Consider the following 144,179-nt stretch of genomic DNA (forward strand, 5'->3'; position numbering starts at 1 on the left):
TACCTATTAAGAATTTGTACTCCAATCTATTTGGCATCAATCACATGATAAACAGATTAATTGAGCAATTCTCGTCATCTCGTTACGGAAGCTTCAATTCCTTTTTAAAGATGACAAGCCTTCTTGTAAAAATTTTTGGCGTCGGTTATTAGAACTAGAAAAAAAAACATATAATAATTGAATGGGAGACCTTTCATAATTTAATGATAAATGAAAAAATAATGATAGAAAAAAAAAATAAATTAAATAACTCTCGACCCAGACGGAAGTCTGTAGCTCCATCATGGTTTTCAGCTTGGTTTCCCAGTTCATGTACGGCTACAGCTACACGGACCCGTCGGATCGTGATATATTAGTTCCTGCAGATTGTTGTATACAGTTATATGTTTCAAACTATCGTCACATAGCAGTCTAATATCGTTCTTAACTCAAATAGTCGCGCAGTAAAAAAAAAAATCCTTAAATAATTTGAGCTTATTCTTTAATCAAACCAACAGTTTGGTTATGCGTTTAATTCATCCCGGCATTTTATTGCATTTGATCTGGCACCCGCATTTTATTTTGCTGCGCGTTTGAGTCTTGCTCTTAAACTATTTAACACATTTTTCTTTTTTTATCGAGATTTTATTCAAAACAATGCTTTGGATGGTTTTCTCCCACCACGAAAATAGCCCAATACCGTAGCCACAACCTACCCAGATTTGCTTTCATACGCAAATTGTTAAGTAGCTAACCTAGGCTAAAGTGTTAAAGTGAGTTGCTAAAAAGTGGCTAAAGTAAGTTCAGTCAAAATCGGTCATAATTCAGATTCTGTGGCACATATTTTTATAAACATTCGGAAATCAGGATCGATAACCCACTATCAGCAGTTGAGAAAAACTTGTATGAAATTGAACTGTGTTACTTTTAGAAAGCAAAATATTAATACCAATAAAAAATTATTTAGACAAAAGTTGAGTGTAAGATGAATTTGCCTGATTGCTGGTCTGCGTTGGATTAATGCCCAGCAAGAGACATCCCTGTCGAGGTAATATAGGTTTGCATGTAATAGAAAGTAGCTTAAAATAGGAGAGCATTGCGGGTGGTGGTTTATTATCTTTTCTACATGAGATGATTCGTTAATAGAAAATTATATAACGAGTTCTCTGTTGATGACTACATTTTGACGAAAGGTTTTCAAATTGGATGTTGCCTAACCGGTTTGATTCATTTGATACGCTCGTTCTTCACGTTTCCTAGTGACCTAGCTAAATTACTGTTGGCTGAACTACTGCTAACTCTTTTGAGCTGATTCTCATTCAAGCTGAAATAGTCTATTTGTTTTCGAAAGATTGTGAAAAAAAGAATAGTGAATAAATGCTTCGTGTAATAGCTTGAATTGTATGAAATAGAAAATATGGTTCATCTGATAAGTCTATCGATAAGTAAAAGTTCTGAAATGCGTGTTTCGTTAAGTGGATTACCAGTTAATTGTAAAGACTAACCTTTGAGACTAACACACTTAGCAAAGAAATCCCCAAAGGAAAAGATTTTTACAATATACAGTATTCATACCACCTTCAAATTGAAATGAACATTCGGCTTTGGAGTTTTGTTCTAATTGTTCCCAGGCGTTCCCAGGACCTAGAAAAAATATCAGCAATTCTCTTTCTGTCAAATAATATAACTATATTTAAACAGAGTTGTGTACGATGTTTGATCGGACTTTTTAGAATAGCCTACCTAAAAATACTAAAATTCAAAAATACAGTATAAATAAAAGTAATTTAGCTTATAGGCCTAGGCTTCCCGTGTGAATTCTAAAGTGAAAAACAATTTGGTAATTTTTTTAGGCCCAATACGTCTAGACAGCTGGATTTTTTTTACCCTCTTTTAAACATAGTAAGTTACGCACTTGCCATATATACAGCAGCGCACACTTTATCAGTTAATAATTGGTGGGCTAGTAAGCACTTGGTATGAGGTATCCCAGTATGTCTTCGGATTGGTCAATCTTAGCTAATAAGCTACTGGTATTGTGTGATTGTGTGCCTTGGGTGTTTTTTTTTTTCGAATCTCGAGGCCAACAGTAGCCTTCACCAAAGTATAGTCGAGAATAAGCACAGAGAGTGCCAACGGTTAAGCGATAATAAATTGGACCCAGTCACGGAAATCACAGCAGCAGCTACAGACGTCCACACGTACAATTGTACATGCCACTATCTCATTCATAAGTGAAATATAAAGATTGGTCCTGAATAGGCCGGCAGTGCTCATGTCTGTCGGAGCCATTGAGAGTTCATCCGCTGCTAGTTATGATTGGCAGTTGAGAATGATGAGGAGTGCTACCTATGTAGGTGCATGTGCTGTTGCATGAGCGCATGCAACACACGAACTCGTAGTGGAAGATCCGCCAGTGGGAGTAAAATTATGATTTGAAAGGTGGTGCTGATGGAGGCCTTTCGACCGACAAGCTGGCTCCAAGCTTCTCTTTTGAGGAACGGAAAATTCTTGTTTTTTCTTGTCAATTACTAGCAGGCTATGGCAGACAGACCTCGAATCATGACGTGGTTTCTTCTGGAATGACATGATGAGGCTTTGATCAAGCCAGCAGCCAAATTTCACTATACTTTTGACATCATTAAAGTAGACAAAGTTAACCATATCCCTGAAAAAGGCGTGCTGATGCCATGCCCAGAAGCTTGCAGTACCCCTCATAAGTCACACACACAACACACAAAATAAAATAAAAGTATAAAAAACAAAACAAGACAATAGGCAATAACATCAAATAATTTTATGTCTAATGAAACAAGGTACTTATTGGAAGATGAAGTGTGTCTTTTGCAGTCAAGAAGTCGTAACTCGTAATAAGCAACATTATATCATCCGGCGATCACGATTTGTCTGCTTAAAAATTATTAGCTAAATTATTTTTATAAGGAACAAATTTTCAGAAAATCATTTAAGCCCCACTAAACTTCAAGATATATCTTGAAGTTTGGTTTATAAACCAAAATTTATTCGCAAAGGAACATATTCAGCACAACATTTTCATTTTGAAAATACTAACGGATTCTGTTAATTAAATAATTTATATTTAAATAGTTTAGGACCATTTATACCACTGATGACTGATGTTTAGGGTAAACCGGTACTACAGTTCGTAAATAATTTTTTTTTATTGCAGCTATTTTGTCACAGTTGGTAGAAGTTGATAACCCAACAGGATTTGATAGCAAGTGGGAACAGTGATATGCAGGATTTGAGCACACGCAGCTGGACTGCTGGATGGAAATTTTATAAACGTTTTTTATACTTTCTACTTGACATTATAAGACGACCGGTTTTTGTTCTTACGTTATTTTATCAAATATATATTTTAAAATATAAAACGATCATATCTGGTTGATATACTGTCGTGCTGCTAGCGTATGCGGTGCCGTTTTTCCCTTTTTACAACATATCTATCGTTTAATTTATTTCAGCTCCGTGTCATCATTAAACATATAAATTTGCATTGATATATTATTAAACCTACCAATTCATACTTTGATATCAAGAAATCAACCATACTATTTGTATTAATTGATTAAACATTAATAAATTGATTAAATACATTTCAAACATGAATCAAACATTAATAAAGCAATAAAATTCATATCAAACATGAATCAAATCAATTTAACAAAATAACCGAGGGAAAGAATCATTAACGTGAAAATGGGAAACATTTATTATTTATGTGGAAAAAGGAATAATATTAAATAATTCTACCGATTCCATAAAATTTATAATTTAACTTCGAATTCAAGTTGTTAAAAAAGACAGCCACCTAGCGGTTTATAAATGCTTCATTCGCCCACCCCCTTTATAGCCAGAAAGCGGAGAGCGAGCGGTGCGATAGCGCCATCATCTTGGAATAGGTCTAAGCAATTCATTTTATCGTATTATTTACGAAACCTGCAAGCGCTAAAATATATTTAAAGCTACTTAACACGCATCGCATCAAATTTTATTAACAGGCGTAACAATGGAAGCGATTGCGGTGACTGGTCGGAAGAGTAGCGCTTGCCCGTCCGTTATTTTAGCGCTTACCGCGCGTCCGTTTGCGATTTTAGTGCTAAGCGTCGCCCATTTGCTTTTTAGGCCGCTCACTGCGCGAAAAATAATTAAGTCAAATATTCGCGCTATAGATCTAGCGCTATGTAAGCGCGCATGTCGCTTATCATTTACTTTAAAATTCACACGATGTGCTAAATTTAGTGCAATTCATTTTATCATATAATTTATAAAACACGCATTGTAAATATTTAGCGCTAGGTCTCTCTACATGCTTGCTACATGTGAAGCTTCATGTCACCTTTTTGCGGCTAATACAGTATCATTCCGTGTATACACAGCTCAATAGAATTAAGCTTGTCCGCCTTTTTCCTTTCGTTCGATATTTATCCGCCCATATAGGCCTATATACACTGATTTTCCCGATATGTTAGCGCAATTAATTTCAGCCTAAAATTTGCAAGAAGTGTTCCCCTTTAGTTAAATTTAGTGCGATGCAAATGCGCTAAATATTTTCTCTCCAGCAACACGGCCAACTGGAACTTGTCCCGCAGCGTCAGCTCAGTGAGTGAGAGACACAGCGACACTTTCTCTATATGCATTTACTGCCAAAACATGGACCGTAACGTTCGGCACGGATTTCAACAGAACGGAAAGGATAAGGGCTTAGTCAAGAAGTAGGACACCGATTTGACGCTCGTCGAGTCGACGATAAATGAACAGAAGCAGCAAACGTACGGGAAATGTATATATATGTATAAACGACCGAAATTTGCCCCCTTTTTATGTTCACATAAACAACCATTCGATGGTTTTGAATGAGCTTGTGTTTTTTTTTCTCTCCGCTTTTAGACGGTTACTTTTTTTCGCAAGAGGAAGACGGATTGGTGCTTCAAAAATGGACATCTAGTTCGAGCCTACGATGTCACTGCCTTGATGTCAATGCTTGCCGAAAAATACGTTTTATTGCGACACCTTCAATGGGCAACTTGCCCCAAGGGGCAAGTTGCCCAATGAATTGGGGTAAGTTGGCATTGCATTTTTACACAGCATTTGCGACATTCTACACATACAAAATGTTTTTGCAAAAATCGAATCAGGAACCCATAAACCAACTTTTAAATACATACACTTAATTGAATCTTCTTTTTTAATGCAAAACACTTTAGGTGTCACTTTCCTATCTGTGAAAACCTGTTCGACAAAAGGTTTTCAATTATTAGGGGAGAGTGGGGCGACTGGCTCACTTTTTTTTCTCTTAGCTCCCATTCCCTTATTTTCCAACGTATTTAGATCCACCAAATCTTAAAATATAGAAAATTCTTCCTGCTTTAAATGGTGATTTTTTCAATCCGATCTAAATAAATTAAGACTAGGTTATTGCCGATTTAAAAAAAAAAAAAAAAAAGAGCAAACCCGCCCCAGATACGGGGTCACTTGCTCACACCGCCAGGGTGTTTCGGCCCCTGTATTTCTTACGGAAAAACCGTTGACTGACAGTAGAAACTTAAAATTAAAAAAATAAACCAATAATGCAACCCACCAACGGAATATCATTGAAAAAGCTTAAATAAGTATGATAGTTGACTAAAAACACGAAAAAAGTCGAACACAAATAATTTTACTGCTTTCATATGCAATTTTATGTAAGCCAAAAAGCCCCGACGCTGTGTGGCCGATGCGCCCCCAACAAAGGGGTCTTAGTATATTATTGAATATCTCTTATTTAAACTGTTGTAAATATAAAACAAACTAAACAGGCTTAAAGAAGAGATAACGTAGAGTATTTTCCATATTTTTTTATAATTTTAAAGTAATCGGGAAAGCCGATACTTGATTCGAAAGTCAAAGTAGGACGACCCAATTTTAAGACGAAAAATTTATTTTACCTTTCATTCCTCAACCGCTCGTCGTACTACCATGAAATTTTGTTTTAAGATGCGCATTAGTAACATCTACATCTCCTGATTTTTTGAATATTTTATTGCAATTCTAACCCATCAAGAAATCAATTGAGCCTACCGACCCGAACGCCAGATCGCCCCACTCTCCCCTATAGCTCAATTTAGTAGGCCACCAGACTGCTCTTTATTTCACTGTTACCTGGCATTAAATGATTTTTCTGTGTTGTTTAAATGAGACACTACAACTTCTGGATGAAATCTCTTGAGTCAACAATTCTGGGATGGCCTAGCTAAAGTTTTGTCGATATTGGTTGGGGGAAAAATTTGGAGATTCATTGTGGACGTAAATTGAAAGCTTTCTTACACAGGACAGGAAAACATAAATGTCTGCTGATCGATGGAAATAATGAACTAGTACAGCCATTCCTTCATCCGTGAAAACCTGCCCGATAAAATGTTTGTAGACTCATTAGCTCAATTTAATATTCTGAAGACTGCATTTAGTTTCTTTGTTACCTGGTATAACCTGGAGAAAACACATTTCAGTTTGCAGGCACTTCTTTCTAGACATCTGTTCCAATAATTGAAAAAAATGTCCTTCTTTCTGTCAATGTAGCTTTAGTCTTTACACTTTTACAAACTTCTTCTTGGTAGATAAAATGGGATTCCCACATGCTTACTTCTTTTAAAACCATTTCAATGGCTCTTTAAATTGTAACACTTAAAGTCTTTCCTCTTCAACATAGTTTTTGGTAATCTAAAAAGAAAAAGAAAGGAAATTTTGACAGAGCAACAGACTATAAAAACTGGCCAACTTGCCCCCGAAAAAAACGGCCTACCTACCCCATGGGTAGGTGTCATAGCATCTTTTCAAATTACTTACATTAATGAACACTAAATTGATAAAACTATTTGATTAACAGTTTGCTAAATGAATTACCTTTCTGAAAAAGCAAATCTCTTGCTTGCACACTCAATACCTAATTGATGAAAAGGATATCACTCCGGGAAAAAAAAAGTTACTGACGGGTGATGAAAAACGTTTTTGGGCTTTAAAACGTCACGGTTTAAGTGCAGACGAGAAAAATTTTGGTACACACCATCTATCGCTAAAACTGAACACTTTGGCTATTCTGAAAAATTATAAATTTCATGTGGCGCCAAATTAAAAAATTTCACTAATTTCGCTCATCTACTGAAATTCATTCTAACACGAACAGTAAAAGAATCAGATTAACAATAAGTGATCTAATTCATGATAACAAATCAGATTAATATGTAGGCTAATATCGCAGCAAATATTCATTGTGCAACGTAAACCGTAGTACCGCAGTGTCCGCTCTATAGGCGCGCCGCAATCTACATGCTTCTGCCTTGACGTCATGGATCGATATTGGAACTTACACCATCGATTGGCATGTTAACTATGTTATAAAGATTTTGCTCAAACTTTCTGAATATTACAACTTACAGCGTTGCTTGGTTACAAGATTCCTTCGGTAATGTCCTTCGGGAATGTTTTTAAACGTTAAGGAGACAGAAAATCAAGGTTAAATAGTAGATAAATACATACTATTATGTTTGGAAAATTTTGTTTCCCTTTATTCTCTTAAATTAATTGATTCTTATTAAATAATTGACTAATAATCTGTCAATATTATCATAATATTCGTAATATTCGAAGTCGCACCACTCATAATATTATGAGTGGTGCGACTTAGGTGTGGCGGAGGCTTCGCCCCGCCACCCCACGTCGCACTTCATGTTTAGATTAAGTTAAAGTAACACTTATTACTATAGTAACAATACAATTATATCATGCGGTCACATGTTGCATTACATGAGTCTTGGCTAATAGATAGCGAACTACCATCATACCCATTTTTTCCCTTCTATTAATGTAACAATGATGGTCTAATGGTGATCAACCGCATTGTTCGGGGTTCGAATCTCGATCAAGTTGGAAAAGAAAACTAAATTTTTGAAAAATTTCTCTTAATAAGCTTTCGGAGGTAAATGGAAGGGGAAGATCGGTGGTAACTCTTCACGAAGAAGGGAGAGATGACCCAGAGCTTCAAAATGAATATAATCTAACATTTTAAAAATGTTCCTCAACTTCTTGGTTGATGACTAACTGTTAAAAAAGGAGGCATAGACATTTTACTGACAACCAAATTTATTAAAATCAAGATAAAAAATAGTAAACAAAAAGAGTTGATTATAAAACTAAAAGGGTTAAAAAAATAAAAGTGGGAAAATACAAAGTAAAAAGAAGAATAAAGACGAAATCGAAATCGAACATAAAAACCAAATCAAATAATTAATACTCTCCACTCCCATAGCAGAAAACTTGTCTTGCTAGGGAAGATCCAAACTTTTTTTCTTTTTGTTTACACTGCTGAGCATGCACTGACAGTTGGAAGGTTACGCAAAAAAAGCGAATTCACTGCCTAGGATTCGGCAACCAGCTAGGTAACAAGTACGCAAATTAAATTTTTAAAACAGTAATGAAAACAAATGAAACCCCGTTAGGACATGTATCAAATTTTGACAGAATTATGTACAAAATTTGGTGACGATTGGTCATTCAGGGAAGAAACGTATAAAGGATAACTAAATGGACATTAAACCCTCTGAATTTCACTACCAGCTACTACTACCCTACCCCCTATACCCCACACCCTATATTGTTAAGGACCTTCGTATATAAATATACCTCAGGGATAATTTAAATGCCTTACTGGCCAGCTTGTTAGGGTCAAAACTTAGATTTCTATGATGTTGCCCTGTATAATTGATCGAAATGGTACTAGGGATATGGGTAACCCAGCGGAAAAAGTCGCATAAAATCTGATATGATTTCACAATGATCTCACTTACAAAAATCATATGATCCCATATGGAATTAATGTTCCAAATTTCAGGTTTTTGGCGGAAGCGTAGCGCGGAATTTTAATAAAACGTAAATAAAACGGCGGCGGATTGAGCAATTAAGATCGAACAAAAACAAAAAAAAGAGAAAAAAATGCATTTTTTTATTTATTGTCTGAGTTTGATTAGTCATTAGCAAGATTACCCATCTTCATTTAAACAAAAAAAACCTTAAATTGCTAATATCTCCGTTCTCGAACGGCGAAGCGGGTCGCGACTTGCGTCAATCCGATCCCTTGCTGCGCGCGCAAGTTTCCCGATAGGAGTGGTCCAACAATGAGAAAATAGTTTTCCTCAAGTCTATATTTTTTATTTTATTAAGTCTATTATTTTTTTCTATATTTATTTTCCGATTTTCCCTTTATCCTTTATGGTAAAATTTATTGCACTCCGGAGAACTCTAGTGTCAAAAGAGGCTGTTGGTTTATATTACAGATGAATCTGTTCAAGTACAACCATTTGAGGAAAATGGTTACTTGGTTAGAATAGATTTCAATCCTACAGTTCCTCATTGTTCATTTGCCAGCCTTATTGCCCTCTGCCTGAGAGGCAAGATTCAGAAAAATGTGGTGGAAAGGATCAAATTGGACATAGTAATTGCAGAGGGTAAACACAGCACAGAAGAAGAGAGTAAGTCCTAATACCATATTTAAATGTTCAAAAAAGCTTTCATAAAATATTCTTTTACTTTATTCCCATCCAGTCAATAAACAAATCAACGATAAGGAAAGAGTCGCCGCCGCCGATAGTTGATAGTTGCATAAGAGATGAAGAATAAGAATTTTTTTGAGAAGAAAAAAAAATAAAAGACAATAAATTTTCTCAGAGTATTTTGTATTCCATTCCATGAGATCAACTCACAAGTACGAAAGGCACTGCAGAGACAATTTCATCGCACATATACACCCTGGATTGATTTTAGTATAAGACTAGAACAATTACCAAAAAGCTCCCTGGTATATTTATAAATTTTGCAAGTGTTATCTCTGGTAAGAAGAAAAGCATAACCAAAAGCGACAAGCAAGTTTGTTTCGTGAAAGACTTGTAAACTTAAAAAAAGATTATGTGGACATCAACAAGACAATGAAGAGCTTGTGTTGAGTGGTTTACTCAGAGAAGCTTCGGAAGCAGCAGTTTGTCTTGTAAGTTCCTTCTCAACTTCACATAAACATTTCAGAACTTCTTTACGTTAATACAAAATTCTTTTTCCAGACACCAATACCCAAGCTCTTCTGGTTTGATTGTTGATTGATTGTGGTTTGTGCAGTGACAGTTTGCCACAACTTTCCATTGAGTATTGCTTAACTTAACCATTAACTTTGGTTAAAGGAAACTGTATAGCTCGCAATGGAGCTATGTATATGTAATGAAGGGGGAAAAGTTGATTTGAGAAGAACAGACACGCTTCAGTTTGCCCACAAGTAAATATATTTCCTTTTTATTGTTTTTTTTTACTAATACATAATTTTTTTTTTATTCATAGTCCCCTTCCTTCCTCATTCTGATCCAAGAGGACCGTCTCTTCATCATCATTCTCTTCGTTAACCTCGTCATTGTAATCCGCCTCATCCTCTGAAAACCAGATTTGGGATCCGTCGATCCCGTCAATCGAAGGATCCCACCCGCCTTCCTCTTCTTCATCTTCACCTTCTCCGTCCTTTCTCTCCTCAGCTTCATTTTCACCTTCTCTGTCCTTTCTCTCCTCAGCTTCATCTTCACTTTCTCCGTCCTTTCTCTCCTCAACTTCATCTTCACCTTCTCCTTCCTTTCTCTCCTCTTCTTCATTCTCTATAGATGTTATACCAATGAAAAAGTAGTAGACATGCCAAAAAATCGTGCGCAGTTTACGCCGATGCGCACCACAGCGGCAGATAGCATAACTAAACTTTTTATTACGCTTGACAAAAACCGTACCGCAAGAGACGAGACGAGAACCGACTGCTTGTCGAACAAAGGATCTTGCGGTACGGTTTTTGTCAAGCGTAATAAAAAGTTTAGTTATGCTATCTGCCGCTGTGGTGCGCATCGGCGTAAACTGCGCACGATTTTTTGGCATGTCTACTACTTTTTCATTGGTATAACATCTATAGTTAAAATGTTTAAAAATAAATGACTATATTGCTATATAAATAAAAATAAATTTAAAAATGTACCTTTGTAAGTGACTGTGCTGTCCCTCTCGTTGCATAATCTTTTATTCATCGTAGACTCCTCCTCGTCCCTCTTCCTTTTGCGTTGTTCCACTGTAAAATGTGTAAAATAAATGGGAATTAATATAATACAAAAATGTAGGAAAAAAACACAAATTAACTTACCTAAAATGGAGTCTACAACTCCTGCAAAAGGCTCCAATGGTGTAGAAGATGCAGCAGATAAATCATCGGAAAAAACAGGGAATTCGTCCAGTGAGAGACTCAATTTTTTAGACATGTTGCCTTTGAGTATATCCCGTAACTAATCTTGTTACAATTCCGCTTCCCATAAGTAAACTGTTTTAATGTAGAAAACTGCCGCTATGTGCGTGATTGTCTAAATTAAAAATGTGTAATTCCATACATTATTCTCCAGCGATTGTTAAATTTGGTATATAAGTTATTTCATTACAATAATAACATTAAAACCGAAATAATACAAGTTTATGAAGCACGTGTATAGTTTGGCCCACACGAGCGTAGGATTATAGACTTATGGATTATAGACTTATGGATTATGGATTATAGACGCACACTTTTGATTCAGGATGTTGGGGATTAAGTCTTATAGAGGCACGTGCTTGGGCGTACAGGAAGTTTAGGAAATGTTGGGATTACTGGGGATTAGGGATTATGGTGGCACGAGCCTATACCCAACCCATACACATTTCTTGGTATGGCATGAACCTATATAAGAGGTGCAGTAGGAAAAGGTTCTTTAATAGAGTTCACCCTTTCGTTCAAGAATGTCGCTTCTCGCTTCTCTCACCAAGTGCAGTGTATTTGAAAGTTATGACGAAATCTTATTGTTGATAAGACAGTTTAAAGAGGAGAACAATGTGTATTTACGTTTAGACAAACCATTACAGACAGTTAAGAGTTGGAATAAGAGTGTTAAAAGTGAAGACAAGAAAATTTATGAAAAATATGTTTATAAAGAATGTACTTACGTGTGTCCCCATTCCGTGTCCTGGAAACCAAAGCAAACCAAAAATATGCGTGTTGAACAAAATATCATGTACTGTGAATGTCCAGTGCGAATTCATTTCAGATTTAATTTGTTTAAGAAAAATTTTGAAATTGTGAAAATGGAACTTGATCATAAAAACCACCCGGTCTCAGAATTGCATATACAAACTTATGCAAGGAAAAGTAAGTAAATCAGAATTTTTAAATTAAATTTTTAAATTACAATATTTATTAAATTTTTTATAATTTTTTATAGGAACATGGGTCCTGAGGCGCTTGAATTCGCAAAGGACACCCTCACCGCTGGAGCTCAACCCACCATCCTCAGGAAAATCCTTCAGGACAAGTACGGAACAAATCTCTTAGGAAAGGACATTACGAACATTAAGCAATCATTACTAGGTAATTTCATTAAATTTGCTTATACTTAAGTTTTAAAAAATAATAATCTCATTTTGTAGGAAATTCCCGAGAGGAATGGCAGGAAACAGCGGAATATCTAAAAGAACTCCAATCAAATCCCAACCACGTAATTAAGGTGCTGCAGAATTCCGATGATGAAGTCAACGCGATTTTCATCCAGCTAGAGCCACAACGAAAAATGTATAAAAATTACGGAACTGTTATAGAAATGGACGGGACTCACGGATCGAACAAATCTGGCTTTGCGCTTTACCACTTGATGATTCACGATAACAATGGAGCTAGTCAACCCGTCGCGTTCTTTTTTATCAAGGAAGAGACAAAGGAAGCTATATCTGAATGTCTGCAGATTTTCACTGAGGTATTACCTTAAAAAGTAAACCATTATAACAAAATAATAATTAATATTTTTAAATTTCAGAACAACGACGTTAAGCCAACGAAAGTCACTGTTACAGATAAAGACTGCGCAGAGATTGCGGCTTTAGCCAAATTTTTTACTGCGGCTACCGGCATTCTTTGTCACTTTCACGTATTGAAGGCGATCGACACTCAACTACAGAAATGGAAATTTCTTAGCCTCGAGCAAAAGAATGAAATAAGGCAATGGTTCCGTGCGGCACTTTATGCAGTAACGGAAGAAGATTTCGCCGAAGCCAAGTCGAAACTGCTGACTAAATACGGTATTAAAATTAAAAGTTGTAATCTAAATGAAATGTAATAACTTAATTATGTACTTTATAGGTTAAGTGGTTGCGGCATACTTTGAAGAAAATTGGTTCAACATTTCGGATAAGTGGAGCTATCTCGGACGTCGACACCTACCTACTTTTGGAAACAACACAACAAATCGCATTGAACGGTATATCCTTTATAATCTCCATATTACCAAAGTGGGATTAAAATTTAAAAATATTTTCTAGCTATCACCGTACTCTCAAAGAGGTTCTTCAAAAAACAAGCGTCTGCCAGAAGTCATCAGAAGATTGGTAAACCTCGTATTACTTCGCCTGAGTGATAGACAACTTAAACAATCTATTCGAGAAGTACGGTTTAACACAAAGGAGAGGCACCCGCTGCTGGAGAAATTTGCTGAATCAATATCGACTTATGCCTGGAAACTAGTTGAACGAGAAACGGAGATTACGACTGCGAAAACTTATGACTTTATCCTGAATGAGGTAAGTCACTTAAGAAATTTGTATCTTTAAATTACCTAAGAACTTTTATTCATTGCAGGAATTGGCCACATACAGCATTGCTTCTAGTAAAACCACATACTTTTTGAAACAAGATTTAACTGGCTGTACTTGCAAGTTCTTCATGGATTTCGGTCTTCCTTGTCGTCACATAATTAGCTTCCATGTTACAAACAACATGGAAATTCCTGTCGGGGCCTTTGCTGTACATTGGGCTAATCAGTGTCTAGAGGTATTGAACTATTAAAAATTCTTTTGTAAGATTTTAAAATGAAATTCGACTACTTATATACTACTATTACCAAATTTTGTTAAACAGACTGATGATACCGTCCCAGCAAGTGTTTCTTCACCGACTGGAATGCATCACTCCAAGAAGCTTACCAAAAAGCCCATAACTGACAGGGACCAGTACAATATTGCGATGGCTTTTTTTAGGAAGATGGCAGACACACTGAGTTCATTAGCTGAATCAGATTTTGACGAAAAATTACAACTACTACAAAAGATCAATGAACTAATCAAAGAAGGCAAGTCAGTTGAGTTGATGCACGCTGCGGCTCCTTCTGAACATATTACTCATGTTGAACAGATTTTGGTGCTGGATCCTATTCCGGTTGTGGAAGAAGTCAATAACAATTCTACAAAAGAGAACACGGTAAATAATATATATATATATATTTTTTTTTTACTCCAAATTAATATGTGGTTTTACGTACAGTTATTAGCACCATCTTGGAATGCCCTACATCTTCCAGCAGCTCATCAAAAGAGAGGTCGTCCAAGGAACAACAATGGATACTTCACCCCGGAAATCGGGGGCAAAAAAGCCCAACCTTTAAAAAACGTAAATAAACAAATTCTGTTGTCTGCACCCACGCCACCCAGACTTACTATCGATACTTATAAATTGATAGTAAATAACTAAATACATCGCACTTTTAATTAGATAGAACGATAAAAAGGTTTAATAGAATTAAAAAGGAAACGAAATAATGTATTTAAACCGCTATTTGTGAGGATTCAATCGTTAATTTCATTGCAAATAATTTGCAATCCATGTGCGGAGGCTTGTCAAGCTTCGTTGTGCACTAGGGTCTTTACCATAGCCTACGTAAGTTACGGCCAGCGAACGTACGTTCGCCCCTGCAAAAGTTGGGGAAGTTTTCACCCACCCACCCAACCTAGCCAGAAGGCATCCTGTCCTTCTGGCACAGCATTGCCAGTTTTGAAAGGGGATAGCCAAGGAAAGATTCGAATTCATACGTTAGCAATTTTTTCAGTCTGCGTATTAGTAGCCTAGTTGGTATAGCGGTGGATTCCCATTAGAGTAGTATTAGGTTCAAACCTGTGCAGGTCTTTATCCATTTTTAATCATTTTTCCTTGTTTTTCCTATATTTTTAAAATGAAATGATGGAATGCCTAGATTCTGTAAAAAATGCGAGTTTTTTCTCATTTTTTAAACAAAATCTGAATTTGTTTTTTTTTCTAAGTCCTTTCCAAAGAAAAGTCCTTGGTTAAAATGAAAAAAAAAACTCGCATTTTTTACAGAATCTAGGCATTCCATCATTTCATTTTAAAAATATAGGAAAAACAAGGAAAAATGATTAAAAATGGATAAAGACATTCACAGGTTTGAACCTAATACTACTCTAATAGGAATCCACCGCTATACCCACTAGGCTACTAATTACTTACGCAGACTGTAAAAATTGCTAAAGTATAAATTCGAATCTTTCCTTGGCTATCCCCTTTCAAAACTGGCAATGCTGTGCCAGAAGGACAGGATGCCTTCTGGCTAGGTTGGGTGAGTGGGTGGAAACTTCCCCAACTTTTGCAGGGGCGAACGTACGTTCGCTGGCCGTAACTTACGTAGGCTATGGTCTTTACACAGGGTGGTACGGAGAATTTCAACAAAAGGGTGGTACGGAGAACTTCAAAAACTGGGGTGGTGCGGAGAAGGGTTTATTTCGAACCCGTAACAAGATTCCTTCGGTAATGTCCTTCGGGAATGTTTTTAAACGTTAAAGAGCCAGAAAATCAATGTTAAATAGTATAAAGTAAATAGTATACATACTATTATGTTTGGAAAATTCTGTTTCCCTTTATTCACTTAAATGATTTTATGATTATTAACTAATTGACTAATAATCTGTCAATATTATGAGTGGTGCGACTTAGGTGTGGCGGAGGCTTCGCCCAACCACCCCACGTCGCACTTCATGTTTAGATTAAGTTAAAGTAACACTTATTACTATAGTAACAATACAATTATATCATGCGGTCACATGTTGCATTACATGAGTCTTGGCTAATAGATAGCGAACTACCATCATACCCATTTTTTCCCTTCTATTAATGTAACAATGATGGTCTAATGGTCATCAACCCAGTCTATCATTCGCATGGTTCGCGGTTCGAATCCCGATCAAGTCGGAAAGGAAAACTAAATTTGTAATTTTTGAAAAATTCCTCTTAATAAGCTTACGGAGGTAAATGGAAGTGGAAGATCGGTGGTAACTCTTCACGACCGCAAGAAGATCTTGATGACCGAGAAAAGGACAGAGGAAGAAGGGTCTGATGACCCAGAGCTTCAAAATGAATATAATCTAACATTTTTAAAATGTTCCTCAACTTCTTGGTTGATGACTAACTGTTAAAAAAGGAGGCATAGAAATTTTACTTGGACAACCAAATTTATTAAAATCAAGATAAAAAATTGTAAACAAAAAGAGGTAATAATAAAACAAAAAGGGTTAAAAAAATAAGAGTGGGAAAATACAAAAATAAAAAGAAGAATAAAGACGAAATCGAAATCGAACATAAAAACAAAATCAAATAATTAATACTCTCCACTCCCATAGCAGAGAACTTGTCTTTCTATAGGGAAGATCCAAACTTTTTTTTTCTTTTTGTTTACACTGCTGAGCATGCACTGACAGTTGGAAGGTTACGCAAAAAAAGCGAATTCACTAACTAGGATTCGGCAACCAGCTAGGTAACAAATACGCAAATTAAATTTCTAAAACAGTAATAAAAACAAATGAAAAACCCGTTACGCAATGTATCAAATTTTGACAGAATTATGTAAAAAATTTGGTGACGATTGGTCATTCAGGGAAGAAACGTATAAAGGATTACAAAATGGACATTAAACCCTCTGAATTTCACTACTAGCTACTACTACCCTACCCCCTATACCCCTCACCCTATATTGTTAAGGACCTTCGTATATAAATATACCTCAGGGATAAACCCTTCTCCGTACACCCCACGAGACTATGTGAAAATAAATTTTTATCATCATTGGGATCGCCATTGGGAGTGACAAATCCAATCAAATCTAGCTATTTTGGGGTAAGGTAATCGAATGGAGGTTTCGATTGTATTTTAGAAATTTCAAGAATTTATCTTTATATTCTATCACACAAGGGACATTCCGCACCAAAACGACAAAACATTGCCGTGGTCACATATCTTAATTAATTTTTTATGATAATTCTTTAATAGGCCTTTAGGTTAAAATAATATTTTTTGCCGAGGGTTTTGAAAAAAAGGGATGGGTGGGCGTAGTATCGATTTATATTTTTCGTACCTTGCTGATACCATATTCATTTTAATTGTAATTTTTGGTATTTTAAAGTAAAACAAAAGAAGAAATACTGATCAGAAAGCGTTAACGGAATGATAAATTAATTTTAGAAAAAAATCGCGTCGGTTTTGGTTTGGACGACCCATGTGGCAGTACGATCGATCTTTCCGAACGCCAAAACCCCTAGCTACTTTGAACTATGCGCTAGGTAGGACTCTTAAATTTTGGCTTCGGTTCATTAGTGATTTTTGACTTGCGAGATTTCAATCAGTTTAACAACAGCAAAAAGAAAAAGTGAAGCTGTAACTGTTAAGTCAAAAACCAGACAGGAAGCCGAAGCACCATATAAAATCCAGACGTTTTCTTTGTACTGAAAACTGGGATTTGCTTTATGGTGATTTATCTCGTGACTCTGTTATCGTGACGACCCAGACGAGTAATCACGGGCTGAACGGAGCCCGGTCAACGCTCGTGTCTATTCACTGCAGCTGGCTGAGACTATAAGCTTCTCATCACTGTTAACTGCATCACTGTTTTTCACTTGCAGGACAGTTCAGAGGTCTCTTTTGGGTGCTCTCGACTGATCAGTGATCATTGAGTGTAGCTAGTCACAAGCTTTTCCTATCCTGTTTACGATGATTTGTACCCGCCATCGCTATATATATCGAATGCTATAGCCGCTAGGCTTATATTGCACTACGACTTCCTTCGTTGGTCGATAAGAACCTAGCCATCTAGTAGTCCTTTTGTTTGTTTCAGTCTGTTTTAGATTTTAGTTTTGTTTAACTGTAAAAGAAAATCCTTGAGCACTATTAATCGATTTTACCTACAGTAATTTCTTGCATAAAGACCTATAAGTGTGATTAAATTGAAATCACTTTCAACTTAACTTTGTTTTAAATCTTAAATTTCCATTAGGAATTAATGGAGATATCCGAGTCCGAAGATGCAATAACAATTTGTATGGAGAAATGTGCATATAAGCATTAAAAAAATTTGACAGCGCTTGTTGTTTAACAGTTGTACGCTTATGTAATCGACCAAAATGTCCTATGACGGCTGAATGTATGGCGCTGGCGAAGAAACTATTTACTCGATATCGTCGTTTTGAAGGTTATCCGATGCCAGCAAGAGCACGGTCCTTCCTATCGACAATGCTATCATTTCAATCAAGCCGTTTATATTTTAAAAATGTTGTTGTTTAACAGAATTCTCGTGCCAGTCAACCCGCGCGCCAGCCTTGAAATAGACAAAAATACGTCACGCGTGTTGATCGATAGCGGATGGAGGGGCGTTATAAAATCAAGGAAAAAATCTATACTCAACAAGTTACTGCACTTGTAGTAAAATACAGTTGTAGACTTCCGCGTAATAATTAGCCGCAGGATCGATCTCAGCAGACTTCGGATTTCTGTGTAATGATCGCATTGAGCAATTCAAGCGCTGTCAACTGTCCAACGTCAGATTAAATGGCTGAAGTCTGAGCATGATGTATAGAGTCATTTACTTTGCGAGAAGCTTGTATGGACCTTATTTTCTTTCTTCTTCTTCTTTTCGACGCATATGTGTAGTACTGGGTTATCGCAACTGCGATACGGGTTAATAATATTTCTTCACTTTTTTTAAATATAAGGCTGTTGTCGCCAGATAGCCTCTACACACATAAGTAAAATTCCAAGAATGCCAACGGATAAGGACTATATTCTTGTTAGGGTTATTGCACTTGATATACAATTCAAACATCACGTAATTTTTTATTTAATGTTGGACCATCCGCCATTTCATGTCATAAGTTCTATTATTAATTATTGTAAAGTTAATTTTCTTGTACACTATGGACAATGGAACCGATGATGGAGAAAAGAATTGAAATGATCTTTGAGACGACGAGAGTCCAGCACACTTTGTACGTCTTACGGAGTGGACCCGCGGCCGGCGGGGCACTTGGGCTGTTGCTGATGCTGCTTGTTGCTGCTGCTGGACATCAAATGAAACTTGCGACCTTTGACTTTATCACAGAGTCTCTCTTATTTCTCTCTCTCTCTCTTGGCTGGCCAAAGGGCTCATTGGCTAGGAGTCATCCTGATGTTGGCCGGGGAGGGTGATGGACAAGGAGGAGGGCGTTAACGTCTTCTCGATGGCCCCCCTCCAACCACATTGACCGAAGAAGGAAAAAAAAGGGGGGCGAAAAGGAAGAAGGAGGATTCAAGGATTTTTTTTCGATTTCGGCGCTGGGATATAAAACGGGGTGGTAGGTCAACTGGTCCCATCCATTATAGCCTGTACAAATGTGCGCGGTGCGTTAGACTCGTTCGTGTTGTTGATGCGAGTGAACCACCCGTCTTATAGTAGAGATCTCCGCTACTAATTGATTTAGTTCAAAGTTAATTCCCATCAGTTATGCGTTCGGCCATCTTTTTGGTCACGGCGCTGGTCGCAGCCTCAACAGCCAGTAAGTTACACGCCAAAGTTATAACCGCATCGAATCTTCTTACTCTCAATTATTTTTAAGCGTTTATTAGTTTATTTTTCAGCCAGTTGTGATTTCATTTTACATTTTTTGGAAGTGACTGGATCATTTTTTTAAATATTTTATTCCCACTCGGTTTTAAAAGAGGGTCCGGGAGTGTGTTATTGAAGCGGTTTCTTGATGAGATGAAAATGAATACTTACATAATCTCGATCCGTTCGGTGGGTGTCAATCGCGGGCGAGAAAGCCGTTTTTATTGTTCTTGGATTTAGAGGTGGGGGCGATTTTGATTGGTAACGAATTTGGATTGAAAAGTGTCGTCTGCTTCATAGTTTTGTTTCAAAGCTTTTTTAGATTGAAGCAAAACGTATAACGTAATGACATTCGAAATTTATCTGAAGGTAAAATTTAATTTGAAATGATTTAATGTATTACCAAAGTATTTTTTAAAGTTAAAAGTTTATCTGGAAAACAATTGTATTGATTTGTGAAAAAAACTTGGTATTGGTAAACACAAAATTTCCTATTTTCCCTTTGGCTTCTAGATATATAACAGTTTAAAAAAATTTCGATTAAAAAATCATTTCATAATCTTATAGTTCTAAACCAACTCAACTTTATTAGTCTGAAATCATTCCAGTCTTGCTCCTGCATAAAAATCACAAGTTTATGTGGAAAACAAGATCATGTCGATATTGGAACACATGGTACACACTACACATAAAACTTTCAGATTTGCTAACGAGTTTTCTTGAGCTGAGTGTTGATCATTGTAGTTTCAACAGTTTGACTGTGCAAATGTGTCATCATTTGTCACTTTAAATGTCCTGATTTCCTTGGAGGAACAACAATGGAATGACTTGACGTCAAACCACACATGTTTAATATCTGAGATTTTTGAATGATTTTCAACTCTGATGTATATTCTAACTTTAATCTCTAAAAGTCTAATGCAATTAGAACATTTCAGGGCCAAGAGTGACATGCCGCTACACCGGCATCTCCTAGTTGTGACGTAGTGTGTAGGATAGGCCGTCGATCCTAACAAGTCAAGGTCGTCAGTTTTTTTTTTTGTCAAATCTTTTCCGCCCAGCAGTTTTGTCCGGCTCTGTTATCCAGACAGGCTAGAGAGTAATGACTTGTCTGGTACATTTTTATTTCATTTCAATTTTAATTTTTTTTTTCTGGCCGCCCATGGGAACTCGATCCGATTGTTGATGCATGTCGCCAATCTGCGCATCAACTTTTTGAGATAATCTCATCCATTCCGGGATGTGCAGAGGACGTGCAATTCCAGATGGTTAACGAAGTTTGAACCCTTCAACTCTGAAAGCATCAGATTCATGGCTGGGGAGAAAACAAAAATTATTTGTCACATTTAAAATATTCAAATGAGCAATCCAGCTTTTCTAAAAACAGAATGAGCTCAAGTCAGCCATTTTTTTACTAGCGTATGTGTTTTTTTCCCCTCACTTAAATTGCCCAGTCATTGACAACTTTTTGGGATTTTTGAACTTTCGTTGTTGACCTCGCGGCCAGAGAAAAATATCCGAGACACATAATATCGGTCCGTTTCGACATGCAACCGAAAGATTGACATTGCACTCGGCTGTCGGTTACTAGCTCGAATTTTTTCCCTTGCGATAAATCTGTTTGTCCGTGGTCAAACGCACACACACATGTCGATAAAAGCTGGGAGTCAAAACTCAAACGACACGCACCAGTGCGTACCCAATAACATTAGAATTCACGAAAAAAACTGGAGCAGGTTTCCTGTTTGGATCGTGTGAATTTATATTTATCTATCACGTGAATGTACATGTAACTTTTATTTTTTTTCATTTTTTTGCCCGGCAGCTCCGTGGGGTTCGAGGGCGAACCAGCAATGCGCTTCCTATTGCAAGGGTAAGTAACAAAAAATCGTCTAGTCCAGCGAAAAAAATGTTGGACATCAAATCTAATCTCGAAATGTCTATTTCTGGAAATGGCAGAGGCCAGCAAGTTTCAATACAACGTGGGCACAGTTTACAGCTATGATTACACGGGCGAAACGGCGTCCAAAATTGGCGGCACTTCCGGCCAGGAGTCACGCCTCCACATCAGCGCCCAGGCCGAATTCCAAGTCGTCTCCCAGTGCGAATTTGTCTTGAGGGTGATTGGTTGAATTTATTTAAATCAATTAAATAAAATGAAATTAAATTTGATTATATTTTGGGATTTAGCTCAAACGGGTGAAGCTGGAACAATCGGATCCGGAAGATGGATCTGCCAAGTCGATCGCCCCTGGGTCGTCTCAATTCGCCGCCGGAGTGGAACAGCAATCGCTCGTTTTCTCCTTCCAGGACGGCCAGATCGAACACCTTTGCCCGTCGGTGGACGAGCCCGTCTGGTCGCTCAACGTCAAGCGAGGCATCCTGTCGGCCATGCAGAATTCCATGCGCAATTTGGCCGCTTCTCAGCTGGTCTTTGAGGTCTGTCCGTCCTTTTTTTAAAAAATCGCATAACTTTGATTCGATGATTTAAAATGAAACGAATCGTCCGATTGCAGACGGACGTCGTCGGCCATTGCGAGACCAACTACACCGTCGAGGACCTGGGCCGCAACGGCGTCACCATCTCCAGAAGCAAAGACCTGCTGGCCTGCACCGGACGAAACGGCCAACACTCGGCCCCCATTTTATCCACGCCCTACAGTTCCGCCTCATCCATTCAGTCGCTTCCTCTTCTCAGGTATAAATCAAAATCGGAATTACTTTTCTTCTGCTGGGCCAAAAAAATTCAAAAATCAAATGAATTTGTAGGAGTGAGAACGAGTGCCAGCAGACGATCCGCAACCAATTGCTCGAGAAATCCGTCTGCACAGAGACTCACCTCTTCCGGCCGTTCTCCAACGGCCAGAGCGGCGCCTCCACCCGTATTAGTCAGACGCTGACGTACAGCAGCGAACGTCGATCCGATCAAGTTCCTTCCGGTTAATTTATTTCTTTTTTTTTGGGGTTTAAACTCAAATAATTACGCCATTAAAATTAATTATTTTTTAATTGCATCAACATAAAAGATTACAAGAAGAAAAAGGCCAGTCTCCTGTTTGACGGCCCCAACGCCCAAAAGACTTCCGGTTCCAGCCTGTCCGCCATCACGGAGATCCTCAACCTTCTCGTTGGACAGTCTCAGGCCGGAATTTCACCGGAAACGCCCGCCCACTTTTCCCGATTGGTCGCCGCTCTCCGCAGCACCTCCTACTCTCAACTGAGCGAACTCTTTGGCAAAACTCAAAATGCCCAGGCCAAGTAAATAACTGCGAATTGAATTCAATTGTTTTAGAAATCAAATTATTTTTTAAAATTCGAATTTTATTATAGGAAGTACCTGATGGATGCCGCTCCGCTGGTGGGCACGGCCGCCAGCTACGGAATCATGAGGGACATCATCCAGGAAGGTCTGCTTGCCGATTTGGAAGTGGACATGTGGCTGGCTTCGCTGGCCTTCCAGCCCAAACCCACGCTAGAAATGATTTCCGCCGTCTCGGTCCGTCCGTCTCTTTATTTATTTAATATTTTCTATCTGCCGGGCCAAAAATATTTCCTAACTTTTTAATATTTTTATTCCAGCCTTTGTTGGCAGACAAGGCGACTGTCCGTCCCAAAGCTCTTTTGTCCATTTCGGCCTTGATCCACGCCTATTGCCGGACTCGTCCGTCTGGATGCCAAACGGAGGAGGCCGTCAGGGAGGCCGTCGTTCACATCGAGAACCACATCGGCATCGCTTGCCGTTCCCGGGACCCCGAAGAGCAAAACACGATCCTGCTGGCCCTGAAAGCCCTCGGCAATGCCGGCCAGGTCGTCTCATCCGCCGAAACTCTAAAGAAATGCTACCAGGTACAAATTTGAATAAATTTCAATCAAAAATTTATTCAAATTTTTATTCAAATTCCGCAGGAAGAAACAAATTCCATGGTGATCCGGCTGGCCGCCATCGACGCCATCCGCCGAGTGCCGTGCCACCTGGACGGCCGCAGCTCCGTTCTCTCCTTCTATCTGGACACTAAGCAAAATTCCGAGCTCCGCATCGGCGCCTACCTGGCCGCCATGCAGTGCCCGTCTGCCCAGCTGCTGGAGGAAGTCAAACAGGCGCTGACGGGAGAGAAGATCAACCAGGTCGGCTCCTTCGTCTGGACTCACCTGACCAACTTGCAGGAGACGACTAGCCCGTCTAAGCAGGCCGTTCGCCAGCTGCTGGCCAACGAGTTCCTCCGCAACAAGTTCAACACGGACGCCCGCAAGTTCTCGCGCAACCTGGAAGCCTCCAGCTACTGGCCGGACCTCAACGTCGGCGCAACGGTGGAGAGCAACGTCGTTTTCTCATCCCAGTCCTACCTGCCCCGCTCGGCCACTCTGAACCTGACGCTGGACCTTTTCGGCGAATCGCTCAATTTATTTGAACTTGGCGCCCGGCTTGAAGGATTCGAATCGCTGGTCGAGTCCTTTTTCGGGCCCAGCGGATTCTTCCCCGACGACTCCATCCAGAAAGTGCTGGAAACGCTGCGCGGCAAACGGGCCGCTCCGCTGGACCAGCAGTCGCTCAACCAACTGTCCACCGTCTTCGACGTTAAGGGACAAATGGCCGACCAGCCGCAGGGTGATCTGTACCTGCGTGTCTTTGGCAACGAATTGCACACCCACCGATTCAAGGGGCTGGACCAATTGACGGGCAAAGCTTTCCCCAGTCCGCTGGCCATGCTGCTGGCGGCTGCCGGCCAGAAGGACGTCGATTTCAGCAAATCCATGTCCGTCTTGGACGTCTCTTACGTCCTGCCGACTGTCGTCGGTTTGCCGTTGACTTTGACGGCCAACGCGACGGCCACTGTCGCTTTCAAAATGGGCGGGACCTTCCAGACGGCCAGCTTGTCCGACGTCAAGGTGACTGGGCACGTCAAGCCCAGCGGTACCATCGAAATCAACGGATTGATGGCCGTCGACGCTTGGACGTTCATGCGCAGCGGAGTTCACGTCCAGAATGTCATGCACACGTCGACCGGCCTGTCCGGCAAGGTCATCATCCAAGGCAACCGATTGGTTTCCGTCCAGATGGACGCCCCGCAGGAGGCCACCAACACCTTCAGCTTCGATTCCCGGCTCTTTTTGCTCCAAGAAGACGGACCAAAGGCCGTCCAGCCGGACCAGAGGCCCCGAATTAACATGAAATCCTGTTCGCCGACTTGGTTCAGCCGGACATTCGGTGCCGAACTCTGCGGTGAGCTGGACCTGTATCCCAGGACCCTGGACGGACCTCGAGGACCTTTGACCGGGCCGGCCCACGCCGCCCTTTTCCTCCGCAAGACGGACAAGCACAGCAGCTATCACTTGGAGTACAAACGTGAAGGCAGCCGGTCCGTCAGTCTCGTCATGGACACGCCCGATTCGTCCGTCAATCGTCGCCTTTCGGCCCAGCTGACGGCCGACCAGCTGGCCAATACTTTGAGGGCTTCTCTCGTCTGTCCGACCAAGAGTTTGGACGTGACGGGCAAGTACGAGTACAACCAGTTGGTGAAGGGACTGGACGTTCTACTGAGCCTGGACGGCGCCGAGTTGGTCTCACTCCGGACGGCCCTACGCACTGATCTCAAGGGCCCATCCGGCCGTTACGAACCGAACCTGGTCGTCAGCAAGCGCGGCCGGGAATTGCTCAACTTCCAGGGCTACTTCAGCTACGTGTCCGGCAACAAATACGGATTCGATTTCCAGCTGAAACACCTGACTGTCCGTCCCATCCGCCTGTCCGGTACAACTTGAAACTGGTCACGTCCGTTTTTTCGATTCAAAATTGAATTTTCTAAATTTAAATTTTTTGTGTCCAGGCGATTTCAGCAAAGATGGCGACAACAAACACGAATGGAGTGCCGGACTGAAATCCTACCTGCTGGACGCGACGCTGGCCACCACCATGCGCATTTCCGACAAATTGACGACGGCCAAGACGAGAATCGGTTACTCGTTGATGGAGGGGACCAGCCACAGTTTTGAGCTGTCCGGCAAATTCAACCGGGCCGTTAAAGGCTCGTTGAAGAAGACGGTCTTGGCCGGCATCGTCCAGAGTTCACAGTTCCCGCAGTACAACGGCGATCTGTCGTGGGACCTGCAACAATCTGAAAACTACCTGGAGAACAACGTCCGGCTCAACGCCGGTGCAGACCAGTGGGAAGTCCAGCAGCTTTACTCTGTCCAGCCGCGAGACGTCAACGTCCGTCTGGCCGTGACTTGCAAGCAACAGAAAGTCGATTTCTTGGTCTACACTCTGTTCCAGCACACGGACACGACGGCCAGCAGTCAATCGGGACTGCGGCTGTCGCCCGGCAGGCAGTGGAGCGGCAAGCTGGACCTGACCCGCCAACACTTCCAGCCCGGCCGTCGTTACGGCGGTCGCCTCGAATTGATTTCGCCGACGGCCAGCCGCCAATTGCGGGCCGATGTCAGCCAAGAGACGGACAAGCGGTGGGATTTGACTGTGGAATACTCTGCCGATCAGAAGATGGAAGCGTCCGTCTCGGCCGTCTACAAGGATCTCAGCGCCGGAATCAAATGCCAACACTCGGTCGAGGTAAAACTGCGCAGCTGGGCCGCTGATGAACTCGACCTGAACGGCCAATTTGTCGCCAGCCCCACCGACAGCCAGTTCAACCTGGACGGACGCTACGGTGACCGCAAACTGTCCGGCTCTGTCGAATACGAGCACCGAGAGGAGCTGGACCATCGAGTCAGCGCCAAAATCATCCGCGACGATGAAACGCCCGTCTTCCAGGCCGATTTCACCATGAACGCCGGATCTCATAAATCGCTGGCCATCGACATCCAGGCCGTCCGCCATATCACGGTCGACGCCAAGATGTCGCCCAGCTTGGCCAGTGTCCATGTCTACTGGAACAAGGACGTCGATCTGAGCCAATCCTTTGGATTTACCGGAAAACTGAGCGCCACCGGAGGCGATGCCCAGCTGAAATACAAATCCTGGCCGCCCGTCCATATCAACGTGGACAAGATTGACAAGGATCTCAAAATCCAGCTGGAATGGAACGAAAATCAAGTGGCCATTTTGCGGATGGAACTTCTTCCGACCCGGACGGCCGGCCTTCTGACCACTCCGTTCGACGGATTCCGTCGCATCACTTTCGACAGCTTGCACCAAGTGTCCAGCAACGCCGTTGACGCCCAGCTGACGGTCGACTGGCAGCGGGATCGATTCACCGTGTCGGTGACGGGCAGCAAGACGTCCGAGAATGTCCAGGGATCTTTCAAATTGATTTCGACTTTTGACCAGCTGGAGAACGTCGGAGCCGAATTCCAGGCCCTGGCCAGCCAGCCGATGCATCGCTACAGCTTGGCTGTCCAGCACGGCGATCGACGGGCCGAACTGTCTGCCGATTACCACCGGAAGGAATTCACTTTCAAGAGCGCGTCCGTCAGCCTGGCCACGCCCTTTTCCGGCTACGAGGCCCTGAAGGCCAGCGTCGTTCACAACCAGGTGGTGTCCGGCTTCCAGACGGACATTAAGGTAGAAGGACCTTTCGCCAGCCGGGCCGGCATCACCGTGTCCAACAAGAAGGTCAAGTCCGAGACGGCCGGTAACTTGGCCGTCACCACCAATTTTTCGGTGCTGGAAACTTTCACCACTTCGTTCCAGCTCTTCAACAAGCCGCTGGAAAAGAAGCTGACCGTCAGCGGAGATCTCAACGGCCAGCAGGTGACTGCCCGCGCCTTCACCAACTTTGCGGATCGAAAATTCCGCGGAGATTTGCACGTGTCCAGCCCGTTCGCCGACGACATCCGGGCCACTTTGAACCATCGCTACGAGGGCCAGCTCCTTGAGAGCCAAGGATATCTCAGCTGGGCCAAGGAAAAGGAAATTCGAGTCGATGTAGATGGGCAGTTCGCAGCCGGACAGGCCGTCCTTAACGCCACCGTATCCACCCCTAATTGGGCGGCTAGCGGTCGGCTGGACCACAAGAAAGTGGCCGACAAAATGGACACTTTTGCCGAGGCGGAATTCAGCGGCCAGCGGGTGACTTTCACCCTGAACGGGCAGAATCTTGAGCTGGACAACATCCGCCTGGAATCGAAATTGACAACTCCGTTCCAGGGATTGGAAGACGTCCGGCTGAATGTGCTGCACCGACGAGACGGCCAGAAAACGACGACTCTGATCAAGACGGCCCGGAAGCAGGCGGAAATCACCCTGGAACACGACGTCGAGTACACGGACTTCTTCAACTGGGTCAACCGGCTGGCCGTCCGGACGCCGTTCGACGGCCTGTCGTCTCTGACCATCGACTCGAAGCAACTGTGGACCAACGTGCTGGAACACGACGGCCAGCTGCAGATCAACGGCAAGCGGGTGACTGTCGCCCTGAAGGCGGACAAGAGTCAGCCGGGCAAATTGACGGCCAGCGGCTCTTTGGCCACCAGCTGGTCGGAGGACGTGACTTTCGAGCTGACGCATTCCGACGACGGGCAGAAATTCCACCCAACGCTGGTCATCCGCAACGGCAACGGACAACCCATCCGGTTGGAGACGGCCTACAAGCGCGGCCCCAACAATCCCAGTCTGATCGTTGAGGTCGTTTCGCCCCTGTCCGAGCCCCTTAAACTCTCGGCCGCTTACGTCAACAGCCTGCCCGTCCAGACGGCCAATCTGAGCCTCAACTGGAATGGAGATCAAAACATTGACTGGACACTTGACTGGGCCCTGGCCGCTTTGCAGTCGTCGGTCAAGACCCGACTGTCGACGCCGTTCAGCCGCAACAACCGGATCGAGGCGGACGTCGCCTACGACGTGACTGGGCATCGGAAAACGGCCACTGTTCTCTTGAGACGGGACGATCAAACCATCAGCCTGGAGGCTTTCGCCGTCGGCCAAGGATCGGCATACCAATCGGAATTGGTCCTGTCCAGCTCCTTTTATCAAACGGTCAAAGCCAGCGCCGTTGTGGACGTCGCCGGAGCCCGAGCCAGCCTCAAACTGGACCGCGGAAGCAGTCAGATCCACCTGCACGGTGCTTTGGCCATGACGGCTGCCCAGACGGCCGTTACGGCCACGCTTGAGACGCCGTTCAGCGCCCTGCGTCTGGTCAAAGTTGACGCCTCTCTCAAATCCAACCGGGAATTGCAGCTGGACGTCGATTTCGACGGCCAGAAAATCTCCCTGACTGGATCGCATAATTCCGGGCCGGCTAAAGGTTCCCTGAGGGCCAGCCTGAAGACTCCGTTCACTGGAATCCAGTCCGGCAGCGTTGATGCGTCTTACGATGCTTCCGGCGCGGTCAAAACGGCCTCGTTGACCCTGTCCAGGAATCGTAACGTCATCCAGGCCTCTGGCCAAATCACCCTGACCGGCCCTGTCAAGCTGGCCCTCAACGTCCGGGCTCCGTGCTGCGGAATTCAACACCTGGACGTGACCGGCTCGTACGACGAATCGACCGAGAGCAAATCGGGACATTTGAAGCTGGACCTGAACGGCGAAAAGTATCAGCTGGACGGGAAATTGATTCGCAGCGACGGGACGGCCGAAGTGGCCCTGAAATCCATGACCGGATACCAAGGCTACGAGCAGGTGGTCATCAACGCCAAATACGACGTCCGTCAGCCGGCCAAGACGGGCACGATCGTCTTCAGTAAGAACGACGAGCGATTCCACTTTTCCGGAACGGCCGACGCCCGCAGCGTCGTCCTGGACCTGACCACACCCATCGCACCTCTGAAATCCGCCCGGTTGGAGGGCCGTTTCGACGCCGAGACGGCCACGCTGACCCTCATCCGCAACGAGGAGGTCATCAAGGTGACGGCCGGTGGATCGTTCGGCGCAATGCTGGGCAAACTGGACTGCGGGCTGGAAACGCCTTATTCCGGCTGGGAAAACCTCCGGGCCGAATTGGTCTATGATTTCCAGTCGCCCAGGAAGTTGATGGTCCTGGACGCTGGATCCTTCCGCACCGAAATGGAATGGAACGGACGCCGTTTGGTGGTCCGTTCCAACACGCCCATCGTCGGCTACGAGCAGCTGGAACTGACCGGCGACTACGCCCTGGACAACCGCGAGCTGCTGGCCGCCATTTTCCTGAAGAAGAACACGAAAACCATCGAAATTCGCTTCAACGGCCTGCTGGACTTGGCCGGCCAACAGGCCTCGTTCGAGTTCCAGTCGCCCGTGCCTTTGGTGCGGATGGTGTCCAGCAAACTCAAGTGGGAAGCCGGCCAGGGTGAGAGCAAATCGTTCAACATCCAAGCGGCCAGAAATGAAATGACTTTTGAGCTGGAAATGAACGGCCGTTTCGTGGCGGACAATTCCGCGTTGACGGTGGCCGGGCGGAGCAACATCCAAGGATGGAATTCCGCCTCTCTGTCGGCCGCCTACGACGTCCGCACGTCCGTCTCGGCCAGTTTGAATCTGGAGAAGAACGGCGTCCATCAATCGTTTGCCGGACGGGCCAAATTCGACGACGAATCGGCCGTTTTAACGGTCCAGACGCCGTTTGAAGGTATGCGCACGCTGGGCATGTCCGGCAGACTGGTCGACGCTTCCAAAGTGAACGTCAGCAGCGACCGGACGGCCACTCTGCACCTGGAAAGAGACGGGCAGTCGCAAGACTACGCCCTGGCTCTCAGCTTCGACGCCCATTCGGCCGCTCTGAGCGTCGAGACGCCGTTCCGCCACTATGAGAAGATGTCGGCCCGAGTCCGCTTCGTGCTGGACAGGCCGCAAAGGACCCTGAACCTCGTCGTCAAGAAGAACAGCCACCAAATGGAATTCAACGGCCAGGCCGGCAGCGGAGAGGTCGAATTGAAGTTGTCCAGCACCTTGAAAGGCTTGGAAAACGTTTTGATGGCCGGCCGTTACGACCTGGCCTCGACGGCCAAGACGATGGCTCTCAAGCTCAGCCTCAACGAGAAAATGGTCCAGCTGAACGGGTCCGTCGAGGGACTGAAAGTCGCCATCGACTTGATGACGCCTCTGGCCGGATTCGAGTTCGTCAGTCTGACCGGTGACGTCCAGCTGGCGGCCAAAACGGCCCGTTTGATGCTGGAGCTCAACGGCCAGCGCTACGAGGCCAGCGGATTGCTGACGGACCGGAAATTGATGGCCCAGATCAAGACGCCCATCGAAGGTTTCCAGGTCACTGACATTAACGGCCGCTGGAACGAGAAACAAACGGAATTCGGACTGACCAGCTCTTGGCTGGGCAAGATGATCGTTTCGACCGAATACGAGCTGGACAGCAGTTCGCTCCAGTTCGGCCGTCTCGTTCTCAATCACAACGGCGTCCGTTATCGCAACGAATTGGTGGCCAAACTGGCCGATCCCTGGACCGGAGGAGAAGTCCTCCTGGATGTCCAGCTGCCCTTGGACGGCCTCCGCAATGTGACATCCACCCTGACCTACGACCTGGCTTCATCTGAAAAATCTCTGTCCGTCACGCTGGACACTTCGACCGTCCACTACGAGACGACGGCCAGCGCTAGTTTGGACAGCCAGTCCGGCAGGGCCGTCCTCCACGTCCAGACTCCGGTGGCCAGCTGGGAAGAGATGGACCTGAGCGCCGGCTACGACCTGGCCAAGAGGACCGTCTTCGTGCTGGGCGAGCGCAACGGCAAGTCCGTCGTCTTTGTCCAGGGATTGGCCACTTTGTCGGCCATGTCCAGCATCCTGTCCTCCTCCATCCGCGTTCCGGCTCTGTTGAACGACGACATCGAGATCGTGGCCGCCTACAACGTTGGGCCGGACTCGGCCGACGCAAAGATCAAGTACTGCGCCCATGAGGTCCTTTTCGACGGCCAGAAGAGCGCCAACTGGACAACGGCCATGGCCACCGTCTCCACCACCTTCGACCAGCTGCAGAGCGCCCAGATCAACTGGAACGTGGCCAAGAAGACGGCCTCTCTGCACCTGAACGGCCTGAAAGCCACGCTGGACGGGCGCATTCAGAGTGCCCAGGAAGTTGGCTTCAAAGCCACTCTGTCCGACCCCGTGATGGGCACCCACTCGGCCGAAATGGAATGGAACATCCTGGCCGGCAAATTCACCGGCCGGGCAGAGTACAAAAACGGACAGAACCGACGATTCGGAGCCAATTCGTCCGTCAATTTCTCGGCCGAAAAGGGAGACTATCAGATCACGGTCCATACCGGGCAGGCCCAGCTTGAAGATGTCCAGCTTATCGGTCGCTGGGCTTCTGACGAGAAAATCAAATCCGAATCGGCTCTCCATTGGGCCGGCGTCAAGAAATTTGAGGCCGTTTTCGACGGACAATTTTCCGTCCTCCGGTCCGCCGCCGGATTGACCCTGTCGTCGCCCACCATCCGCCCAGTCAAAACTGAAATTCAATACGATTTCACGTCGGCTGAGAAATCCGTCAAATTCAACCACAATTCCGTCTTCCAGTTGAGCGCCGTGCTGGCCACGGAATCGATGATCAGCTGGAACGGCAAAATCGACGTGACGGCCAGATCTGAAAAATATTCGGTGACGGGCAAGTGCAACATGGAGCCCAACGTCTACGTCAAGGAATTCATGATCCAGCTGGAGAACATTGACCTGCCCGTCTCGGAATTGCGGATGACAATCCAGGAGCGCGACCAGAGGATCGTCGTCAACGCTTCCGTCAACGGGCCGGCCCTGGAGGACGAGCTCATGTTCCACGGCCACTACGACACTAGCCTGGGCATGAACGCGTCCGGCAAGCTCAGCTGGGCAGCCGACAAGAGCATCCAGGCCAATTTCCTGATGAGCGCGGCCGAATTGACGGCCGAATTGTTGACTCCGTTCGCCGGGCTGGACAAGACCAGCCTGTCGGTCAAATATGATCTGGGCCAGCAGAAGCAAACCCTGGACTCGGTTTTCCTGTGGTCCGGCCGCCAAATCACCGGCTCGGCCAACTGGGAATCGATGGACGGCCTGGTCTTTTCTGTCCGTTTCACGACGCCCTTCCAGGGATTCGAGGAGGTCGGACTCCGCGGGACTTTCCTGGCCGGCTCCGACTACACCACGACGCTCTACTACACCCGGGCCGGCAAGGTGATTGACATTCAAGGCAAATTGACTTCCAACGCGGCCGGATCGACGGCCAGGATCACGTTCGCCGGCGAGAAGGAGCAGCTGTCGGCCGTCGTCGAGTACGACGTCCGTCAGCCCAAGAAGACGGCCTCGTTGACTCTGAGTCGAGGAGCCAATCAGCGCCTGAGCGTGACGGCCGTCGGCGAGTTCTCCGACAAGATCAACGCCATCTTGTCCGTCGAAACCTCGTCCAGCTTGCCCGTCAGGATCAGTTTGGAGATGGACCCCAGCGCCGTCGAGAAAAACGGCCGCCTGACGGTCGAGTGGGGCCAGCAGCAGAAGCTGGAACTGATGGGAAGCGGCTCGATGACCAAGACGGGCAGCAAGTTCCGTCTGGCCGCTCAGACTCCGTTCGAAGGATTCAAAAAGATCCTGGTCAACAGCCGGATGAACCAGAAAGTCGTCGAACTGTCCGTCGAGTACGGCCGCAACCGCAAAGTCCAGCTCAACGGCCAGTACCGATGGGATCCGAAATTGTCCGTCTACTCGTTGAACGGAACTCTAGCCACACCTTGGCTGGAACATGCCCTGACCGGGCAGAGTTACCTGGACCTGAGCAACGGCGTCCACTGCTCCGTCTCTTTCAGTCCAGCGGCCGAAAAGGCCTACAACATTAACGCCACCTACCGCAAGTCCGGCTCGTTTGAAGCCTCGGTCCAGTCGCCCGTCGACGTCCTCCGCACTGCTGGAATTTCAGGAGCCTTCGAGACGGACAGCCGGAAATCCTCCAAGAGATTCGCCGTCGGCATGGAATACAACGGCCGCCAGGCTTCGATGGAAGGCCGTCTCAGCGGCCTCAACGCCCGCAACGCTTTCGTCAAAGGCTCCTGGAACAACCAGGCCATCACGCTGGACACCTTCTACCAGAATGACCAGGCCGGCTTCAAGATGGCCGCCAACGTCACCACGCCTTTCCAGGGATACCAGAACTGGGCCGGCCGTTTCGAGCGGACCAAAAAGGACTTGCAGTGCCAAGCGACGCTTCATTTAATGACGCCGTTGCCGGCCCTTCCGTCGATCGACGTCACCGTTCAGACTCTCCTGGAAGCCGGAAAACGCCTGGAAATCGTCACTTCGGCCAGCGCCCTGGGCCAGACCGGCCGGGCTAAATTGCAAGTGTCCAAGAGCGTCAAGACGTACCTGGGCTCGCTGGAGCTGGACATGCCATTTATCGAAACTCTTCCGTCAGCCACCATCCGGGCCGAGTGCCAAATCGACGGCTGGAAAAACGTCGTGTCGACGGTGACGGCCGGAGTGCCGGCCGGCGAGTACACGGTCAAGGGTTCCATGCTGATGGGCAAGTACAGCTTGAACCTCAACGCCGGAATCAAGACGCCGTCGTTCGCCAAGTCGATCGAGATGGGCGCCGGATACAACGCCGACAACCTGGACCTGGTCCAGGGAGAGATTTTCGTCTGGGACAACAAATTCGAGGGCCGTTACGAGAAGCGCGGCCATCAGATCAGCGTCGAATTGAGTTCCAACCTGCCGGACCTCAAGCTGGCCCACAATCGGCTCAATTTCGAGGTCAATTACCGATCGCCCCGTCAACTCCAGTCGTCCGTCTCTTTCATCACAGTCCAGAGGAGTCACACCCTGTCCGTGTCTTACCAGCTGGCCGGCAGTAAATTCACCGGGCAGCTGGACCTGGACAGCCCCGTGTTCCAGTCGAAGAAGACCCTGTCGCTGAAGCTCAACTACGCCAGTCTGGCCGCCATGACGTTCGACGGCAAATTTGTCGACGGGCAGAGCACCTGCGAACTGACGGGCGTTTTCCGTCTGTCCGGCGGAACTGTGCACAGCCAGGCTAAATTGTCCTGCCCCATATTTGGCACGGTGTCCGTCGAAATTACTGGCAGTCCGGCTGAAGGTAAATTGACCATCACTGCTGGCCCGTCCGTCCATCGATTGGGCTACAAACTGAACGCCGCCAGCGACGGTTATGACTTCACCATCAACGCCGAGTCGCCCGTCTTCAAGCCGGTGCATTTGCGCGGAATTTGGATGCTGGGCGACGCCCAGCAAGGCCAAGCCTCTCTGACGGTCCGTCACGGCGAATCGGCCCATTCCATTCTGGCCGATTATTTGCGTTCGGCCGGCGACAAAACGGCCGGCTCCTTCAGTTTGGCATCTCCTTTCTTGCCCGGCGGGCAGGCCAGCCTCCAGTTGCAGTACCAGCCGTTCGATTTGAACGTCCAACTGGACATGATGGGCCAATCGCATCGTCTCACTGGACTCTTGCAACGCTGGCCGGGCCTCAACGGCCGCCTTCAACTCGACTCGCCTCTACTTCCCTGGAAAACGGTGGCCCTGAGCGCCCAGGCCGAGCGAAACGTCCGCGATTTCCTGCACGGACGGGCCAACATCACGGCCAGCTACGGAGAGCAAAGCCTTGGCCTGGCCGGCCGTTTCCGCTACTCGCAGTGGAGCGACTTTGAAGGAACGCTGGAACTCAACACGCCGTTCCAGGGACTGACCATGGCCCGCGCCGACGTCCAGCTGACGGCCATCAACGCCCAGCGAGTCAACGCTTCCGTCAGTTTCCAGTCATCCCACGTGGTTTTGCCCCGGGCGTCCTTCAACGTCCAATACCAACTGACCCCGACGGCCCTGGACGCCTCGGCCACTTTGAACACGCCGTTCAGTCGCTGGGAGACGGTCGGGCTGGCCCTGAGCGTTCCGCTGGTCCTCAACGACGCCAGAGCCCTGGCCTCCCTATCGCTGCCCGGCTCGAGCTATTCCGTTTCAGGAATGGCTTCCGTCGGCCGCCGCCAGTTCCTGACGGAATGGAAAGTCGACTACGCCGGCCGGCCATTCGCCGCTGAGGTCGTTTTCAAGGCCGACGAGATCTACCAGGCCAAAATCGACGTCCAGACACCGTTCAGGGGCTTCGAGAAATACCTGTGGGACGTCAAGGGCCAGGCGGATGTCCGTCGCTGGGGAGAGGCGACGGCCTTCCTGGACTGGAACGGCAAACGGATCGAATTCAGTTCCAACGTCAAAGCCGAGCCGCTGGCCTACATCGCCGTTGTCCAGCTCAACACGCCGTTTGTCGACTTTGAGCGCTACGCCGTCCATCTCCGACTAGAAGGGACGGACCGCAAGACTCTGCAGGTCGAGCTGGAATCGCCCGGCATGCGGGTCGGAGCCGATTTCGATTATTCCTTCAATTCCGTAACGGATTTCGTGGGCAAAGCTTCGATCCGGACGCCTCTGGCCGGCTACGAGTCCTTCACCTTACACCTGTCCAACCAGCTGGGCAAGTCTTCCTATTCGGCCAACGCCGAGGCCCGTTTCGCCGACTACGGACTGGCGGCCAGCGTCGAGGGACTCGTCAGAGACGGCGGATTCCAGGCCCAGATGGACGGACGCTACAACGATCGGGTGGTTGTCCTCAAGGCCGGCGGCTCGCTGGACCACAAGCGGGTCACCTGCAACGTGGACCTGGTGACGCCCTTTGAGGAGCTCAAGACCCTAGAGAGTTTTGTCCAGCTGGAAAAGGATCTGGGCGAGAGCAAAGGATTCGGATTGAGCGTCAATGGCCGCCAGTTGATCCTGGTGACGCTGGCCAGACAGCCGGACGGACTCCAAGTCCTCCAGGTCAAGAATCCCTGGCGCCCGGTTGACGTTTCTTATTCGTGGGAGAACAGCGCCGATTTGATCCACTATCAGGTCCAGCTGTGCTGGGATCTCAACCGACGCAGCTTGGCCACCCTGGGCGGGCGAGTTGTCGTCAAAACTTCGTCGTATGGCCGCCGGATCAGCGTCAAGACTGTGACTCCTCGCCGGGAATGGTCGATGGACTACGCGCTGGAACTGACGTCCAGCAAAGTGGACCATTCCGTCAGCCTCTCCTGGGCGGCCGACAGGACCGTAGGTTACCGAGTCCTGGCCGAAAACGCTTCCAGCCGACGCCGCACTCAATTGAGCGGCTCGGTTCGACTGGACCTGCCGGCCCGATCCTTCCAGCTGGAATCCGCCCATTCCGGCGGTGAGACCACGGCCACTCGGGTGGAATTCCAGTGGAACGCCGCTAAAGATCCTTCCAGGCGTCTGGGCGGTCGATTCGAAACCCGCCAGGGCCGTCAGGTCCGCCTGATTTTCCTCCATCCGGAACTGGAACGTGACATCGTCGTCCAGGGAGAATTCGACCGGATGAACGACGGCCAATTGACTGGCAAAATGGAGTTGATCTATTCGCCGCTGGAAGAGCATCGTCTAACCATCGAAGGATCGACAACCGGACAAGAAGCCGGGCGGGCCGTCCAGCTGGCCGTTTCGCATCCGGCATCCAACACCGACGTCCGCCTGGTGGCCGACGGCCAGAAAATGACCGGAGTTGAATTCCGAGCCCGTCTGGACTACAAGGATCGCTCCAAAGTGTCCCGTTTCCTCCAGCTGGCCGGAAGAGTCGTTCCGGAGCAGAGACGCGTCGATTTCGAGGCCCGGACGGCCGAGAAATCCCTGAGCCTGACCAACGCTTTGACCACATCCGGCAGCTCTTACGCCCTGGCGTCCAGGACTTTGGTCAACGACGCCCAGACTTTGATCCTGGACGCCCGTCTGGAAACCTCGTCGCTCCGCCCGACTTTGCAGATCGGTGGCTCTTACGCCGGAGGCAAATCCTTCAACTTCCTGGCCGGCATGCCGGACAGACGCGAGATCACCGTCAGGGCCGTCCGCGACATCCACGGACGGGAAATCACCGACGGCCACTTTCAGATCAAATTGAACCGGACGGATCTCCTGTCGTCGAGACTTTACTGGCGCTGGGCTTCCGGCGCGGAATTGCGCGATGCGGCCGTCGACGGACTCGTCAACGTCCTGGCCGCCTGCGAATCCTTCGCCGACGATTTGGCCAATTTCGCCACCAGCGAGTGGACGGACAAGCGTTCCACTTTGACCCCAGCGGCCCATCTCATTTCCCAGCGGCTGACGGAGAGCCTCAACCGCGAGCTGGACACTTTCCGCTCGGAATTCAAACAAATGGCCGTCGAGTTGGTGGACATGTACGAACGGAATGATTTTTACATTCAGAACGTCGTCGCCGTTATGAAGCAGGTGACGTCGCTGGCCCAGCCTTTCATCGACCGGACCGTGGCCAACATCCAGGCCATCAGCCGGACCATCATCGGCGAAACTACCGTCTTCTACCGGGCGGCCGTCAGCACTTACAATTACTTGGCCAAGGTGACCATGTCCGGCTACCAGCAGTTGTCCGGCTACGTTTCCAGCGGAGTGACGGAAGTGGCCCGCTATTACAGCCAGCTGGCCGGCGAGGTGATGAGGTGCTTGATCCACTGCGAGTCCGTCGTGTCGGCCGCTTTCCAGCGCCTTCAGTTCATTTTCCAGAATTACGCCGGCCGTCTCGAGTCCGTCGTCATGCAGCAAGTGGAAGAAATCCGGACGCAATTGATCGAAATGGCCAATTCCTACGCCGAGATCTTCCGGCCCTACACCCAATACTTTTACGTCTGGGCCGAACGTGCCCGTCTTTTTTATTTTGAAACTTTGGCCAACCTCAACGGTAAATCGAATTCAACTCAATTTTATTATCGAAATTAAAATTGAAATCGAATTGAATCATTGCAGATATGCGCCAAATGATCCACGATCGTTTCATGACCTACCCCCTGTTCCAGCGCGTCTATTCCGTCTACCTGGAATACGCCAGTTGGCTGGAAGAGTTCCACGCCCAAGATTACATCGACGATTGCATCACTTACCTCAACCAGTAATTTAATTATTTAAAAAAAAAATTAACTGGGCAGATTTAATTGATTTGATGTCTTTGAAGGATCAAGGGAGAATGGAGGCAACGGATCAAATTGATGATGGCCCACTACCAGCCCCTGATTGATCCTATAGTTCAGGCCTACCAAGGGCAGCTGGACGCTTTGAAACAATTGCCGGCCGTCATTTACATCAACACGGTCGTCGACAGACTCGCTCAGCAATTCAACGAATTATCCAAATTGGTCGAATTGGAAGCTGGACTCCGCCAAGTCTTGCGGGACGTTCTCCAACATGCCGACCGTCTCACCGCCCAGCTCCTCAAGGATCTCAAGGTATTTCAAAATTTATCCAGCGGTTAAAATGGCCAGGCAATTCATTTCAAATATTTCACTGGCCTACAGGGTTCACTGAGTTTCCCAATGAAACCAACTGTCGTCATTGACTGGGAATCCGGCCGGCTAGAATACTCTCAGAAGTTGCCATTCACCTGGGAGGATTTCGGGCAACTGCCGCGCATCCGCGAGCTTCCGCTGCTCCGCAAAATGGCGACGGCCAAGAAGAATTTCATCCGCGAGGTGGACGTCACCCAGTTCTACTTTACCACCATGAACCTGCTGGCCATCTACCGGCCCATGCGGATCGGTTCGATCCTTCCGCCGTTCGGCAGCCGGGCCTTTGTGGCCGGCACTCAGCACTACATGACGTTCGACCGGCGCTTCTACGAGTTCGCCGGCGAGTGCAGCTACCTGCTGGCCAGCGATTTTCTGCGCAACGATTTCAGCGCCGTCGTCAACTACGTGGGAGCCGGAGGCAAAGTCACCCGCAAATCCCTGACGATCCTGAGCGACAACCGACAAGTGGAAATCGATTCCGGCTTCCGGGTGACCCTCAACGGCCGCAAGATTGAAATGCCGCTGATGTACGAGTCGACCAGCATCGTCAGAGACGGGCAGCGTCTGATCGTCACCAACAGCAAATCCGGATTCCGGGTGGATTGCAACTTGTACCGCGACATCTGCACCGTCCAGGTAACGGGTTGGAGTTTCGGCAAGACGGGCGGCCTCTTTGGCGTCTACAACAACGAGCCGGCCGACGATTTCCTGACTCCGTTCCGCCAGCTGAGATCTGACGACGAGGTGGACAGTTTTGCCAACAGCTGGAAGGTGGGCACGTCCCGCTGTCGGGTCCGCAACTTTGCCGTCACCCGGCCGGCGGCCCCCAACGCCCGCAACAGTCGCCTCTGCGACCAGCTCTTTGCCGACGAGTCGTCCGTCCTGAGGCCCTGCTTCCAGATGGTCGATCCGGCCCCGTTCGCCCGCATGTGCCTCAACGACTTGACTGGGCTGGAGAATAGCCCCAAAAAGGAGACGGGCGTCTGCACGGCGGCCGCCGCCTACGTCAGCGAGTGTCGATTCGCCGGCCTGGATCTCTTCGTCCCGCCGCAGTGCGTCCGCTGCGAGCTGGAAGATGGAAAAGTCATCGGTTCCGGCGAGATCAAAACGTTCCAGAACGACGCCCCTCGCTCGGCCGACGTCGTTTTCATCATCGACCAGAAGCCGTGCCTCAACGGCACCCGACTGGCCCATCTGCCGGCCGCCATCGACGCCGCGCTGAGGGAGCGCGGCATCCAGCAGAACCGGTTCGCCGTCGTCAGTTACGGCGGACGGGGCGACGAATTGTTCCAGAAGCCGCACGTCCGCACGGTCGAAGGTGGGCAGATCTGGTCCAACCGCAAGGGCGTCCAGTCGGCCCTGGAAGATCTGCCGCTGGCCGAACACCAGTCGACTCTTCCGTCGGACGTCCACGCGGCCCTGCGCTACGCCGTCAATTTGCCATTCCGTGTGGGCGTGTCCAAGCAGTTTGTGCTGGTCTCGTGCGGCGGAAGCGAATGCCAGGCCGGCTCCTACGCCGACACCCTGACCCTCCTGATTGAAAACGATGTCAAACTCCATCTTCTCCAGCCCAGGGACTTTGTCGTCAAAGGCAAAAATAGTTCCGACGAGTTGAAGGTGAAAATGAAATTTTTAAAATTTTTTGATCCAGCGGAATAATTTTTTAAATTTTTTAATTCAGAACGTGTTTGGATTCGATGCTGAAGAAGTGTACACGGTGCGGAACATCCGCAGTCTGAAAGGCGACCGGGAGCTGAGGCGTCAGCTGGCCGTGCCCAAGGACTTTTGCACTCCGCTGGCCCTGGAGACCAACGGAACTCTGTTCGATTTGAAGAAGATGATGGCCGGCCAGCAGCAGCAGCAAATCAAGAAATTTGTCGACATCTTTGCCCGGCGGGTGGCCGTCACCGGTGAGCCGAGCCCGTGCCAGCGTTGCGATTGCATCGGCGACCGCGACGGAATCGGTTCCATCCTCTGCCAGCGCTGCGTCTCGCCCATCATGGAACGTCTTGACAAGGTGAGAATTTAAAAAAAATTCAAATGGGGATTATTTAATTGAATTACATTTAATTTAATTTAATTCCTTTTTTAAAAAGGTCTGGGAGCAATTGACTTACGAGAACGAAATGGCCAGCGCAGCCGATGTGGAGGACGTCACCGTTGCTCAGATCCAGGACGCTGCTTTGCTGGACACTCCGCAGGACAAGCTGATGGGCAGACTCGTCGTGGCCAGCCCTACCACACCCTTGCAAAAGTGATAAACTCGAATTTTCCATCAATTAGGTTGCTATCACCGGTGGGGTGCTGTCAACGCGTGCGCCACACAATTTTCCTCGAGATTTTCCTAGTAATTTGTTATTCGTTTCCCCTCCCCCTTTTAGTCTATATTTGATTCACTTCTAATAGAATTATCCTCTTTTGAAAGAAAACACTTGAAAGCTTTGTATATTAGTCGTTTTTACAATGATATTATTTAGTTCAATGTAGTAGTACAACATCAACAACCACATGATTATCTGTTGTTATTCTGATTTTGATGGGCGTTTATTTTTATCCAATTCAATACACTCTTTCTATCCAATCGGTTGAACATCATTTGCAATTTTTGAATGTTGATTCGATTGCAGTGCATAACTGAGTGGAACAGCCAAGTTTGGGGCCAGTTGTTGGCAAAATTTGACCAACTCAAACAGTTCAGAAGTAGAGGCTGAGAACTGGCGAGCTCGCCATTATACCTTAAATAGATTAAACAGGTTATATATGAATAGATGAAGCGAGAAAAACAAGTCAACTGGTCGACGACAATAAAAATAGTATACCGGGGGTCGTCCATAAATTACGTAACGGCATTTTTTGACACCCCCCCCCCCCTCCCCTAAGTAACAAATTGTAACAAAAGTACGAACCCCCCTGTAACACGTAACAATTTTCTAACCCCCCCCCCTTTTTTTGAAATTTAAATGCAATTTTCTTCTAAGAAAAATTTAAAGAAATCTTTCAAATTTTTATCTGTATTTAAAAACAACTTTTCCTTATTGGTATGGACTACAAAACTGATGCATCTCTAATAATTATATTATTACAAAAGAAGATCATTTATTTGTCATCAAGTCAAATTTGCATAAGTAAAATTACTATTTAATATGTTGATTTTTTACTGCTAGATGGCATTTGTAATAGCTAAAATTGTACGTAAAGCAGCGCAAAACCCCTCCCCTCCCATAGTAACAAACCGTATCATTTGATTCAACGCAATTTCGAAACTTGATACGCGACCGACTATCAGCAAAGATAACATGTTGCAACAGTTTTTGAAGAGGCGTACGACTCAGTACAGGGTTTGACCGTTGAAAAAGTTGTCTCTCTATCGGAGTTATGCAGCCCAAATCAAGTTGAAAGCCTTGGCAAATTAGTCGATTTCGGTCGATTTTTCGTACATTTAATAGACCACGCTCTTCATCGCCTATAACGACCGGACGCGAAATTCCGTGATTATTGCTGAATCGAAGGCATCGACCTTCTTTCATCTTTAAGCATCATGTGTAAGTTTTCAATCCATATCCCCTTGATTATTTCTCAAATTGAGTTCATGCATTTCAAACGTACAATAATGACCTCGGTGGTTGGGCAGACTTGGAACCACAGGAACTTTATTATATTTGCGCCTTTCTGTTTGCCGTCTTCCTGCTCGTCGTCGTCGTCCTGCTCGTCGTCCTGCTCGTTGCCCTGCTTGATCGGAAACGAAATTATGGTGAAGGCGAAGGCGAACCCCAAAACCCCAACAAGTAAGTTGAATGCAGTTTCATGTTATGCTTATAACTAATTATATTCTCTCGCACTTTTATTTCAATCAAAATTTTAAAAAAAATCGAATTAAATGCCCAATTTCAGTGTCGTCAAGTATGAAGCGTTGAGCAAATCTAGCCTTATCTTGAGAAAAAGAGGAGTATCCCCTGCAGTACCGTTTTGGCCTTGGGACCATTGAGCTACCACTGGAGGCGCTGCGGAGCACTTTCTGAATGAGAATCCACCTAATTCCGCGAAGTTATCTTCTCGAATATGGTTTATTTTTTATTCTTCGATTTCCAAAGTCTTTCTGCACCCTTATATTCATTGCTTGTTGTATTAGTCGTTTTTACAATATAACATGAGGCAGTTATCAAATCTACTGCATTACATCAGTTCAACATGATTCTGTGAAGCACTTTTTCAATGGGCGTTTATATTATCCAATTTTCCACCCAATCCAGTTCTAATAAAATGACTTCTCCAGGCGAGGCTCGAACTCGCGACCTCGGCATTACTTTCTATCCATTCCATCAGTTATAGTAGTTCCAAGCGAATAAGTCACTGTTATATAAGTACCATGCGCTAACCAACTGCGCCACTGGAGACCAATTGAAATAATTTCATGACACTACAAATAATATGAGAAGATGACTATAAACGACGATACTTAATCGGCTTATTCGAAACTAAATATGATGATGGCTGTTGCCAACTATAATACCGGAGGCAATAGTTAAACAAAAATAAAATAAACTTCCAAGTGCCAACGTGAGTTGCGCAGCGTTGAGCAGCGAGAGAATATTTTAAACGCATAGGGCCTATCCTATAAGACGCCACGGGTTAGTGGCAAGTAGGGTCATAGGGTGTAACCGTTTGCTGTCGCAAGTTAGAAAATTTTTTTCTGTATATTCCGAGGGATCTGAAAGGAAAGAAATCCGAAATATCTATAGTGAAAGTATACACTTGAATCAAATGAATTCGGGAACTAAACTGAATGGGATAAATGTGAAATAGTGGTTTTACTCTACACTCATAGAGATGTAGAGTTCAGTCTTCAGTGTAGTTATCAACTTTATCATATGTTATTCTGTCAGACAATTCTTATGGACATTTATTTCAAATTCAATACACACTTACTAGCCAATCGGTACGATATCATTTTTTTTCGTCTGTATGCGTAACAGCGAATTATGTAGCAGTAAAAGGAAACTAGGGAAAATTTTAGGTTTGAAATTTCATTAAATCAAATTCTCCAGGCGAGGCTCGAACTCGCGACCTCGGCATTGCTTTTTATGAATATCATTAGCGAGTAAGACACTGTTATATAAGTACCATGCGCTAACCAACTGCGCCACTGGAGACAGACTTTGGACACAACTAATGAAAATATCACAATAAACGACGATACTAATCGGCTTACTTGTGACTACGATTGTGTACTCGGCTATTGACTGTTGCCACCTAAAATAGTGAAGGCATTAATTAAAACAAAAATTAAATAAGCTAATGGAAATGTGAGTTGCGCAGCGAGAGAATATTTTAAGTTTAAACGCATCTCCTAAGACGTCACTGTTCAGTGTCGGTGTAACCGTTAGCTGTTGCAAGTTAGAAATGTGTTTTCTGTATATTTCGAGGGATCTTTTGAAAAATCTATAAGGAAAGTAGCCTATACACTTGAGTCGATCCAAAACTGAATGAGATAAATTTGTAATGAATGTTATGCTCTAGCCTACACCCCCAGGGATGTAGAGTTCAGTGTAGTACAAAAACCGACATCAACAACATTATCTTTTGTTATTCTGTGAGTATTTTTGATCAAAAACTTTATCCTTCAGTTCTCTAACCAATTCACTTAAATGGATTGCGCTTGCGCGCAAGAAAAAGGGGAAATAAGGTTAGGCTATTAGGTAACACCTTGCGTTAACCAGCAATGCGCATATTTGAATGTTTAACGTCGAATGGGTTGTCACCATTTTCATGGAGACGAACATACATGACTTTTGGGAAGGAATACTACAATCACTCGTCACATCCTTCCAAATCCTGATGTTTGGCAATGCCTCGACGATAATTTACAAATATTAGTGTCGACGGGATAAACTCAAAGTCTCAAACTGCACTGTCAGTCTGTCACCATCACACAATTTTCAACAATCAACGATTTTATGTCGAGCAAAACCGCAACACGTAAGTTGAATGCCGTTTCTTGTTAAATATATGTATGATTCATCTCGCACTTTTGTTTAAAATACGAATTTTAATAATTATATAACATGCCCATCAATCTCAGTACCGTCAAGTACGGAGCGTGGAACAATGGCAGCTCTACACTTATCATGAAGAAAAAAAGGAGAGTAACATACCCAATAGAGCTTTTTGACGATTGGGGCTATAACCAGGGGAGGCGCTGCAGAGAACTTTTTGAATGGGACTCCATCACCTAATTTCGGCGTTCATAAATTGTGTAACGCGTTTTTTTTTTAAACGACAAAATATTAAAAAAAAACAGCTTCAAACAACCGATTTATTTGTTTGACGACTAAGAATATCGGTTCGCATCAGTGAGAAATTTCGGTTATTTACTTGAATCTTGAACTCCACTCCCCTATCACAATCGGTAACATTTCGTTCGACCCCCTTAACGTCTAACAAATAAGATTGCCATCACCGATAGGACTGTTGTGTGAAAATTTCACCCGTAATTCTTAGTAAATAATTTCTCCAGGCGAGGCTCGAACTCGCGACCTCGGCATTACTTTTTATGAATATCAGTAGCGAATAAGACACTGTTATATAAGCACCATGCGCTAACCAACTGCGCCACTGGAGACACTTTCATGAAGCATATAGGCTAATAAATAAAAAATAATAACGGCGATACAAATCGGCTTAATTGAAACTATGATTATGTTGCCAAGTATAATACCGAAGGCAATAATTAAGAAGAGAAAATGGCAACGTGAATTGCGCAGCGAGATAATATTTAAACGCATCTCCAAAGACGCAACGGGTCAGTGTCGGGTGTAACCGGTTCTTATAATGGTTTGCCGGTTGCTGTCGCAAAGTTAGAAGTTGGTTTTCTATATCCCTCTAGATCTTTGGAAAGATTTTCAAGGAAAATATACAGTGGAATCAAACCCATTCAGATACTAAACCGAATGGGATAAATTTGAAGTGAAAAATATAGGAAACTTGAAAACCGCACCTTAGCGAGCTAGCCACATGATATAATTGATACATATTTTGCACGTGAATGTCTACATTCTACTCAATTTTCAAATGCATGATTCTTAAACCCTGATATATCTGGGCGCATGTTATCATAACGCAGATTATACAGTATATTCGTTAATAGCAGTGGTAGGCTATACTCAAGTTATATGAAACGGTTGGGTTCGTATGGGTTTTGAGCTTGGTAATCATAAAGGCCAGCAATAAAAGTCAGACGAAAAGTGAGATAAAGTTGACCCCATTGACTTTTTGTCATGAATTCTTGGTAGTGTATAAGCAAAGGGCCAACTGAGGCTTCCATTTTTTTTAAACTTGTCATTTGCACTCGATATGAGATTTAAAGCTGAGCCATCAAGTTAGATCCAGTTTAATACAACTGATTGGGGATAGGCTATCTATGTAAAATTGTTGAACTTGAAGATCCGTGTTCAGCTGCTGCATCAGATGCAAATCAGAACTGATCAAAAGCACTCGACTTTCTTATTGCATGCCCGCAGTCGTTCTACGGGAATATCATTAAAATTTCTACGGTAAAATCTGAAATGGTAAACAATATTTTTTTCATCACAAGCAGTTCAACCGAGATTAATCGGCTTGAATATTGCGTGCTTTCAGCCAGCATGATAAAAACATTTTGGGTTTATTGCGCAGCAAGATAAGAAACATCGAAATCCAGTTGATAATATGAAGCGTCCATTCGAGACGAATCGGTTGTTGCAGCGAAGTCAGACCCAAGGAGATTGTTCTCTTTCAATAAGTCACTTTTTGGTACTGTTTAGGACTGCGTGTATACTTCTTTTCTTACGTAGCACACAACACGCAGCATCCTTATCTGATCAATAGTAACATACAACAACATAGGCCTATTCATTTCACTGATTTGAATTGAATTTATTTTCCATTATGGGTAAGTAAACAATACGATTTGAATAACTTTTAATTGAAAAAAATACATCGTAAAATACAATTGCATGAAATTTCTTTGATTCTATGCTAGTTGCTGTCACTTATTTGGACCTTGCCTTTTACGTTTTTTTCTTATTATTGGGCGTACTAATCTTCACTGTCATAAGTCGAAATCGATAGAACTGCCTCATCACAGCAACCGATGTCAAAAAAAAGAAAAAAGTAATACTGAAGTTGCTATTATTTATTAATCGATTTTCTTTTAACATGAATATGAATAAAATCATGAAATCGCGTTTAATAACGATGCCATCAAATATATATTATAGATGTTTTCACCGGCACAGTTTTGGGCGAGAGATACGGCGATAAGGCAGGAGTGAAGAAGTGTGCCTATACATGGCGACTAGACGGGAAAATACACAAAATTCATCTCGCCGCATCGCCTACAATTTCCAGTGAACGACAAGACATTCCGTCATAATATATTAGAATATTAGAAACAATGGCCATGTACAAAATAGTAAAAGTTGAGTAAATAAAAAATTCAGTTCAGACCTTTAATTCGTTACTAAATGTTATCTAGGATCATGGATGTAATTGTATTTGATTTGATAGAACCCGTCCCAGTTACTTTCCATGAATATCATTAGCGAATAAGACACTGTTGTATAAGTAGCTACCATGCGCTAACCAACTGCGCCACTGGAGACATGCTAACATGAAGCATATAGGCTAATGAATAAAAAAATATAAAGGCTTCATTGAAACTATGATTGTGTTGCCAAGTATCAAACCGAAGGCAATCGTTAAGAAAAAAAAATGGCAACGTGAATTGCGCAGCGAGATAATATTTCAACGCATCTCCAAAGAGGAAACGGTTCAGTGTCCGGTGTAACCATTGGCTGATTTTCGGGTTGTTGTTGCGCAAGTTTTAGAAATTTTGTTTTCTATATCGTCTTTCGAGGGTTTTTTTTATTTTTAAATTTTAATTCGCGCTCGATATCAGATTTAATCTGAACCATCAAGTTAGATCCGGGTTTGCGGTTGATTTGGGATCTATAACATTGTTGAACTATTAGAAGATCCGTGTTAAGCTGTAGATGGAATTCGTCAAAACTGATCAAAATCGACTTTCTTACACACCCGCAATCCACGTAAATATCATAAACTTTACCTATGGTAAAACATGAAATGGTTTAAAATCTTTTCACAGCAGTTCAACCGAGATTAATCGGCTTGTGACCAATGCGAGCTCTCAGCCATGATATAACAAATTTTGGAGTCAATTGCGCAGCAACGAGGGCAAAAATTTTACATTGTTTGCGCAGCGAAGTGAGCCGCCAAAACAGTGAATGGGCGACGATTAGCGCTAAGATAGCGAACGGACTCACGATAAGCGCTAATATAATGTGCGCTACTCGTCCATTCGCCACAATAAATTTTCTTCTCGATACCGATAAAATTAACGAAGCGCTTGCGCGTCTCATAAAATGCTGCGATGAAATGAATTGCGCTAAATAGGCTAAAAAAGCGTATCACGCGCAAGTAAATTGCAAATACAATGCTATCGCAATGCGCTTTTAATTAGAGCTAGATCTAGGGTGACATATTTGTTTGAATTATTTTTCGCGCAATGAGCCGCTCAAAAAAGCGAACGGGCGATTGCGCTAACATAGCTGACGGACCAGCGATAAGCGCTCAAATTATTTAAGCGCTTGCGCGTTTTTTTATTAATGACTAAATGAAATGCTCAAAATTTTGCGCAACGCGCGCAAGTATTTCCCGTTTATAGTAGATGAGAGTTGTAAGGGTTGGCACAATTTTTAAAATTTTCTCTCCCATTTCCCTCCATCAATACCTTTTTCAAATCTTTTTGTCTTAAAAAAAGCAAACATTCTTTCATCTAGAACGTATTTTTTGAAAATTTTATTAGTTACAAGTCCAGCGTTATTAAAGTTATAAAACGAAAAAAAATTACGCATTACGCCACTACAACGTGGTTAGTTGGTTGTCCCTGTAATTCTAATGGGAGAACAGCCGAAACGGGGGTTGATTTGAAACCTCGATTTTGATCAAAAAAATCATAATAACAACGATTTATTTTTTCAGGTTGAATTATATAAATCTCTTGGTTAGTTTTTAATATCCATAAGTAATTTGATCTAATTCAAAAATTCAGTTATTCACAGCAATGGCAATTATCCATAAGCCAAATAGCCCCACGTTGAAAGGCAGAAATAGCCCCAACAGGGGTGTCTACACAAAATATATTTTAAGCCACTGTAATTTAGTTTTCTGTTTACGCCTTAACATATAGTCAATAGGGGATAAAATTCTCTATTAAACTAGTATTTTTAATTTTTTCTATCATTATTCCAAAAGAAATTATTTGAAAAACCTGTTTGAAAAATCTTACATCAGAAAAGTAAAAAAAGTGTTTTTACTTTATATCTTCAGAACGGCTAGTTCTATATTCTTGAAATTTCAAGTATTAGTGCGCATAATAATGATGCACACATGGTCAAAAGCTTTTTTTTTTCAATTTAATACAGAGCTAAATAATTAGAATAGAGCGACCTGCCGCAAGGCCTTTAAGCCCCACTCTCCCCTACTGGATTCAAACTGACTATAAATATGGTTGGAGATGTGGCCTGAAGTTATTATTTTGACCGCTAAGCGGCTGCCGTTTTTAACAACTTCCCAGTTTTATATTGAACTTTTTGGAGGTTTAATTTTATATAAAACTTTTTTTAGTTTTAATACAATTTTTTTGGTTTTTGTATTAAACTCTTTTGGGTTTATCTATAACACTATTTACCAGTTTTTATATTGCATTTATTTAGTTTTATACAGTCCCCTCCATAAGTATGGGATCACCCCACGCCGTTCCATAAGGCGGCGTGTATTTTTCTAGTTGGTTTTTCGGGTGGCAAAAAGTGAAAAAAATGACATAAATTCACAAAACTTGGAATTTATGACATTTAATCTCTTTTGTTTTGTCTGAATTTTTTTCAGATTTTTTCGTTCATGGGTTCGGCCTCTAAAAGTGGCTCCAAAAGTATCGGATCACTCCGACGCCCACCGTGTTATCTTATGGCCCAAACTTGTTTTTCATATCGATTTTTATATATTTAATTTTCTAGAAGGAATTTTTATTTTCAAACCATGTATACAATACCCTTTCATAAATTAACTGTGAGTTTTTCATGATGATCTGAATAATTTTCGAATTTTCCCGGATTTATTCGTTTCCCGAGTTTCTGAAATCAGAGACTGCAGAAGACTTCATTTACGGTTTACAACCTCTATCAGCTGGCGTAGGCCAGAAAATTAGTGTCGTTTCTATACACCACTGGTGCTCTGCTTCTTTTTTTTACTTAAAAAGATAAAAAGACAAATTCATCAATATACCTTCATATCATACAATACATCATACATACAATCATAAACATTTATTTCGTCATCATCCGAAGTATCTGTTTCATATTTAACATCAAAATCTAACTCTTCCAAAAAAATCAGGAGGAAGGTTTAACACAGACGTTAAGCTTATATCAAATTTTAACAAGGCTTCACATGTCCAACTTTTGGTTTTAGACCAAGTTTTAACTTGATTCGGATGACGATCTTGCTGCCGGCGCAGATTTCTTTTCCAGTTTCCGACGACTTTTAGAGGTCGATGGACGTTTCCGGTTAGCAGATGTGGTGTTACTTTGGGTGGTGTCAGAGACATTTCGTTTTGGCTGTGCAGGTGATTCTTAGTTGGAATGCAGGTTGCGGCATTTTTAGTACCGCAATTCCAATCAGGTAATCAGAATTGCGGTTTTCACGGAAAGCTGTCAAATTTTAAAAGTGCAAAAAATTGTAAATGGTGGTGAATGAAACATTTTTGGCTGCATAACTTTGTTACAACAAGAAAAGTGGCCTAAAGTTACTTACATTTTTTAACGTGAAATGGCGACTCCTGCAGCATCCGACTCTCTTTCGCCAAAGGAATGACGTAGAAAACCTTAACTTTGCTAGACAGTTTCTAAGTGCTCGTATCCGCTATCACCCCATACCAGTTGTTTCTCTTCAATTCGTCGTATAAATACATGTAGTTTCCAATTTAAGCAACGTCAGATGGAGTAATTTGAATAGCAACCACTTTGTATGCCAACGACGACATTACGTTATTCAAGCAGGGCCCAACTTCTGCGGGTGAGCTAGTCCTCTTCGTTGTCAACGATTCAGGCATTTCTTTTTTATTAAGCACAAAACAAGTGTTATACTTAAGAAACAAATGAAAAATCAAGTTAGGATTATGCAGATATGTCTAATTAGTAAACTTACAAGTAAATTCCTTTGGCATTAAGTGGTCAATTTAACTTAATGAAACTTACCGGACATTGGTCCCGTTCCAACCTACAGTAATTTCTTCAGAAAACCCGATTTCCACAATCTGCAGGCAAGCTGATTCTTTGTAGCTTCGCGTAAGTTTTCCTTAACTTCGTTACAGGTTCTTTTGGCGTAGTTAGTTGCTTTAGGTGTAGAAGAGCATTTAGGAGTGTCCTTTAGAAACGCAGGTTTTTCTAAAAAAACTCCAAAGCAAAGACTGCAAATGAGCAACGGGGCTTTGCGGACTTGAGCCAAACAATCAAGATGAATAAACAAAATAGTGATCAGTGAATGCGTATACATTTAATATTAATTTCAAGTCCTACCTCCGATGATGTTGCGATCCATCCATTTCAGTATTTCCTTTTCGGATTCCATCTCGAATTCTAAACTAACATGATCTAAAAATAATCTATTGATTAGATGAAAGAAAAGAACAAAATGAATAAAATAACTTTACCGATGTAATTGGGCTCTTCATTTAAACTGACGGAAGCAGAGGCAATTCCATTCTTGTCATCCATTTCTTTGATTGCAATTTAGGGAAATAAATGTTGTTTGTTGATTAAAGGGGGTTAATGGCGTGGAATCTGCTCCACCATTTTTTTCCAAATTCAATTTTGAGACTGCATCAACTGGCGAGTTCTTGGCCGTAGCAGTTGAGTTTAACACCACGTCCTCAGTCGGAATCGTTTCTGTCATGGTGCTCGCATCCAGGTTGGTACCAGTTTGCGTCTGCGTCTGCGTAGACATCGACGGCTCGTGTTCCTTATGATTTATTTATAAATGATTTTGTTGATTTTGAAAAAAAAATTGGGGAAAATTTTTTTAAATGTTCATACTTTGATTTTCCATGGCATCAACTGCATGCATGCAATAGCGTATCTTGCACTGTTGACTACATGAAATTGAAAAAAAAATTAAGTTTTAAAGATGCAGAATACAATCATTGCATTTTACCTTCGTGTTCAATGTTCTTGTTTAAGTAATTGCGGCACAATTCACGCAATGTTTTCCGTGTTGCTATAGCTGGCAGGCAGGAGAGAAACACGACACTGGTGTCCACAACTGTGTCGTGTATTATCTAAAACGATCATAATTGAAATGAATAAGGGACAAACAGGAAATGACATATATATGAATTTTACCCGCAAGGCCAATAAGGCGTAGTGGACACCATGTCCGATAAGGATGGTTTTGTCACATATTAGTTCAATCAACTTTTGCTGGACGTCTCCAAAGAATAAATATAAATATGTAAACAATACAAATGAAATATTTATTGTATATATAAAAAAAGACGAAAGGAAAGTTTACCTGATGGTCGGTTCCACGTTTAGCAAATCAAAAATGGATATTCCAATGATTCGCGTGTCGAAGTGAATGTCGGGGTTTTCCGGCCTAACGTACGTCTCCTAGACTTTTTTGCAATTGGATGAGATCACGATGATTCGCATGATTGCAGGTCCAGAAGTCGTCAGGCAATAATCGCAATGTGAAGCGTAAACGGGGTAAATGCCGTCGTGATGCGTCCTTCTGGCCATCGTCCGCACAAATCCTTCTATGTTGATGAGACTTCCGGAATCAATCAAGTGCGGCTTGCCATCGGAAATGGTCTCGTCCCTAACACAAATTTTTGAAGAAAAATTTACAACTACTGTCGTAAAATTGTATGACTACAATGTCAACTCAACTGTTTTCCTACCAGTCCTCCCACAATTTCCATTGTGCGGAATAACAATGATGCATCGACAATGGCTTGGCCACTGTCATCTGAAGCCGGGCTTCCCAGTTTTATGTTGTTCCACAAGCGTGAGGACACGCTTTACCATTTTTTGGTATAGCATTGAACCTGCCGATAAAAATTGAACTTAAGAAAGAAAAATTAGGGTAGAAATTAAATTAAGTACTAAACGAACCGTTACATTGAGCCGCAATACGACACAAGGTTTCGTGAATGCCGGTTGTATATAAGTCCACAGCAACATCTAAATCACTTTCACCTATAAAAGCATCAAAAATTAATACAACACTTAGTTTTTACAAAAAAAAATTGATTTAGTTTAGTAAATTCCTTCGCGGACCAGAAAATCCCTTGAAAGTCGCTCGAGACGAGCGATCCGCCACTTTTCCTTGCCATCTCCTTGATATTTTTTAAACAACTTGTGTGATTCAATATTCTTGGGTTGCTACTTTTCTCCAGCAGTTTAGTCTCCGTTTGCCTAAATCATTTTAGTTGTCAAATCAATTAATTAATCCTTTTTTTGTGCGTACTAATGGATTTTGACTTTTGTTTGCAGGACTAGTCAGATCCAGTTTTGGCCGTTGCAGTCAACCACGGCCCGAACCGCTCAGCCCTGATACCATTTATCAAAATCATCTGTATTTCCATCTATATACCGATGACCTTTTCGATTTTCTTGACAGTTTCGCGCATCGGCAGTTAAAGGACTGTTGTTATCCATTGTGGAATTGACTGTACAGTGAAACTTTTCTTTCCCTATTCTGAATTTGTTAAAAGGGGGTTCTGTTTTGGTTTGCCAGGCGGACATCAGCCGGCCACTTCCACGAGTTCTTGACTATCACTCTGTCGACTGCGGTAGTCGCAATGGTTGGTTATATTTTTCACAGTTTCCATATTGAGTTTTAAAACGCAAACCAGCATCCAGCAATCACCAACATTTTTTTCTCATTTTGCCATCAAAAGAACCAGAAATATTTATAAGGTTGCAAAGCCAATTTCTCGTTGTTCAGACAATTTTCAAACTATAACGAATTGGCACAAACTTTTAAACTATGTTTTTCTGTGTGTATATTTTGTTTCGAGTGTGACAGGACGCAGAAGTTCTGATGCAGAGCAGCCTTCCAGCGGATGAATCACGTGATGCAACGCTTTCCAGCTGGATTGTGACCCCATAATCTCTTCCAGCACTCATGCACCGACATTTCTCTTTACAACTCTTGATACTACAAAAGGTAGGACTGATTTCCATGACTTATTTTTTCTTCTTTTCGAAGAGATGTTAAGAGACCGGAAAAGTATCGAGTATTTCCGACTGTTCATTGTGGGTGGGTTATACAAAGGATTTTCAATACGCGTCCAACACTTGAGGAGTCAAAAAATAATATGGAGAGACCAAGAAAAATGAGAAAAACACGCAGCCGTCGATGGAGACACCAACCGGACAAAATGGTGCCTTCAAAAATTTAATAGCTGCTGATTGAGTGGCTTTATCGTCGTCGTGTGCGCATTTAATGCCCTCGCTCGCGTCTCGACTCACACACCTCGTCGTCCAGCACAAGACGCTGATGCCAAATTTGAAAATAGGCACGACAATAATACCAGCGCTCCAATGAAATTTCCTTTTGCTTGGGTTGTTGGGTTGGTATGCAAGTTAAATATATTCCGAAAGAAGAAAAGTCACCACTTAGAAGTGAGTCGCCTAACAAGAGATAATGGAGCACACACACAGTGTAGACCGTTCGAATCGTGAAAAGGGTGGCCAGGAGTGGGTGGGAATTTGTTTGTACGTTTTGTTGGGGGATGCAATCGGGATCAGATAGAATGAGAAATCTAAGAGATAGATGTATATCTATTCTAGCTGTGCCGCACAGTCTAGAAAAATCAGCCGAGTATAAGGGGTGGATTGTTCATCGTGGTTGATGGGCGACGGATCATGTCTTTCAGTTGTCTAGTGAATTTCTCGGCGGTCTCGGGCATCCGTCAATGTTTTTTCCTTTTTTTTTACCACCACCGGATGCGGCCCATTCTGTTCTTCCGGATGCTTCATCTTTTTTTCCCTTTTCTCCTATTTGGCGGCTTGGCGTGTCATGGAAATTCCTTTTCGACATTTGGTTGATCTCCTCTTTTTATGGACGGACGTATATATACTCTTTTTATGGCGAGTAGGATTCTATCGCCATCACCCAAGAAAACGTGGCACGGGATGGAGTTGGGAACGGCACCCGCCAAGCCGGCCCGATGGCATATCAAACGAACGGAAAACGATGGCTCTGTCGCGTGCGATGCAACGTCAGCCGGTAGTCGGCCAAAGGGATATACGTGATGGGTAGGTAACTGCCGTTGAACGAGCTCTCGTAGTCCCCGACGCTTGTTGTTGGTGGACTGTTGACGTCGCAAACTGCCACTGAACGCGAATGACACCGAGTGCAAGTGGAAATACCGTAGGACTATTGTCCTGTTTTGTCGATGGCCTTGGAATAAGCGGGGAGACCGTCCACGACGACGTCGACGTGGAGTGAAATGGTGTCGAACACCCCGCGATTGCAACCGTGATGTCGTTAGAGCTGCCAGACTTCGACATGCTAAAAAGTTGCTTCCCGACCGTTGGGAACCAAAAAAAGAGCCCAAGTGGAAAGATAAGATTGAAGTTTGGTTGGGTTGTTGCGGGAAGGGGGGGGGGGGGCACCGGATGATGTATTACAAACACGTATACGAAGAGTAGAGGTTTTCCGAGCGCGGGCCTAATAGCTCCGTACAGTTTTTGAAGGTTGCATATGGATTATAAAATCTGCCAAATTTCAATACTATACTAGCATGTGTCGCATTATGTCGTGCCATCCAGATGATACGGAACGTCTATAACTATTCGATCCCCATATTTATACTTTCCAGGAAAAATCCTCCGTTTCTGTCAGAATAATCCGGTTGAGAAATTTGATTTAATTTAGAAGAAAAAACAAAACAACCTTGGTGGAATAAGAGGAAGCCTTGACAGCATCGAACACCTTTGCCAGCTTTTCGCCTACGCTATTTCATCACTATCAATTAGTTGGAAACCCAATTTTCCTATAGCTTTCTAAGAACCACAACTACAAAAGTCAACAAGTGAATAATTTTTCCTTTATATTTCGCGTTCACGTGGTTTTCTCTATTTGTTATGTGGCGAAGTTAATCATTAAACAGATCACTACTTAACAACATGGTTCCTAAGCTCCCCTATATATCCTGCGCACATTTAGCACAAGACTGTGATCCGATACATAAGCATCGAATCCTCATAGGTAAACTGTGCAAACACCACCGTGTTCGATGAACAGTGTGTGTGTGTGTTGCGGTGACAGCGAGTGGTGCGATGAACAGATATGGCGTGGATGAAGGTCACGAAAACGCTCCAAGGAAATGAGAACCCGGCCGATTTTCTCCTGGCTTTATTATGGACGCCCTGGATGCGATTGGCCGTAGTTGCAACTGTTCTGGTGCGTGTGCCCAAGTCACCTGAAACCACCATCAAGTCCGTCGTCGCTGGCTCTCGATGGCTCCTTTTTCTATGTCATCCTGCAATTGAATTCCGGATGCAAATTTGAATAAAATTGTTCTAACGCGTTTTCCCAAATCATCTGACACCGCCATTAAGTCCGTCGTAGCTGGCTCTTCTTGGCTCTTTTTTCTATGCCGTTCTGCAAAAAAATTCACCACCTCGAAAATTTTTAAATTTTAGGGGGAAGATTTTTCTATCCCACCTTGTTGAAGTATCGTCTGATTTTCGTTTTGTTTCAAATTTCAATTCCGTTGTTAAGCAGATGACAGACGCCACACGCAAAAAAAGCGCCAAGAGGGACCTGCCGCCACACCGGCACCTCCTGGTTAATTAATAAATAATTAATTTATTGAAAATTAAGTTCTAGTTAAAAATACCTCATACATTTTGCGATAATCTTTGGACATTGTTTGTGAATTAAAAAATTTAAATCCAAAACAATCTGACATTTTTTCGGCACAACCAATTGGGGTGTTGTTACGATATTTTTTATTTGTTTCAAAATGAATTCCATTTCATTTCTCGTTTCTGCACATTTTTCAAAAATTTTCTTTATCTGTAGTAAAAAATTAATTGTAATACGATTATATAATGAATAATTTCTGGAAGTCTGTATCCTGATATGAATAAACCTGATTTGATTTGAGAATATATGCAGACGAGATGAGTTGCTCACGTCTCTTTTAAGTAGCGATGAATTTGACATTGACATAAATAATTTTCATATTTTTTGATGGGAGAGAAATCACTGTTTTTTCAAGAGCAAAATGTTACTTTATACACTTTTAAAATGCAAAATATATATATATATCGGGATGCCATTTTGTCAGCCCGTCATTCTGTTAGCAAACATCATGTAATCCAGCATGTGATACGATTGGACACGGAGACACCATATTGCTTGTCTGTTCATGAATGATACAATATTTGTTGTAATATTTTTGTATAGAATTGAATGTATAACACAAATGATTTAGATATTATTTTACGGCATTAATTTAAACGTTGGTTTATGTAAAATACCGTCAAATATAGCTACAACGTCCCGCTTTTTCATTCAGCAATGCCCGAAGGGGTGTTCTATGGCCGTCGAACATTAAATTTTGAGGCAGTCAGAGGTGGAGTGGAAAAAAACCTTGGGAGGGACGCGACCTTGAATTGATTTTCCAATCTCTTCATATCTTTTGTCAATTTTGTGAGTTTTATGTCGTCTTGTGAGCACTCAAGACAATTCAATGAATAGGGCAATAATCAATGCAAATATCCGGAATTTGAACTCTTTTAACTTTAGGTGTCACTGGCCATGGCTGGTTGCCACTGGTAACAGTTTACGGGCCGCCAATGCCGGGGCCCTTACACGAATTTTAACTCTTATTATTCTGAATTGTTTATTTCTTTGACATTAAATAAATTGATGAATTTCAATCTTGGCAATTGAAAACTTTCACATAACCAAAGAGATATGTATACCTTTCAGGGTTTTTTTTCTTTTAATGGAAACAATAAAAAAAAATGGGCTGGATGAAGTTGTGGTTTAGTGGAATTTTCTTTTTCCTACCAAGTGATTGCCAAACTAGCCGAGTTTCTGAGTCTTAATTTAAATTTTTTGTCTTGTGCCAAGAATCTTCCAAAAAATTATTAAATTTACTAATTAGCATTCCAGTCAGATACATCGCTGCTGTTGGTTCAGTGGATTGAGGAAAAATCCAAAAAAATCATTTTTCAAATCCATTTTTGTTTTCTCAATCAGATCCTCGCCGATGAATATAGTGAAGTTTTCCATGACGCCTTTACCTGGTATAACGTGTACTCCGAAAGGCATGAATACCACAGATGAGGGTTTTATTCCACCCCTTTCCAAAAACCCCGAAGTTGAATGATAAAAAAAGATCTGAAATGTATTTAGCTGGGATACGTTGTTCTTCAATAGGATTGCGCACATGTCTATCGCTTTCAGAAATCAATGAAAAGATTGACCCGGTAATATCCGTCGATTCTTCAATTATTTCATTTGAGGGCGATAGTAATGACAGCTTTCACAGAATAGGTTTCCCATGTTAACCTTATTGACGGAACCTTGATGTTCTGAGTTCATAAAATGAACTCATCTACTCCATGTCTTTCAGTGATGACGTGACCACATCACGCTCCCTCAATTTGCCAACCCAATAATTTGTTTTCCATTGAGCATGGTCATCTGATGGTGTGGATAGAGAAGGTTCATTCTACTGAAACTTGATGATGACCAGGATGTCGCGAAGGGCTGTACACATTCTTTCGTGAAACCTTCTTCCTGTAGCATCGAATTTCTAGGCGTTCTGTAAATAAAGGGAAAACTCCATGTGTTGCTACTTTTCTTGGATTCGACTACGTATCTACAAAAATTGGATTTCACACTGTTTACAGTGCTCACACTAATTTTAATTGGAAAAGTTGTAGGTCGGAAAAAAAATTATATTTGGTTCATACCCAATACCCAAAGAACGTAGAAAAGGCCACGCTACAGATTTTCTAACCCCCACAATACAAAAGAACGAAAGCGTCAACTTAGCTTTGTATTTTCAAGTTTTTTTTTTCCAAGACGTGAACATGGCTGGAAATCTGGATGCAGGTCTGTTTGCGTTAGAAATTCCAACCAATTGGGAACAACTAGATTGAAAAAAAACCCAAGATATCAAGTTAATATTTGTCTTGCATTGGTTTCTAATAAAAAATGAAAATACAATAATTTATCAAAACAGAGCAAAATGAAATTTAAGTAAATTATATTCTTAAAGAAATGTCCTTTTTTCATAAATTTCTTCCTCTTGTAACGAGGGGTAAAGTTGTGATTTAATCACTTTCCAAGCACTGCTAGTTCGCACAACACAGGTTATGTTTAATATTATATTTATTATTGTTATATTATTTCACTTTCTATGACAGAATCCAGAAGCTACTGAAAAGATACTGCACTAAAGTTGTTGGGTTTACCTTTACCTCCAGAAGAACGCATACACAGAAATAATAGAGTCTTCGGTCCTCTAGATCAGAGCCTGATTTGATGAGCATCTCTTTATATGTTTCGGGAAATGGGAATCGACTGCTAATAACAATGCGTCTAACGCAAAGAAGGCAGTTTCCTGTGCTGCTAGTCTCAACGAGTGACATTTGCTGAGAACATTTCGAACAATATCGGAATTCCGATTTTTCATTGGGATTGTTTGGAATAAATCCCAACAAACGACGACGAAACAAGTTGCATTTAAATGCTATTGTTCCCTTACAGATTACATAGCCTAAGGAATTGGTACTTGCTGTTCATCTATTTGCACCTTGACACGTTTGGATAATTTAGCCGCTAATCTCTGTCTCATTTCTAAGAGAAATAAAGGTAGAAAGATAAAAATAAATTACGTTAATTAAATAAATGGCGTTTATACGACTAAAGTCATTAACGTACTTGGCTTGTTATGTTCCAATCTCAAAGCTCTTCCATCCATCAGTAACGGAGTAGGAATGAATATGATTTGCTGACAAAAATTCTTCCAGGGGATGATTAACAGAGAGAAATATATCATGTCTCATTGATCTTGACCACACGGTTCTTACAAAGCCCAACCAAATGAAAAATACAAAGCGTGAATTACCTGTCTTTGTTCTAGCTTTCAATTCGTGATTTCGAATCCATGTGGTAAATACACTTACTCTCTGAGCCTTAGTAATAGAATTTGAATGCTTAGGCTAGAGAATATAACAAAAATAGAATATTATTGACGTTTAAGAAAGCAACAGCATAACTTAAATAATGTCTATATATTTACCAGCTGAATTGCTTTTGGTTCTGGTGTTTTTTTTCAACGTTCTGTGGTATTCTTACGTTAAGATAACAGTTTGCTTCAGTCATATTAGTTTTGGGGATGAAAGATCCCCACATCACCTCTCTTTTTGTCTCGATAGTTTTTTCGACAGCAACACCTTGGTTCGGTTGTAACACAAGCTTTCTCACAGCAACGCTTTCCGCCAACAATGTCTTGATATTTTTTCGATCGACGACACCTGCTATCGGTGTCATAACATGCTTTCTTACAGCTGATACATTGATGTTTAATTCTTGCATAGGTCTTTGCTATTAAAACAATACAATTTTGTTAATAATTATACTATTATATAGGTTTATTCGCACAACACATATTGGTTGTTAGTAAATTGTGATAACTGGGTTAAAAAAATGATTCGTCAATAAAAAACAGAAAGTGTGGAAACAGACACGCTTGTTTTTTTACAACTGTCAAAGAAGAAAATTTTTTTAGAATCATCCATCCAAATTTGCTCAACTTCAGAACCACACAAAAAACACCTGAGAACAAACACATCGTAAAACCATGTAAATGTCGTGTGGCGTAAACTGTGTTTTAGAACTTTTAACACCCACTTCATAAGCGGTAACACATTATACATCTATTCCAAGTGATGTCAAACATAAAAAATCAAACATAAAAAATTAATGCTAAGAACCACGCGACAAGTTGTTGAAATGTTCAAGAACTGCTGCTTTCAAAAATTCGTCTTTTTCTTCAGTTGAAACATAATCGCTACATCAAAAACCATTACTTGAAGGAGAATTCATTTGTCTCACCTACAACACAAGTGCATGTGCAACTGAACGGTTTTTCCAAATGTGCAATACTTTTCAAAGATTTTTGATTTATTGCTTTCGGTAATCAATGAAATTTTATAGAGAATCCACGCCATTGATGAGTTTTTAGACATGCTGGAGAGGAGCCTGAATGATTTTACGGAATTTATGGATTTTTTGGCTGGTAATGATCGTGTTCCGGATGAGATGGAGATGATTTTGGAAGATGATGATGTGCAATTTCTTGCAGATATTATAGATTTGACTGAATAAGGTAGAAAAATAATTCTAATTTGAATGATTTTATTGTTTTAATATGTATTTTTTTTGATTTTTTTTTAAATATGATTTTGAAGTAATAGATCTGACTTTGTAGGCCGAGGAGAATTTTCCCATGGATCTTGCTGAAGAGGATGATGCTCCCAACGTTATCGTTCCCAGTCCTACTCGTTTAAGGCCAACCAGAAATGTTTACCAAAATTCATACTTTGACGAAGACATGGAGGATGTTTGGATGGTGTATGGTGCAGCAAGGGGAGCATTTACATTAAAGTGAAAAATAAACAATTTTGAAAACTGAATTTTTCCCAAATCGCAATACCATCCTGTAGTTCAATTTTCTAAGCTTGACCGTTAATCTTTTGCAGTTATGTTATTGCTAAACGTCTTTTGTAAAACTTTTAATTAATTTTTTGGCAAACATCATTAACGACTTAAAAGGATATTTTTTATGAAAAAGAAACACTCTCTTCCTCAGTGCCCTGTTCATCACTGTCACTACTAGCCTTTTAAAAAGTGCTCAAGCTGTGCTCATAGACGCCATTAGATTGAACCTAAAACCCACTACCCCTGACGATTGTCATAACTGTGATTTTACCACAGGAAATGCGGATTTTTATCCCCAAACTTGCAAAAGCGGTCAACATAGGCACTAGGACGAAAATATGTTAGTTATTGTGTCAGATATTCAATAGAACTTTGCACGTATTGCTTGAAAAACAATTCTGGTATGAACTGTGAAGCAAACAATTGATGAAACGAGCACCATGGTTGTTTTGTGTTTTCTACAAATGTTTTGGTGATGAATTAAAATTTTTTTCTAACTTTTTATTTGCATAATTTTATTCTATATATTATTATTTCAGATTCACTAAAACCAGTTCAACTCTGCACTTATGGTCGGGAAACAAATGCAAAACTCTTTTAAATGTTATTGAACCTAGGTATTGCATTACACAATGATTCTTTATCAACATTTTTAAATTTTATTCACATTCCATTTAGATTACCTGTGTTCTATAGATTGACTGTATCTAATCACTATGTCAAAGGTTTAGACGCATAAATGTCTAAATTTTGATGTGTCAAAAATAAACACACTAAAACTATACGAAAGCAAAAAATTGTAAAAGTCCCATCAGTTTTGGAAAGAAACGTAACTCCTAACAATATTTCTATTTAATGTCACGTAACGTTATCCACTTTCAGATTGTGGAACTTCCTCCTTCAACCAAAAACAGTACATTCCATTAGAACCAATACAAATGTAGACCGGTAAATTCTATAATGTCTTCACCAATAAAAATTTTCAATTCAGTCAAATTAGACTTTAGTCCTACTACCTTTTCTAACATTTCCCACTTCTTTACATACATATATTTATATACACTTTACATACTTTATGTTGAATCCATTTTGTGGATAGTTGAATAATTTTAAAAAAATTTAAAAATTTTTTAGTTGATGGCTCAATAAAGTTGGCCCTCAAGTAAAATAAAAACTCGTATGTAATCTTTGCATTCAACTGTAATATATATAAACGACTTTTTCAACAATCAAGAACTTCTCGATCTTGACAAATTTGTTGACCAGACGTTATTTCTGCTTCAACATTCAGGCTTATTACAGAAAATCTCCACCAATCTCATCATGAACGATGGTCGTTGGCACAGTGGTATTTGTCGAGAAAGCAAACCGACGCTGTTCACTGTAGACGATCTTCCTTCCAATTTTTTCAAAGCATTTTTCTGAAACTTAGAGTTAAAACCAACGATAATGCAATTTTGCGTCCCCAGTTTTGCAGTAAGTATAGCGTTACTCAACATTTTCGCCAGAGTGGGGTGCGTTTCCGGAATTTGTTATTATCACCAAGAGGTTTTGAATTACACTGAGACGATTGTATATAACCAAGTGATTTATGCTGTGTTCCCAAACTACACATCTAAAAATCTGAAATCGTCTCAAATCGATTTACGCGGGGACTACGCCTAAATTCACTTTTGCTCAAGGGGACTAGATTGGCCACCATGCTAACGGAACATGACCTACGGAAATTAAAGTTTGCTGAGAACAATCCAATCGTTATGAAGAATGGTGTCGTAATCGTCTTCTTCTAATGTAATGGGTGGTACGCGGCTCACCGGTCATCTCCCTATTCAACAAAACTGAACACAACACTCATGAGGTCTAAAATTCCTCTACATCCCAAAGACCATCGTCAAGGTCTAGTTGTGTGAGTCCATTTGCTTCGGAGAAGTCAGCTGCAGCTAAAGCAAAAATGGCCAATAGAAAACAAGACTTCATTATTGAGCCGGATAAGATCCAGAAGACGTTGCAATTTATTTCAAATAAGAAGCTGACTTTCACCGTGAACTTGAAAACCAAACCAATTTCCTTTTCTAAAATATCCCTAAAATAAAAACAAAACAAAAAAGTTTAACTAACAGTTTCTCACTTAAGGCTCAATTTTTCCCTACTTAATTCCCCGTAAGGATTCTGTACAGCTTTTTTGGCATGTTCAAATTTCACCAATAGATGGCTAAGATATGTTTTTTCAGGAATAGATGGCGCTGATAATTTAAAAAATTGAACTGCGTGCATAGAATTAAGAAACGGTTATAACTGTGCGCCTTGAAAACCAAAAACTGTTTTAACTGCGCGCCTCGAGTGACAGAAAGATGATTGACATGTAACTTTTGAATGTTACCTGCGGATATTCAGCACGGCCTTATACTCTAGGAAAACCTACTATATGTATGCTTCGAAGTAGCAGATGCAAATAAATATATAACTAACCCCGAGTATTTTTATTTTCATCAATACAAATTTTCACTTGATGTTACTATTACAACCACACTCTACAGAAAAAACGAACAAAAAACTGTTATCTTAAATAGGGAGATTTGAAATTCTAAGACTAATTGTTAATAAAGAACTTGAATTTTCTAGGGTTTATTTATTCCCGAAACGAGATCTATTTTAAAAATCGATAAATTTCGGAACTGAAAATATTTTCTAGTCTATGGAAAATATTTTTCTGTTCAATGTTCTACAATCTTAACTCTGAAAAAAGTTGGGGACAATATTTCCGAAGACGAGGTAAGTTATACACCGTGGGCGAATGTGTAGAAAAACTTTCATATAAGTTAGATAAAGATAGAAAGCTGGCCCAATTATCTATCGAAAATGTCAAAGCAGAGATCAAAACATTTCTCGAACGGCAACTCGAGGCTTCTGTTCGGGTCAAAGAAAACGAACTTTCGCAACTAAAGGTAAATTTATTTCTCTTTTTACCCTTCCATTCTCTTTACTTTGAATTTTATGGCTTTTTATGGTATAGTGATGTGGGGAGAAATATTTTATTAATGCTTTAATGTTCTTATCTGGCACGCCATCTGACAATTCACACTTCACCTATTGTTTATTGATTATTTACAGTCCCCTCCATAAGTATTGGATCACCCCGCGCCACTCCATAAGGCGGCGTGAATTTTTCTAGTTGTTTTTTTGGGTGGCAATAAGTGAAAAAATGACATAAATTCACAAAACTTGGAATTTATGTCATTCTACCTCTTTTGTTTTGTCTGAAATTTTTTCAGATTTTTTCGTTCATGGGCTAGGCCTCTACAAGTGGCTTCAAAAGTATCGGATCACTCCAACGCCAACCGTGTTATCTTGTGGCCCAAACTTGTTTTTCACATTGATTTTTATATATTTAATTTTCAAGAAGGAATTTTTATTTTCAAACCGTGTACACACTACCCTTTCATAAACTAACTGTGAGTTTTTCATGATGATCCGAATCATTTTCGAATTTTACCAGATTTATTCATTTCCCGAGTTTCGAAATCAGAGACTGCAGAAGACTTCATTTACGGTTTACAACCTCTATCAGCTGGCATAGGCAGGAAAATTAGTGTCGTTTCTGTACACCACCGGCGCTCTGCTACCTTCTTTTACTTAAGGGGCGTCACATTTTGCCACCCGAAAAACCAACTTGAAAAATACACTCCGCCTTATAGAACGGCGCGGGGTGATCCCATACTTAAGGAGGGGACTGTATATCGCGTAAATTATTCATATGAATGCTTTCGCCTGACTCATCAAGTGATTGATTGATTAGGATTCCATGCAAGAGCTGCCGAAATCGCTAGAATCTGAGCAGCTGAAAAATCGCAACGCCCAAGAACGTTTCCAGGCACTGGAAACTGAGCTGCTAGTCACCAAAACTTCGCTGAATGAGATTAAAAATGTCGGCAAAACGGAGCTGGGAGAGTGGAAGAACAAACTGGAAATCCTTGAACTTCAAAACGCCGAAAGTTGACAACAACTTGAAAAGATGAACGAAGAGAAAACTCGATTCGAAACGCAATTCAACGAAGCCCAAGCCTTACTCAATCGTTCCCAGGATGCCGAGGTGACCGAGTCGCGTGACTTGAAAGCCAAGCTTGAAAAAATGACACGTCGACATGCCGAAAGTCAAGATTAGATGTCGAAATTGAACGAGGAAAAGGAACGAATTCAGTTACAGTTGGCAGACTCTTTACCCTCAACAAATCCAACGAAGCATGACGGAGATGCGGAACTGAATAACTTGAAGGTGAAGTTAGACGAGCGCCAGGAGGCCAAAAATGAGGAGTAGCTTTTCAAACTGTACTAGGAAAAGGTGCGACTCGAATTGCAATAAGCGGATACGCAAGCGTCTGCCACCCAGCTTGATGAAGCTAAAGCTTTCAAGAGTCAACATCTTGACTGTGAACGTCAATTGCAATTTTCAGCAGCAGAAATTACAAAGGTATGCTTCTTTATGTAATTGTTAGACTTAAGCTGTAATCAAAAAAATTTTCTATCTTTCCCAGTCGTATATAGTATCACAGGAACTCAAGAAGGAGAAAATTATTCTGGAAAAGCAGTTAGCTGATGCACGTAATCCACTTGTAATGCAAGAAGTTGCTGGTGAGAGGAATCGCCATCAGTCGCCTCTTTCTCCTGAGTTGGATCCACTATTGGCTACCGAATCCAGTGAGCCGCGAGTGAAAACTCTTACGGCGACGGGCGCTTTGGTCCGGGCCCTGGCCCAAAAGTACCTGGTCTCGGGCGATGAAAAGAGTCAGGCGCAGGTGAGCAAATCGTCCGCCTACCCTAAAGCCGGTCCCATCTTCCGCTCCAACAGTTTCCGCTCGCAAAACAATGGCGACGGAAGCGGATCCATCAGTCTGGTTCGCTCCGAATCCCTCCGCATCTCCCCCGCTCGGTAATTTAGTTTAAAATTTCCTAATTGTTTTGATTGTTTTAATTTTAAACTTTTGTGCGTTTAGGAGCCGAGTGTCGATGGATCGACAGAGCCAAAAGCGTTCGATGGATGAAGAAGGATTGTCTTCACGACGGGAGAGCCATCCTAATCCACCATCCAAGCTGGAAAAGATACGTAATCTCTCGAGATTATCCCTCAGATCACGTAAGACCAATCCAGGTTCGATTGTCCCCCCGCCACTAAGAAAATTCGTTACGATTACAAATCGAAGTTTTTTTTTTTCTTTTTGCTCGGCGATCGTCGTGTTCCAAACAAACTCCTCCGTTCGTTCGTTCGTTCCTTCGATCGTTCGTTCCTTCTTTTTCGTTTCTGTTTATTTGATTGGCAGACAGCAACATCCGTTTACGGCTCCACGCATTCCGCGTTCACACAAACCACGAGCTTAGTGTGAAATAACGCGTCCATGGAAAACGGACCAAGGATGGAGGAGAGCGCCAGATCGTGCTTGATTATTCATTTCTTGGTTTTATTTTCTTGTCTCCCTCCCTTCTACGTTAAAAAAACCTATCCTCCATACCTCTTGAGTGTATAAGTCTGTATTTTCAAAGAAAACCAGTTATCCTGCTTCCACTAACACCTTTTTCTTTGTCGATTTGTCGGACTCCTCTTTTTACTTTTTTCCCCCTTTTCAGTCGTCATCCACAAAAATGTTTACAAAATCGCCTATTTCTCAACAGGTGGTTTTGTAAACAGTAAATGTATGAATTTCTTCGGGTCAGAACTCTTCATCTAAATCGTTAGTATATGAAAACAAATTGAAAAACTAATACCCTCTTCTCCACCGTTTAGAGCGATGACATTTATTCTCCCTTTATTTCCCTGTGTACTGGGGCCTAATGAGATGATTCATGTCTCTTTCTGTTGAGTTAATTGAACAAAACAAGAATACCAATCCCAGAGTCAAATACTGTTTGTGTCTGGCTGTAATTTCCAATGACCGGTTTTCGTTGATCCCGGTTCACACACCCTTCTGTACTCGCCAGCCTGGCTCTCTTTTCTTCTTTATTCTCTCTTGTTTTGGGTTTTGATATTTTGTTGTTGTTGATGTTTAAGAAGTTTTTTCCCACCACTCTTGTGTTAAATGAATAAGAATATAGGCCATGTATTACTTTGTATTACTTTTTGCGATCTTCTTTTGTTGTTTTGAAATTTTTGGAGAACAAAAGATGCAAAATATGGAAACAGAGATTGGCACGGATCATAATAGATGGAGGGAAACAGTCTTATAGGTAATCAACAAATGAAGAAAGCTCAATTATCAGATGAGGGTGAAATATGGGGTGTCAACGTTGGTACCATTCCGTCTTGCTCAAGCGTCAGATTCACCTCCAGTTGAGAACTGATGGCCGCTTCCATCTGTCGGGTAAGATAGGGAAAACATTTAAAAAAAATTACTACAGTTCATCCCCATTCATATAAGAATTTTACCATTTTATTCTTCAATCCACCTTTGGTTAACATAAGGGACTTTTAGGGGGTTTGCCAATCACATAAAAATTGGGATTTCCCTCGGGGGCATTACTTGTGCTCCTTTATCACGCTCTTTTCGCGTGCTGACAGTGGATAGGTAGCCGCAGCCGATGCCTCCTCCCTGGGTCACAGATACGATCGGATCGACGATGGGAGGATCCGTCATGGCTAATGGCGTCAACGACTGAGCTTTAATACTCGAAACTACAAACGACCAGGAGAATACAAATGGGTATTTATTGTAGATGGTGGCGTTTGGCTGATGTGATGGCCAGAATCGAATTACTTACGCGTTTCCATATCGTATGGCTTGAGATCCATTCTCTTTGGTGGAATGTAGGTGCCACCGAACCACTGGTTGGCTGTCATCGTCAGCTCCCACAGAACTTTCCCAGGTAGCACACAGAGCTGTAACAGACTCCTGTAACCGATCTGTTTCACATACTTGTGAAACAGATCCGTATCAGGCTTGTTACATCTCTGTTTTACAGGAAATTTGTCTGGAATTGCTCTGTTTTACAGGATTTGGTTAAAGTTTGTTTCACAGATCTGTTCCAGATCTGTTATCTTTCTGTAATACATAAATCTGGTTTTTAACTGTACTACAGACCTGTTACAGATCTGTTTTTTACTTGAGAAAATTGTTTCTGATTTAGCTCTGTTTCCCATGTTTGTCACTTGTCTGTTTTTACTCTGTAGAAAGACATTCTGTTTTTCTTCTGTATTACAGGTATGTCACATGCATGTTTTTACTCTGTATTACCGAGTACAATATGTTTCTGTTCTGTGTCTGTACTCCAGGTCTGGTACGGGTCTGTATTTCCCTTGTAAGACATAAGTCAGTAATAATTTGTTCTGAGTCTGTACCCCAGGTATGGTACAGGTCTGTATTTTCTATGTAAAACTTAGTTCAGTGATTATCTGTTCTGTGTTTGTGCCCCAGGTATGCACGGGTCTATATTTCCCTTGTAACACCTATAAGTCAGTAATCATCTTATCTGTGTCTGTATCCCAAGTATGGTACATGTTTGGATTTCCAATGGAAAACTGAATTAAAAGTTTTCTTATATGTGTAATATCACTGCAATACCATGCAATAAGAAGTTACACTCTAATAGTCAATGCAGGGCTAATGGTATGAGTTTAGTTCAGAAGCCTACTCGAACAACAACAATAGTTGTTTATCCACCGGACGGAGAAGTATCACGTAAATAGGTATAATAAAGACTTGTAATTGGTGTGGGGCCAATCTTGGTCTTGTTACTATCGGAAGAGACCAGTGGTAGTCATATGTAGCAATCAGTTTCGTGAGAGAGACATGTCAGACTGTTTGTTGAATGTACAAGTATAAAACTGTGAAATATAGATCAATATGAAATATATCTAATAATAAATATCGAATTATGGGGATGTGGTTAGCGCACTGGCTTGCGATTACAAAGGTTGATGGTTCGATACCACAGGGAGGCATATCTTTTTTTTCTTGAAAATCTGTTTTTGGTCTGTAAATGGTGATCCCGTTTTACGGATCTGTCACAGACCTGTATGACAGTCTGTAAAAGTGTTTCACTCCAAACAATTTACAGACTCTCAAAAACAGATCTGTAACAGACCTGAACCAGAGTCTGTGTGCTACCTGGGTTGGTGGGTGGAAACAAATCATCCTGGAAATAATCATTATGCAAAAGAAACACACCCAAAAAGAATTATTTTGCTTGACAAAAAAAAATAAGTTTGAGGGCGTGGAAATTTACTTTGACACGGGGAACGATGAAAGACAGAGGCTCAATCGAATTGGATGTCAACGTGCTGAAACGGTCAAATTTGACATATTTTATTGACAAAGGTATTTCGGCATCAATGACAATCCCTACTCAATTTTCAATTTTCAAAATGAAATTTCAATTGAACTTTTTCAATATTTTATACCAGAAGTGCTGTGGAGCATTTGTGGTCGCTCAGCGGAAGAAGGATCTTCTGACACTTCGTGACAATGAATTGTGGTGCTTCCCTGCGGAATAATCGATCGAATGAAAACTAACTACCACTTAACTAGAGAACAAAATTGAAAATGATTGAAATTTGATGTTTAGTTTACCTTTTCGGTCAGAAATAGTGTGGCGATGTCCTCGTCGTAATACGGAATGAGTAGAGTTGGAGAGACGTCCTGGTTGAGCGTATACAGCGAAGCTCTAAGATTCGTCAAGCGGAAAACGTATAAAGATCGTTGCAATGACCTACAAACCATCCCCCCAAATAGTTAAAATAATTAATTTAAAGACAATGAAAGTTTTAAACTGGTTTTACTTGTCAAAACCAGAGACCAAGAGAAATTTTCCTTCTAGGGCCCAGATAACACGTGCTCCTTTGAAACCGTATGGTCCGGAACCTTGCCGAATGGCAGTCCGAATGGAACGTGGTTCAAAAATGCGTATCTTGCCATCCCTGCACACCGAGGCAATATACAATCCGCACGGACTCCAGGCCACTCCGAAAACCTCATTAAAAAAGGAAAATGAAATTTGAAGCCCAATTTGTATTGATGTCGTTGGTTGTGGTCACTCACCTGGTCGGGATGGGGTTCCAGTAATCCAGTTGGATAGTGACGGATCCGGTCTGAATGTCCCAGACGCGGATGACGTAGTCGGCAGGAAAGGAAGCAATCACGTCGGCGGCTAGTAGATGGAAAACTAAGATGGTGATCCGGTCCGTGTTCTGAGCCACTTTCAACATTTTGGCCGGCTCGTTGGACGACTCCATAAGGATTCCGGCGTCTCTGTCACCATTTACTACCCAAAGGCAAATCCGTCCATCGTCGCAAGCTGTTCCAGGAAAATCAATCACAATAAAAGATTTAGTCATTAAAGAAAAAGTAATGATCAGTTGCCATACCAACTGCCAGGCGATGGTTGTTGAACGGATCCCAGGCAAAGTCCAGCACTTTACACGTATTGAAATAGGCTGCCAGGGGGCCGTCGGGCAGGCGACCGCCTTTCTTCAGTTCTAAAATAGCGATGCGACCGCCGGGTCCGTTGAGCGGAACGGCCACACGTTCCGGATTACCTGAAATGAAATAAAAATGAAAATAAATTGTGGCAGCTTTCGGTTGTTGATTCCTCCTTATAGATAAAACGAAAAAATACCATGAAAGCCGTTGCACTCGGTGGGCAGAGCGTTGTCAAGGCCACGGAAGTTTTCCAGGTGAGAAAATGGAAAATCAATTAGCGCCTGAATTCGTCGAAATTATAAATTTAACGACTTACAAACAGATATTAGAACGTCTTCAACATTAGTTGAGCCATCAGCGAAACAGTTGTGGGCTAAGGCGGCAGCGGTTATCAAAGTTTGGCGGATTTCATGTAGCATCAATTGGCCAAAATTTACATTTTCACCTGAAATAAAATAAATTTCAATCGCCTTTGAATTTCAAGTATAATTTAAACAATACCTGGTTTTCTAATTAACTGGATCACGTTGAAAAGACACTGCTCGACAACATTATACATGGTAGCCACAAAATCGACATCGGGACGAATGCTGGCTTCAGCCTAAAACCACAGAACATTTAAGTCAACACATGAAATGTAAAATATATCAATCGTGTCTTACGGCAACTGTCTGGAATGAGGGCAAGGCTTGTTTGACAAATGTCATGACCGCCTGTCGGATGGAAGGGTCTGAAAAGTCATCACCGAAGGTAAGATTCTTTGACGGGGGAAATTTCTCAAATGATCTCTCATTCCATTCAAAGCCTCAGGCATTCCATAAAATCTACCCTCCATGTCCTCGAATGGCATTATAATGTCCACCTGTTAAGTAAAACATGAAGTAGTGGGTGAATTTAAATCAAAGTTGAATGATATTTACCTGTGTGGTTATTTCATTCTGGAGGAAATTAATCAACAAGACGTTAGGCAATACTGGATTGAGGCTATTGGGAAAGTGATGGATTGCTTCAGCCACGGAGGTCGGAACCGCTAGCGTTTCATTTTCAGGGCTTAGTGGACGTGGGGAATGATTGACTTCGGGAAGATGTTGTGTTGCTGACGTGGAAATAACAACCACTGGGTGTTGTCTGGCTCGCTCAATGTTGGTTCTAGATGAAGATGAGCGGGCGAAATGTCGAGAATGACACGGTAAATAGTAATCGAATTCGCCCAAAGTTGTTGGAGAGTGCCCGCGAGAAGCCTGGTGATCTTCCTGACCAGTTCAACCAGCCAACCGTGACATGTCGGATTTGTAGTTGGGAGAACTGATGGATTAGCAGCAGTGCCTGCAATTTTTTTTTGCAAAAATTTATTTGCAATTGCCTTTGGGCAATTGTGTAGGATTAGGAGAATCGGGAGGAATGGTGGTCGCTGTGGCCAACATAACAGTTTCCGTCATTTCTTCATTTTTTTCTTTTCTTCTTCCACCTACATTTTCGGTGTAGGCTGGACTATTCTGTTTGTTCCAAAAATATTAGAAACATATTCGAGAAAGGTCTATAAACACGGAAACCAAAAAATTAATAAAATGCCAGACATACCTGTACTTCATCAACGTACAATTCCACTTCTTTTTTATACTCATGGTATCTTTTCTTTTTAATATGTGCAGAATATTTTGCGGCAAATAAAAAAATTTTGCTGCAATACTGACAAAAAATCAGTCTGTTTGTTTTCTTATCACCATCTTCTTTCATTTTCAAAATTTTTGCTACTTTGAATGGAGGATCGTTGTTATTGGTCAATTCTTGATCTAAATATTTTAATTGATCTAAACAAAAAATAAATTAATAATATTTAAAAAATAAAGTGGTGTTTTATAGTGGTTTAAATATTGAAATTGTTGATTAAATATAAAATATAACGAAACGATACGTTAAAGATATCGAATAAAGTGGAAAGTCCGTTAACGAACGTTTTGGGTTGTTAGTTAACTTAACGGATAACGGTAACGTCTGGAACAATAACACTAACGAAACATCACTAGTAATTACAAAATTAAATTGAATTTCATTCATACCAATAAGGTCCTGACGGTTTTGTCGCAATTCCGCAATCTTTTCTAGCACTTGCTTCTGCCTTTTGGTGGTAGCAATTTCGGTACACTTCGTGAAGAGGAAGCACATATGTAAAAAATCCTCATCTGTGCTCTACGACATTACAAAAAAATTACAATAACAGATGGATTCTTACTACACTACAGCTGCTTACCACTAGGTTGTCTAAAAACTCCCTATTTTTGGGTTCACTCATGGTTATTTCAGCTTCTTCCAATCCATTAGATACAGATAATTCCAATAAAACCATTCCACATGGAGTGCAATGCTGAATTGCTAACATACATTGTCTGAGAATAAAAATGTAATAATCTATCTCAAAGAATTCTTTAAATAGAACAACACTCTTAGAAAAAAAAATGTAATTGTAAATTCTGAAGTAAAAGGAACAAACAACCTATATTTGTTGGAAGTGTCTGAAATGCAATCTGGTGTTATTCACAGCATTCTTGTAAATATTCTTTTTTCATTCTCGACACATAATCTTCAGCAATTTCCTTATAGAAAGACATAGCTAAAACAATGAAACACCTTCTCCTACGATAATTTAAAAAAAAATGTAGTGGCCATCACCAATTAAGTTTTGCAACACTAACACCTTCCAATCACCAAAACCGTTGACACCTAACTCTACCCGCCGAGCCCACACAACAGTCACGCAATAATCATTTCATTTTTACAAGTAAACGTGTATCAAAAGTAACATTTTGAACGAAAAATATGATATTGTCGAAAATGGAAAGTAATAAATTGTAAGTACATATACCTCGTCCTTAATTTCCAATATCCTTTCTGCCAAACTTGGTGACGTAGTATTAATCTGCCAACGTGGACTCGAACAAGTACGACAACAGCATTGCTGTATGAGTTAGTCACGTCTCTCACCGGTATACGTATCACTGACAGCCCAGGTGTTTCTATCTTACGCGAAGATGCTATTGATGTTTGGGAGGTCGAAAAAAACACGTCAGTTGCCTTCAAGATCCGAAAAACATTCAGTTGTACACCAAGATGAGTGATTTAACTAAAGGAGAAATCCAGCTTCCTATTTACCGATGTGGCAGAGGAACGACGTCGTTATAAAGTTTCCATTTACATGTAAACAATTTCATTCCTGGTAGGAAAAAGGCCTTAAAATTCGACTGATTTCTCATTTTTATTTCTTTCATTTATTTTTTTTTTTTGAACTGCAGCCAACGACTTGCATTTCCAGGCTTTTCTTATTGACGGACACTGTAGATGGCATGCGGCAAGGGTTTGGCTTCCTGTGATACACAATCACAGTTCAAAACATTCAATATGAGGATTCAAGGAAAATTTTACAGCCTTTCCAAAGATATCTTGGAAGGACTGGATCTCCAATAGATTCGCTTTATTATCCACCTACAACGTACATCGGAGAGTTGGTCGGAATCGAGAAACTGTATCCTGAATCCAGAAAAACAATCCAGGAAGTACTTTCCGTCAACGAAATGGATGTTAAGATAGAAGAAGGGATGGAGGATGAAGAAATTATCCCCATTGACCGCCTTTTCAAGTTGACATTGATGATAATATTGTCGGAAGTCCAAACACTTCTACTTTTGAGCGCCAGATGGCACCACGCAGAAATGCAGAAATGCGAAGTCCCTGGCCTTACAATTTGTGCTGTAGGAGGCTCTTCCCCTTTATCTCTCTCTCTCTCCTTTCTTTGTTCTCATTCACGCGACGACCACGTTGCGAGAAGGTTCTCCCAGCAATCTGTATCTTTTAGTTCTTTCATCGGTCGCTTTCTCTATCTCAGAATCACTGAATTGGAATTTGTTTTCTCTGTGAGAAACCTCTGTGTATTACTCTTCTACGACTGGTAATTATTTTTGTTTGTGACTCACGTATGTGAATATGTGCCAAGTGTCTCTCCCCTCAGCAATAGAGTGTTATCACTTGAGCTTCTTTCCCCTCAGCAATAGAGTGTTATCACTTGAGCTTCGTTTATATACTTGTTGCACACACACCCACCACGTGTTGGTGAGATTCACACAAGATGTTCTTTCATGTATAATCTCGTGAATTCACACAAAATGTTCTTCCATGTTTAATCTCGTGACAATCCCTATGTTGAACTATCACTACTGTCTGAGTTGATTTATCTTTGGTCTCCACACGTGTGGAATGCCTGTTCTCAATACAGAAGCCTCTAGTTGATTCTTTTGTTTCACATCTATTTCCAACAAATATGAAACTGCATCTTTCATTCAATGCATTTTTGACTCCCAATAATTCTTTCGACTTTCAAAACTAGTGCTCTGCCACTGAGCTAAGAAGACAAAGTTTCGACTAAAATTTATAGTGAAGCTTATTCTCCCAATATTCGTGAAGATTGTGAAAACACTGATTTCTAGTCAGTCGCCTTAACCACTCGGCCGCATCTACTGTTTATTTATCCAAAATAGGTTTTTTCAATCCTTCCTCTATTGCTTCTGATTGGATTAGTTAATTTACAATTAACCCAGTCTACGCCAGGATAATTACATTTGTACGAGATTATACGATTGGATTTGAACTTGTATGGCCATTGTAACAGCTGTTTGTAAAAGGTGAGGAAAAGGGGAGGAACCGACCGTCGCCTCCTCAGACTATTCATTGATAACAGAGGTAGGGGGTAGGGACGGTCAAACAAACAAAAAAGGGCAAAGAGGAAAACAGCAAAAGGAAAATAATTCCGATATCCTTAGTGGCTTGGATTTTTCATGGTATACATGAGATGGCTGCCTGACCCTTAGTCTTTTCGACTACGATATCTCCGGCCTCTTGCTCGGTGAAAACTGTTTTTTTTTCGGATGATCTGCTTGAAAAAAGGAAACCATTACAACACATAATTGTTGGTGTGTACTTGTGATTTTTTAAAGCCACCAAAGTAAATACCCACCTTAACTTACGACCACTCTGGATCCTGCACCCAACATCATTGAACAGGATGCAATCCTCCGTACTGGCGCGTAAATAAACGCATGCAAACTGCAAGAAAACGGGAGCAAATTAAATACCCATTCCTGCTGCTGTTTCAATTTGGCTGAAGGACGATTCCGACCAGTGATGGGTCCGTCACTACTTCATGATGATAGAGCCTTCTGAAGGTGTACGTGGAAGCACAACGCCCTAAAGCTCTTGACCGGATAGCACTTACCCACAGAGGTGATGAACAGCAAGCATTCGTTATAAGGACCCCTGAACACCTCTGGTTTCATTATATACGCTCGTAGACACGCAACCGGGTTCAGTAGCTCGTCATCCAGTCATCAGTCGCAATGAAAAGGACTGCATTGACCCTGATTTCTGGGCCTTGCGGAGTCTGCTGAGAGCGAAGGAGATCCTATTTCCCGCGAATACTATGGATTTTAAATTTACTGAAGCCAAGTCCAACGCCTCTTGGCGCCAATGGCCGGAGCCAAGAGTGTCTCTAATTTTTACGCCAATGCGCATAGTGAGAGAGACGCATTTTCTTTGCTTTTGCCGTATGACAGACTGTTTCAACATCCCAAACGGAGTCATACTTGGCCGCGTGTGGTTTCTTATTATAAATTCCTTTCATTAACAAAAACATTTTTGTGTGTTGGCCCACTTGGAAGCCTTCTACCCTTTCTATTGTGGAGGACAGGGCGGATCTATCGATATTGACTGTACTGTATGATTTTGATCTGAATTGTCCCGACAATATAGCTTCTACCACGATTAAATCATTAGACGTGGGATCTTTACCCCTTCCCATACACTAATCTGACCAACTTCGCCAGGCACTATCATACGCGCTGGTCGTATTTTGCCATTATGGCCCCCACGAATAGCTCGACCACCTCTCACGAAAAACCCTGCTATCCATAAACCGCCCTGACAACTTCCAGGAGACTAACCGGAAGCCGGGGACGCTGCATAATGGGTTCGTCTCCCCCTTGACCGACTTCAGAAGCCTTTGGCTTGGCCTAAGGACCCGAGGGGTATCGCATGCCATGCTCATCAGCGTTGGTAACCACGGCTGAGCCGGCAAAGTGGGCAGATCAATAAAATTAATGCTTTTTCCCTCTCCGCTTTCACGCAGGCAATCCCCAATGACCACGAAAGGTGGGAACGCATACGCCCTTGTCAGCTTCACCAAATTCAGTGAAAATGCATCGCATGCCCGTCAGGCTCCACAATTGCAGCTGGCATGGCAGCTGTACTTTTCCTGTTCCCCAACGTAACGTCTACATTTAGAACTCCTGCGCTAGCTGTCACAACAATAACGACTCTTCAGTTTTCGACGCTACGGCTAGATCGTCGGAAGAAGTAAATTCTCACAATTTGAGTCATCTCATGGAAAAGGTTTTTTAATGTGTCGCCGGCCAGGAACCCATAGTTTTGTTCTCAACCCAAATTGAACCAGCCCCAATTTTTCCAGTGTGGCAGCTTTATTTGTTCTGTTGCAAACGTGCCTTCTACATGCGTAACTCATAGCACAAGCCGTTATACCTATGAAGAATACTCCGATTACAATTACTCTCCATCTAAGAATCGGTTGGCCTAAACTGAAGGAAATTCCGTCAATGACACGACAGTAGACTCGACGCGGAGAGTTGATTGAGCTGAATATAGGAGACTGGTGATCGAAACAAAGCGAAGGCGCTACATGCAAGTATTGTTTCCTTTTCGAACTTGAAATTGAATCATATTTGTTTACCAACGTATTGGACTTTTAAAGTGTTTTGTACTCAGAGGAAGACGACGACGAAGAAAGAATTCATGCATGGTGTCAAAATACTGCAAGCAGTGGAACAGCGGATATGATTTCGTACGACGATCCCTCCTGTGTAAATGTACGTACCTGACCTACTAATAACCAACTGTGATGACATAAAGACTCGATTCAAAATTCGTGACTCTTTTCAGAAATGTTCTCGTTTTGTCAAGTTTTGAACTCAGCAGTGACGTTATTTTCTCAACTCACTTTATTTTTTCTTAAATATAACTCCAAATTCTCTCTGTCAAACCTTTTGTCCCCTTGACTGATTTTTTCTCATTGGTTGTACTATTTCGAAATTTATAGTATCCGAATAAGATTTTTTCACGTTTGATCTGTACACCAAATTGTAACGCTTAATATTTTATTTCAAATCGTTATGTTCTTGGATTCTAAGCAATCTTTTCTCGGTCGCTACGAGTTTAAAATTATGTTTGTCAGGTTGCGAGTGTGCCTTTGAGGAATTATATCGGCAATTTGTGAAGTAGAATCCTGAATGTCTGAATGAAGCTTCGTGTTGTGCAGTGAACGAAAAATCCACGGAGCCGGTTTATAACGTAAAAGATCTCATATAAAATTTGCATTTTGCATTATCAAATTAATATTTGCTGGCGTATTTGTCCCTTGTTGATTTCAATTGTTAACCTAATGAAATTAATCAAATTTAGCATTTTCGAAGATGCACATAGTGGCAAAGCAGATGCGGCATGTATTTACAAAGGGCGTGGAGTAAGAATAAAGCAGTAAGCACTACCTAGCAACTGCAAACTAATGGCAAACTGCCTTACTCTTTTAGTAATACTTCGTGCTCTTTGAAAACTGAACAAACAAGAAATCCAAATTCAGAAAAGCAATATGATTTTTTGGCTACCTAATAATAGCCAATAGTTGTAAATACTAATGAATGTCACTATCCAGAACGATTTAATTTAGTTTAGTTTATTTTTTATTTAATTTTTTTTCTATTTTGACTATTTATTCGGGATACTGTCCCCCTGGAATTCTTTGCACATTCCCCCTTGAATTCCAATCAATGCCAATCACAAACTAAATCTCAATTTACGCCCCTTTGAACTTAAATAATTTTCTAGCACAGGTTGAAAGGCCTTGAGATTACCCTTGTTTAAGTTAATTTGCCTTCATAATTTGCCTTCATATTGTTGTTTTTAACCTTTCACTTTGACCTAACTTTTGGCTGCAGACGTTTGTGTGTGTACTATTTACTATATGTCCTATCAAAGATTGTCTTGTGTCTTCATGTACAGAAAAAGAAGTCTAGTTCCTCTCTCTTTTTTCTCCCTACTCTACTGTAGTGAAGTCGCACTCTCACCTTCTCTCGTTCCAATTCTTTTTCCCCACTACAATCAAGGTAATACACAGATTCTAAGAACAAAACATATTTCATTCATATTTCATTTAAAAAGCTGGCCATGCAACGTTTCTTCTTCTGTCAACTTTCTGTAGTTGGTCGAGAGAGTAATACAGAAAATCTCTCGGCCAGCTATGGATTGTAGGCTGGACCTCGTTCCTTTACATTTTGTCCTGTAGTTGAGCAAATGGAATCTGAAATTTATGGTGCCATTTGATTAGTTACTGTTGTGATGTAAACCGAACGTCAATCGACGATATCTAAATCAGGAATGCAGGAATCCTGTACCGTGATCGCTGACAGCGAATAAATCGAGCACAAAAGCAGGAAAGTCCCTTTTTGTTAGGTGGGTGGCATTTGGAAGTAGTAAATAGGGAAGACGTCAGATTTCGTCTGGGGTGGTTTTGAGAGGTAAATAAATGGTTGTTTGAAATATGTTGATTCAACCGAAAGATGGTTAAAAATTGATTTTTCTGGCCATCTTAGAATAGATAGAGCAAAACACGGTATTTTCAACCAAATTTTAACAGAAACGAAAGAGAAAATAGAATCCGCGTCGATTGTCAATCCCACAACTTAAAAAAAAGTGAAAGATAAAAAATTCATTTTTTCAGGAAGGCTGCCTCTCTTGATTCTAGAATATGATTTTTTAGTAGAAAAGGTAATTTAACAAGCAATTTCCCACCCATTTTATTCGGCGTTGCCGATTGCCGTATACGTGAATTCGCCCCCACTCCTTCGCTTTTTCCATTGTTTCCTATGTATCAAGTCCCATCTGTATCGATATACAAGGCCTTGATACATAGGAAACAGGGAAAAGCGAAGGAATGGACAGAAAAGGGGGCGAAAAGCACATATACGGCAATCGGCAACGCCGAAATAAAATGCCTGAAAAATGTGTCGAAATGGGGGTATCACGAAAATCGTAATATCTCGGACATCTTAGAGTATTATTTTTAAATCCTTTTGAATTCTAGAAGAGGGATGAAAGGGCTACATTTTGTATCAATTGGTTCTTTTGTTGAAGCCGAATATACGGCTAAAAGTGATGTAATCGGAGGGGAAGACTTTGGGTTTTTGTGATATTTCACGATTTCAATCCCGATTATCTCGGGAACCAACCAAGATAAAAATTATGACTTTATTCCGTTGGAATCGCCTTGCGATTCTGAGCAGAATTGATCTAATCCGGATTTTTAGAGTCCTTTTCTGGATTACAATCCGAAAACGACCTCCGGAAAAAGGGGGTTTTTCGGTGCGGTTGAGTGGGAGATTGCTTGTTAATAAGGATGCTTGTATTTCATGTTATCATGTTAAGTTTATGCTAGGCAAAGGTGAACATTATTGAAAAAATGATGAAGATTTAGTTTTATTACCCGTAAGAAAATCTTAAAACAGGACAGAAATTTGGTTCCGCAGCGCTATAAACAGCATTAATATTGTTTTTTTTTGGCAAAATAATTATAACTTTTAGATTGAAAACAAATTATTTTATCAAGCTCAAGGTAAGCTTGTAGGCTATACTAAATTTGAAACGTTACAAATAATCGAGAAAAAATTGGCGATGATTGATCAATAACTAATGGTCAGGCTATCGGGTATTTGAGGGAAAAAATTACTTCTTTTAAAGGATTCAAATGAGCAATTGTCACGAAATATGGCGAGAAAGTAATGAATGATGATTCACTAAATTAACTGGAAGTTACTATGTGGATTTGTTTGATAACAACAAATTTAAGACGATCCGCGATCAGCAAAATGAAATGTACTGCTTCGACGTGCTTGCAATGTTTTCATTTTTATTAACTGGAAGTTACTATGTGGATTTGTTTGGTTACAAACAATTTAAGACGACCCGCCAGGACCATAAAAATGAAATATACTGCGGAGTCGCCCAGCTAGCACAGTATATTTCCCAAATATTGCTAAAATATTATATTCCTACAATTGAGATGTTGGTGAAATAATTTTTTAAAATATTTTTTCAATATATTTTTGCACCCAAATTTGTTGGCTCACAATATTTTTTCAAGTTATTTTACTTTTATTGGTGGAATAACAGTTTTAGTACTTTTAAAATTTTGACGGAAATCTGGTTATCGTGTTTATGTTTATGTATAGTCCAGCGTGGAATATGTATTTATTTCCAACGTGTTTTTTACAAGGCCTTTTAATTACTGTTTTGTTTTTAGACTAGAGTTTTCTAGGGATTAGAACCATCCCACAATGAGTCACCAATTCAATACTATAACCACTGAACCAATAGCGTTATTATAACATTTTATCGGCGTGAGACAATAAAAGTTTTTAACTTCGAGACGCCACGTAAACAAGGGTTAAGAAAGGATTCCCTATAGGGATTTGTCCCAACAGGCAATAGAGAGATCTAGAGGATCTCGCCACGGATGTCCCTACGGCCAAAAAAGGGATAAGTCAAGTCCCGTAATGATTAAATATCGTTTTCCGAGAATATTCTTCGGTCGATAACCCACATATTGGTATAATATTAGATTAGTACTTTGCTGCGTCAAGGTGGCTATTTAATTGTTTTGTTGTTTTCCCAATAAATGACTATTATCAAAGATGAATAAATCAATATTATGTTTAGTTATTTTCCCAATAACGGACCATTAAAAAAGTAATAAATCCTTTTTTTATGTAAAAAGCTATAGTCTTTTACATTTAACGTGCGTTCAAAAACCTAGATGTTTTATATCGTATTCAATTCGTTAGTTCTGCAAAAAATTGCCTAAATGAACAAATCAATTGTCTTAAAATCCAGATCTTGCACAAGTCTCGAACAACTAACTTTCGTACTTCGTATTTAAAACCCTACCTCCACAATAACGTGATATAATTTATCTTAAACCTTAAGGAGATGAAATGTTAAAACTGCTATTATTATATATCCATATAGGTAATTGTATGGAGGTTTCAGCAAACAAATGACTTATGAAACAAATAGTTCCTACACTGATGTAATTAAATCGATTTTGCTCACGCTGGGCTATAACCATGACAACGTATAAGTATGCACTATCCACCTGGTCACGTCGGGACTTTTCTATTTGTTTTGTTGTTGGTGCAGTGGTTATAGCATTGGATTGATGATTCAAAGGATGATGGTTCAAACTCACTCTCGTCAATAGAGGCAGCACCTAAACAATCATTTAGGATTTTGAACGTGTGGTAATTGTTAAAGACTATAGCTATTTCATAGAAAACGATGTATTCCTTATTTAATTATCCGTTATTGGGAAAATAAAAAAAATATATTGATTTATTCATCTTTGTTAATAGTCATTTATTGGGAAAACAACAAAAAAATTTAACAGCCACCTTGTCGCAACAAAGTAATAATATAATATTATACCAATATGTGGGTTATCGATCGAAGAATATTGTCGGAAAAAAATATTTTACCAATAAAGACATGCTAGCTGGGTGGACTTGCTTGGAACGTTTCCCTTTTGGAAAAAACGAATAAAAGCAAAACCAAAGTTCTGAAGATATTTTACGCAATGAAGGCTTACTGCGCTTGAAGAATGAGATATTTGAAGAAGAAAAATTTCTGACAGCCCTCCAAATACTATTAAGCTTAGATGTCCCTGAGGAATTGGGCGAGGGGTGTCGAAAACAGGTTTTGGGACCATGAGACGCTCTCATGATGTTCGGATCCCAACGTGTCTTATCCCATTCGACGTAGAATTATTTTTTACATGGGAGTTGCGAATTAGCGAATTTTTTTAACTATCAACTTGGATCGCCGAAATCCGCTTAATGTTAATCTGGCAACCCCGAGCCATTTTCCGCTTTCTTTATTGCCTTCCCTCTCTTTAGCCTTCCTTTTTCCTCTGACTTCTTCGTCTGCTGTATAGCGTGGTGGACCTGTCAGAGTCCAGAACGACACATTTTCTTTGTTTAAAGTTCTTTTCTCGTCCTCAGAGTTATATACTCTTCCGATTGTGATTGTCCCCTCTTCCTACACTGTCCAGGTATATATCATCATAAGTTGAATTCGTGCCCTATACTAAATTATTGATCTGTGTCCAGCCGCCACCTTGGCTCTTAAGACTCTTCGCCATTCCCTGGCCCTCCACGTGATAATCTGTATCATTCTGATTTGGGTAATATTCGCTTATGTTCGTCATATGTATCTGGCCCTAATTTATGTTTCACTCCCATCAGGTCTGATTATGTCTGTCTGACTCTTTGCAACCCTTGCGAGTCACTCTCTTCCCATTTTTGTGTGTGCAATCCCAGGTACTGTTCGTTGTCAAATTTATTATTCCCCCCACACACTAATTCCCTTCTCTTTTCCAGAAGCCACACGTTGTCTCTCTACCTGGTGTTCTCATCACCCCTTTATCGAATACAATATTCATCAGCCTACAGTCAGGCCACGAGAAATTCAATTCAAGGGTTCCATCAAGGGAACAAACTTTATTTACGGGGAAATTGGCAGGGTTGTAAATATCGCAAAAAATAAGTATTTCCGATTGCGATAGCAAAATTGGTGTTTTTTTTTATTGCCGACTATCGAACGATGAAGTTTCAAAAAAGTATCGGTGCGATAATCGCCGATAGTCGCCGATACTTTATACAACGTTGCAAAATTTCAAAAAAATTTATAAAATATTTTTCTCCATATTTTTTTCAAAAGCAGAAAAACTATATAAACAATATCCCTTGTTTTTCAGCTCGGACGTGGTATTAAAAAAAACTTGGATGGGCGAATACACCACTGTAGTGCTCATCCATTTTCAGCTGGGAGCTGCGGTAAAACGTAATTTAATTACGAATTAAAAAAATAACCTGCGAAATTTGAAGAAAGAGGAACGTAGTCTGCTGCTCTGTTGCCAGATTTGAAAAAATACTTGTTTTTGTTGATATTTAAAAATTCAATTTTGCTAAAACTTCCAACAATTAAGTCTTAATTCATGCATAAGTATGTTTATTAAGAATAGATATGCACCTATTAGTAACAAGAGAACAAAAATTTTGATGTTTTTTTTAACTTTCGAAAAAAATGTTAACAATTTCTCTTACACCGAAAACTTTGGGACGCGTAAGTTTGGTTAATCAATAAGATAATGGCATAATTTTAGCATAACTTTATTCTGCTGCCCAACTTACGCCCGAGAGCCAAAACTTATGCCTTAAAGTTATCTAAAAACAAAAATAACGCTCTTTAAAAAATGCTGTAAAAAACGCGTCACAAAGTTTTCGGTGTAAGAGAAATTGTTAACAATTTTGTTTCAAAAGCTAATAAAAAAAACATTGAAATTTTCTCTTGTTAGTAATAGGTACATGCCTATTCCCTAAAATAACATACTTATGCACGAATTAAGACTTAACTGTTTATGGTTTTTAGCAAAATTAAATTTTTAAATGTAATCAAAAACAAGTATTTTTCAAATCTGGCAACAAAAAAGCAGACGACATACTTCTTTCTTCAAATTTTGCAGGTGATTTCTTTAATTCGTAATTAAATTGCGTTTTACCGCAGCTCCCGGTAACTGAATGCTACTTTTAAGCAGTCTGCAGTTTAAAAAAAACTATCGCTATCGCGTCATCGGTGATGAAAACGCGATTATCGATCGATACTCATTTTGAAACCTATCGCGCGATAATCGCTCGAACAAAAAATTTCATTTCCGATGACGATTTCGTCGTTCATCGCGGCGATATTAACAACCCTGGAAATTGGTAACAAAAAGGGGGGAAAAGGAAAATTTCTAAATTGAAGAAAAAGTTCGCTTTCGAAATTAGAAGATACGATTGATTCTAATATAAAGGACAACTTTTTCTTTCTCTCATATGTAATATTTGGAGACTCAAATTTCCCTATTCGGGAGATTTTTTGTATAGACACCCTGATTGTATTTAAAGCTCGATCCACTAACAGATGACAGTGTTATCTTTTATAGGCCGTCTGTTTGTGGAACGTCAAGGTCAATTAGTCAATTGGCGAGGCTATATAATTTGGTTATATAATTGGCGCTGTGTTTTAGCAAGACTTGTCAGTAGGATGGGCAACACTAGAAAATCTTTAGCAGGAGCTTATTATCCCCATGCTCGTTTTCGTGGGCATGGGCAATGTGCAAAACAAACCATTTTTGCATGAGCTTATCATCCAAAGATTCTTGTTTTCGTCCAACATTGAAGCCAATATTGCTTTGTTGCAAAATTTAAATTATAAAAGGCCCGCGATGACTATAACATATCCAACTTTTCATCTGCAACAAATTGATAGATTTTCGTTCGCTTGATTCACTTTCTATAGTTCTAGATCGGTGTGTGAAAAAGAAAAGTATCTGAAGAAACAGTACATAATCAATTAACCAGTTTATCACAACAAATATGATACAAAACAAAAAAAAAATTAGTGGAGGATATTAGATTTTGTAAAATTTCTTATTCCATCAGACAGGGTAAAGATTGTTACACTGTTGGTCGTGGTTTGGATTGTGACGTTGTCATAGAACAAGGCAAGACTATAACGTCAAGGTTGACAACCTCAGTCGCCATCATTGCATTATACGAAGAGATGAAAAGTCCAAACGTGAACAACAGACATTTTCCCTGAGAGATTTTTAAAATTCTCATTTTAAAAAGCCGAAGGCTTACCGCCTTGTGAGAGATTTGAAGAAACAAAAGTTCAGACACTGCTCTAAATACTATTAACCCTGAGAGGTCCCTGGGGAATTGAGGTGATTCGTGATTGGTCGAAGGGGTTTTCGGGACCGTGACGCGTTCCTGCTGCTCCGATCGGGACGCCACTAATCTCATTCGATTTAGAAGGACTTTTTACATTTTTAATGATTAAATTTTTTAAGTATTAACGAAATTAACGAGAGATTGGGAGCAAAAAGGGAAAGAAAAAGGGGAAACTTCTAAAATATAGGAAAAAATGTCTTCTAAAATTAGAGGATGCAACCACCTCTAAATGAAAGAAGAACTTTCCGTTTAACCGAAAAGACTAAATTTGCAATGCTTATTTTGTTGTTCGCGAGATATTTGACCAAGAAAAAGACACCCAGATTGACTTTGAGTTGATTGTTTGTTGACTAGCAGACGACGATCACTTTTATCGGTGTGGCGTGTGGGTACTGGCTACTGGGGCTACTGGATATTCATTGGAATTCATCGATCTAATGTAAGAATGTTTGTAATTAATTTCATCTTGTGAAACAGTGTGGTTATCTTTCAAATTTTAACTTTAGCAGGATTCTAAAACGAAAAAAAACCATGCCCCCAGTGTCACAACTGATGGTTCCTTTACTTATCAAATGTCACAGGCAGATTGGTGATAATGTGATTGCTGAATGAACTGGTAAACGTATAAAATGGAATTGACTATATGTGTTCATTATGTAACTAATATTTCTGTGTGATGAAAACTAAACCAACAAATTATTTTCAGATTATATTTATCATCAGACATCACTCCCTTTCAGAAAATTATGTCTTGAAGATGACGATAAGTTGCCAGTTGATTTACATGTCACCCTTAGTGATATCCTACCACACCATCCTTTATTCGGCATGCAAAAAAAACTTTCCATTCTGGGTTTCTCTGATTTGAAAGGCCTTGATGATGTAATGGTGCTAGGAGAAAATTTTATCAACAGAGAGAAATGAAAGCTGCAGCTGTGTGAAATGGAATTGACAGTATGTATTCATTATTCAGTCATCTTTCTATGTGATGAAAACTAAACCACAAAATTATTTGCAGATTACATTCATCAACAGACACATTTCAGTTTCAGAAATTTTTGTCTTGAGACAAAAGTTGCCAGTCGATTTACATGTCACCTTAAGTGATATCATAGCAGGTCTATGGAAGCCGGAGATATAGGACCGGTCGAAATAGGCCCCGACGAAATAGGCCCGGCAAATAGGACCGGTCGAAATAGGACCCTACGAAATAGGCCCACTTTTTAAATATTTTTAAAGCGGTCCTATTTCTCCGTCAAAGTGGGCCTATTTCTCCCAATTATTTCTGAGTTCCATAAGGTACTCTGAAATATTTTCAAAAAACAAATCGACCTACTCTACATGAGCGAGAAGGCGGAATATTCAACGATGGATCCGCCACCGATTATATTCATTGCCGTAGCTCAAACCACGATGAGTGAATTCACACATTGCCGTTTCGTTTTTCACATGTTAGGTAGCTGATTCCCGTCTTTATTTTTTTATGAACGTATTCCCCTTGATCTTAACTGTAAAATTCATTTGTTACAAACGTCGTTTTCACTTATTAACTATCACTAATTTAAGAAAATGAACAAATTTCCGTGTTTTCTTCGCCATTTATTTGTTCCGTAGCTCGATCCTCCCTTCAGAGGCTCAGCCTTGAACGCGTCTCCCCCCTCTACCTATGCCAGTACTCAGGTGAAGTAGGAAATGAACATGTTTGATGAAATAAATGATTTCAAACATATCCATAACAATTTCATGTTTTTTAAAGCAACAAACGCATATCACTTTTAAGTTTATTGTTTTATGGGGCTGACGCGAGGTGCTGCTCAAGCCGGCCAGAAGTGTGGTCGAGCGGGAGAGGCTGCACGCACTCATGGGAGAGGGGTGAGTGAAGGGGGGTTTACCTGGGCCATACCATACACGCCCATGTTTTCCCTTCTCCGTGTATGTCAACGGGTAGTCTAGTGATTAGCAACTCGGGCTATGAATCTTAAACGCCGGTGTTCGAATCTCGGCCATGTCGATAAAGAATTTTATTTACAAAATATTTTAGAAAAATTAATAGCTCAACAGCATAAAGCGGTGTGGAACTATCCTGGCAAAATTGATCGTTTTTTGTTTTTTTAATTGATGATATATACATTAATTGATTTAATATACAGCACGAAAAGGAAATTTCTATTATAGTTGAATACCAAATGCGGTTTTGAAGATTTCCATCTATCGGTGATAGTAGCGTCACTAGCGTGGTTCAATAGCGTCATGAAGATGGCGTCATCTGCTCATCGTCAACTTCAGCGTTTAATTTACAAATAAGAAATAGAAATCTTATAAAAAAATTTAAATAGCTTCAACATGTGTACATTTTATTTTTAATCATTTTAAAATTTGAATTGCAATTTTCGTTACATTTGATCTGTAAGAATTCGATTCTGAATCATTTTCATTTCAAATCGATTCACACACATAGCAGACGCTAACACATCAAGCGTCATCAATAGCGTGGTCTGTGGTGCAATGCTATCGCTGGAGTAAGGCGTTTACCTTCAATTCGGGTATGTTAGAGAATTCTATCATGTTATTTTCAGTCTTTAGTTAATACTATTGTTATTATCAACTTGTGTGAATAGGTAGCGTCATGATTGGCCTACCCTGATGGCGTCATGATCGCTGCTGATTCCCTTTCAAATAGGTTTTCAGCATTCTGCTTACACCTTTGGCATAGAGTCACATATTTCACAATCCAACATCAATTGGTACCAACAGCAGCCCTTCTCTCCATCATGCAGAAGGGTCTGAGATCAGTGTTGGAGATGTGTGTGACAATTTTAATATGATGAAATTTATCTACCACCAAATTTTTACTCTTATGTTTTTGTTTTTCAGGATGGTTCGGAACAACCCATGGAAAGCTTATCACTCATTGATGCTGTGATGCCTGATGTTGTTGCAAGTCGTCAACAGCAAACACAGAACAAACAGAAACCATAAGTGGTAAAGACAGAACCACCAAATTCCAATGGAGATGAACCCATGCATTCCAATCGTAAGATAGTCACTACTTTTTTTTGATCCCCTGAACTGCTTACTTATTTTCCCTTCAACTATTTAATGAAGGCTGGGAAGAGGAAACAGGAGTAGAGATACCTGCCAGCAAATCAACTGTACTTCGTGGCCATGAATCTGAAGTTTTCATTCTGAAGTTTTCAGGCATACTTCAGTTTCAAAAAATGTTGTCTTGAAGATAGTTGCCAGTCGATTTACATAACACCCTAAAGCTTTTCATTGGGTGAAGCTTGCACTCTAGTGTTGCGTGATACAATCCAACCAGTCCATGATGAAACTCAATGTGTGTTTTAAAGTAAAATGAAATTATAATGTTGTATGTACAATTCGACAATGTGTTTATTGATTTTCAATAGATATGGATCTTGGCAAGATTAACAGACTGTGTGTATGGAAAACATTTTTATAGTAAGTGCAACAAAATTGAAAGTCCACATCGAAAATGTGCCTTTCGTGTGGGCATAAGAAAGAACAGTATTTCTGGTTTTCGACAAAAACATCCAATGAAGTATTCAAAGGTGTGTGTGTGTCCACCAAACATTCTTTTTCCCAAAGAAGCATCTAAACAATTTAAGATTCTGTTATCATTCGTGAGACTCAAAATAAAACTTAAATGAAAAATTTGAAAACACCTTATGATTTACTTAAATAGTAACTAAAAGGAATTGGAAAGCATTAGAAATCACACGATCCAAACCACAACAAAAACAATGGACGATTCAGGAAAACAGCATGTAGAGATAAAAATGAACGCTAGAGGGCAGGACGAACAGAATCCCGCCAAAGTGCTACGTTTCAAACAGTTTTATTACGGAATCAATCCCAGGTAGCACACAGAGCTGTTACAGACTCCTGTAACCGATCTGTTTCACATACTTGTGAAACAGATCCGTATCAGGTTTGTTACAGCTATGTTTTACAGGAAATTTGTCTGGAATTCCTATGTTTTACAGGATTTGGTAATAGTTTGTTTTACAGATCTGGGACAGTTCTGTTATCTTTCTGTAATAGGCCTACATAATTCTGGTTTTAAACTGTACTACATATATGTTCCGGATCTGTTTTTTACTTGAGAAAATTGTTTCTGATTTAGCTCTGTTTCCCATGTTTGTCACTAGTCTGTTTTTACTCTGTAGAAAGACATTCTGTTTTTCTTCTGTATTACAGGTATGTCACATGCATGTTTTTACTCTGTATTACCAAGTGCAATATTTTTCTGTTCTGTGTCTGTACTCCAGGTCTGGTACGGGTCTGTATTTCCCTTGTAAGACATAAGTCAGTAATAATCTGGTCTGAGTCTGTACCCCAGGTATGGTGACTTTGATCAAAGTCTGGTTTTGTATTGTAAACAGCCACGTAAATAATGTTTTTAAAGTTATCGTTGCATAATCTCAAATCGGCATAATACATAATTTCTTCCTTTTATTATGGGTTAACTACAGTTATTCCAAGATTCAAAGGGCTATATTGAGATACATTTGGAATTTTCTTAATTTCAAGAACTGATTCACAGAGCTGGAACAAACCTGAACTACATGGCTTATTAATATTTACTAATATATATTTACATTTTTCTAAAATAATTGTTATAATACTAAACTATGCGACTTAGAATAATAATCAGCAGTTTTAGAAAGAAATCCTAAGTCAAACTATCAATTTAACTAGAACATGAACGGTATTCATGATATTATACATGTTTGACATTACAAGCGTGGTGTAGTGGATAGCGAACTGGATTGTAGATTCTGAGGTCGTTGGTTCAAACCCCAGACCAGCTTGTTTATTTCTTAATTATAATTAGATTAACATATCTGTAACAGACATGTTATACATAGTCTGTATTACAAGGCTGTAACAGCTAACTTATATGCGCTCATTACCGACCCAAAACAGGCCGATAAAACAACCCTGTTACAGGTCTGAAACATAGTCTGTGTGCCACCTAGGAATCTTTTTGAGTTTAAATTCGATACAAAAGGTGCGACAGTAAGATTAAAACATGACAAACCCAGAGAACACTGCGAAAACTAAATTTTTAAATTTCCTAATCAAGAAAAAAACGAAAAGAGACTTTTAAAATCTCGAAGGTGCCACAAAGGGGCTTGATCCCTGAGGGATTTAGTTTACTAAATCACCGAAGGTTTAGGGGCTCTTAGTGCAGCAAAAGTTACAGTAGTCTGCTGAGAGAGGCACCCCAAAAGTCTTTATTGGGAATTTTCTCGACCAATCAGAATCGAGGAAATCCGAAAAACACGATTTAGTGTATATTTAAGGTTTAGTTTTTAACTATAAGGCATGACGAAGTTGGGTATAGAGCTTTTAGAGACTTCTGAACCTAAAAAAAGAAACTATGTGATTCTTTTAACCTTTTCGATGCATTTAAAAAGTGAAGTAGCGGCCATTTACTTTTTGACAGCTGTTGTTTTCTGAGATAGTTCATAATGTGACAGCAGATGGCGCAACATTAGGTTAATGGGGAAATGTAAACATACGAAAATAGAATGACTGTTTCACACTTCTGTGAAAAGCAATCTATGGTGAGACATGGTGAGAAAACTCAATCATAGTCAAAAGTGGATGAGAGATAGAAACTGTTAATCTTTAACTAAACAAAACCTAAATCCCGATGGCGCCCAAGGGGCTTTATTTGTAATCATGTTCTTGTCGATAACGATAATTTTCTTTTACTCTGTATACTCTTCTACTTTTTCCACGCTGATCAGAAATAATTTAAAAAAATAAAGACGTTATATCTTCAAATTTTTATTTCTCCAGAAACACAAAATTAATATAAATTTACTCAAAGTTAGAATTAATTTATTAATTCGACGTACAGATAACGGTACTATAGCCTATTAGTTTTTCCTTCCGCGCCTTCGAGTGGACACACTTTCATTAGTTTCACTGTGTGTTGCATGTCGAGACCAAATTCCCCTATTGGCTAGCGCTCCCACTCGAATCAATTCGCGTCAAAAATCACAATTCGAACTGAATTGCTTTTTTGAAAACGCAATTCAAGTTGAATATGAATTGATTCAAATTCCTAGAAACTCAATTTGAATCGATTCGAATGAAATCACGAAAAATTCGAAAAATTCTTTTTTTAATTAGGCAAGAAATATTACACAAAAACATCCATAATTTTAACTGTTTTAATTAATTGCAGTAAAATATCACTTAAATCGACTGGATTTAGTGATTATTCAATTATAATAGAATATTTGTTCCTTTAAAAGAACCCAAACAATACCCATCCCCTTCGTTTATCGAAACGAAGAGGTGGCACATCTAGCGGTCGAAATTAAAACTAAAAATATCCCAACTTTGCAAAAATTTTGTCAAATTTGACACGAATTCACCCAAATATTCGTGAATATTCTCAATGAATATTCATGAATCCGGAAAAGAATATTCAGGTAAATTTCCATGAATATTTACCCAAAAATATTACAATTCAAATGAATATGAATTTTGATTTTTCCAATTCGAGGTTTTTCCAACTGAATATTTGAAAAATCTCAAAAAACGCAATTCAAGTTGAATCGATTCCAATCTATTCGAATCAAAGGCAATTCGGGTGGGAGCGCTACTATTGGCACACGATGGCCTTTGGATGTCCACCCATGGTCTTAGGTTGCACTCAAATGATGTTTTTTGGATGTATTTTGGACATCTTAATTACCGTTCCATGCCACGTCGTGAGGTTATCCATGGGACAATTTTTGGGACATCCATGGATCATCCATAGTATGTCCTATGGATATCATGTTTCGTTACTCATGCAAAGATTAAAGAATTTTCATGTACACATATGCTTACACACATGTTACACTATTAGAGATGGAAACTGGGATTTTTAGTTTTAAAAGATGCTCAAAATCTGGCTTACTTGTTTGTTTAGGTAGAAGTCGAAGACAATTTGAACTTCTTACACGAGATAACCCAACGTACAGACTACTAAGAGACATGCGCGGTGGAGACGGTCGATTATTCAAATCCAATTTTCTTTTAAGTCAAGTTTGACCATGGATATTATTGGCAGTAATGCTGAACTTCATTTCAACGCTATGCCTTGCCGTTATTACGGAGAAATTCATTAATAGCTCTGGATTATTTATTTGAGTAAGTTTTGTGTCTTTTTCTAATGGTAAAGGAATTACTACTTCTCCCGACACTAACGTAAAGTTCTCGAAGCGATGTGGCTCTAAAGAGGGTACTGTTGCAGACGGCCCCGTCTGTCTCCTTACTCCATCTATGAACCCCTTTCTGTACTGTATGGGTGCCCTGAGGGCCCTTGTGATTGCCATTGTGACCGCCAGTGGGCGCGACTGTCATGTGACGGCCGGCACACGAAAGAGCAGTGAGTAGATCTCGTGTGGTAGTTGAGACGAGTGCGTCTCTGTAAGACTTACTGTCGTAAGCAAGTTGAGAGAGAGCTTTGGCTTAAACACCTGGCTCACTCGCGGTATCGTGTTTCGTGTAAGTAGAATATACTAGTGTAAGCACCCCTATTTTGTGTGTCGCGTGTTTCCTTATTCGAGTAGATTACAACATTTGGTGTCAGAAGTCGGGCACGGGCCACCGAACAGTTCTCTTTTTTTTGTTTTGTTGGTAAAATTTTGTTGCTTTTCTTTTTTTTTTGAGAACTGCCCGTGCAATATCCAAGTCATTTTCTTTTTTTTGATAACGCCCCCTCGTCTCTTTCATTGATTTAGTTCATTATTTATGGTTTTTGTGTCTTGTGTATGACACACGAGAATTTTTTTTTAGTAATCGATTATTAGTTGAATCAGTTTTTTTTTGTCACGTCATCAGCCCCCCCCTTTCAATTTTTTTTTTCTCGTGTTGAAAACGCCCCCACCCACCCTCCATAACATTTCGCGCGTAAAACCACGTGGCCCGTCGAGGCATTGAAACAATTCTTTTTCTTTTTTTTGGCTTATGGAATCTGCGAGATAGTCGCCATTTTCTTTTTTTGTACTTCGTGTGAATGGGCTTTTGGCTCATGGTAGTAGATAATTATTAGTACTTTACGTTTTTTTTTTTTCCTCGTGTGTTCGACCACGTCGTTGTGTGTCGTTAATATCACCTAAATTTGATTGAAGTTTCTTTATTAATTTTTTGTTTTGCGTTCCGTAAGTCGGTCATATTGATAGTTTTTTTTTGGTTGTTTGAATTATATGCCGCCTAAACGTGGAGAATCTACAGTGCCATTTCAGATTAGGACGCGTTCAAACACCCAAACCGCCGTCACACCGGTGACACGTGCAAGAGTAGTAACGCCAACCACACTCGTACCGTCACCATCCGTGCGTGGTGGCTCAAGTAGGCTAACATTTAATTTACCAGTTCCGGCAACTGCAGTTGCAAGGGTAGCAGACATGGCGGTACCACAAAATCTAATAGATGCGTTGACGAATCTTGCGACAGCAATGGCCGCAGATCGAACGGCTGCCCAAAATCAATCGACGGCGCTTTTGAATGCGCTAGACCAGCAGCGTCTTCAATCAGTGGCATTGGTACAACAACTCGCAGACGACGCCGCGGCTGCCCCAGCAGCAGCAACGCCTCGTGTAGCAGCTGCAGCCGTCGAATCTATCCCGTTTTTTGAAGGTAAATTAAGGGATTTCCCGCAAGATTTTGTAGATTTTGTAGACAGAGTTGCCGTGGCCGAAGATTGGACAGACGCACAGCGTATCCAGGTAGCATCAAGGCGACTGTTGAAGACAGCATTGGATTGGCATATTCACATCGGCCATACGCATGCAACCTGGGCTGCCTGGTCTGGAGCGTTCATCACGAATTTTTCACCACGTTTACACGTAGGTGAATGGCTCAGGTTGGTAGAAGAAAGACGACAGAAAATCGATGAATCAGGTATTGAGTACGCTTTAGATAAGCATAAATTGTTACGTGTTGCCCCTATCCCCCTTAACGATGAAAAGATGGTAGCTTTTCTTATAGATGGCCTGGCAAGTTGGCAACATGTGGCCGCCATGACAGCGAACCGTCCAGCCAACGTCGCGGAATTTATCCAGCGGATTCGTGCTTTGGAGACCCTTGGTGTAGCATCACGTGTCTTCCCCCCACCAGTAGCGCCACCAGTAGCTCCACCAGCAGCTCCGACAACAACCCCACCAGTGGCGCCACCTAGCGCTCCTGATTTGAACGCCACTCTAGCAACATTTGGCAATCAGCTGGTTAACCAACTGACTGCACAGCTCAACAAGATGACGATTGGGAGTCGTGGCACCGGTGGCGGAGGAGGCGGAGGTGATCGTGGTGGAAGAAGCGGAGGTGATCGCGGAGGAGGAGGATGGATTGACCCAAGTAAGCGGAAATGTTACAGCTGCGACGCGATTGGACACATGGCCCGTCACTGCCCAACAAAGTCGGGAAAAGGACCAACCGGAAGTTAGGAGCAAGGCCTATGCTCACCGGTTATGCACACCTTCCTTGTCGTCCCCAGCTTCCACTGGTTAAGGTATTCATAGAAAGTATTGGTGAAGTAACTGGCCTGGTAGATACAGGCGCTAGTATGTCTGCTATAAGACTTAGTGTAGTAAAAAATGTTTTGGATCCTAAGCGTGGAAAATCTTTTTTGAATCTAACTGGGGTGGATGATAAAAAAGTTATGGTAGATTCTTTTTGTTCTTTAAAAGTAAAATGGGAAAATAAAGTGGTTGAGTTAAACGAAGTAGCCGTAGTTAAAAATTGTCCATTTGCATTGATTCTTGGTGTAGATTGGATTGTGAAAAGTAAATTGAATTTGATTGTAGAAGATGGTAAAATTGTTTTAAAATCTCAGGATTCAAACCAACCAAAAGTTAAGAAAGTTCGTTTTGCTGGAATCGAAGAGCGAAATATTTGTAGTGAAGAGGATGATGAGAACGATTTTTTTGTGTCTGACGAGCTGATTGATTCTTTAGAGGCAGAAAATAAAACAAAGAGGTGCCCTCGTGTGATAGGCACAGAAGTAAAAGTCGTGGAATCAGCTGTTATACCAGCAGAGTCTCTTTGTTTTGTAAAAGCTAAAGTTTCTAAGAAGTTCAGTGGTAATGTTATCGTCAGGCCAAATATGTGTGCTCATCCTGGTATGGAATGGGTTATTCCATCCTGTGTTGTGAATGTGTCAGCAGGAAAACTTAAAATCCCCGTATTAAATATGAAAATGTCATCTCTTGTGTTACGTCGTAAAGATTTTATAGCGTATGTAGATACAGATTTCGATAGCAACATGGTCGTCGTCGGACAAGAAAAGCAGCCAGAAAATCCCGTCTGCTCTTTGGTCGAAAATGCTGGTGAATCCGATGAGAAGCTGAAGACCCTGATGGACGCCCGCGTAGGCGAAAATTTGTCTGAAGAAGAGAGGAGTGCCGTTTTCGAGCTCCTGAGCAAATATCTTCGGTGTTTTCCCTCATCAGATGGCGAACTTGGATTTACAAACATGGCGGAGCATTTCATCGACACTGGCGACGCTCAACCAATCAGCTGCGTCCCGTATCGCGTGTCAGCTATGGAACGAAAGATCATAATGGAAAAAGTCGCCGATATGCTGAAACAAGGTATCATTCGTCCGTCATTTAGTCCGTGGGCAGCACCGGTTGTGCTGGTTAAAAAGAAGTCGGGTGACTTTAGGTTCTGCATCGACTTTAGACGTTTAAACGCAGTGACAAAAAGAGACGTTTACCCTTTACCCCGATTGGATGACGTTTTTGATCGTCTTGCTGGTGCGAAATATTTTTCGAGTTTAGACTTAATGAGTGGCTACTGGCAAGTGCCCGTTGCCTCCGCTGATACGTGTAAAACAGCGTTTGTCACTCCAGATGGATTGTATGAGTTTGTTCGTTTGCCGTTTGGACTGAATAATGCACCGTCCACTTTTCAACGGTTGATGGATCGAGTGTTAGCTCGCCTGAAATGGCAAATGTGTCTTGTTTATTTAGACGATGTGTTAATTTTTGGGAGAACGTTCGACGAACATCAGAAAAGACTTGAGTGTGTGCTAATGGCTTTGGTGGAAGCCGGATTAACTTTAAACGTGTCTAAATGTATTTTTGCGACAAACAGAATTTTTCATTTAGGTCACACCATCGATGAGTACGGAATCCGGCCAGACTCTGAAAAAATTAGTGCTCTTGTTAATTTTAAAATTAATAACGTTAAAACATTGAGAGCCTTTTTAGGCCTCGCATCTTTTTATCGTCGTTTCGTTCCAGATTTCGCTACAATAGCACATCCGCTGCACAAGCTCCTGAAAAAGAATTCCGTATGGAGCTGGACGGAAGCCCAAGAATCGGCAAAAGCTGCGTTGACTAACCGCTTGGTGTCTTCCCCTGTGCTGGCGCACTTTGACCAAAACATCGATGTAGTTGTACAAACAGACGCCAGCCTGGTAGGCCTTGGGGCCGTTTTAATGCAAGATGCCGGTGATGGACCACGTCCAGTAGCGTTCATCAGCCGAAAACTTACAGACGCGGAAAGCAAGTATCATGCTAATGAGCTAGAGTGTTTGGCAATTGTTTGGGCATTGAAAAAATTACGTTCGTATGTGTATGGTAGACGATTTTCTGTCTGTACAGATAGCTCAGCAGTTCGATGGCTATGGTCTAAAAAAGAGGTTACTGGCAAGTTCGCCAGATGGATTTTGGCTTTGCAAGAGTACGATTTTGAAATTCGCCACATAAAAGGAGTTAATAATTTGGTGGCTGATGCCCTATCGCGAAACCCTGATGAATCCTGTATTGGAACCAGTGGCTCCGCGATCGGACATGTAGTTTGTGTACTTGACAGTAGATGGCCTGCGGGCATGAATAATACAGAATTGGCATTCCAACAGCAGCTGGATAGCCAATTGCGTCCCATTATCACCTGTCTTAATTCAAAAGTACCGGGTAAAATTGCAGAACAGTTTAAAATTCACGGGAAAATTTTGTATAGGAAAAATCCCACCCAAGGGCGTAAATTTTTGCTTTGTGTCCCGTCAATTTTAAGGAGAAAGATAATCGAGTTCTCGCATGATGACCCCTCCTCTAGCCATATGGGAATAGACAAAACAATTGCAAGAGTGTCTGAACGTTATTGGTGGCCGAAGTTTCGGTCAAGTGTCCGTAAATATGTTATGTCTTGTAACTATTGCCAGTTTCATAAATGTATCCCCGGATTACCCGCTGGTCAACTCCAGCCCATACCACCGCCAGATCGACCATTTCACACCGTCGGCATGGATCATCTCGGGCCATTTAAGGCAACATCGGAAGGCAAGAAACACATTATTATGGCTATCGACTACCTAACGAAGTATGTAGAAGCAGCCGCAGTGGCCGATACGTCAACAGCATTGGTTGTGGATTTTGTGAGAGACCAAATCAACTTTCGCCATGGTGGAACAACGCGAATGATCAGTGATCAAGGAACTGCCTTTTCCTCCCACCTGATGGAAGAAAAAGTCAACGAATGGAAGACCCAGCACGTTTTTGCAACCGCAGAGCATCCACAAACATCTGGACTCGTTGAGCGAGTCAACCGAACGATGACCCTTGCGCTAGCTGCCTATGTCAATACTGACCATGATGACTGGGATCGCCATTTGCCAGCTGCAATCTTCGCCATCAACACGGCAAGGCAAAGTACAACCGAGATATCGCCGTTCCAGTTGGTGTATGGCCGCTTGCCCTTCACTGCCCTAGAGAACGAGTTTCCGTGGCCAGAAGAACGACCAGAATCATTCGACGTCTTTCTGTCTCGAGTCAAGGAGCTGAGAGAGGCGGCCCGATTGAAGATAGTGAAAAAACAAGAGAAAGTGAAGCGCCTGGTGGATCTTCGACGCAGAGTAGTGAAAGATCTCTGCCCTGGAGAGTTGGTGCTCGTTCGTAGGAAGCTGAAGAAGAAAGGCAAAACTAAGAAGTTATTACCAAAGTACGTTGGTCCTTATCAAGTCGTTAAAAAGGTGTGCCCGACTACATATTTGGTTGAAGACCTGCCGGCCCGGCGAAAAAAGAAGAAGTTTCGTCGTTTTAACGCGCATGTCGTCCAAATACGTAAATTCCACCCGAGAGAAGATCCTGAATGGGACGATTGGCCAGACGAACCGGATGATCGGACGCCGGACGAGCAAGATGACAGCTTTGTCCAGCAAACAGCTGAAGAAGATAATGCTGTAACACCATCCCCCGCTAGTTCAACAATCGATCCGCCGAATGAAGTCGTGGCGCCACCTCCTCCAACGACAACGAGAGCCGGAAGAAAAGTAGTTCGTCCGGGCTGGATGAAGAATTTCGTTGCATGATTTGTGTATAGCTCCCTCCTCCCCTTGTCAACGACTATTTTTCGCTAGTTTATTTTGAGTACGTTTTGTCCAGTTTAATTTCTTTATCTTTTATCCCGTCCCATCTTAAGTTTTTTTGGGTTAGATAAAATCAGGGAAAGGAAAGGATTAGTTTAAGTCCCCTCTTATTTATTTATTTTTTTTTTGTTTTGTTTGTTGTCTCAAGTGTAGTTTCGATTTGACAAGTTGCAAAGTTTACGCTTGTCATTTTAAGTTTTATTCTTTTGTTGATTGTTTGTTTCCCTTGTATATATTTGCCAAATCGAGTCAGGAAGGGCCGAATGTTGCAGACGGCCCCGTCTGTCTCCTTACTCCATCTATGAACCCCTTTCTGTACTGTATGGGTGCCCTGAGGGCCCTTGTGATTGCCATTGTGACCGCCAGTGGGCGCGACTGTCATGTGACGGCCGGCACACGAAAGAGCAGTGAGTAGATCTCGTGTGGTAGTTGAGACGAGTGCGTCTCTGTAAGACTTATTGTCGTAAGCAAGTTGAGAGAGAGCTTTGGCTTAAACACCTGGCTCACTCGCGGTATCGTGTTTCGTGTAAGTAGAATATACTCGTGTAAGCACCCCTATTTTGTGTGTCGCGTGTTTCCTTATTCGAGTAGATTACAACAGTACTTTGACGGATATCTATTTTGGTGGATATTTCAACAAAACATCGGTTGATGAAGTGGTATTTTCAACTTTTTTAAAAATAGCATTCTAGTCTTTATTAATCTCATCAAGAATTAATGAATGATAAATCACTCTTGTTCCGTTCGCTAATCCTAAAGTTGGATTAATATTTCTTGTAAGGTAACCAGGAGCTCCGCGTACGAAGTAATTTTTTAGGGCTAAATTATTTTTATAAAGAAGGTATACATCGTCTTGGGATAGATCACATATTTCGAGGTGAAATAAAACTTTAAAAAATTACCTGATAACGAAGGAATTGTGCAATTCGAGAACCGTCTGCTTGTCGAACAAAGGATTCTTCCTACGTTAAGTGTCAAGCGTAATAAAAACTTAAGTTCTGCTATCGGCCGCATTGGTGCGCATCGGCGTAAACTGCTCACGACTTTTTGCTCGACTACTAATTTTTTGATTGGAATAACATCTTTACTCCTTAGACGATCATACATAATTTCAAAACAATTGTCTTTTGTTACAACCAAATGAACAATAAGAAATAAATTAATGCGAAAGAATTATTCCACTTATTCTACCGCCTCATATAATTACGTTTGAAAAAAAAATAATTTGCAGACACCCAGGGGATATTCCTGTAATGTTCTGATAAGATAGTGGATGATTGAAGTCAGTCAACATCTGCAATGGTTGTACTTTGGGTTTTTCCGTTGTAAAAAACCCAAACAACCAAGGAACTTTGACTACTTGAAGATAGTGGATGATTGAAGTCAGTCAACATCTGCAATGGTTGTACTTTGGGTTTTTCCGTTGTAAAAAACCCAAACAACCAAAAGTTGTGTAAAATTAATGGCGCTGATGCCTAGACTTTTAAAGTGACAAGGAAAATAAAAGAATCAAAGTAAGCTGACGACAAACATTTCTGATGTTAATGTGATAAAGTGTAGATAATTTGAGTATTTGAGATACCTTTGAACAGTTCAGTTTGATAACCTGCATTATATATTGAGTAACATTATCTGTAGCTATTTCAATCGTCTAAACGGAATCAAGAACGAAATAGGCAATACAACTTTATTCGTGAAATGAACAAGAATTTGTTGCCGTTCAAGTTCTGCCTGATGGTCACAATAATGGCCCATTGCCAAAATATTTTCATCCCTGCAAAATTAATAGGAAAAGTTTATTCAAAAGGTAACAAACTATTAAATTAACGATTTGAACTTGAACGTAGGCCTTTACATTATAACCGATAGATGTTTGTCCTGGATTCTTGCAAAACGACCCTACAATACCTTGTTGGGTTTTGAGTGGCAAATGCTATTGTTTTTCTACCGCAAAAGTAGATATTTATTTTCGGAATTTTTTACATACTTACTATTATATAAGTTAATTCGTGGTTATTTTTGGGAAGCGCCTTGATTGGTCCAATGCGGATACATTCTGCAGAGAAGAAAACATGAACCTTCTTACTATTGAAAATTCCGAAGAAAATCAGCTTATCTACAATCAAGTCAAATCACTATCACGTAACACGTATAGCCTCTTACCAGAGCACTAGAACCCTGGTATAGCACCACTTATATGGAAAGTTCTATCTAAGCCATTTTTCTGAAAAGTGTTTCTCAGTCAGCGCTTCTGTTCAGCGCCACAGCGGGTGTGTTGTGAACTGTTTTTTTCCCTACTTGCAAAAATCTTCTTAGAAAAATCTCCTAAACCTAAGAAACAGGTTTAAAAAACCACTTTCTTTAAAAGAATTATGTTTTTCTTTTTTTAGTATTGTTATGAAAATAGAAAAAAAAATACGCTGTGTCAGAAGATGGACACTGTTGGCGCTAATCAGAGGCGCTAAAACATAAATACTTCAGACCATTTCACACTATCGATTCCAAAAGTCGGCACTTTGGATAACATTTCTGCGAGGAAAGTTAAACAGGCAGTTGCGCTACCAGGGTTCTATGGCTATGCTATTAGATTTACTAACATACACAGTGCTAAGTTGACATGTATAACGCGAAAATGTAAACTGTAACATATAGAAATTCCCAGCGCTGATTACTATTGGACTTCGGGGAAATATTCAAACAATCGATGGGAATGGTCGTCTACTGAACCGATGGATTACACGAATTGGTATTGGGGAGAACCATCTAACATCCAAATTGGAAGCTTTGCCTTCATCAATTTCAATTTTGACGACACTGGATATTGGTTCGATGAAATTGGATCTAGCACTTATATCCTTTTCATTTGCGAATCCATCGATGAGGGCACAGCAGAGACAACAACTGATGCAACCACGACTTTATTATCGTCGACTACCAAGGATACTCTACCTACTACTGTTCAGAGATCGACGACACTAACAACAGCCGAAACAGAATATACAACATCACGAACTACACCTGGCTCATGTAAGAATAATAAATCTTTTCGTGATCGATGTGCCTTACTTACTTGATTGATTGAGACTTTTGTTTAATTCAAACGAACAATCTCTACCAAAGATGATGGTTGCCTGCCATTTGAAGAATGGGGAATGATGTGTAATTACTGGAACGAGACATGCTATTGTTTCACAGGGGTAGGAAAATAAAAAATAACTTTCCATTCGCGACCTTTTCACCTTTTCAACGAAGTGTTACTATTTAATCGCAGGCTTTCCTATGGACGGAGGGTGAAGCGTTTTGCAAGAGCAAAAATATGACTCTTATGGCTGTTGAAACAGAAGAGGAAGATAGGATGATCTACCAAAACTGTAAAGGTACGTGGCATTTAACTATGCTTTATCTGGCAACATAATTTGAACACTCTCTGACGAGATTCCGCGCTTGATACTAAAAGAACATCTAGGTCATTGTCCCACTTACTTTTGGACTGCTGGAAGATACTCCCCACTTAATAATCGCTGGGAATGGGCAACCACCGAACCCTTTCCTCCTATGAACCACACCAATTTTTGTCAGGGTTACGGAGGATCTCATAGCGAACCTTATTGTACAATTTTTGATCAACAGCAGAATTATGACACTGGGTATTGGCGGACTCTTCCCTGCGACATAACCAACTCACATAACCCCGTGGCTTGTGAAAAATAGAACATAAATATGTTGAAACTTTAACGAACTTTAAATAGAATAGTTGAATTACTCCTCTAGTATTATCTTCATTTGAAAAAGCTTGATTGCTGCAGTAAAACATTAACTAGAAAATGTTGTAAGAAAATACAAACTCCGAGGTAGCACTGTATGCTGTTACGATGTATTTCCGATATCCTTTCCTAGCCTGTCTTATTTTACACGAATTTCCGATTTTTAATTTATCCCTGAGGAATTTAGTTCACTAAATAACCGAAGGTTTAGAGGTCTTTATAGCAGCATAGGCTCCTCCTCCATCGGTCGACCTGAAAAGCTTTATTGGGATTTTTTTTTCAACCAATAGGAATCGTGGAAAATGAAAATGGTCAGTAATGACGAATTAATCACGTTTTTAAGCTAAAACTGGTAGATTTACATTATGGTAAATATAACTAACGATGGAAAGTAGAACATTTTACTACTTTCGGCACTGGCTATAATGAGTCAGAGAAAGGGGATGGGATAGGCTGGATCCATTCGGCAACAAAGGAATATATAGCCAGTATGTAGGCCGTGATGGTAGTAGGCCGTGCTTTCATTATTACAGGACTTTCTGCAAATGTCCTAAAGTTCTTAACACCGTATTCAACTAAACTTAAACTAACTTTAAATCCCGAAGGTGCCCAAGGGCAAGGGGCTTTATAGAAGATTGTTCTACAAATGGAACATTTATAAATGGTGTCAGAATCGATAAGGGAAAAATAACATGTCTTGGAAATGGGGATGTTATAGCTATGGCCTGTCAGTACAGGTAAACTTTCACATTCCTAGGCTCAAATCATGTCAATACCAGCTTTCCAATTGAACTGAATCGTAATTTTTTTATTGTTCGCAAACTTGGAAAAGGGTAAGATTTCTTTTATGCGTGGGCCGTGGGCGAATGTGTAGAATGTGGTGTAAGAAATGGTGTAATATACATTAACAATTACTCTAGTAGTTAGCGCCATGAGCTGCAGATTAAAAGGTAATAAGTTCAGACCTGATGCTAAATAAATAGAGAATAAGGTTTACACAAAAATTATATTAATCGTCAGTAATCACATCACCGTTTAATTCTAGGACTCTTGCTTATCTAGCATTCTTAAATTTCATTTAGCTTTCCGTTAAAAGGTTGCTTAAAATTCTGCCGCATCGCGGTAAAATAGTTAGTGTTGTTAAGGGGTAGAGTTAAGTAAAGAGGGGGTAGAGGGTTTTGGTTAAAAAATGAATATGGTAAACTGCCATTACAGAGTAAAAAGGCGGGTATTTGAGAACATACAAACTTTCAGCCGCGATTGTATATAGCACCAGTAAAGTTTTTTTATTGTAGGTCCCTGTTGAAGTAACGGGTTTCTGCAAGCCTTGCTGAGGTTTGCAATGTGGAATGGACGAATTCATCAAATAGATCCCCAACGCACTTTTTCCGCAAGTTTTCTCGAGTTTTCCCACTGCTCTTCTGCTATATATATGATATTACTCCATAGAGCAGCGCTTTCACACCACCATGTTTCAATTGATCTGTACATAGACACTCAATTGTCAATTGATTTTGGTTCTCTGAAACATCGGCAACAAAGTGGAATCGATCCATGTTTGAGAATATAACAATGTATTAGTCGTTTAACTTTGGCGCTAGCTACATCCTTTCGGGGATCACGGCTATTTTACAATTGTGTATGCAGACATCTTGTAATAATTTCATTCGACTCTCAGCAATTTATGTAATTCTTCGAATTTGTACTTCGAAGCACACTGTTGTAAAGCACACAAACCAAAAGCACATTCGCTGAGTGCTTTTATGTTAGTATTAAAAATGTTTAAATGGTTTGTAAGAAGGCCTACAGCTGCGTTATAAGAGAAGAAAGGGCAAAATTGAAATAAAAAAAATGAGTTTGTATTAGGCCCTTTTATTTTCATCCAACTTTAATTCTAATACTATCAACTTAATCTACGTAGCGTCTTTGACAAATCGTTCTATTTTTTGTGTGAAACCTGACGATTTGAATGAATATTGTATTGAATTGCTACTTTTTACTTCTAAACCTCTTAATTTTTCATAAAAATTTAAGAACTTTTTATTTTTAAAAATTTGTAAGAAAAATAGTTTTAGCATTTTTTATACATAGACTTTATCATGCCCCGAGGAAATAGAAAACCCAACACAACCCTTTGTATCTTCTAGGTTTCTTCTTCAGCTTTTCTTTCCATTCTTCCTTGGGGGGAGAAAATGGTGATATTTTTTTGTAAATACAGTACGTTTACAAAACAATAAATAATAAATAAACTACAATGAATATTGAGGTAAAATTAAACTTGCAATATAACGCGATAACTAAGGAATGCAATTATCCAAATTAAATAAATAGGAAATGTAGATAACTGAAAGGGAAAACTAAAACTAGAAATGATAACGGTGAAACTCCATAGGCCGCAATGCAAGAAAAATTACTAGTTCGAGTACATTTTTTTTTTTGTTTTAATCATACTGGCAATAAAAAGAAATGGAAGACGCGGTAGTAATGAACGTTGTTTATTATGGACAAAAAACCAACAAAGCAGCACATAATTTGTTAGTGTGAATGGAAACATGGGAGAAGTTTGAAATTACATAATACATCCCTGTAATCCAAAAAACATAATATATTTTCTCTTAGATATTCCCCACATCATGAAGTACACTTTTTCACATCATGGAAGAATATTTTAAACACAAAGATGTTCAGGTAAATCATTTGTAATATGACATCAAATTAGAAGTAAAAATTTGAATTAATTGGTTTGTTATTTCGTCATCTTAGTTTCGCGGGGAGAAGGTAGATTTTTACCACTTCAAAAACCTTTTTGAAGTGACGAAGTAAATAAAACATTAAGAATGTGCAGTAAATTAACTCCTGTGCATATCTTCCCCAATACGTGGAAAAAATTACCGTCAAACTCGCTACTCAGGTACACAAATAATGACGTGATCTAACCAATTTGAATTTCACATTTTTTTTAACTTTTTTCAGAATCTACAGCAGCGGGTTTCGAATATTACAGAATTGATCTCGGAATAGAAGTATTCAAAAATACTGAACCTACTGTGGACATGGTGAGGCTGCTTAATGCTGCATTTGATGTCATGAATGGTCGTTATAGAGATGAATCCATCAGCAAAGAAAACTGGAAAGAAAAACACAAACTATTATACAAAATGTTGAATGTATGTGTGCTATGCTCTCCGAACTAATGAAATATTTCTCACTTATTTGTAAGGTGTTACATGAACTTCTTGATGCAATTGCCATAACAGAGCATCTATTCACAGAAGGAAATTTATAACTGTTCATGTCACAGACAACATTACAGGCGCTAAGATTATCTATGTACCTAGCACAATAGATCTTACAAATGATCTTCTTGCAGACAATTATGAGTTCATTTTAACCGGGAAATTCACCACGGATTGTATAGATGTTGCATATTATGAAAATTAATTCAGTGGCAGTCACAAATTATATTTTTAATTATATTTTTTGTCTTATTACCGTTTTTTAAATAATCCGCAATGCTTTAGGATCCAATGAATACCCAATTATTCATTCATTCATGCAGATATTCCGGCTCGTTTGTATATACTTTCTGAGGACGAGGAACAGCTACAAATGCTGGTTTCGTATGGTGAATTCCTTTAGGCCAAATGCAATCAATTACAATATTACACACATAGTAATCATTTTTGGGTATTTTAATAATGTATACTGTCGTCTATAGTCTTTGCAAGGATTGCCAACGTTTCATTATATTTCCCAACGGCAACGGTTGCTTGTGTGTAAAAATGGGAAAAAAGTTTTCAAGAATAGGTAACTCGATACACGCAAGAACCTTTTTCCCGAGCCCGTCATTCATCAATGTGCTGCTGCGTTGTCTTTTCCCCCCTCTTGGTGCACTTTTCTCTCGATATATTCATTTTTCAATAACTCGATAAAATTTCAATTATGAAATTGCCACAAAAAAAAAGCTGGAACACACATCAACCGCGCGATCAACGGTTTTTCTCGAAACACAAATTTCAAAACTTGAAATACACTTCTTATTGCTGCCTATAGCTCCTGAATCACCGGAAGAAGCGCTACGTGTAGGATACCGCTGAATAGGTTAGTCGGGACAACGTCTTTTTTTCTCTCTAAACATAATGCCTTGTATATATAAATATAGTTGAACCTGATTCATTCAATGAAGCTGAACGTTTTGGTTCTTTTTGATTGCACAGTATAATTGTGCCTTCTTTTTTCTTTCTATTCCTTCGACGTGTGTCTTACGGAAGGAAACGAGCGGAAAAATCCCACTGCTTTTGATTCCGCCTTTCTTCCAACGTCAGCCCCTCCAGCATCCAGCGTGCGGACCGGCGCGCACACCTTGACAGCGACAGTCGGGATCTGCTGCTGCGGTATCAACTCATTAATCGTCGGTTTATGGCATAGATATATAAGTACACATGATACACACACAGTCAATTCTAGTAGATAGAGAGAGGGGAATATATTCCGATATGTAAATCAGTTGCCGAAGTTGCAGTCGGGCGGAAGATTTAACAAGCACAACGATTTGTAGTATACACTGCATCACTACTACACTGTGCCGCTCTTGTATATTCTCTTATTTTAAATGCACCTATGTACATGTCGTGCATCTGTGTATGTTAACGCTGGATCCGTGTCCGCTTTTTCGACTCTTCGACTGCCGATTATCACAGCCATGAGAGCCCCCAACCGCTACCAATTATCAAAGTCGTCACTTATATGCAGCTTATAGAGCTCCTGTGCTGGTTATTCTGTGGTTCGGCTCTTGTCACTTTATTGTGAATAAACCCCCCCGTGAACTCCAGGGTGCTTGCGGCCCGGCTGTTATCCTCGTTGTTCTATAGATACTTCAGAAGCTTGACGATGAGGGGCTGCAATAAAGTTTTGGGTCGGAAATAAAAGCCAATCACAGAGAAAGAACACAAAACGTAGACATATATAACATTTCTTTTAACTCTTTTGTACCAGGGCACAGGTGAGTGATTTGACGAAGACTTATATGCCAGCAGTTTGGCAGAGAGCTGCTGCTGTCGTGCAGAGCAACAAAACTTTTTGAGAGGGAATAATCGAGTTGCCTTTGCTGCTCTATGTATACGCAAACAATGGCTCCTTTATCTCCTTTGACTCGAGTTGGATAACACATTTCACTCTCTGATTCATTTTTCTCTCTTTCTCTCGTCGTGTCCTAGCTAGATAGCTGTCCGGACTGCTGTTTAGAACGTGCTGGTATAGTACGCGGTGTGTGCGGTTTATATACTCGGGTCCCAATTATATTTGGCTGCTGGGTTGTTGGAGTTTTGTGTAACGAGCAACTAAACTTTACGATCACAACGTTCCAGCATCAGCGGCCATCAAACTGTGAAAATGTCTTTGCTCTTCACTTTCCATTCGCTTGGCGACAGCGCGCGGGGTCTTTTCCACCAATTATATGCCGCCAGTGGTTGCTAGCAACCCGGTATACATATACGCGTATATTACATAGCGCCAGTAGCGCTCAGAGCAAGACATGTCGCATTAAGTCTGACGAGCCGAAATGGCAAAAGACGAAAAACAACCGTCATCATTTGTCGTCTTTCTTCTTTTATTTTTTCATGTCTAACTATGCAAAGGCGTATGTGTTCTGCTCTGGTAGTATATATAATAGCCGGAAGTTATAACCAGCAAGTCGCACATGATTTGACGACACGCCTTAACGCACCGAGGAATGAGGCTCGTGATTTTGATGAAATCATCGGTGTGATTCAGCTGTGTTCGTTTGAGTGTGATACGCACCCAAATCGAGTTCGGCTTGCTTCAATCACTATCTGAACTAATCATTTGAGTTGAACTCAATTTGAGCGCTACATTTCATTCGATGGCAATCGCTTTGATGAGGTAACTAACACGAACTTTAGGTATACATGGAGTATACACGCAGCCCCCCCCCATTGTACCCCAAGCCATTGCCAATTTCAATCTTCACGGTCTTAATTTAATTTTGTCCTTGATAATAATCACTAAAAAACAATAACTTGAAATTTTTTGGCGGAATCAGCAGACAATAAAAAATGAATTTTTGTTGGATAACGCAAATCAAAAGGTTTGAAATCTTGAACGCTAGGTGGCTTGAAGTTGATGGCCGGAACTCGGAAATGACAGAATGATAGTGATGTTACGTTTAACTTAACGGATAACGTAAAAAATGCGTTAACGGACCATTTTTCGGCTCCGCTAATAACTTAACGTAACAACGTAAACGTAGTATTATTTTTAGACGTTAAATTTTCACGTTATTTATTAATAAGTTCATCGTTAAACTTTTTTGATTTTCTGTGAGCTGAAACCAAAAACCAAGTTGCTTTTTCTGTTGAAATTTATTTTTGCCTTAGGCATATTGTTTGAGAAAACTTAAATGAAAAAAATTGGTTTGTCTTTTTAAAAATTTTTTTGCGGGGATATTATTAAGGCATATTATTTCTCAAAATAAACGCAAATTTTTTTTAACGTAACGTAAAAAATAACATTTAATTTGCGTTAACGTACTGTTTCAAACAACACGTTAATTAACGTATTAACTTAACGTATACATTTCAAAGCCACGTTAACTTAACGGATAACGTAAACGTAGTCGAAATCCTATACCACGGAAATTCACTACCACTACCTACAGTGAAAATCGGAGCAAAGATATCGATCTCGCTCCTTGCCACTCCTCCACTTTTAACTCCATTCCTTTTACCATGCCTAAAACCTACTTCCCTACACACCCGCCGAGGCGCTTATAGCTAAGGAGCAGGGCAGGCAAGCAGGCTTCACTTCCAGAGAAAAAGCAAAAAAGCAATGGAAGGGCTCGCCATATGAGTAGCGGTACCAGTATTCTACAGCTTTGAACAAAGAGTTGAAACTGGAAAAAAAAGGTACAAAATTTTTTGTTTTTGGCAAGGCCGAAAAAATTGTACGCGCATAAAAGAAAAGGTTTGAATTCATGCGGATTTGAGCTTTTATCATTAGCCATTTTAGTGGAGTCAAGACTCAAGATATACAAAAAGAAGGGTTACTGGGAACAAACTGCATCACGCATCTCTTCATGAACTTTATTCTTTGTATTAATGTTTAAGTGTAGCAAAAACCCTTCCGAAAAAATATCAATATTTACTGTAAAAAAATGCTATAGAAAATGTAAACCTTGGAAAATAAATTTACGTAAATGAAATTATTTTTAAAGCTAAAAAATTTTCCTTATTCTTTTTTCATCATATTGCCAAGTTTAGTGTTGTGATCGTGAAGGACTATGCTGAAAATTTCGTCAAGTCACCAAAAGCTGTTTACAAGGGACCTTATGGTCAGTCCCTCCATAAATTCATTGTTCCTAGCTATGTATTTTTCCTAAATTTTTTCTATTTTTCTACAAAAAAAGTTAATATAAGTTTCATACTGTAAAATATGTTTGCCATTACAGTATATATTATCGTTATTAAGTTATTCAGCTTTGAATATTGCCAATTCCACAATAGTTCACTCAGCCGCCGCCGTATACACAACCAAACGCAATTTGTATGCGGCGGCGGTCTATAGGGCTCTTCGGGGTCTGTTTTATTTAGGCGTTTTTCGGGTCTGTTTTTTGAAGTGTCATATGTATTTTCAAAGATCATGGAGTAAGAACAATTGTAAACAAGAACAGTGTAAGCGTGCACTAAACAAAGGAGTAGAGCGAGCTTACTACTTTGTTCTTACTCCATGATCTTTGAAAATACATCATGCCCGCACCTGCTTCTCCACGCTGCGTTGCCAGATAAAACGCCTAAATATTCATTTCTCTCCCAAAATTTATGTGGCAATGCTGCACCCCCTCATTTCTTAGCTGCCTCCTCTCACCCCCCAATTTCCATACCCCTCTTCCTTTCTTCTAAAAACAGGGCAGAACACGTCCCGCTCTCCCATCGACAGGTCAATGTCTCTCGCTCTCTGTCGTCTATCCGAGAGGAGATTTTGAGAAAAGAGATTCCAATGACTTATTCCAATGACTTGCAGCATTGTCGGGGATATCCCACGACTTTTCTCCTTCTTTGAGAATCCCACATACTACCATACTGTAAAAAATATGTCGAACAACCCTATTACCTAATTTCACTTTTGATGGCATCGGTGACCAAGAAGTTTTTCCTGGTCGCCTTTTTGTCACTCACGTCTTCCAGTGCGGTTCTATCCATATCAGGATCTTCAGTGGATTCATTTTCTTCCAAATGCTTCCTCAGGAAATGAGTACGGGCGTTTGAATGGGACGAGTAGTTTTTAAAGCACCACTAATTAGATGAGGTTCATTAATGCTTTGCTGCCATTTTCTCACTGTGGTGCTGGAAAAATTCTCTCTTTTTCGGACCCATATTAATGGCCATCACCTCGATAGCTTTTTCGGAGTCGCGGAGAGATTCGTGCAATTGCCATTGCTCTTTCTCGAATATTTCCAACTCATTGCAGATTGCATCACTTTCTCTTAGAGTTGTGCTGGCATCACGGTACTTCTTCTTTGTCGTGTAACGTCTTCAAAATTACTTCATACCTAACAAACGTAAAATAAGAATAACACTACATTAAAGGGGGAAACAAAGGAAAATACCTAGCAGCCAGTTCTTCAGCCTCTATTGACAAGTGAATGTCTTCTTCATCAAAAATGTTGGACTTCGAAGCTGCGGCAATGCTTTGTTGTTTTAATTTGTTTGTTGTTTTAATTTAGAAATGGCAACTTCTAAGTCGTGGCTGGCAAAAGGTTGTTGGAGGGCTCTATGGTGGTGAAAATAAAAATGAATACAAGAGAAATCCATGAAATTTAAAAGTAACTTACTGTAGCTGCAATTCTGTTTCAGTTAGCCAACAGCTAACGTCTGTTGGAAGAAATACCCTAGCATGTTTAAATTCCAAGTCTTCTTCAACAATGGCATACCTCTTCCGATAATCAGCGACTATCTGCCTCAAAGCTAATTCCTCTTCATTAAGCATTTTTCCTTTGGCATGTGTGAGCCTATCTGCTGACTTTCTCGTAACAATCATCAAAGCTTCCTTTATGGCAACAGCGTCCTTTGAGAGGCCTGGTAGCTCTGATGATGTACACTTTGACAATTTCGTCTCCCACGTTTTAAACAGAGTTTCAAGGTTCGCTTTGGCTTTCTCGTACTCTGCCGTAGTTGGGGGGAATTCACACCAGACATCTCGAATGCAGGACATTTCACGTAGGGAGTAAAGCTTTCCTTAAGATTTAGAAGATTCCTGGGAAAAAAGTAATATCAAAAGAAAATTAGTCATGTAATATAAAAGTAAAAAAATAAAACATAAAAACTCACCAAGAACTATCTCCTTCTTCAAATATCGAAGCATTCTTGTCGACCATGTACTCGGGAATTCGGGGGAGTCAAGCCATTTACCTTTTCAACTTCTTCGAAAAGATTGAAAATTCCTTTCCAATTTTGATCGGTTGGCCCCAAACTGCCGAATCCCGATTTGTTGAGAGATGCCAGGTAATTTTTGGCCATAAACTTGTCCAGCAACAAACCCCTTATTGGAACATATTCGCTCCTGTAGACTCCCTCTTCCTGCTTTTGTACTCCTGCCTCCATGGATGTATTGCAGGCTTACAAATATGGGTTCCGAAAGTGTTTGGTGTTTTGTAGGGGGGGATGACCAAAATAGCACCCGTCTCAGGTCCTTGTTTTTTCATAGCATCGCTTATGAAGTTTTGCAGAGTCCCCATCTCGTCAACTGATGGCCTGTAGGTCACGGCGTCGTGATCACAGACAGCTATTAGACATATAAAAGATTTTTAAAAATTGCTAATAGAGCAACATCACTGAAATACACACATTTTAAAAAATTGCTTCAAGAGCAACATCTATTAATGTGATTATTTTTTAAAAAATTGCTGCTAGAGCAACATGACTGGACCAGATATATATCAATATCACGAAAACACAAAATATGCCACATTACATAAAGACGTGTAAATTGAAAACAGAAAGATGTAAATGTTACTCACGGACACTTGCAATCCAATCCCGATGAGACATCTTCTATCTAGAAGCCAACCATTCCTTTCGAACTGGACAGACTTGCCAGGAGTGCTGTCCGGCTTTACAGAAAAAACACGTAGAGGGTCGTTTTTCAGGCATCCTATTCGTCTTCTCCGTCTTCTTTTTTGCGTCATTCTTTTTCTTTGTTGACCGCCGCCGATTCCACTTTACACCTAAAGTTACACATTGAAAAATAAAAAAAAAAAAAATATATAAGGGAGACATACAAAAACATTGTATATTCGTTATTGTATAAGATTAAAATGGTAAGCCAATCGTCGCATTGAAATAATTTAACTTCTACGTTGAAAACACACCGCCAGAAACTTTTTGACGTCACCCACATTTGACATGATGTACATTTTCGATAGTTTTGTCTAATTAAATTAAGGTGAGAAGATAGCCCAGGCTGGTAGTTTCTAATACCCGATTGCTTTCCGATGAAGATTAGATTTCTGGAAGACCCTCTTTTCTCTTTAGAACAATAAATCACTTATTTATAAGCTTCCAGCTGAAGCAAAGGGGGGCGGCCATGTCGCTCCAGCAACAACGGAATATCTCGCTCAATTAAGCAGTGACTGCTCTCTATCTCTTTTTCTTTTAACTTTCTGGCCGGCTCTGGTCCACCTTCACACTCACTTGCAACTAGGAAGAATAGTATGTAGTAGAAAAATCTATTTGAATTAACAAGCGTCCGTCGGGAGGCACGTCGGGAGTTCGGTAAGCGCCTCCAGTTAATGAGAGACTCGACCGGATTTACCAGATTTTTTTTCCATCCTTTTCCTTCATTTGATTCTTTTCATTTGGGGACGAATTCCTGACCGTTTCATTAAGACGATCGAAAAGTCTCTGTCCCCCCGCGTGCCCGTTTCTCGACCAAAAGATAAAACATGCTAGCTGCTGACATGGTGACGCATGGCCGACGCCAACCGTCCGTCTGACTCCTTTTCTCTTTTGGTTGAAATTGAAAATGTAGAGAAAAAAACCAAAAGCGGCCCGGCCAAATTGAAGCGGGCTAAACGGAATCACGTTCAAAAAACGTACGCTGGCCTCGTTGATATAATCAGCGGTGCAAAACTACACATCACCCGGAAACTTGTTGGGTGACGGGATCTGAATTTCAAAACAATTGTCTTTTGTTACAACCAAATGAACAATAAGAAATAAATTAATGCGAAAGAATTATTCCACTTATTCTACCGCCTCATATAATTACGTTTGAAAAAAAAATAATTTGCAGACACCCAGGGGATATTCCTGTAATGTTCTGATAAGATAGTGGATGATTGAAGTCAGTCAACATCTGCAATGGTTGTACTTTGGGTTTTTCCGTTGTAAAAAACCCAAACAACCAAAAGTTGTGTAAAATTAATGGCGCTGATGCCTAGACTTTTAAAGTGACAAGGAAAATAAAAGAATCAAAGTAAGCTGACGACAAACATTTCTGATGTTAATGTGATAAAGTGTAGATAATTTGAGTATTTGAGATACCTTTGAACAGTTCAGTTTGATAACCTGCATTATATATTGAGTAACATTATCTGTAGCTATTTCAATCGTCTAAACGGAATCAAGAACGAAATAGGCAATACAACTTTATTCGTGAAATGAACAAGAATTTGTTGCCGTTCAAGTTCTGCCTGATGGTCACAATAATGGCCCATTGCCAAAATATTTTCATCCCTGCAAAATTAATAGGAAAAGTTTATTCAAAAGGTAACAAACTATTAAATTAACGATTTGAACTTGAACGTAGGCCTTTACATTATAACCGATAGATGTTTGTCCTGGATTCTTGCAAAACGACCCTACAATACCTTGTTGGGTTTTGAGTGGCAAATGCTATTGTTTTTCTACCGCAAAAGTAGATATTTATTTTCGGAATTTTTTACATACTTACTATTATATAAGTTAATTCGTGGTTATTTTTGGGAAGCGCCTTGATTGGTCCAATGCGGATACATTCTGCAGAGAAGAAAACATGAACCTTCTTACTATTGAAAATTCCGAAGAAAATCAGCTTATCTACAATCAAGTCAAATCACTATCACGTAACACGTATAGCCTCTTACCAGAGCACTAGAACCCTGGTATAGCACCACTTATATGGAAAGTTCTATCTAAGCCATTTTTCTGAAAAGTGTTTCTCAGTCAGCGCTTCTGTTCAGCGCCACAGCGGGTGTGTTGTGAACTGTTTTTTTCCCTACTTGCAAAAATCTTCTTAGAAAAATCTCCTAAACCTAAGAAACAGGTTTAAAAAACCACTTTCTTTAAAAGAATTATGTTTTTCTTTTTTTAGTATTGTTATGAAAATAGAAAAAAAAATACGCTGTGTCAGAAGATGGACACTGTTGGCGCTAATCAGAGGCGCTAAAACATAAATACTTCAGACCATTTCACACTATCGATTCCAAAAGTCGGCACTTTGGATAACATTTCTGCGAGGAAAGTTAAACAGGCAGTTGCGCTACCAGGGTTCTATGGCTATGCTATTAGATTTACTAACATACACAGTGCTAAGTTGACATGTATAACGCGAAAATGTAAACTGTAACATATAGAAATTCCCAGCGCTGATTACTATTGGACTTCGGGGAAATATTCAAACAATCGATGGGAATGGTCGTCTACTGAACCGATGGATTACACGAATTGGTATTGGGGAGAACCATCTAACATCCAAATTGGAAGCTTTGCCTTCATCAATTTCAATTTTGACGACACTGGATATTGGTTCGATGAAATTGGATCTAGCACTTATATCCTTTTCATTTGCGAATCCATCGATGAGGGCACAGCAGAGACAACAACTGATGCAACCACGACTTTATTATCGTCGACTACCAAGGATACTCTACCTACTACTGTTCAGAGATCGACGACACTAACAACAGCCGAAACAGAATATACAACATCACGAACTACACCTGGCTCATGTAAGAATAATAAATCTTTTCGTGATCGATGTGCCTTACTTACTTGATTGATTGAGACTTTTGTTTAATTCAAACGAACAATCTCTACCAAAGATGATGGTTGCCTGCCATTTGAAGAATGGGGAATGATGTGTAATTACTGGAACGAGACATGCTATTGTTTCACAGGGGTAGGAAAATAAAAAATAACTTTCCATTCGCGACCTTTTCACCTTTTCAACGAAGTGTTACTATTTAATCGCAGGCTTTCCTATGGACGGAGGGTGAAGCGTTTTGCAAGAGCAAAAATATGACTCTTATGGCTGTTGAAACAGAAGAGGAAGATAGGATGATCTACCAAAACTGTAAAGGTACGTGGCATTTAACTATGCTTTATCTGGCAACATAATTTGAACACTCTCTGACGAGATTCCGCGCTTGATACTAAAATAACATCTAGGTCATTGTCCCACTTACTTTTGGACTGCTGGAAGATACTCCCCACTTAATAATCGCTGGGAATGGGCAACCACCGAACCCTTTCCTCCTATGAACCACACCAATTTTTGTCAGGGTTACGGAGGATCTCATAGCGAACCTTATTGTACAATTTTTGATCAACAGCAGAATTATGACACTGGGTATTGGCGGACTCTTCCCTGCGACATAACCAACTCACATAACCCCGTGGCTTGTGAAAAATAGAACATAAATATGTTGAAACTTTAACGAACTTTAAATAGAATAGTTGAATTACTCCTCTAGTATTATCTTCATTTGAAAAAGCTTGATTGCTGCAGTAAAACATTAACTAGAAAATGTTGTAAGAAAATACAAACTCCGAGGTAGCACTGTATGCTGTTACGATGTATTTCCGATATCCTTTCCTAGCCTGTCTTATTTTACACGAATTTCCGATTTTTAATTTATCCCTGAGGAATTTAGTTCACTAAATAACCGAAGGTTTAGAGGTCTTTATAGCAGCATAGGCTCCTCCTCCATCGGTCGACCTGAAAAGCTTTATTGGGATTTTTTTTTCAACCAATAGGAATCGTGGAAAATGAAAATGGTCAGTAATGACGAATTAATCACGTTTTTAAGCTAAAACTGGTAGATTTACATTATGGTAAATATAACTAACGATGGAAAGTAGAACATTTTACTACTTTCGGCACTGGCTATAATGAGTCAGAGAAAGGGGATGGGATAGGCTGGATCCATTCGGCAACAAAGGAATATATAGCCAGTATGTAGGCCGTGATGGTAGTAGGCCGTGCTTTCATTATTACAGGACTTTCTGCAAATGTCCTAAAGTTCTTAACACCGTATTCAACTAAACTTAAACTAACTTTAAATCCCGAAGGTGCCCAAGGGCAAGGGGCTTTATAGAAGATTGTTCTACAAATGGAACATTTATAAATGGTGTCAGAATCGATAAGGGAAAAATAACATGTCTTGGAAATGGGGATGTTATAGCTATGGCCTGTCAGTACAGGTAAACTTTCACATTCCTAGGCTCAAATCATGTCAATACCAGCTTTCCAATTGAACTGAATCGTAATTTTTTTATTGTTCGCAAACTTGGAAAAGGGTAAGATTTCTTTTATGCGTGGGCCGTGGGCGAATGTGTAGAATGTGGTGTAAGAAATGGTGTAATATACATTAACAATTACTCTAGTAGTTAGCGCCATGAGCTGCAGATTAAAAGGTAATAAGTTCAGACCTGATGCTAAATAAATAGAGAATAAGGTTTACACAAAAATTATATTAATCGTCAGTAATCACATCACCGTTTAATTCTAGGACTCTTGCTTATCTAGCATTCTTAAATTTCATTTAGCTTTCCGTTAAAAGGTTGCTTAAAATTCTGCCGCATCGCGGTAAAATAGTTAGTGTTGTTAAGGGGTAGAGTTAAGTAAAGAGGGGGTAGAGGGTTTTGGTTAAAAAATGAATATGGTAAACTGCCATTACAGAGTAAAAAGGCGGGTATTTGAGAACATACAAACTTTCAGCCGCGATTGTATATAGCACCAGTAAAGTTTTTTTATTGTAGGTCCCTGTTGAAGTAACGGGTTTCTGCAAGCCTTGCTGAGGTTTGCAATGTGGAATGGACGAATTCATCAAATAGATCCCCAACGCACTTTTTCCGCAAGTTTTCTCGAGTTTTCCCACTGCTCTTCTGCTATATATATGATATTACTCCATAGAGCAGCGCTTTCACACCACCATGTTTCAATTGATCTGTACATAGACACTCAATTGTCAATTGATTTTGGTTCTCTGAAACATCGGCAACAAAGTGGAATCGATCCATGTTTGAGAATATAACAATGTATTAGTCGTTTAACTTTGGCGCTAGCTACATCCTTTCGGGGATCACGGCTATTTTACAATTGTGTATGCAGACATCTTGTAATAATTTCATTCGACTCTCAGCAATTTATGTAATTCTTCGAATTTGTACTTCGAAGCACACTGTTGTAAAGCACACAAACCAAAAGCACATTCGCTGAGTGCTTTTATGTTAGTATTAAAAATGTTTAAATGGTTTGTAAGAAGGCCTACAGCTGCGTTATAAGAGAAGAAAGGGCAAAATTGAAATAAAAAAAATGAGTTTGTATTAGGCCCTTTTATTTTCATCCAACTTTAATTCTAATACTATCAACTTAATCTACGTAGCGTCTTTGACAAATCGTTCTATTTTTTGTGTGAAACCTGACGATTTGAATGAATATTGTATTGAATTGCTACTTTTTACTTCTAAACCTCTTAATTTTTCATAAAAATTTAAGAACTTTTTATTTTTAAAAATTTGTAAGAAAAATAGTTTTAGCATTTTTTATACATAGACTTTATCATGCCCCGAGGAAATAGAAAACCCAACACAACCCTTTGTATCTTCTAGGTTTCTTCTTCAGCTTTTCTTTCCATTCTTCCTTGGGGGGAGAAAATGGTGATATTTTTTTGTAAATACAGTACGTTTACAAAACAATAAATAATAAATAAACTACAATGAATATTGAGGTAAAATTAAACTTGCAATATAACGCGATAACTAAGGAATGCAATTATCCAAATTAAATAAATAGGAAATGTAGATAACTGAAAGGGAAAACTAAAACTAGAAATGATAACGGTGAAACTCCATAGGCCGCAATGCAAGAAAAATTACTAGTTCGAGTACATTTTTTTTTTTGTTTTAATCATACTGGCAATAAAAAGAAATGGAAGACGCGGTAGTAATGAACGTTGTTTATTATGGACAAAAAACCAACAAAGCAGCACATAATTTGTTAGTGTGAATGGAAACATGGGAGAAGTTTGAAATTACATAATACATCCCTGTAATCCAAAAAACATAATATATTTTCTCTTAGATATTCCCCACATCATGAAGTACACTTTTTCACATCATGGAAGAATATTTTAAACACAAAGATGTTCAGGTAAATCATTTGTAATATGACATCAAATTAGAAGTAAAAATTTGAATTAATTGGTTTGTTATTTCGTCATCTTAGTTTCGCGGGGAGAAGGTAGATTTTTACCACTTCAAAAACCTTTTTGAAGTGACGAAGTAAATAAAACATTAAGAATGTGCAGTAAATTAACTCCTGTGCATATCTTCCCCAATACGTGGAAAAAATTACCGTCAAACTCGCTACTCAGGTACACAAATAATGACGTGATCTAACCAATTTGAATTTCACATTTTTTTTAACTTTTTTCAGAATCTACAGCAGCGGGTTTCGAATATTACAGAATTGATCTCGGAATAGAAGTATTCAAAAATACTGAACCTACTGTGGACATGGTGAGGCTGCTTAATGCTGCATTTGATGTCATGAATGGTCGTTATAGAGATGAATCCATCAGCAAAGAAAACTGGAAAGAAAAACACAAACTATTATACAAAATGTTGAATGTATGTGTGCTATGCTCTCCGAACTAATGAAATATTTCTCACTTATTTGTAAGGTGTTACATGAACTTCTTGATGCAATTGCCATAACAGAGCATCTATTCACAGAAGGAAATTTATAACTGTTCATGTCACAGACAACATTACAGGCGCTAAGATTATCTATGTACCTAGCACAATAGATCTTACAAATGATCTTCTTGCAGACAATTATGAGTTCATTTTAACCGGGAAATTCACCACGGATTGTATAGATGTTGCATATTATGAAAATTAATTCAGTGGCAGTCACAAATTATATTTTTAATTATATTTTTTGTCTTATTACCGTTTTTTAAATAATCCGCAATGCTTTAGGATCCAATGAATACCCAATTATTCATTCATTCATGCAGATATTCCGGCTCGTTTGTATATACTTTCTGAGGACGAGGAACAGCTACAAATGCTGGTTTCGTATGGTGAATTCCTTTAGGCCAAATGCAATCAATTACAATATTACACACATAGTAATCATTTTTGGGTATTTTAATAATGTATACTGTCGTCTATAGTCTTTGCAAGGATTGCCAACGTTTCATTATATTTCCCAACGGCAACGGTTGCTTGTGTGTAAAAATGGGAAAAAAGTTTTCAAGAATAGGTAACTCGATACACGCAAGAACCTTTTTCCCGAGCCCGTCATTCATCAATGTGCTGCTGCGTTGTCTTTTCCCCCCTCTTGGTGCACTTTTCTCTCGATATATTCATTTTTCAATAACTCGATAAAATTTCAATTATGAAATTGCCACAAAAAAAAAGCTGGAACACACATCAACCGCGCGATCAACGGTTTTTCTCGAAACACAAATTTCAAAACTTGAAATACACTTCTTATTGCTGCCTATAGCTCCTGAATCACCGGAAGAAGCGCTACGTGTAGGATACCGCTGAATAGGTTAGTCGGGACAACGTCTTTTTTTCTCTCTAAACATAATGCCTTGTATATATAAATATAGTTGAACCTGATTCATTCAATGAAGCTGAACGTTTTGGTTCTTTTTGATTGCACAGTATAATTGTGCCTTCTTTTTTCTTTCTATTCCTTCGACGTGTGTCTTACGGAAGGAAACGAGCGGAAAAATCCCACTGCTTTTGATTCCGCCTTTCTTCCAACGTCAGCCCCTCCAGCATCCAGCGTGCGGACCGGCGCGCACACCTTGACAGCGACAGTCGGGATCTGCTGCTGCGGTATCAACTCATTAATCGTCGGTTTATGGCATAGATATATAAGTACACATGATACACACACAGTCAATTCTAGTAGATAGAGAGAGGGGAATATATTCCGATATGTAAATCAGTTGCCGAAGTTGCAGTCGGGCGGAAGATTTAACAAGCACAACGATTTGTAGTATACACTGCATCACTACTACACTGTGCCGCTCTTGTATATTCTCTTATTTTAAATGCACCTATGTACATGTCGTGCATCTGTGTATGTTAACGCTGGATCCGTGTCCGCTTTTTCGACTCTTCGACTGCCGATTATCACAGCCATGAGAGCCCCCAACCGCTACCAATTATCAAAGTCGTCACTTATATGCAGCTTATAGAGCTCCTGTGCTGGTTATTCTGTGGTTCGGCTCTTGTCACTTTATTGTGAATAAACCCCCCCGTGAACTCCAGGGTGCTTGCGGCCCGGCTGTTATCCTCGTTGTTCTATAGATACTTCAGAAGCTTGACGATGAGGGGCTGCAATAAAGTTTTGGGTCGGAAATAAAAGCCAATCACAGAGAAAGAACACAAAACGTAGACATATATAACATTTCTTTTAACTCTTTTGTACCAGGGCACAGGTGAGTGATTTGACGAAGACTTATATGCCAGCAGTTTGGCAGAGAGCTGCTGCTGTCGTGCAGAGCAACAAAACTTTTTGAGAGGGAATAATCGAGTTGCCTTTGCTGCTCTATGTATACGCAAACAATGGCTCCTTTATCTCCTTTGACTCGAGTTGGATAACACATTTCACTCTCTGATTCATTTTTCTCTCTTTCTCTCGTCGTGTCCTAGCTAGATAGCTGTCCGGACTGCTGTTTAGAACGTGCTGGTATAGTACGCGGTGTGTGCGGTTTATATACTCGGGTCCCAATTATATTTGGCTGCTGGGTTGTTGGAGTTTTGTGTAACGAGCAACTAAACTTTACGATCACAACGTTCCAGCATCAGCGGCCATCAAACTGTGAAAATGTCTTTGCTCTTCACTTTCCATTCGCTTGGCGACAGCGCGCGGGGTCTTTTCCACCAATTATATGCCGCCAGTGGTTGCTAGCAACCCGGTATACATATACGCGTATATTACATAGCGCCAGTAGCGCTCAGAGCAAGACATGTCGCATTAAGTCTGACGAGCCGAAATGGCAAAAGACGAAAAACAACCGTCATCATTTGTCGTCTTTCTTCTTTTATTTTTTCATGTCTAACTATGCAAAGGCGTATGTGTTCTGCTCTGGTAGTATATATAATAGCCGGAAGTTATAACCAGCAAGTCGCACATGATTTGACGACACGCCTTAACGCACCGAGGAATGAGGCTCGTGATTTTGATGAAATCATCGGTGTGATTCAGCTGTGTTCGTTTGAGTGTGATACGCACCCAAATCGAGTTCGGCTTGCTTCAATCACTATCTGAACTAATCATTTGAGTTGAACTCAATTTGAGCGCTACATTTCATTCGATGGCAATCGCTTTGATGAGGTAACTAACACGAACTTTAGGTATACATGGAGTATACACGCAGCCCCCCCCCATTGTACCCCAAGCCATTGCCAATTTCAATCTTCACGGTCTTAATTTAATTTTGTCCTTGATAATAATCACTAAAAAACAATAACTTGAAATTTTTTGGCGGAATCAGCAGACAATAAAAAATGAATTTTTGTTGGATAACGCAAATCAAAAGGTTTGAAATCTTGAACGCTAGGTGGCTTGAAGTTGATGGCCGGAACTCGGAAATGACAGAATGATAGTGATGTTACGTTTAACTTAACGGATAACGTAAAAAATGCGTTAACGGACCATTTTTCGGCTCCGCTAATAACTTAACGTAACAACGTAAACGTAGTATTATTTTTAGACGTTAAATTTTCACGTTATTTATTAATAAGTTCATCGTTAAACTTTTTTGATTTTCTGTGAGCTGAAACCAAAAACCAAGTTGCTTTTTCTGTTGAAATTTATTTTTGCCTTAGGCATATTGTTTGAGAAAACTTAAATGAAAAAAATTGGTTTGTCTTTTTAAAAATTTTTTTGCGGGGATATTATTAAGGCATATTATTTCTCAAAATAAACGCAAATTTTTTTTAACGTAACGTAAAAAATAACATTTAATTTGCGTTAACGTACTGTTTCAAACAACACGTTAATTAACGTATTAACTTAACGTATACATTTCAAAGCCACGTTAACTTAACGGATAACGTAAACGTAGTCGAAATCCTATACCACGGAAATTCACTACCACTACCTACAGTGAAAATCGGAGCAAAGATATCGATCTCGCTCCTTGCCACTCCTCCACTTTTAACTCCATTCCTTTTACCATGCCTAAAACCTACTTCCCTACACACCCGCCGAGGCGCTTATAGCTAAGGAGCAGGGCAGGCAAGCAGGCTTCACTTCCAGAGAAAAAGCAAAAAAGCAATGGAAGGGCTCGCCATATGAGTAGCGGTACCAGTATTCTACAGCTTTGAACAAAGAGTTGAAACTGGAAAAAAAAGGTACAAAATTTTTTGTTTTTGGCAAGGCCGAAAAAATTGTACGCGCATAAAAGAAAAGGTTTGAATTCATGCGGATTTGAGCTTTTATCATTAGCCATTTTAGTGGAGTCAAGACTCAAGATATACAAAAAGAAGGGTTACTGGGAACAAACTGCATCACGCATCTCTTCATGAACTTTATTCTTTGTATTAATGTTTAAGTGTAGCAAAAACCCTTCCGAAAAAATATCAATATTTACTGTAAAAAAATGCTATAGAAAATGTAAACCTTGGAAAATAAATTTACGTAAATGAAATTATTTTTAAAGCTAAAAAATTTTCCTTATTCTTTTTTCATCATATTGCCAAGTTTAGTGTTGTGATCGTGAAGGACTATGCTGAAAATTTCGTCAAGTCACCAAAAGCTGTTTACAAGGGACCTTATGGTCAGTCCCTCCATAAATTCATTGTTCCTAGCTATGTATTTTTCCTAAATTTTTTCTATTTTTCTACAAAAAAAGTTAATATAAGTTTCATACTGTAAAATATGTTTGCCATTACAGTATATATTATCGTTATTAAGTTATTCAGCTTTGAATATTGCCAATTCCACAATAGTTCACTCAGCCGCCGCCGTATACACAACCAAACGCAATTTGTATGCGGCGGCGGTCTATAGGGCTCTTCGGGGTCTGTTTTATTTAGGCGTTTTTCGGGTCTGTTTTTTGAAGTGTCATATGTATTTTCAAAGATCATGGAGTAAGAACAATTGTAAACAAGAACAGTGTAAGCGTGCACTAAACAAAGGAGTAGAGCGAGCTTACTACTTTGTTCTTACTCCATGATCTTTGAAAATACATCATGCCCGCACCTGCTTCTCCACGCTGCGTTGCCAGATAAAACGCCTAAATATTCATTTCTCTCCCAAAATTTATGTGGCAATGCTGCACCCCCTCATTTCTTAGCTGCCTCCTCTCACCCCCCAATTTCCATACCCCTCTTCCTTTCTTCTAAAAACAGGGCAGAACACGTCCCGCTCTCCCATCGACAGGTCAATGTCTCTCGCTCTCTGTCGTCTATCCGAGAGGAGATTTTGAGAAAAGAGATTCCAATGACTTATTCCAATGACTTGCAGCATTGTCGGGGATATCCCACGACTTTTCTCCTTCTTTGAGAATCCCACATACTACCATACTGTAAAAAATATGTCGAACAACCCTATTACCTAATTTCACTTTTGATGGCATCGGTGACCAAGAAGTTTTTCCTGGTCGCCTTTTTGTCACTCACGTCTTCCAGTGCGGTTCTATCCATATCAGGATCTTCAGTGGATTCATTTTCTTCCAAATGCTTCCTCAGGAAATGAGTACGGGCGTTTGAATGGGACGAGTAGTTTTTAAAGCACCACTAATTAGATGAGGTTCATTAATGCTTTGCTGCCATTTTCTCACTGTGGTGCTGGAAAAATTCTCTCTTTTTCGGACCCATATTAATGGCCATCACCTCGATAGCTTTTTCGGAGTCGCGGAGAGATTCGTGCAATTGCCATTGCTCTTTCTCGAATATTTCCAACTCATTGCAGATTGCATCACTTTCTCTTAGAGTTGTGCTGGCATCACGGTACTTCTTCTTTGTCGTGTAACGTCTTCAAAATTACTTCATACCTAACAAACGTAAAATAAGAATAACACTACATTAAAGGGGGAAACAAAGGAAAATACCTAGCAGCCAGTTCTTCAGCCTCTATTGACAAGTGAATGTCTTCTTCATCAAAAATGTTGGACTTCGAAGCTGCGGCAATGCTTTGTTGTTTTAATTTGTTTGTTGTTTTAATTTAGAAATGGCAACTTCTAAGTCGTGGCTGGCAAAAGGTTGTTGGAGGGCTCTATGGTGGTGAAAATAAAAATGAATACAAGAGAAATCCATGAAATTTAAAAGTAACTTACTGTAGCTGCAATTCTGTTTCAGTTAGCCAACAGCTAACGTCTGTTGGAAGAAATACCCTAGCATGTTTAAATTCCAAGTCTTCTTCAACAATGGCATACCTCTTCCGATAATCAGCGACTATCTGCCTCAAAGCTAATTCCTCTTCATTAAGCATTTTTCCTTTGGCATGTGTGAGCCTATCTGCTGACTTTCTCGTAACAATCATCAAAGCTTCCTTTATGGCAACAGCGTCCTTTGAGAGGCCTGGTAGCTCTGATGATGTACACTTTGACAATTTCGTCTCCCACGTTTTAAACAGAGTTTCAAGGTTCGCTTTGGCTTTCTCGTACTCTGCCGTAGTTGGGGGGAATTCACACCAGACATCTCGAATGCAGGACATTTCACGTAGGGAGTAAAGCTTTCCTTAAGATTTAGAAGATTCCTGGGAAAAAAGTAATATCAAAAGAAAATTAGTCATGTAATATAAAAGTAAAAAAATAAAACATAAAAACTCACCAAGAACTATCTCCTTCTTCAAATATCGAAGCATTCTTGTCGACCATGTACTCGGGAATTCGGGGGAGTCAAGCCATTTACCTTTTCAACTTCTTCGAAAAGATTGAAAATTCCTTTCCAATTTTGATCGGTTGGCCCCAAACTGCCGAATCCCGATTTGTTGAGAGATGCCAGGTAATTTTTGGCCATAAACTTGTCCAGCAACAAACCCCTTATTGGAACATATTCGCTCCTGTAGACTCCCTCTTCCTGCTTTTGTACTCCTGCCTCCATGGATGTATTGCAGGCTTACAAATATGGGTTCCGAAAGTGTTTGGTGTTTTGTAGGGGGGGATGACCAAAATAGCACCCGTCTCAGGTCCTTGTTTTTTCATAGCATCGCTTATGAAGTTTTGCAGAGTCCCCATCTCGTCAACTGATGGCCTGTAGGTCACGGCGTCGTGATCACAGACAGCTATTAGACATATAAAAGATTTTTAAAAATTGCTAATAGAGCAACATCACTGAAATACACACATTTTAAAAAATTGCTTCAAGAGCAACATCTATTAATGTGATTATTTTTTAAAAAATTGCTGCTAGAGCAACATGACTGGACCAGATATATATCAATATCACGAAAACACAAAATATGCCACATTACATAAAGACGTGTAAATTGAAAACAGAAAGATGTAAATGTTACTCACGGACACTTGCAATCCAATCCCGATGAGACATCTTCTATCTAGAAGCCAACCATTCCTTTCGAACTGGACAGACTTGCCAGGAGTGCTGTCCGGCTTTACAGAAAAAACACGTAGAGGGTCGTTTTTCAGGCATCCTATTCGTCTTCTCCGTCTTCTTTTTTGCGTCATTCTTTTTCTTTGTTGACCGCCGCCGATTCCACTTTACACCTAAAGTTACACATTGAAAAATAAAAAAAAAAAAAATATATAAGGGAGACATACAAAAACATTGTATATTCGTTATTGTATAAGATTAAAATGGTAAGCCAATCGTCGCATTGAAATAATTTAACTTCTACGTTGAAAACACACCGCCAGAAACTTTTTGACGTCACCCACATTTGACATGATGTACATTTTCGATAGTTTTGTCTAATTAAATTAAGGTGAGAAGATAGCCCAGGCTGGTAGTTTCTAATACCCGATTGCTTTCCGATGAAGATTAGATTTCTGGAAGACCCTCTTTTCTCTTTAGAACAATAAATCACTTATTTATAAGCTTCCAGCTGAAGCAAAGGGGGGCGGCCATGTCGCTCCAGCAACAACGGAATATCTCGCTCAATTAAGCAGTGACTGCTCTCTATCTCTTTTTCTTTTAACTTTCTGGCCGGCTCTGGTCCACCTTCACACTCACTTGCAACTAGGAAGAAGAGTATGTAGTAGAAAAATCTATTTGAATTAACAAGCGTCCGTCGGGAGGCACGTCGGGAGTTCGGTAAGCGCCTCCAGTTAATGAGAGACTCGACCGGATTTACCAGATTTTTTTTCCATCCTTTTCCTTCATTTGATTCTTTTCATTTGGGGACGAATTCCTGACCGTTTCATTAAGACGATCGAAAAGTCTCTGTCCCCCCGCGTGCCCGTTTCTCGACCAAAAGATAAAACATGCTAGCTGCTGACATGGTGACGCATGGCCGACGCCAACCGTCCGTCTGACTCCTTTTCTCTTTTGGTTGAAATTGAAAATGTAGAGAAAAAAACCAAAAGCGGCCCGGCCAAATTGAAGCGGGCTAAACGGAATCACGTTCAAAAAACGTACGCTGGCCTCGTTGATATAATCAGCGGTGCAAAACTACACATCACCCGGAAACTTGTTGGGTGACGGGATCTGAATTTCAAAACAATTGTCTTTTGTTACAACCAAATGAACAATAAGAAATAAATTAATGCGAAAGAATTATTCCACTTATTCTACCGCCTCATATAATTACGTTTGAAAAAAAAATAATTTGCAGACACCCAGGGGATATTCCTGTAATGTTCTGATAAGATAGTGGATGATTGAAGTCAGTCAACATCTGCAATGGTTGTACTTTGGGTTTTTCCGTTGTAAAAAACCCAAACAACCAAGGAACTTTGACTACTTGAAGATAGTGGATGATTGAAGTCAGTCAACATCTGCAATGGTTGTACTTTGGGTTTTTCCGTTGTAAAAAACCCAAACAACCAAAAGTTGTGTAAAATTAATGGCGCTGATGCCTAGACTTTTAAAGTGACAAGGAAAATAAAAGAATCAAAGTAAGCTGACGACAAACATTTCTGATGTTAATGTGATAAAGTGTAGATAATTTGAGTATTTGAGATACCTTTGAACAGTTCAGTTTGATAACCTGCATTATATATTGAGTAACATTATCTGTAGCTATTTCAATCGTCTAAACGGAATCAAGAACGAAATAGGCAATACAACTTTATTCGTGAAATGAACAAGAATTTGTTGCCGTTCAAGTTCTGCCTGATGGTCACAATAATGGCCCATTGCCAAAATATTTTCATCCCTGCAAAATTAATAGGAAAAGTTTATTCAAAAGGTAACAAACTATTAAATTAACGATTTGAACTTGAACGTAGGCCTTTACATTATAACCGATAGATGTTTGTCCTGGATTCTTGCAAAACGACCCTACAATACCTTGTTGGGTTTTGAGTGGCAAATGCTATTGTTTTTCTACCGCAAAAGTAGATATTTATTTTCGGAATTTTTTACATACTTACTATTATATAAGTTAATTCGTGGTTATTTTTGGGAAGCGCCTTGATTGGTCCAATGCGGATACATTCTGCAGAGAAGAAAACATGAACCTTCTTACTATTGAAAATTCCGAAGAAAATCAGCTTATCTACAATCAAGTCAAATCACTATCACGTAACACGTATAGCCTCTTACCAGAGCACTAGAACCCTGGTATAGCACCACTTATATGGAAAGTTCTATCTAAGCCATTTTTCTGAAAAGTGTTTCTCAGTCAGCGCTTCTGTTCAGCGCCACAGCGGGTGTGTTGTGAACTGTTTTTTTCCCTACTTGCAAAAATCTTCTTAGAAAAATCTCCTAAACCTAAGAAACAGGTTTAAAAAACCACTTTCTTTAAAAGAATTATGTTTTTCTTTTTTTAGTATTGTTATGAAAATAGAAAAAAAAATACGCTGTGTCAGAAGATGGACACTGTTGGCGCTAATCAGAGGCGCTAAAACATAAATACTTCAGACCATTTCACACTATCGATTCCAAAAGTCGGCACTTTGGATAACATTTCTGCGAGGAAAGTTAAACAGGCAGTTGCGCTACCAGGGTTCTATGGCTATGCTATTAGATTTACTAACATACACAGTGCTAAGTTGACATGTATAACGCGAAAATGTAAACTGTAACATATAGAAATTCCCAGCGCTGATTACTATTGGACTTCGGGGAAATATTCAAACAATCGATGGGAATGGTCGTCTACTGAACCGATGGATTACACGAATTGGTATTGGGGAGAACCATCTAACATCCAAATTGGAAGCTTTGCCTTCATCAATTTCAATTTTGACGACACTGGATATTGGTTCGATGAAATTGGATCTAGCACTTATATCCTTTTCATTTGCGAATCCATCGATGAGGGCACAGCAGAGACAACAACTGATGCAACCACGACTTTATTATCGTCGACTACCAAGGATACTCTACCTACTACTGTTCAGAGATCGACGACACTAACAACAGCCGAAACAGAATATACAACATCACGAACTACACCTGGCTCATGTAAGAATAATAAATCTTTTCGTGATCGATGTGCCTTACTTACTTGATTGATTGAGACTTTTGTTTAATTCAAACGAACAATCTCTACCAAAGATGATGGTTGCCTGCCATTTGAAGAATGGGGAATGATGTGTAATTACTGGAACGAGACATGCTATTGTTTCACAGGGGTAGGAAAATAAAAAATAACTTTCCATTCGCGACCTTTTCACCTTTTCAACGAAGTGTTACTATTTAATCGCAGGCTTTCCTATGGACGGAGGGTGAAGCGTTTTGCAAGAGCAAAAATATGACTCTTATGGCTGTTGAAACAGAAGAGGAAGATAGGATGATCTACCAAAACTGTAAAGGTACGTGGCATTTAACTATGCTTTATCTGGCAACATAATTTGAACACTCTCTGACGAGATTCCGCGCTTGATACTAAAATAACATCTAGGTCATTGTCCCACTTACTTTTGGACTGCTGGAAGATACTCCCCACTTAATAATCGCTGGGAATGGGCAACCACCGAACCCTTTCCTCCTATGAACCACACCAATTTTTGTCAGGGTTACGGAGGATCTCATAGCGAACCTTATTGTACAATTTTTGATCAACAGCAGAATTATGACACTGGGTATTGGCGGACTCTTCCCTGCGACATAACCAACTCACATAACCCCGTGGCTTGTGAAAAATAGAACATAAATATGTTGAAACTTTAACGAACTTTAAATAGAATAGTTGAATTACTCCTCTAGTATTATCTTCATTTGAAAAAGCTTGATTGCTGCAGTAAAACATTAACTAGAAAATGTTGTAAGAAAATACAAACTCCGAGGTAGCACTGTATGCTGTTACGATGTATTTCCGATATCCTTTCCTAGCCTGTCTTATTTTACACGAATTTCCGATTTTTAATTTATCCCTGAGGAATTTAGTTCACTAAATAACCGAAGGTTTAGAGGTCTTTATAGCAGCATAGGCTCCTCCTCCATCGGTCGACCTGAAAAGCTTTATTGGGATTTTTTTTTCAACCAATAGGAATCGTGGAAAATGAAAATGGTCAGTAATGACGAATTAATCACGTTTTTAAGCTAAAACTGGTAGATTTACATTATGGTAAATATAACTAACGATGGAAAGTAGAACATTTTACTACTTTCGGCACTGGCTATAATGAGTCAGAGAAAGGGGATGGGATAGGCTGGATCCATTCGGCAACAAAGGAATATATAGCCAGTATGTAGGCCGTGATGGTAGTAGGCCGTGCTTTCATTATTGCAGGACTTTCTGCAAATGTCCTAAAGTTCTTAACACCGTATTCAACTAAACTTAAACTAACTTTAAATCCCGAAGGTGCCCAAGGGCAAGGGGCTTTATAGAAGATTGTTCTACAAATGGAACATTTATAAATGGTGTCAGAATCGATAAGGGAAAAATAACATGTCTTGGAAATGGGGATGTTATAGCTATGGCCTGTCAGTACAGGTAAACTTTCACATTCCTAGGCTCAAATCATGTCAATACCAGCTTTCCAATTGAACTGAATCGTAATTTTTTTATTGTTCGCAAACTTGGAAAAGGGTAAGATTTCTTTTATGCGTGGGCCGTGGGCGAATGTGTAGAATGTGGTGTAAGAAATGGTGTAATATACATTAACAATTACTCTAGTAGTTAGCGCCATGAGCTGCAGATTAAAAGGTAATAAGTTCAGACCTGATGCTAAATAAATAGAGAATAAGGTTTACACAAAAATTATATTAATCGTCAGTAATCACATCACCGTTTAATTCTAGGACTCTTGCTTATCTAGCATTCTTAAATTTCATTTAGCTTTCCGTTAAAAGGTTGCTTAAAATTCTGCCGCATCGCGGTAAAATAGTTAGTGTTGTTAAGGGGTAGAGTTAAGTAAAGAGGGGGTAGAGGGTTTTGGTTAAAAAATGAATATGGTAAACTGCCATTACAGAGTAAAAAGGCGGGTATTTGAGAACATACAAACTTTCAGCCGCGATTGTATATAGCACCAGTAAAGTTTTTTTATTGTAGGTCCCTGTTGAAGTAACGGGTTTCTGCAAGCCTTGCTGAGGTTTGCAATGTGGAATGGACGAATTCATCAAATAGATCCCCAACGCACTTTTTCCGCAAGTTTTCTCGAGTTTTCCCACTGCTCTTCTGCTATATATATGATATTACTCCATAGAGCAGCGCTTTCACACCACCATGTTTCAATTGATCTGTACATAGACACTCAATTGTCAATTGATTTTGGTTCTCTGAAACATCGGCAACAAAGTGGAATCGATCCATGTTTGAGAATATAACAATGTATTAGTCGTTTAACTTTGGCGCTAGCTACATCCTTTCGGGGATCACGGCTATTTTACAATTGTGTATGCAGACATCTTGTAATAATTTCATTCGACTCTCAGCAATTTATGTAATTCTTCGAATTTGTACTTCGAAGCACACTGTTGTAAAGCACACAAACCAAAAGCACATTCGCTGAGTGCTTTTATGTTAGTATTAAAAATGTTTAAATGGTTTGTAAGAAGGCCTACAGCTGCGTTATAAGAGAAGAAAGGGCAAAATTGAAATAAAAAAAATGAGTTTGTATTAGGCCCTTTTATTTTCATCCAACTTTAATTCTAATACTATCAACTTAATCTACGTAGCGTCTTTGACAAATCGTTCTATTTTTTGTGTGAAACCTGACGATTTGAATGAATATTGTATTGAATTGCTACTTTTTACTTCTAAACCTCTTAATTTTTCATAAAAATTTAAGAACTTTTTATTTTTAAAAATTTGTAAGAAAAATAGTTTTAGCATTTTTTATACATAGACTTTATCATGCCCCGAGGAAATAGAAAACCCAACACAACCCTTTGTATCTTCTAGGTTTCTTCTTCAGCTTTTCTTTCCATTCTTCCTTGGGGGGAGAAAATGGTGATATTTTTTTGTAAATACAGTACGTTTACAAAACAATAAATAATAAATAAACTACAATGAATATTGAGGTAAAATTAAACTTGCAATATAACGCGATAACTAAGGAATGCAATTATCCAAATTAAATAAATAGGAAATGTAGATAACTGAAAGGGAAAACTAAAACTAGAAATGATAACGGTGAAACTCCATAGGCCGCAATGCAAGAAAAATTACTAGTTCGAGTACATTTTTTTTTTTGTTTTAATCATACTGGCAATAAAAAGAAATGGAAGACGCGGTAGTAATGAACGTTGTTTATTATGGACAAAAAACCAACAAAGCAGCACATAATTTGTTAGTGTGAATGGAAACATGGGAGAAGTTTGAAATTACATAATACATCCCTGTAATCCAAAAAACATAATATATTTTCTCTTAGATATTCCCCACATCATGAAGTACACTTTTTCACATCATGGAAGAATATTTTAAACACAAAGATGTTCAGGTAAATCATTTGTAATATGACATCAAATTAGAAGTAAAAATTTGAATTAATTGGTTTGTTATTTCGTCATCTTAGTTTCGCGGGGAGAAGGTAGATTTTTACCACTTCAAAAACCTTTTTGAAGTGACGAAGTAAATAAAACATTAAGAATGTGCAGTAAATTAACTCCTGTGCATATCTTCCCCAATACGTGGAAAAAATTACCGTCAAACTCGCTACTCAGGTACACAAATAATGACGTGATCTAACCAATTTGAATTTCACATTTTTTTTAACTTTTTTCAGAATCTACAGCAGCGGGTTTCGAATATTACAGAATTGATCTCGGAATAGAAGTATTCAAAAATACTGAACCTACTGTGGACATGGTGAGGCTGCTTAATGCTGCATTTGATGTCATGAATGGTCGTTATAGAGATGAATCCATCAGCAAAGAAAACTGGAAAGAAAAACACAAACTATTATACAAAATGTTGAATGTATGTGTGCTATGCTCTCCGAACTAATGAAATATTTCTCACTTATTTGTAAGGTGTTACATGAACTTCTTGATGCAATTGCCATAACAGAGCATCTATTCACAGAAGGAAATTTATAACTGTTCATGTCACAGACAACATTACAGGCGCTAAGATTATCTATGTACCTAGCACAATAGATCTTACAAATGATCTTCTTGCAGACAATTATGAGTTCATTTTAACCGGGAAATTCACCACGGATTGTATAGATGTTGCATATTATGAAAATTAATTCAGTGGCAGTCACAAATTATATTTTTAATTATATTTTTTGTCTTATTACCGTTTTTTAAATAATCCGCAATGCTTTAGGATCCAATGAATACCCAATTATTCATTCATTCATGCAGATATTCCGGCTCGTTTGTATATACTTTCTGAGGACGAGGAACAGCTACAAATGCTGGTTTCGTATGGTGAATTCCTTTAGGCCAAATGCAATCAATTACAATATTACACACATAGTAATCATTTTTGGGTATTTTAATAATGTATACTGTCGTCTATAGTCTTTGCAAGGATTGCCAACGTTTCATTATATTTCCCAACGGCAACGGTTGCTTGTGTGTAAAAATGGGAAAAAAGTTTTCAAGAATAGGTAACTCGATACACGCAAGAACCTTTTTCCCGAGCCCGTCATTCATCAATGTGCTGCTGCGTTGTCTTTTCCCCCCTCTTGGTGCACTTTTCTCTCGATATATTCATTTTTCAATAACTCGATAAAATTTCAATTATGAAATTGCCACAAAAAAAAAGCTGGAACACACATCAACCGCGCGATCAACGGTTTTTCTCGAAACACAAATTTCAAAACTTGAAATACACTTCTTATTGCTGCCTATAGCTCCTGAATCACCGGAAGAAGCGCTACGTGTAGGATACCGCTGAATAGGTTAGTCGGGACAACGTCTTTTTTTCTCTCTAAACATAATGCCTTGTATATATAAATATAGTTGAACCTGATTCATTCAATGAAGCTGAACGTTTTGGTTCTTTTTGATTGCACAGTATAATTGTGCCTTCTTTTTTCTTTCTATTCCTTCGACGTGTGTCTTACGGAAGGAAACGAGCGGAAAAATCCCACTGCTTTTGATTCCGCCTTTCTTCCAACGTCAGCCCCTCCAGCATCCAGCGTGCGGACCGGCGCGCACACCTTGACAGCGACAGTCGGGATCTGCTGCTGCGGTATCAACTCATTAATCGTCGGTTTATGGCATAGATATATAAGTACACATGATACACACACAGTCAATTCTAGTAGATAGAGAGAGGGGAATATATTCCGATATGTAAATCAGTTGCCGAAGTTGCAGTCGGGCGGAAGATTTAACAAGCACAACGATTTGTAGTATACACTGCATCACTACTACACTGTGCCGCTCTTGTATATTCTCTTATTTTAAATGCACCTATGTACATGTCGTGCATCTGTGTATGTTAACGCTGGATCCGTGTCCGCTTTTTCGACTCTTCGACTGCCGATTATCACAGCCATGAGAGCCCCCAACCGCTACCAATTATCAAAGTCGTCACTTATATGCAGCTTATAGAGCTCCTGTGCTGGTTATTCTGTGGTTCGGCTCTTGTCACTTTATTGTGAATAAACCCCCCCGTGAACTCCAGGGTGCTTGCGGCCCGGCTGTTATCCTCGTTGTTCTATAGATACTTCAGAAGCTTGACGATGAGGGGCTGCAATAAAGTTTTGGGTCGGAAATAAAAGCCAATCACAGAGAAAGAACACAAAACGTAGACATATATAACATTTCTTTTAACTCTTTTGTACCAGGGCACAGGTGAGTGATTTGACGAAGACTTATATGCCAGCAGTTTGGCAGAGAGCTGCTGCTGTCGTGCAGAGCAACAAAACTTTTTGAGAGGGAATAATCGAGTTGCCTTTGCTGCTCTATGTATACGCAAACAATGGCTCCTTTATCTCCTTTGACTCGAGTTGGATAACACATTTCACTCTCTGATTCATTTTTCTCTCTTTCTCTCGTCGTGTCCTAGCTAGATAGCTGTCCGGACTGCTGTTTAGAACGTGCTGGTATAGTACGCGGTGTGTGCGGTTTATATACTCGGGTCCCAATTATATTTGGCTGCTGGGTTGTTGGAGTTTTGTGTAACGAGCAACTAAACTTTACGATCACAACGTTCCAGCATCAGCGGCCATCAAACTGTGAAAATGTCTTTGCTCTTCACTTTCCATTCGCTTGGCGACAGCGCGCGGGGTCTTTTCCACCAATTATATGCCGCCAGTGGTTGCTAGCAACCCGGTATACATATACGCGTATATTACATAGCGCCAGTAGCGCTCAGAGCAAGACATGTCGCATTAAGTCTGACGAGCCGAAATGGCAAAAGACGAAAAACAACCGTCATCATTTGTCGTCTTTCTTCTTTTATTTTTTCATGTCTAACTATGCAAAGGCGTATGTGTTCTGCTCTGGTAGTATATATAATAGCCGGAAGTTATAACCAGCAAGTCGCACATGATTTGACGACACGCCTTAACGCACCGAGGAATGAGGCTCGTGATTTTGATGAAATCATCGGTGTGATTCAGCTGTGTTCGTTTGAGTGTGATACGCACCCAAATCGAGTTCGGCTTGCTTCAATCACTATCTGAACTAATCATTTGAGTTGAACTCAATTTGAGCGCTACATTTCATTCGATGGCAATCGCTTTGATGAGGTAACTAACACGAACTTTAGGTATACATGGAGTATACACGCAGCCCCCCCCCCATTGTACCCCAAGCCATTGCCAATTTCAATCTTCACGGTCTTAATTTAATTTTGTCCTTGATAATAATCACTAAAAAACAATAACTTGAAATTTTTTGGCGGAATCAGCAGACAATAAAAAATGAATTTTTGTTGGATAACGCAAATCAAAAGGTTTGAAATCTTGAACGCTAGGTGGCTTGAAGTTGATGGCCGGAACTCGGAAATGACAGAATGATAGTGATGTTACGTTTAACTTAACGGATAACGTAAAAAATGCGTTAACGGACCATTTTTCGGCTCCGCTAATAACTTAACGTAACAACGTAAACGTAGTATTATTTTTAGACGTTAAATTTTCACGTTATTTATTAATAAGTTCATCGTTAAACTTTTTTGATTTTCTGTGAGCTGAAACCAAAAACCAAGTTGCTTTTTCTGTTGAAATTTATTTTTGCCTTAGGCATATTGTTTGAGAAAACTTAAATGAAAAAAATTGGTTTGTCTTTTTAAAAATTTTTTTGCGGGGATATTATTAAGGCATATTATTTCTCAAAATAAACGCAAATTTTTTTTAACGTAACGTAAAAAATAACATTTAATTTGCGTTAACGTACTGTTTCAAACAACACGTTAATTAACGTATTAACTTAACGTATACATTTCAAAGCCACGTTAACTTAACGGATAACGTAAACGTAGTCGAAATCCTATACCACGGAAATTCACTACCACTACCTACAGTGAAAATCGGAGCAAAGATATCGATCTCGCTCCTTGCCACTCCTCCACTTTTAACTCCATTCCTTTTACCATGCCTAAAACCTACTTCCCTACACACCCGCCGAGGCGCTTATAGCTAAGGAGCAGGGCAGGCAAGCAGGCTTCACTTCCAGAGAAAAAGCAAAAAAGCAATGGAAGGGCTCGCCATATGAGTAGCGGTACCAGTATTCTACAGCTTTGAACAAAGAGTTGAAACTGGAAAAAAAAGGTACAAAATTTTTTGTTTTTGGCAAGGCCGAAAAAATTGTACGCGCATAAAAGAAAAGGTTTGAATTCATGCGGATTTGAGCTTTTATCATTAGCCATTTTAGTGGAGTCAAGACTCAAGATATACAAAAAGAAGGGTTACTGGGAACAAACTGCATCACGCATCTCTTCATGAACTTTATTCTTTGTATTAATGTTTAAGTGTAGCAAAAACCCTTCCGAAAAAATATCAATATTTACTGTAAAAAAATGCTATAGAAAATGTAAACCTTGGAAAATAAATTTACGTAAATGAAATTATTTTTAAAGCTAAAAAATTTTCCTTATTCTTTTTTCATCATATTGCCAAGTTTAGTGTTGTGATCGTGAAGGACTATGCTGAAAATTTCGTCAAGTCACCAAAAGCTGTTTACAAGGGACCTTATGGTCAGTCCCTCCATAAATTCATTGTTCCTAGCTATGTATTTTTCCTAAATTTTTTCTATTTTTCTACAAAAAAAGTTAATATAAGTTTCATACTGTAAAATATGTTTGCCATTACAGTATATATTATCGTTATTAAGTTATTCAGCTTTGAATATTGCCAATTCCACAATAGTTCACTCAGCCGCCGCCGTATACACAACCAAACGCAATTTGTATGCGGCGGCGGTCTATAGGGCTCTTCGGGGTCTGTTTTATTTAGGCGTTTTTCGGGTCTGTTTTTTGAAGTGTCATATGTATTTTCAAAGATCATGGAGTAAGAACAATTGTAAACAAGAACAGTGTAAGCGTGCACTAAACAAAGGAGTAGAGCGAGCTTACTACTTTGTTCTTACTCCATGATCTTTGAAAATACATCATGCCCGCACCTGCTTCTCCACGCTGCGTTGCCAGATAAAACGCCTAAATATTCATTTCTCTCCCAAAATTTATGTGGCAATGCTGCACCCCCTCATTTCTTAGCTGCCTCCTCTCACCCCCCAATTTCCATACCCCTCTTCCTTTCTTCTAAAAACAGGGCAGAACACGTCCCGCTCTCCCATCGACAGGTCAATGTCTCTCGCTCTCTGTCGTCTATCCGAGAGGAGATTTTGAGAAAAGAGATTCCAATGACTTATTCCAATGACTTGCAGCATTGTCGGGGATATCCCACGACTTTTCTCCTTCTTTGAGAATCCCACATACTACCATACTGTAAAAAATATGTCGAACAACCCTATTACCTAATTTCACTTTTGATGGCATCGGTGACCAAGAAGTTTTTCCTGGTCGCCTTTTTGTCACTCACGTCTTCCAGTGCGGTTCTATCCATATCAGGATCTTCAGTGGATTCATTTTCTTCCAAATGCTTCCTCAGGAAATGAGTACGGGCGTTTGAATGGGACGAGTAGTTTTTAAAGCACCACTAATTAGATGAGGTTCATTAATGCTTTGCTGCCATTTTCTCACTGTGGTGCTGGAAAAATTCTCTCTTTTTCGGACCCATATTAATGGCCATCACCTCGATAGCTTTTTCGGAGTCGCGGAGAGATTCGTGCAATTGCCATTGCTCTTTCTCGAATATTTCCAACTCATTGCAGATTGCATCACTTTCTCTTAGAGTTGTGCTGGCATCACGGTACTTCTTCTTTGTCGTGTAACGTCTTCAAAATTACTTCATACCTAACAAACGTAAAATAAGAATAACACTACATTAAAGGGGGAAACAAAGGAAAATACCTAGCAGCCAGTTCTTCAGCCTCTATTGACAAGTGAATGTCTTCTTCATCAAAAATGTTGGACTTCGAAGCTGCGGCAATGCTTTGTTGTTTTAATTTGTTTGTTGTTTTAATTTAGAAATGGCAACTTCTAAGTCGTGGCTGGCAAAAGGTTGTTGGAGGGCTCTATGGTGGTGAAAATAAAAATGAATACAAGAGAAATCCATGAAATTTAAAAGTAACTTACTGTAGCTGCAATTCTGTTTCAGTTAGCCAACAGCTAACGTCTGTTGGAAGAAATACCCTAGCATGTTTAAATTCCAAGTCTTCTTCAACAATGGCATACCTCTTCCGATAATCAGCGACTATCTGCCTCAAAGCTAATTCCTCTTCATTAAGCATTTTTCCTTTGGCATGTGTGAGCCTATCTGCTGACTTTCTCGTAACAATCATCAAAGCTTCCTTTATGGCAACAGCGTCCTTTGAGAGGCCTGGTAGCTCTGATGATGTACACTTTGACAATTTCGTCTCCCACGTTTTAAACAGAGTTTCAAGGTTCGCTTTGGCTTTCTCGTACTCTGCCGTAGTTGGGGGGAATTCACACCAGACATCTCGAATGCAGGACATTTCACGTAGGGAGTAAAGCTTTCCTTAAGATTTAGAAGATTCCTGGGAAAAAAGTAATATCAAAAGAAAATTAGTCATGTAATATAAAAGTAAAAAAATAAAACATAAAAACTCACCAAGAACTATCTCCTTCTTCAAATATCGAAGCATTCTTGTCGACCATGTACTCGGGAATTCGGGGGAGTCAAGCCATTTACCTTTTCAACTTCTTCGAAAAGATTGAAAATTCCTTTCCAATTTTGATCGGTTGGCCCCAAACTGCCGAATCCCGATTTGTTGAGAGATGCCAGGTAATTTTTGGCCATAAACTTGTCCAGCAACAAACCCCTTATTGGAACATATTCGCTCCTGTAGACTCCCTCTTCCTGCTTTTGTACTCCTGCCTCCATGGATGTATTGCAGGCTTACAAATATGGGTTCCGAAAGTGTTTGGTGTTTTGTAGGGGGGGATGACCAAAATAGCACCCGTCTCAGGTCCTTGTTTTTTCATAGCATCGCTTATGAAGTTTTGCAGAGTCCCCATCTCGTCAACTGATGGCCTGTAGGTCACGGCGTCGTGATCACAGACAGCTATTAGACATATAAAAGATTTTTAAAAATTGCTAATAGAGCAACATCACTGAAATACACACATTTTAAAAAATTGCTTCAAGAGCAACATCTATTAATGTGATTATTTTTTAAAAAATTGCTGCTAGAGCAACATGACTGGACCAGATATATATCAATATCACGAAAACACAAAATATGCCACATTACATAAAGACGTGTAAATTGAAAACAGAAAGATGTAAATGTTACTCACGGACACTTGCAATCCAATCCCGATGAGACATCTTCTATCTAGAAGCCAACCATTCCTTTCGAACTGGACAGACTTGCCAGGAGTGCTGTCCGGCTTTACAGAAAAAACACGTAGAGGGTCGTTTTTCAGGCATCCTATTCGTCTTCTCCGTCTTCTTTTTTGCGTCATTCTTTTTCTTTGTTGACCGCCGCCGATTCCACTTTACACCTAAAGTTACACATTGAAAAATAAAAAAAAAAAAAATATATAAGGGAGACATACAAAAACATTGTATATTCGTTATTGTATAAGATTAAAATGGTAAGCCAATCGTCGCATTGAAATAATTTAACTTCTACGTTGAAAACACACCGCCAGAAACTTTTTGACGTCACCCACATTTGACATGATGTACATTTTCGATAGTTTTGTCTAATTAAATTAAGGTGAGAAGATAGCCCAGGCTGGTAGTTTCTAATACCCGATTGCTTTCCGATGAAGATTAGATTTCTGGAAGACCCTCTTTTCTCTTTAGAACAATAAATCACTTATTTATAAGCTTCCAGCTGAAGCAAAGGGGGGCGGCCATGTCGCTCCAGCAACAACGGAATATCTCGCTCAATTAAGCAGTGACTGCTCTCTATCTCTTTTTCTTTTAACTTTCTGGCCGGCTCTGGTCCACCTTCACACTCACTTGCAACTAGGAAGAAGAGTATGTAGTAGAAAAATCTATTTGAATTAACAAGCGTCCGTCGGGAGGCACGTCGGGAGTTCGGTAAGCGCCTCCAGTTAATGAGAGACTCGACCGGATTTACCAGATTTTTTTTCCATCCTTTTCCTTCATTTGATTCTTTTCATTTGGGGACGAATTCCTGACCGTTTCATTAAGACGATCGAAAAGTCTCTGTCCCCCCGCGTGCCCGTTTCTCGACCAAAAGATAAAACATGCTAGCTGCTGACATGGTGACGCATGGCCGACGCCAACCGTCCGTCTGACTCCTTTTCTCTTTTGGTTGAAATTGAAAATGTAGAGAAAAAAACCAAAAGCGGCCCGGCCAAATTGAAGCGGGCTAAACGGAATCACGTTCAAAAAACGTACGCTGGCCTCGTTGATATAATCAGCGGTGCAAAACTACACATCACCCGGAAACTTGTTGGGTGACGGGATCTGTCCGTCCGCCGGCCCGCTAAAAAAACACACAAAAACTTATATTCCTAGCGAAAAAGAAGAAATGTTGTTAGTCCTGTTCTTTGGCCCGTTCCTCGTCGCACTTATATATGTGTACATGTGCAGTGGATTAGCAGATGTAATTTAAGCTGTTATTGGGTCAGTACCTGCTAGCCGCTGATCGGGAAAAAACAACCCAAAAAACAACAACATATCTTTCCCTTCTTATTCGACAGTCTCGTCTTCCCGAGGAGAGTTTACGAGACTTATTACTTTTTCTTTTTTTTTTCTTCCGTTAGAAAAATACAAACAACAAAAATTACCGGGCAACAACAACAGCAACCGTCACAAAACAATACGACTCCAATGAGGCACTCAGACTCTTGAATTTTTCGTTTTTGTTTCTTATATTTGTGCGCAGTTACAAAGTTAAAAAAGAAAAAAAAGGTTCGGGAAAATAAATTTTTTTTTCCCATTCAAAAATCACGTTTCGAAATGATTTCGGTAAAAAATTCCAGCAGGAGAAACAAGAATGCAAGAAAGAAAGAAGCCTATTATAGAAGAAACTGATTAATTTATAAGTAAAGAGACCTGGCCCCGATGGCGCAGTTCTTCTCACAGTTTCATTGTGTTTGCTTTATTTCTTGTGTCACGGTGCTGCGCTTTCACTCAGGAATTCAATTTCATCAATATTTTAGGGGGCACACACACACACACTGACCTACACCAGCACAACATGGACCGACTGGACACACAACCTTCCTTCGCCCGCGTCCTTGCCACTCGGCCATCAGCAGGTGGCAGTTGAGAAATGCTTACGCCCAATGTCAACAACAAAGAAGAAAAAGAAAAAAGAAACACAACGACGACGGACTAGCAGCTCAGACCCCACCAGGGAAAAAAAATAAAAACGGGCAGGTCCCAATGACACGACTGGATTTTTTCAAAATTTTCTTTTTCTTTCTTGTTTTCCCTTTGCCAAATGAAAATCAATAAACAAATAAGAATTTGGTTTTTTCTTCTCCGAAGAAGAAGAATTAAAAATATGATTAATAAAATCGGGATGAAATTTCACCTACTGAACGTAATAATTACATTTAGTTCCAGAAAAAACAATAACGACCAAACTCTTCTGTCTATACCTGGTCGGCAGTAAATGATGACGCCATGATCTGGAAATCTAATCCCCCCAAAACGAGCCAAAGTAATCCGGGTGAAAAAAGAAAAAAGAAAAATGGGAAATGCAACCAAAACCCTCATTATAAAACGCAAACTAAAAGAGTTATGTGTATTTTTTTTTGTTTCTTTCTATACTTTTTTATAGCTCCCTGCCCTGCCTCCCTCCTATTCGTCTTCTTCAGTTCTCATCGGATGACTTTGTTCGCATCAATGAGACACGCAATGTTCTGACCCAACGAGTTCCTAATCCACAAACAGACGCAATCAACCCCTCCACATCTCGGCTGCTGCTGCTCCTGGTGAAGATGTAATGACGGGCCGGCACCGTCTCTATGGAAACCAATTTTTCAGTCTCTCTCTCTCTCTCTTTCGAGAGGGCTCAGACAAGTGCACACGAGACGTTCAAGATTAAGCGATGAGTGCCAGGGGAAGGGAAAATATAAGACAAATACAAAAAAGAGACTCGAATGAAAATGGGGGGAAAAGCCATCAATGTGTTGGTTAGTGATTGTCACATTTATAAAAAGTCAAAAAGCCAAAAAGTGTCGAGTCCCCCCCCACCAAAGTGTCTCCAGCGTTACTGCCCGTCTGATTGCGACGACTGTTGCCACATCTCTCAACCGACGATTGCAGTTATGCTCGGGATTTTTTCCTGATTATTCCTGCGGGCAAGATAATGGATATCTTATTATCTTGTTGCCCATCATCATTGCGTGCGCCTCCAACCGATGGGGAAAGGAAAAAAAATTGTCTAGTCTGTATTGTCATCGGCAAATCCAGCAAAAGCCTCTTACCACGCTGGGCTATTGTCTCGGTTCTTCCATCTGATGCTGAGTGGAATACTTCATTTTTATTGCACTTTTCTTGGCTGGATCCCGATATCATTAACGAGATTTCCTCTTTTCCTTTTTTCTGTCTTTCGGATTCGCGGATTCGCCAAGAATGAATTGAATCGACAATTCAAAAC

General features: G+C 40.6%; 4 protein-coding genes, 6 long non-coding RNA genes and 3 other non-coding genes across 17 annotated transcripts; 9 read left to right on the forward strand and 4 right to left on the reverse strand.

Annotated features, from left to right (window-relative positions):
- Positions 1-4,986: 4,986 nt before the first annotated feature.
- On the reverse strand, positions 4,987-7,104 carry LOC124344391. Its single transcript, XR_006919723.1, has 4 exons — positions 6,886-7,104; positions 6,462-6,702; positions 6,145-6,387; positions 4,987-5,235 (listed from the first exon to the last, which is right to left on the reverse strand). It is a non-coding gene; the product is annotated as an uncharacterized LOC124344391 (long non-coding RNA).
- A 2,124-nt stretch (positions 7,105-9,228) lies between these two features.
- On the forward strand, positions 9,229-10,612 carry LOC124344547. The gene is made up of 3 exons (XR_006919768.1): positions 9,229-10,018; positions 10,089-10,297; positions 10,360-10,612. It is a non-coding gene; the product is annotated as an uncharacterized LOC124344547 (long non-coding RNA).
- Positions 10,613-19,532: 8,920 nt separating this feature from the next.
- On the forward strand, positions 19,533-41,532 carry LOC124344630. The gene is made up of 16 exons (XM_046798234.1): positions 19,533-19,704; positions 21,580-21,627; positions 21,714-21,874; positions 21,945-22,193; positions 22,271-22,452; positions 22,524-22,693; positions 22,781-23,012; positions 23,085-23,250; positions 23,334-23,600; positions 23,661-25,503; positions 25,580-38,350; positions 38,416-38,557; positions 38,621-38,891; positions 38,961-40,568; positions 40,633-40,968; positions 41,048-41,532. The coding sequence occupies exons 1-16, from the start codon at positions 19,653-19,655 to the stop codon at positions 41,207-41,209; spliced, it is 18,660 nt and encodes a 6,219-aa protein (XP_046654190.1). The 5' UTR covers positions 19,533-19,652; the 3' UTR covers positions 41,210-41,532.
- Positions 41,533-43,216: 1,684 nt separating this feature from the next.
- Positions 43,217-43,345, reverse strand: Trnai-uau. The gene is made up of 2 exons: positions 43,308-43,345; positions 43,217-43,252 (listed from the first exon to the last, which is right to left on the reverse strand). It is a non-coding gene; the product is annotated as a tRNA-Ile (tRNA).
- A 643-nt stretch (positions 43,346-43,988) lies between these two features.
- Trnai-uau lies at positions 43,989-44,101 on the reverse strand. Its single transcript has 2 exons — positions 44,064-44,101; positions 43,989-44,024 (listed from the first exon to the last, which is right to left on the reverse strand). It is a non-coding gene; the product is annotated as a tRNA-Ile (tRNA).
- A 1,356-nt stretch (positions 44,102-45,457) lies between these two features.
- On the reverse strand, positions 45,458-45,570 carry Trnai-uau. The gene is made up of 2 exons: positions 45,533-45,570; positions 45,458-45,493 (listed from the first exon to the last, which is right to left on the reverse strand). It is a non-coding gene; the product is annotated as a tRNA-Ile (tRNA).
- A 648-nt stretch (positions 45,571-46,218) lies between these two features.
- On the forward strand, positions 46,219-47,441 carry LOC124344376. The gene is made up of 3 exons (XR_006919714.1): positions 46,219-46,878; positions 46,969-47,099; positions 47,207-47,441. It is a non-coding gene; the product is annotated as an uncharacterized LOC124344376 (long non-coding RNA).
- A 35,824-nt stretch (positions 47,442-83,265) lies between these two features.
- LOC124342376 lies at positions 83,266-83,607 on the forward strand. The gene is made up of 3 exons (XR_006918796.1): positions 83,266-83,381; positions 83,440-83,513; positions 83,575-83,607. It is a non-coding gene; the product is annotated as an uncharacterized LOC124342376 (long non-coding RNA).
- A 2,672-nt stretch (positions 83,608-86,279) lies between these two features.
- LOC124341866 lies at positions 86,280-87,220 on the forward strand. 2 transcript variants are annotated; one of them, XR_006918649.1, is made up of 4 exons: positions 86,280-86,545; positions 86,616-86,751; positions 86,813-87,060; positions 87,125-87,220. It is a non-coding gene; the product is annotated as an uncharacterized LOC124341866 (long non-coding RNA). The 2 variants fall into 2 exon arrangements; XR_006918650.1 differs by lacking the exon at positions 86,280-86,545 and having other exon boundaries at positions 86,709-86,722.
- A 1,237-nt stretch (positions 87,221-88,457) lies between these two features.
- Positions 88,458-89,291, forward strand: LOC124341865. Its single transcript, XR_006918648.1, has 4 exons — positions 88,458-88,649; positions 88,725-88,909; positions 88,981-89,140; positions 89,212-89,291. It is a non-coding gene; the product is annotated as an uncharacterized LOC124341865 (long non-coding RNA).
- Positions 89,292-101,155: 11,864 nt separating this feature from the next.
- On the forward strand, positions 101,156-103,370 carry LOC124341964 (macrophage mannose receptor 1-like). Of its 2 annotated transcripts, XM_046794921.1 has the most exons (7): positions 101,156-101,315; positions 101,378-101,463; positions 101,536-101,650; positions 102,161-102,535; positions 102,629-102,705; positions 102,780-102,885; positions 102,975-103,370. In XM_046794921.1, the coding sequence occupies exons 1-7, from the start codon at positions 101,207-101,209 to the stop codon at positions 103,217-103,219; spliced, it is 1,113 nt and encodes a 370-aa protein (XP_046650877.1). In that variant the 5' UTR covers positions 101,156-101,206; the 3' UTR covers positions 103,220-103,370. The 2 variants fall into 2 exon arrangements, with proteins under 2 accessions (XP_046650877.1, XP_046650878.1); XM_046794922.1 differs by lacking the exons at positions 101,378-101,463; positions 101,536-101,650.
- An 11,525-nt stretch (positions 103,371-114,895) lies between these two features.
- LOC124341963 (macrophage mannose receptor 1-like) lies at positions 114,896-117,110 on the forward strand. Of its 2 annotated transcripts, XM_046794919.1 has the most exons (7): positions 114,896-115,055; positions 115,118-115,203; positions 115,276-115,390; positions 115,901-116,275; positions 116,369-116,445; positions 116,520-116,625; positions 116,715-117,110. In XM_046794919.1, exons 1-7 carry the CDS (start codon positions 114,947-114,949, stop codon positions 116,957-116,959), a joined length of 1,113 nt encoding a protein of 370 aa, XP_046650875.1. In that variant the 5' UTR covers positions 114,896-114,946; the 3' UTR covers positions 116,960-117,110. The 2 variants fall into 2 exon arrangements, with proteins under 2 accessions (XP_046650875.1, XP_046650876.1); XM_046794920.1 differs by lacking the exons at positions 115,118-115,203; positions 115,276-115,390.
- An 11,625-nt stretch (positions 117,111-128,735) lies between these two features.
- LOC124344623 (macrophage mannose receptor 1-like) lies at positions 128,736-130,950 on the forward strand. 2 transcript variants are annotated; one of them, XM_046798227.1, is made up of 7 exons: positions 128,736-128,895; positions 128,958-129,043; positions 129,116-129,230; positions 129,741-130,115; positions 130,209-130,285; positions 130,360-130,465; positions 130,555-130,950. In XM_046798227.1, exons 1-7 carry the CDS (start codon positions 128,787-128,789, stop codon positions 130,797-130,799), a joined length of 1,113 nt encoding a protein of 370 aa, XP_046654183.1. In that variant the 5' UTR covers positions 128,736-128,786; the 3' UTR covers positions 130,800-130,950. The 2 variants fall into 2 exon arrangements, with proteins under 2 accessions (XP_046654183.1, XP_046654184.1); XM_046798228.1 differs by lacking the exons at positions 128,958-129,043; positions 129,116-129,230.
- The last annotated feature ends 13,229 nt before the right edge of the window (positions 130,951-144,179 follow it).

The sequence above is a fragment of the Daphnia pulicaria genome, chromosome 6 (genome assembly GCF_021234035.1).
Source record: "Daphnia pulicaria isolate SC F1-1A chromosome 6, SC_F0-13Bv2, whole genome shotgun sequence".
In the NCBI taxonomy this organism is placed as follows: Eukaryota; Metazoa; Arthropoda; class Branchiopoda; order Diplostraca; family Daphniidae; genus Daphnia; species Daphnia pulicaria.

What these genes read in the sequence shown, in the direction of transcription:
- LOC124344630 (XM_046798234.1), top strand. Translation starts at nt 19,653, where the DNA reads ATGCGTTCGGCCATCTTTTTGGTCACGGCGCTGGTCGCAGCCTCAACA. An exon ending in ATCCGATCAAGTTCCTTCCG is followed by an intron (nt 22,694 to 22,780) that starts GTTAATTTATTT and finishes TCAACATAAAAG; the next exon opens with ATTACAAGAAGAAAAAGGCC. An exon ending in ACTCAAAATGCCCAGGCCAA is followed by an intron (nt 23,013 to 23,084) that starts GTAAATAACTGC and finishes ATTTTATTATAG; the next exon opens with GAAGTACCTGATGGATGCCG.
- LOC124341964 (XM_046794921.1), top strand. Translation starts at nt 101,207, where the DNA reads ATGAACAAGAATTTGTTGCCGTTCAAGTTCTGCCTGATGGTCACAATA. An exon ending in ATTGTTTTTCTACCGCAAAA is followed by an intron (nt 101,464 to 101,535) that starts GTAGATATTTAT and finishes ATTTTTGGGAAG; the next exon opens with CGCCTTGATTGGTCCAATGC. An exon ending in GATCTACCAAAACTGTAAAG is followed by an intron (nt 102,886 to 102,974) that starts GTACGTGGCATT and finishes AAGAACATCTAG; the next exon opens with GTCATTGTCCCACTTACTTT.
- LOC124341963 (XM_046794919.1), top strand. Translation starts at nt 114,947, where the DNA reads ATGAACAAGAATTTGTTGCCGTTCAAGTTCTGCCTGATGGTCACAATA. An exon ending in ATTGTTTTTCTACCGCAAAA is followed by an intron (nt 115,204 to 115,275) that starts GTAGATATTTAT and finishes ATTTTTGGGAAG; the next exon opens with CGCCTTGATTGGTCCAATGC. An exon ending in GATCTACCAAAACTGTAAAG is followed by an intron (nt 116,626 to 116,714) that starts GTACGTGGCATT and finishes AATAACATCTAG; the next exon opens with GTCATTGTCCCACTTACTTT.
- LOC124344623 (XM_046798227.1), top strand. Translation starts at nt 128,787, where the DNA reads ATGAACAAGAATTTGTTGCCGTTCAAGTTCTGCCTGATGGTCACAATA. An exon ending in CATGCTATTGTTTCACAGGG is followed by an intron (nt 130,286 to 130,359) that starts GTAGGAAAATAA and finishes ATTTAATCGCAG; the next exon opens with GCTTTCCTATGGACGGAGGG. An exon ending in GATCTACCAAAACTGTAAAG is followed by an intron (nt 130,466 to 130,554) that starts GTACGTGGCATT and finishes AATAACATCTAG; the next exon opens with GTCATTGTCCCACTTACTTT.